At 41.0% G+C, this 131,953-nt stretch overlaps 3 protein-coding genes across 10 annotated transcripts; 1 reads left to right on the top strand and 2 right to left on the bottom strand.

The window, feature by feature from the left end:
• The first annotated feature begins 952 nt into the window (after nt 1–952).
• Nucleotides 953–15,092, top strand: acss2l (acyl-CoA synthetase short chain family member 2 like). 2 transcript variants are annotated; one of them, XR_014908432.1, is made up of 18 exons: nt 953–1,227; nt 1,380–1,575; nt 3,110–3,201; nt 3,361–3,464; nt 5,506–5,578; nt 6,208–6,283; nt 7,186–7,270; nt 7,566–7,703; nt 8,266–8,436; nt 8,523–8,656; nt 10,116–10,248; nt 11,137–11,193; nt 11,471–11,551; nt 11,930–12,038; nt 12,191–12,259; nt 12,415–12,591; nt 12,961–13,317; nt 14,411–14,485. XR_014908432.1 is itself a non-coding variant. In XM_085388722.1 (18 exons), exons 1-18 carry the CDS (start codon nt 1,104–1,106, stop codon nt 14,693–14,695), a joined length of 2,022 nt encoding a protein of 673 aa, XP_085244848.1. In that variant the 5' UTR covers nt 954–1,103; the 3' UTR covers nt 14,696–15,092. The 2 variants fall into 2 exon arrangements, 1 of the variants encoding a protein (XP_085244848.1); XM_085388722.1 differs by lacking the exon at nt 12,961–13,317 and adding an exon at nt 14,568–15,092 and having other exon boundaries at nt 954–1,227.
• Nucleotides 15,093–34,913: 19,821 nt separating this feature from the next.
• Nucleotides 34,914–119,331, bottom strand: mtcl1 (microtubule crosslinking factor 1). Of its 4 annotated transcripts, none has more exons than XM_085388466.1 (16): nt 117,993–119,331; nt 113,051–113,275; nt 112,186–112,344; nt 75,840–75,899; nt 73,816–75,204; nt 68,009–68,149; nt 65,345–65,446; nt 64,171–64,392; nt 59,788–59,958; nt 55,843–56,010; nt 50,211–50,483; nt 46,998–47,339; nt 46,404–46,483; nt 44,361–45,936; nt 44,132–44,156; nt 35,613–35,750 (listed from the first exon to the last, which is right to left on the bottom strand). In XM_085388466.1, the coding sequence occupies exons 1-15, from the start codon at nt 118,824–118,826 to the stop codon at nt 44,139–44,141; spliced, it is 5,760 nt and encodes a 1,919-aa protein (XP_085244592.1). In that variant the 5' UTR covers nt 118,827–119,331; the 3' UTR covers nt 35,613–35,750; nt 44,132–44,138. The 4 variants fall into 4 exon arrangements, with proteins under 4 accessions (XP_085244589.1, XP_085244590.1, XP_085244592.1 ...); XM_085388465.1 differs by lacking the exon at nt 44,132–44,156 and adding an exon at nt 41,277–41,334 and having other exon boundaries at nt 35,624–35,750; XM_085388463.1 differs by lacking the exon at nt 44,132–44,156 and having other exon boundaries at nt 34,914–35,750.
• Nucleotides 119,332–121,032: 1,701 nt separating this feature from the next.
• rab12 (RAB12, member RAS oncogene family) lies at nt 121,033–130,063 on the bottom strand. Of its 4 annotated transcripts, none has more exons than XM_085389134.1 (8): nt 129,672–130,063; nt 128,541–128,601; nt 126,103–126,163; nt 125,929–125,993; nt 125,248–125,386; nt 124,753–124,842; nt 124,132–124,236; nt 121,033–122,748 (listed from the first exon to the last, which is right to left on the bottom strand). In XM_085389134.1, the coding sequence occupies exons 1-8, from the start codon at nt 129,898–129,900 to the stop codon at nt 122,641–122,643; spliced, it is 858 nt and encodes a 285-aa protein (XP_085245260.1). In that variant the 5' UTR covers nt 129,901–130,063; the 3' UTR covers nt 121,033–122,640. The 4 variants fall into 4 exon arrangements, with proteins under 4 accessions (XP_085245260.1, XP_085245262.1, XP_085245264.1 ...); XM_085389136.1 differs by having other exon boundaries at nt 125,947–125,993; XM_085389138.1 differs by lacking the exon at nt 129,672–130,063 and adding an exon at nt 128,698–129,068.
• Nucleotides 130,064–131,953: the final 1,890 nt, after the last annotated feature.

The raw sequence follows: 131,953 nt of genomic DNA, 5'->3' as shown, positions 1-131,953 counted from the left end.
AGAACACATGTGCACGAATGAAAAAGACTGTGGTGAGACCTGCAGTATTTGAAGACGGTGTTTGTAACAAAAAGACAGGAGGTAGCTGGAGGTGTCAGAGTTGAGGATGCTCGTTGGGAGTGACCAGGATTAACAAGACTGGAAATCACTGCATCAGCAGAGCGATTCGTGGATGCAGTGAAGCAGGACAGGGAGAATGTTGACGTGACATAGGCGGGATAGGGTGAGAGGAAGATAAAACGCTGTGGCGACCCCTAAAGGGAGCAGCTGAAAGTAGAAGCGGACATTATATAATTGCGAATAATAATTTGTCTCAGGTTAAATTGTTATGACTTATTTTCTACCGAGTATAAAATATTTTTATTATTTCTGTATTTGTTTTTGGTTCTTTTAAGTTTTTCACATGTGTTTTGTTAGTGGAATATTGTTTTCTTTTCTCTAAGGATATTTTTTTTAACTGTGCTATGTTTGCAATGTCAGAGGATTAAAGCAAAGCAGGGTGGAAGCAGGGGTTTTACAGTGAGCTTTCCCATAAGCAATTTATGTTTTAAAAGACTAAGTTTTATTAAATGTTAGTGTTAAAAGGATTCAGGAGCTGTCTCTCACAGCAGACATGCATTGGGGATTGGGCAGGGTTTGTTTACTCTGAAAGTGAATAATTGTTGCATACCTCTCTATTATTATTATTTTCTTCTTTTCACCAACATCACCCATCAGCCTCCTCCCTTCAAAAAAATGTTTGCCTGAATCCGCAGCATTTATCCTGCTGGGGGTAGACGCCTCCTTGTCTTCCTCCACCACCCACTTGCTTAGAAACATAATGTGATCAGCAGGCCAGGGATGGCTCATCCAATGAAAAAGTGGGAGTGCTGCACTCCATGAGCTGATTGGCTGCCCTGACTCTAAGCAGACTGAGCCAGAGCCTGCAGATCAGGGATTAGGGGTGGGTCTTTCTGCATGCTGAATTGTGTTGGTTCAGTACAGGCCTTGTAGTGTTCTTACCTCACCCAGGAGGATTCAGACAGACCAGCAGGGACTCAGATTATACCATTTTCTGACTCACTCTCCAATGATATAGGCCTGTCTGCATCTGTACTTCCAAAATGGTTGTTCCTGAGTCTCAGGACAAAATGTACTACCCTCTTAATGACCTGCAGAAGGATGCTCATGTGCCTGACTTTAACTCATATCTGGCATTGTACCAAAAGTCTCTGGAGAATCCAGAAGGTAGGTCAAACTTGTCTGTATTTTTAGTGCAGCGCTTGCAGCGCTTCCTTGCCATTCATATCTCTTTGAGCCTGTCTGCATACAGTATCTCTTTGTGCTAATCTGCCTTATCTGCATCCCATAACACTGATAAAAGGTATCGTCTGTTTTAGCTTTCTGGAAAGAGGTTGCTGATGAGTTCTTCTGGAAGAAGCCTGCAACAGCACCGATGCTGCAATACAACTTCGATGTGACGAAAGGGAGCGTTTATGTGAAATACATGGAGGGAGCCAAAACCAACATGTGCTATAATGTCTTGGACAGACATGTGAGGGAGGGGAGCCTTGGTGAAAAGGTTGCCTATTACTGGTAAGCACCAGCATGCCCCCAGAGGAAATGATAGCTATGATGGGAAATGCTGCCTGGAGTTATGCTAAGTATTCCAGTCAAAAACAACTGCTGTGTCCCCTGTGCTGACCCCAGAACACCAAAACAAACCACAGGCAGCGCACATCACTACAGCAGTGCTTCTTCTTCCTGTCAGAAGCAGAAGATAAAAATTTACAGATTTTATACACTATCTGTCCAACAATTTCTTATTGTTTTATAATGCAAAAATCTATTTCTATTTGATTAATCAACTACAAAAAGTCTAACTAGAGCAACTAACTTCACTTGATAGACGAATGTACACACATTACATTTTTAAACTTATTCTAGCTTTAAATTTTAAGTCATTTAAATGATTTGAACCTGCAGTTGCGTGCTGATGACCCCACGTCCTTGTCATATTACAATAAAGCCTCTACTTTATGATGTTTTACTATTATATTATGACAGTTATTATTTGCTCTGTCAGCTGTTTAAGCTTAGCAAGCAGGAAGGTTGTTCTGCACGCTCAGCAATGTAAGGGTTCAGTGGAACTTGGCATACTGGAAATCACCTGTAGGAGAGCATTAATGCTATTTACACTCAAACAAAGCACTTGTATGATATACCTGCTCACGTGTTTGCCGTGACTATTTTAGTACACTCTGTAAGGAAACTATAACTATCAGCTGTGGTGACAAGTTATCAATTTCCACATGGTTTGTTTTGAGCAACAGTTGATCACTCATGTGACTTTAGCTCACGCTTTGTCCAAGTATAATTTGAACAACTGGTAGAAGAATGCAAAAAATTATTATTATTATTTTTTTAAATAGAACAGCAAAAATGCTGCAAAGAGTGCCATTTCAACAAAAATCTGGGGCCGTGAAAGAAGTTTAAGTGACAAATCAAAAATAAACACATATGAAAAGTAATCTGCTTCTATAGTATTTGTATAGATTGGTATAGATTAAATATGGGAAATTTTGATTATCTCATATTTTGGCAAGTGGAGTCATATAAATGTTGGAATTAAAGAGGTCTCATGATCGACCCCTGCGGAACGCCATGTCTGAATTTGGTTTGCTCTGCTGTACATTTTCCCAAAAATAAATAAAGACTTTGACAACATATATGCAGGCTATTTCACATAGAGCTGAGTTACAACATTTGCTATCACATCTTGAAGTCATTTCTCAGTTGCAGAATTTCATCTGTGCAGTCATTTATTTCATCATTCCCATTTGGCTTGGTACCATGCTTTCTGCTGCCCCTTCAAGTGTGCCAAATTGTTTTCCAAATAACTATCCTGACAAACATCCAAGCCTAATATAGACTTAGCAAAAACAGGAACAGGTTATCTCTACTGTGAACTCAAAGAACTCACCGGACAACACTGTTGGGGAAAGTGGGAAAGTACTTTTGTGTGCAATTGTTTACCAAAACAGACGAAGAGACCTCTGTAGAATCACAGACAGGTTTTGTAATACATTTATACATTTGAAAGTTTCTCTCTTGTGTGCTGTCTTATCAGGGAGGGAAACTCACCTGATCATCAAATGGCCATCACCTACAGCCAGCTGCTGAGCCATGTCTGCCGCTGTGCTAACGTGCTGAAGCAAATGGGTGAGAACCTGAGCTTATGGTCATGTCCACGATTAGTCCATAATTATTTAGTCCATGATTATAATACATAAGTATAGCTTTACAGATTTTGCTGACAAACTTAGTTTCAGAGATAGAGTGGCAGTAACTTGTTTTATATGTATATATATTTTTATTAAGGTGTGAAAAAGGGAGACAGAGTGTCTATCTACCTACCGATGATCCCAGAGCTTGTGTACACAATGCTGGCCTGTGCCAGGATAGGTGCTGTTCACTCTATTGTGGTAAGTACTATTATGACTATGCACCATATGCAACAATTTTACAAAACTGAAAAGTCTTTTTTTCCTGTCCAGCATTCTCTAATATCATATGTGCCATCTGCATGGTGCATTTTTGCAGACTGTCAGAAAGTAGGCTGCTGGTTCTTGCTGCTCTGATTTCCACAAGAAAACATTGTCTGAACCCGAGCTGTTGCTTCTGTTAGTGCAGACTGCCCTGCTCCAGTAGTTTATCAGCTGTCTTCTACATGAACACAGCACCAGCAGCACCTGCACTTAGTATATAGGTCAGACAGTTGCTGGCTGTTTCCAGTTTGAGAAGGCACTAGAGTCACTGCAATTCTGCAAGCAAGCCAACACTCTTTTAGATATTTAACCTTGCTCTTCCATGCAAAGGTTAGTAGCTCTGCTTAAAATAACTCTAGAATGTGACTCAAAAGTGGGCGCTTTTTATAACTCGCAAAGGCTGGCAGAGTTAGATATAAGTGACCTTGTCTTTGCTTAGTCATTGTTGTATATCGTCCAACTCTCAGTTTTGATCTGATTAATTTACTTTCGACAGGAACAACACTTGGCATGGCAACATAACAATCTTTGGGACAGCGCCAGCCTTTTAGATTATCCCGTGACTGCTAATATTAATCATGAATGAGCAAAAAGGATTGGTCCATGGAAACTTGCAGGAGAGCCAATGCCAATCATGCAGTGACATTTTGCTGAGTCCAGAATCCTTAGTGACCTGATTCATAATGCTTCATCAACACTGAAACTTTATGCTCTGTGAACCATTAACCTTGTCCAGATATCCAGACCTCCTGTCTGGATTCTATGTGAATGACAATCATAGAAAAGAGCAGTTAATGTCTGTCTGCTTTGTTATGTAAAATTCAACAAGGTTTCTAAATCTGTAAATGATGATGAGAAGGAGCAGCATGCTCCATCACGGTGTAATATCAGAGACATAACAGCTTAGTTTAGGATTTTAGAAGGCTCCACACTTCTTACAACTTCCAGCCTTTAAAAAAAAAAGGACTATGTTGGCTCAGTACTCAGCAACATCTGCTAGTCTGGCTCAAGGGTTCTGACTCAGTTTTAAATTTGTAAATGATGTTTCCTAATAATTATGATCTATTTCTCATGTTAGTTAAAATAACTTACACACACTAAATAAAAAGCATTTAAAGCTGCTATATTGAAACAAGTTGCAAAAAAAACTCTCTCAGCAGCCATCCTTTGCTACCTAGTCAGTCCCAAACAGGCAACATACACAGTTATTGAGTAGCTGATAGGCATCAAAGTGGAGAATTTGGCAGATCAAGAGCCAGTTATTTCCCTCAAGATCTGGTATAGCTGAAACACGACGCTACAGTCAGTGTGAATGAATTGCTACAAACACAGCTCCAAATATACATTAAATGTTGCTCTATGTTGGTTGGATGATTTTGTGTAAAAACCTTATTTACACCTGCCGCAAGTGCCTTAAAATGTAGTTATTTAGCCAGTTCTTCATTAAGATTATCAAAACAACTTTATTTGGAGGTAAAACCAGGAATTCTTCTTCGTTTGGTCTCCATTTAGGGGTTGCCAAAGTGGATCATCTGCCTCCATGTTTTCTCTCACTACACCCATGGCCCTCTTCTTTGATCTTCCTCTTTTCTTAATGCCTGGTAGCTTCATCTTCAGCATCCTTTTTATCCAATATATCCTCTATCCCTCATGTGTTTTTGTCAATGCTGCCATCTTATTTTACTCTGTAACAACTCATCCCGTCTCCATCCTGCCTGCACTCTTTTCTTCACCTCCATCGTGCTTCGGATGATCCGATTCAAAGCAGCCCAGGTATATAAACTCATCCAGCTTTACTGCATCTACTCCTGGCTTCTTCACCTCCTCCTCTCCAGTTGCTCTTTCACCTGGTCCCTATTCTCACTAGAGAAAAAAAACAAGAATTCAAAAGTGCTTTCTTTAAAAAAATCGTGCAAATGCTCCTGAAATGATTGTTTCTGTTATCTAACGTCCTCTGTTTTTCTCTTTGCTTGTTCAGTTTGCAGGTTTCTCCTGTGAGTCTCTGTGTGAAAGGATTGTGGATGCCCAGAGTAGTGTACTGGTGACAGCAGGTAGGTCTTCAGGCAGCCAAGTGTTTGTCCTGTCCCTGTGTTTCCCAAGGTGTGGCAGAAGGATAAACTGTACATTTTATCCATTTGCACACATCAGATTAAGATGTAGCTGACTAGTAAGCACTGTTACCACTCTGCAAGACAATCTTAAGTTTACGCCTTTGCAGGGCCTTTCTGTTTGAGTTTTCTCTGTGAGCTCTGATGTGTCAAACAGAACATGTTAGGTTAATGCTGCCCAAGTTAATCCAAGATATTCCTGCAAAAGAAGCTCTTGATGTTAAGAGTTTCACTATCTGGTTATATGAAGATATACAAAGGAACAAACATAGCTTTGTTTTTGGTTTTAAAAGTAGGACTCAGCACAAAATTAAAAACAATCAAAAACAAAAACCACCAATCTCTATTCTAAACACTGATTAACTGTGCTTGATGTGTACATTGTTCTTTTGTGGTCCTCACTCATTCAGTAGCTCCTAATGTGTCTGTTTAAAACATGTGTGCCAAATGGCAGCACCACAATGAGATGTTTTGTTTTGCCAGAAGCTGCAAAGATGATTCCCTGCTGTTTACTTTTACTTCTTCATCATAGCTCTCTGCCTCTACCTGTTCCTCCCTCTGTCTCCTGTCAGATGGTGTTTACAGAGGAGAGAAACTGATCAACCTGAAGCAGATTGCAACCGAGGCTCTGGAGAAGTGCCGGGAAAGGTAGCTCCTGCTTACAAAGCCTACACTTTCCCAGATTTCAGTAACCACCCTTATTTACACTGGCTGCAGCTGGTAATGGAAGTCAGCCCCTGGAATATGAGTCATTGCACACACAGACGCACACACACAGAGCAGTCAGCTGATATCAGAGATGTTAAAGAATAATACAGCAAGACTTTTACATTAACGAGGTTGCCGGGCAACATGGAGCACCTTTATCAGGGAAGCCCAAGCTGCTCATCTGCTATAGCAACATGACTACGAGGAATGTTAGCTGAGAAGCAAAGCATGCTGGGAAGGATTATGGGAGTATCTGGGGTACAGATGTGGTTAGAGGTAACTTTGAGGCCATATGTGAAAAAAATCATTTTATGTCAAATTTTCATACCAACCCTAACCCCTGTTATAATTACCATCAAATCACAGTATTTACTTTATTTACTTAAATTACTGTTATGGTGATACTAATACAGAGTTGAGAAACATGAGAAAAAAACATAAAGCTCAGGAACGTTTACGTGTATGTGGGTCCCCCATCTATGGATCCCCTGAAATTATATAATGTATGCTTTTTAATCTTGTGCACAAAGTATACATACAAGATTTGTGCTGTTCACAGTGACCTAATATAGGAAAGAACTGTGTTAAGTCTACAAGGAGCAAACAGCAGTAATCACTTCCAAAAAGAAACTTTTTTTTGGATAAATAACTTGTGGACACATGACAAAATATTTCATCTCATGGGACTTCAGGCGCTCGACCTACAAGAACCAAGATGTGACCCCAATCCAGTATTTGCAAATCCTTGGAAAGCAGAGCAGCATGCATGCACTCAGTATCCATTAGGCAAAGACTTTATGCTTTTACTACCTTTCACTGCTTTTCTTTTTTTTCTCTTTTAGAGGGTCAGCTAGTGTCACCAAATGCCTCGTCATCAAGCACCATGCACTGAAGACAAAAAGTGGAGGTGCATGCAACAAACTACAGGTTCGTCAGCTCGAAAAATGAACACACAGTGACAAACACATATTTGTCACATTGTAAAACGATTCTATATACATATTTATGTCTTTATTTGAATAACTACAAGGGGAAAAATATATTTCAGAACCAAAAAAATGGTTCTGTCATATTTTTCCAAATATTTAGCCTTTAGCTCTTCTGGGCATTCTAAATTAGAGTTGAAATTGGCATGTTGCACTCCTGCTGGTGTGCTTGGCAAGCAGCTGTAATGATCCGGTTTATGAGTTTGATTTGTTCCCTCCTGTTGTGGTGCATTCAGACCCCCTGGGACTCACAGTGTGATGTTTGGTGGGATGAGGCCATGAGGGACTCCTCTGAGGAGTGTGAGCCCGAGTGGCTGGATGCAGAGGACCCGCTCTTTATCCTCTACACCAGCGGCTCCACCGGCAAACCCAAGGTGAGGCAGACGTTCACATGCAGGCGAGTTTTTTTCCACAAACACAGCAAGAGGCATGAGGGAAATCTTATCATTTACACAAATCGCAGCATCTATTTATTACAATGATAAGCCTATAATGACTTTAACCGGGCCAGCGTTTACATAATCTGCCATGAAATAGTGAGAATTAATGGTTTTCTGTTGCTGAGAGGCACAAATGTAATCCTTGAAAGTTATCTGCAAGCTCCACTGTTGTATTTGTGTATTCTATTTGTGTGTGTGCGTGTGTGCGTTGTTATAGAAAACACAGAATTTATGGATTTTTCTTTTACACAGACATGTTTCTTTCACTCAAGACATAAACTTTAACTTTAAAATGTTATGGTTTACCTTATGGGCACTTGTTTTTTTTTCCAAACAGGAATTCGCTTTCCCACTATGAGAGTGTGTAAACAGAACTTGACTAATATGCACACAGAAACACACCTCCATACACATCTCCTCTGCCAGCATTAACAGATCCCTTATTTTTGCTGTCTTCTGTCTCCTTGTTGACCTATTTTTTGCTCACTTGAAACAGGGTGTTCTCCACACTGTTGCTGGATATCTGCTCTACACGTCGATGACCTTCAAGTACGTTTTTGATCATCACCACGATGATGTGTACTGGTGTACAGCCGACATTGGCTGGATCACCGGACACTCCTACATCACCTATGGTCCACTTGCAAACGGTGCTACGAGCGTCCTAGTGAGTCAAATCAGCAAGGTGTCACATGTATAGAACATTAAACAAAAACCAAACCTCCGTGTGCATGTGTCTGCATGTTTTTGCAGTTTGAAGGTATCCCTGTTCACCCCCATGTTGGCCGGTTCTGGGAAGTAATTGAGAAGTACAAAGTGACCAAGTTTTATACAGCTCCTACAGCCATCCGCCTGCTGATGAAGTATGGACGAGACCCACTACAGAAGTATGTGGACACATCATCTGCTGCAATAAATAAATAATTACAAACAGCATTAGCGCCAAGATATTTTGGCTTTAAGGTCGCAGTTTTACTGGGGAAGTGGTGCAGTTGATGTGGTGCCTCTCTTGATTTGGAAAGACCTCCGTCAACTTGTTCACTTCTTATATAACAATTTGGTTAGTGTGTTTTCAGATTTAGAGCTATGACCCAATATGGGAACAATTGAAACCTCTTCTTATAAACTACAGGATAAAAACAGAAGACACTGAGTGTTTAAATAGATTTTTCTTTCTCTGAACAAAGAGACAAACAACAAACAAATGGTTTATTTTAACGAAATATTTTAACTAAGCAAATCTAACTTGAGTAGTATGACAAAAACTTTAAGGGCTTTAATCTGACTATTGATAGACTGTCATATTTGTACTAAGTTAAAGCTAAGTTTAACATCTTAGCCAAGTACTTATTGTAAGCATTGGCAACAAAAGACCTCTTTCAGATTATTAATTTATCATATTATTAATATTAACTATGTGATACTTTCAGCTGCTGCCTTGTCACAAAGAGTTCCCACAATAGGTACCACCACATTTAATTTGGCAATTTTATTCCTGATGCCCACAAGTGGAATCCCACTAGCGACCTTTTGCTTGCTAAGCTAATGCCTTAACTACTACTCTATTAGCCAAGCATTAGTATGAGCACATTTTTAATATTTACTAAGTAGTGATAAAATAAAGGCTTAATTTATTTTGTTTAGTGAGAGTTAACATATGTACTAATATTTGAAATCGTGTTTGTTAATATACTATGTTTACATTAATAAGGATTAATGTCTATGCTAGCTTTGCAGCCAGTTAGCATAGCTTAGGAGTTGCTTTCAGTCTTTGTGTGAAGCTAAGCTAACCTTCTAGTTACTGGAGCTGCATATTTGAGTATAGAAGGGAGGGTCAATCCTCTCATCTAGCTCTCAGCACTAATAAGAATATTTTTCAAAATTAATAATTAATCGGAACACAGTGTTGGCACAGTAGCAACAAAAAGAAATATTCCAAATCACTAATTACAAGTTTGGTAGAACTGTAGATAGAAAATATTTAGCATAATCAAATAATAGTCTATTTGTCAAGAGAATTTAAAATAATCTTACTTAGACAAACATTCTCAACAATACATGCAAAAAATGAGTCATTATAGACAATTATGAAAAATTAAAATTATCAGCTATGAAAGCTTAAAAATGCAAAGTCTCACCGAAGTCAGATTTTAATTCACTATTTAAACAGAGCACAGTATCAACATTATGGTAAGGCTAAAACAACATAGAGCACTGAAGTTGTAGTTTGAAGGTGAGATTGTTTCCTTCTTTGTTGTCAGTAAGGAAGTTTAGACTTTGAACTACAAAGAGCATGATAAATACCACTCAATGACGTGATCTAAGGGAAATCTTTTGATTTGTCAGGTATGACCTCTCCAGCCTTAGAATTCTGGGTACTGTGGGTGAACCCATCAACCCAGAGGCGTGGCAGTGGTACTATGAAGTGGTTGGTCAAAGCAGATGTCCCATCGTTGATACCTTCTGGCAAACAGAAACGGTAAGAAACAAGAAACTGACTACAGAGGTGTTATTAGGAAGTCGTACTCAGGCGTATCGCTTCAGAAGAACTGCAGGGTCTGAAACAACTTTTGTATGATGAGCTGGGATAGCTCTTCTCAGGATGTGTAGGTGTTTAGATTCTAAGATGATGCTAGGTATGCGTCAATAGGGATAAAACGATAAAAATATATAGTACCTCAATGCGGGATTTTCCCAAACCAGTCACATATTCTTCCTGTTAAATGGGATTTTTTCCTTTCCACTGTCGCCAAGTGCTTACTTGTAGCAGATCATTTGAATGTTGGGGTTTTCCTTTATATCACAGTAAGGTCTTTACGTTACAATATAAAGCACCTTGAGGTGACTGCTGTTGTGGTTTGCTGCTATATAAATAAAATTGAATAAAATATTTGGAAACGAACATGGAAGTAACATAAGAGAAAAACACTGCTCCCACAATATTGAAATACAACAGTTAAACTACACTATATAAAGTCTTGTAGTAGTAGAAGAATTAAAGGTATTAATAATTTTAATTGAATTGTAGTGAGCATATGCTAAAACCTTTAAAATGCCCAATAGGAAAGTAGTCCTTTTGATAATCAATGACATTTTAAAAAAAGCCATGACTGGGATTGTTTTTTTTTTGCTTGCTTTCTTTTTCATAGGTGGGCAACAGGCATCCCAGCCCACCCATAGATACACCACTGATTGATTATATTCTTGATTGATTGATTGATTGATTGATTGATTGATTGATTGATTGATTGATTGATTGATTGATTGGTAATTTATTTCAACATGTGAACAATATACAAGGCATATCAAATGTTTTGCTTTATTACCTCTTTGTTGCTGTGATATTTTATGTTTGTTTTCTCCTTAGGGAGGTCATGTCTTGACTCCTCTACCTGCTGCTACACCGCTGAAACCAGGCTCTGCTGTAAGTGATAACAGTTCTTCCACGCTGACATTTCTAAATCTAAAACATACCTGCATGTGAGGACTGTCATTAGTTCAAGTCGTGCTGGTATGCAAGGGTTTTTCCCTGTGCGCATGAAAATGGCGAGCATGATTTAACAAAAGCAGGGCAGGAAATGCAGCCTGGTTCTCCTTATTATGATCCAGATAATGATCTGGAAGAAACGCTGCAGCTGCAGGGGAGTTATTAAATGAAACAAAACAGTTATCTCACATTAAATCCAAAACTCATATTTCAGACTTTCCCTTTCTTTGGGGTGGAGCCGACCATCCTCAACGAGCACGGAGAGGAGCTGGAAGGTGAAGCTGAGGGTTATCTGGTAAGTTTCAATTCAACACAGCCTCATTTCTCTCTGTCACAGTGATCGTATCGAGCAACAACGAATACATGTGTGGTAAAGAGGAGAGGAAGACGAAAACGATGTTTCACTGTTAATGTTGGCCAATGAACCAGCAGCATGTTTATTATCTGAATGTAATCAAATACTTTTAGATTTTTTACATTTTCATTTACATTCTTCACCTTCTTATGCTTTCTGGAAGTATTTTTCCTGGATGTGACGTTTATTTTATTTAAAAATAGTTTAAATAATTATATAAAAAATTAGAAGAAGTGTATTTTTTTGTCGTTGAACTCTTCAGTGTATGGATGCAAATAAAATTTCAAAATAGCAATGGCAGTAACACCTCTCTTTCAGGTATTTAGGAGGCCGTGGCCTGGAATAATGCGCACTGTGTTCAAGAACCATGAGCGCTTCGAAAATACCTACTTCAAGAAATTCCCAGGCTTTTATGTGACTGGAGATGGTGAGATCCAAGAATCAGCCCTAGCTGGCTATCACTCCCAGGCTGAAGATTACTCAGGATAGAGTTTTAGTTCTCAACATGAACAATTTCTCACTAAAGCACCAAAGTGAACCACGAGACCCCATATAAAGTTTTGTTTTGTCCTCTCTCAGGCTGCAGGCGAGATAAGGACGGCTATTACTGGATCACAGGGAGAATAGACGACATGCTGAATGTGTCAGGTACGGTGCTGTCCCTCAGAACTTATTTTAAGGCTGTTATCTAATTGACATAAATAACTTTAAATATTCTCAGCACATTTTTATTTATTAGCCTCTCCAGGAAATTGTGCTATTCATCTCTGCAATGGCCTTGCATATCTTTTCCCCCCCCTCAGGCCACCTGATGAGCACAGCGGAGGTTGAGGCGGCCTTGACGGAGCACGCGGCTGTGGCGGAGGCTGCGGTGGTGAGTCGACCTCACAAGGTGAAGGGAGAGTCCCTCTACTGCTTTGTCACCCTCAAAGACAGCAGGGAGTTCAGTCACACGCTGGTGGATGAGCTCAAGAGACTGGGTGAGACCTTTGATTAGGGTTAAAGTCCACTAAAATTCATGCGTCTTTGTGTATCAGTGGTCTCTTGTTTTGCATTTGATCTAAAATAAAATGTTAAATTAAATACAAATACAACTTCTGCTGGATTCAGTCCTGTGAAAAACTAAGCAGTAACTGTGCAGTAACTTGGCATAATTGTTTTTTGTAAGACTTTATCAATCTCTCGTACCTTTGGGAAGAACCCTGGCCCACTCTTCTTTACAGCGTTGTGTCAGTTCATTGAGGTTTGGATAGGTTTGTTGCCCTCTTATGGTCCCGCCACAGCCTTTCAATCAGGTTTAAGTCTGGACTTTGACCCGATATTTGCACCTTGATTCTTCTCTTTTTCAGCCACTCTGTTGTGGATTTGCTGGTGTGCTTGGACAATTTTAGCCAAGTGTTCAGCTTTTGGACAGATGGCCTGATATACAAAAAGAGTTCTTGGTGGATAAAGAAACTGCAAGGTGCCCAGGTCCTGTGACTGCAAAACCAGCCCAGATCATCTCCACTTGACAGTTCGTGCGAAGTGTTCGTGCTGTGTTTTTTTTGTTTCCCAATGTGGGGTTTGTACACTTTGGACAAAGATCTCCACTTTGGTTTCATTTGTCCAAAGAACATTTGTTAAGATGCAACTTTCCTAACATAAGCTGTTCTTTCATGTTCTTTTTGATAGAAGAGGCTTTCTCCCGCTATTCCTCTTAACCAAAGGTATACCTATTCAGTCTTTTTCTAACTGTACAGTCAGAACATTCAACATTTGACATATTAATCGAGGCCTGGACTCTCTGACATGCAGCTCTTTGGTTTTTTTTTGCTAGCCTTGGGGTGAATTTGTTTTATTGAGGTGGTCAATCAGATGGTAATTAAATGCTACTTACCCACTTAATTGCTATGGAAGCAGTAAGGATGTACTCAGTTTTTTGCAGGACTGAAAATTAATACAGCTTAAGAAAACTTGCCCAGTTGTGGGAAAAAAGACATTGTCTGGTCTAATTCTTCTTCTTATTTTTACTTCTTTATCAAGAAAGACCAACAGTAAGGGATACACTTTTGTCAAAAGGTTAAAGTGTCTTTATTATAGTATCTAAATCACTCAGGACATCGAAGTCAACTACATGCTGTAAAATTTCATATTTTTCAAGCATGTTCCATATGTTCTTGAAAAATTAATAACAGTTAAAACAAACTGAAAAACTAAAAAAATACCCTTTGAGGGTATAATACATGGGTTTTCAAATAAGTTTCCCCAACTTTTTTATGCTTCCTGTTTCTGCACCAACAGAACATCGTACTTTAATACTTTTATTATTTGGCTTTGGAATAGCCAAATATGAAAGTTCATTTACAGCCAACTGTTTATGTTACAGGGTAAGTTATTTTATTATATGGTAAATGGCCTGTATTTTTATAGTGCTTTACTTAGTCCTATGGACCCCAAAGCACTTTACACTACATTCAGTCATCCACCCACTGATGGCAAGCTACATTGTAGCCACAGCTGCCCTGGGGCGCACTGACAGAGGCGAGGCTGCCGGACACTGGCGCCACCGGGCCCTCTGACCACCACCAGTAGGCCATGGGTGAGGTGTCTTGCCCAAGGACACAACGACCGAGACTGTCGGAGCCGGGGCTCGAATCGGCTACCTTCCGATTACAAGACGAACTGCCAACTCTTGAGCCACGATCGCCCCACTTGCATGCAATTGAGAAAAAAGCTAAGGAAATGCTCCAAAATAAAAACAGCCTTTTGTTTCTTTTTTTGATTGATTTTTTTTTCCTATTTTCTACATTCTCTTCTCAGTGAGAGAAAAAATTGGCCCAATCGCTACACCAGATTTCATCCAGAATGCCCCAGCACTCCCAAAAACTCGCTCAGGTAACAGTCCAACACCTTTATAAATCGACATCATCTTCCTCTACTTGCCTCCTGTGTAACATCGTGTCCTCATCCACTTCAGGAAAGATCATGAGGCGAATCCTCAGACAGATTGCTCGCAACGACAAGGACCTCGGGGACCTCTCCACCCTGGCTGACCCCAAGGTGGTGGAGGTTCTGTTTAGCCAGAGATATGAAGCTGCAGCCTGAAGAAGAAGAAGAAGAAGACAACAAACTCTCTGGCTTCAAACTATGCTATTGTACAGATGAAGACAATCACAAACTGCTGCTTTTTGGGTGTGAATGATGGGAATGGGATCACAAAGCACAGCACAAAAATACAGCAGACATTAAAATGTTCTGATTTTTTTTATGTATGAGAGAAAACAAAACATAATTGAAAATGTCAAATTGAATCCCAGATGTGCTTTTTAAACAGATGTATGAATGCGGTTGTGTTGATGGTTTGTGTTTGGGCCAAAATGTCACACGTACTAGTTCCTGTGAAGATGTTGAAGGATGACCTTAATCCTTATTTACGCCTTCTTTTCGACTGATGTATATTTCCAACCTGTGGTACATTTCTATGAATAAAGTGTTTAATCCAGCTGTTGTTTTTGTTCTTTGCCTTTGAGCACAGCAGCTGATCGACGCCCTCAAGTGGCAGGAATCATCCTCTGCATCGGCTGCACTGTGGGTTACTACAACATCCTTTTAACTGCCATGCGGAGGTTTTCTACCTTTTGTCGTCTAACGATGCAAGGAGTGCACACACACGCAGCTTTGATGATGTGATCTGTACGGCGGGGAGCAGCGATTATGGGAGACCAAAGGGAGGAGAGGGCTGTTTTATCTTAAGAGCAGTGGATTCTTTTGAAACTACAAGCATCTGTTGTTCTGAAAAAGACAGAAAAGGCAACTATAATCTGTTCATTAAAAAAAGAGAGAGAGATTAGGCTGCAGCAGGTTTTAGCTCAAAGGGGCCGTTTAATGTTAATGGGTCGTGTAGAGTCAGTGGACACTGGCTTTGTCCCTGTGTGTCTCCTCCACGTCGCACACATGCAGGCATGTGTGAGAGCGTAGGTGGGGAGGACAAGGACAAGAAAAGAGACCCAGCTATGGGCAGTGTTACATCATCACCCCCAGCAGCAGGAGAAGTGGTTACCATGACAACCTCTTCGCCACCATCACCACCACCGCCCCACATCTTCAACTCTCTCCGGCTCACCCTCCTTTTCTTCCCCCTCGTTTGGTCCCATCAGCAGTCTGCAGATGTTTTGTAACCTGACATTTTAGAGGATTAGTAACGCAATCAAGCAATTTCAGATGTATTTTTTTATGATTTCACAAAAAAGAAAAGAAACAAAATATATCAATAATTCAAATACAGGTTTACAGGTTTACTGTACATTACACCAGTAGTTATTGAGTCCAAATTAGCTGAGTCCAACTTCTCAAAATAACCAGTCAAGTGTGTCATATTTGATAAATGAGTTTTTGTGACTTTTTGAGTTGTCTACATCGTCAGTGACCCCTCTCCCCCTCCCCCTCAAAAAAAGAATGATAAATAAATATAAATAAATTGCATGATACATTTTAAATAAATATATTACAAGATTAAATGAAATTAAAACTCATATATGCAAATTTCTATTCCATCAGAAGATTCACTAAAGAGTCCATTTAAATAAATAATAATAATAATATTCTGTAAATTATTTCATGGTTCAGGGTTTAAAGGGTTAAGGAACGAACAGCCTGAGGATTTTACCTGGGATAAAACTATGGACGGTGATAGTACTAACCATGATTGGGCCGCACATTATAAAGGTAACGAACACGTGTTGCTTTATTAATAATAATGTGTATTATTACTAATCAATAGTGCAGCACCCAGGGAGCAGTGTGTAGAGACAGTATCTTGCTCAGGGGTACCTCACGGTAGCCGTTCAATGGATTTGAACCCCCAACCTTCCGATCATGGGGCAACCACTTTACCTACTGATCTATCCCAGCCCCTTAGACAGATAGCTGTGCATTTTAGGGGAATAAAGTGTCCTTCTTTTGAGTAAATAAAGTTGTTAAAACAGTATTAACTGCAATGCCGGTGATGCAGGATTTAGCTGTTGGAGTGATGATGGTGATTTGTAACTCGAGCTCAGAATCATACACTAACAGGGGTGTAACATGTCTCTAAATCCCTGATCTGGTTCATACTGAGATTTTTGAGTCATGGTCAACATCAGGAAAAACTCTGACTCTAATGTGACATGACTAAATATATATAATAAATATATAATATATAAAATATATAAAATAAATCAAAAATATATGCATCATTAGATTAAAAAAACATTTTAATAACAAACAAAAAAAAGATTGTGACTGCAATAAGAAAGATTACATTTTATTTAATTCTCCATGGCTTACTGAGGTCTTGTATTATTGCAGCACGCTGTTCTGTTCATAACAAGCTTAGAAAGTCTTTATGTGTATTCTTCATGTGGAAACAATTTGATTTGACCTTCACATATAAAATTCAAATATAATATAAATCAGGCAGAAGGTAATATCCCGTCCAGCTCTCCACAGCCTCCAAACCAGCAGCACTGAGTGACATACGCAATCTGCGCACACAAAAAACACTCTCAAACGCTGTCATTTAAAATGATTAAATTGCACAAACTGTATCTTTAAAAGGCGAGCTGTCAGTGCTGACAGAGCACTCTGACAAAGCTGTAGTCAGCGTGGCAGCAACAGGCAGAAGCCATCCAGCCTCCAAACAACAGGCAATGAATTATTAATGAGCCGCTCGTCATCCAAATGTTGTGATGTAGGATATCTGCATTGCTCCAAACACCATCTGTCTCTCCATACTAATTATGATTTCTAACCTTCAGAAGCTGTGCATTGTATTATTACACTATTGTATTATTCTTTATGCTACCCCTTCTTATATTTTACTATTATTAGCTTAAAGACACATGGTTGCATCTCTCAGTGACCACTGTTCTTTCTACTTCAGGCAAATGTTCTAATATTATGAACAAATGTGCTCATTTTATTTAATTATGTATTCATGGGAGTATGTTGGTGTGTTAGCAATATGGCCTCACAGCAAGGAGGTCCTGGGAGTCTTTTTGAGTGGAGCTTTCATGTTCTCCCCGTGCCTGCGTGGGTTCTAGGTTGGCTGTGTGAATGGTTGCTTGTGTCGCCGTGTTAACCCTGTGATAGATTGGTGACCTCTCCAGTGTTTACTTCGCCCAAGGACAACTGAGATAGGCTCCAACAGCCCCACAACCCTGAATTGGATAAGTGGAACAAAATGGATGGTTTTATTTAATCAAATATCTCAATTCTATGTTTTTTTTCCTTAATTTTCCTGATTACTGTGTTTTTTTTTCTTATTCTCTGGTTTACATTTTAAAAGGCTTAGATTTTTTGTGTTCTTCCATCATTTAAAAAGCACAGACTTTTTTTTCATGTTAGTTAAATTATATTTTTGCCTGTGGCACAATCCAAATAAACTCCGTCCTTTTGTGGAGAAGAGCAGGAAAACAATAAAAACAAAGAGAAAACAAGTGGAGTACTTACAGTATAAAGTAGAATGCAACAGTTTTTGCTATGTTTTCAAGAGCTGGTTTATCAGTGAGTTTATCTTTTAAATATTTTAAAGTCTCCACCTCACAACAAGGAGTGTCTTTATGGGAATGTTTGACTGTTGTTCCGATGTCAGACACTGATGTTGGACGAGAAGGCCTTCCTCACAGTCCCACCTCTAATTCATCTCAAAGGCGCTATGTTGGGTTGAGGTCAGAACTCTGTGCAGGCCAGTCAAGTTCTTCCACACCGAACACCGTGTCTTTATGGACCTTCCAGTCAAGTTGGAACAGGAAGCAACCGTTCCCAAAGTGTTCCCATAAAGTTGGGAGCATTACCTGTTGCACAGGTGGCATCCTATCACTGTAACTGTAGTTGTTTCTCAAATGTTTGTAGAAGTGACACCACCACAATGATCAATTCAAAAAGATGAAGAATAAATTCAAATTGTTTTAGCAACATCTTTTTTTAATCTATTGCATTTGTGTGCAGCTTCTTTTTCAACATCACCTTTTGTTAAATAAAAAGAATAAATAGCAAATGTGTAGTTATTATGCATTTGTGTTTTCTTCATATATCCATTTATCCATCTTCTCCGGGTCGTAGGGGCAGCAGTCTAAGCAGAGACTCCCAGACCTCCCTCTCCACCAAGGCGTTCCCAGGCCAGATATAATCTCTGCAGCGTGTCCTGGGTCTGTCCAAGGGCCTCCTCCTGGTGGCACATGCCCGGGACACCTCATGCAGGAGTTGCCAGGAGGCATTCTTGTCAGGTTCCCGAACCACCTCCACTGCCTCCTTTCAATGTGGAGGAGCAACAGCTCTACTCTGAGCCCCTCCCGGATGGCCAAACTTCTCACCCTATCTCTTCGGAGGAAGCTCATTTCTGCCGCTTGTATCCGTGATCTTGTTCTTTCGGTCACTACCCACAGCTAGAGCGCTTAGATTGGGCGATCTTTTTCTCTTGGCCACACCAAGGTCAAGGCTGGTTCTTAGAGGCGATCTTGTGTTTAACTAAATGTGCTATATAAATAAATAAACTACACTACACTAAACTAAACTCGTGACCATAGGTGAGCATAGGGACATAGATCAACTGGTAAATTGAGAGCTTTGCTTTTACACTCAGCTCTCTCTTCACCACGACGCTCTGGTACAGCGTCTGCATCACTGCAGCCACAGCACCAATCCGACTGTCGATCTCCCTTCTCCCCTCACTCGTGAACAAGACCCGAGATACTTAAACTCTTCCACTTGGGGCAAGAACTCGTACCTGGCCCAGAGTGGGCACTCCACCCTTTTCTGTCTTCTGCCACTTGGCTAAGCCTAGAAATTCTGTCCATAAAAATTATGAACAGAAGTGGTGACAAAAGGCAGCCCTGGCGGAGCCCATCACCCACCAGGAACGAGTCCGACTTATTGCCAGCTATGCGGCCCAAGCGCTTGCAACGGTTGTATAAGGATCGAATGGCCCGTAGCATAGGCCAGACACCCCATACTCCCCCTTCTTAAAAATGGGAACCACCACCCCGGTCTGCCAATCCTGAGGTACCTCCCCTGATCTCCACGCAACATTTTCTTCATTTAATATCAGCATGAAAAGAATTGGAGCTCATATTAAACACGAAACATATTAATATGGTAAAATGCTAAACATCGCAAAGATGTTTTAACATCTAGAATATGCAGGATTGTTTATTCCTTTAAGGATTATGGTCCAAAAATCTGGCATCATTGTTTCATGTTCTTTTACTCAGACAGGGATTCAGCTATCCTCAAAGTGGGATTAGATGCCATGTGACCCAAAGATTTCATCACCATACATTTCAGTCCGTGTAGAGACAGAGGCCTGCTGGGGGAGACACAAAGATGTGAACACCTTCAACGTGTCTTTTAGACCCCATTCCTACAAAACTGCTCAAAGAAGTCCTGCCATTAATTAATTCTTCGATCTTAAATATGATCAACCTATCTCTAATGATCGGCTATGTACCACAGGCCTTCAAGCTGGCTGTAGTTAAACCTTTACTCAAAAAGCCATCTCTAGACCCAGCAGTCTTAGCTAATTATAGGCCAATCTCCAACCTTCCTTTCATATCAAAAATCCTTGAAAGAGTAGTTGTCAAACAGCTAACAGATCATCTGCAGAGGAATGGTTTATTTGAAGAGTTTCAGTCAGGTTTCAGAGCTCATCACAGCACAGAAACAGCTTTAGTGAAGGTTACAAATGATCTTCTTATGGCCTCTGACAGTGGACTCATCTCTGTGCTTGTCCTGCTAGACCTCAGTGCAGCGTTCGATACTGTCGACCATAATATCCTATTAGAGCGATTAGAGCATGCTGTAGGTATTACAGGTACTGCACTGCAGTGGTTTGTATCATATCTATCTAATAGACTCCAATTTGTGCATGTAAATGGAGAGTCCTCTTCACACACTGAGGTTAATTATGGAGTTCCACAGGGTTCAGTGCTAGGACCAATTCTGTTTACATTATACATGCTTCCCTTAGGCAGCATCATTAGAAGACATAGCATACATTTTCACTGCTATGCCGATGACACCCAGCTCTATCTGTCCATGAAGCCAGATAACACACACCAATTAGTTAAACTGCAGGAATGTCTTAAAGACATAAAGACCTGGATGGCCGCTAACTTTCTGCTTCTTAATTCATATAAAACTGAGGTTATTGTACTCGTCCCTGAAAATCTTAGAAATATGGTATCTAACCAGATTCTTACTCTGGATGGCATTACCTTGGCCTCCAGTAACACTGTGAGGAACCTTGGAGTCATTTTTGACCAGGACATGTCCTTCAAAGCACATATTAAACAAATATGTAAGACTGCGTTCTTCCATTTGCGCAACATCTCTAAAATTAGAATTATCCTGTCTCAGAGTGACGCTGAAAAACTAGTTCATGCATTTATTACTTCCAGGCTGGACTACTGTAATTCATTATTATCAGGATGTCCAAACAACTCGCTGAAAAGCCTTCAGCTAATCCAAAATGCTGCAGCAAGAGTACTGACAGGGACTAGAAAGAGAGAGCATATTTCTCCTGTTTTGGCTTCCCTTCATTGGCTTCCTGTTAAATCCAGAATTGAATTCAAAATCCTGCTCCTCACATACAAGGTCTTAAATAATCAGGCCCCATCTTATCTTAATGACCTTGTAGTACCATATCACCCCATTAGAGCACTTCGCTCTCGCTCTGCAGGCCTACTTGTTGTTCCTAGAGTATTTAAAAGTAGAATGGGAGGCAGAGCCTTCAGTTTTCAGGCCCCTCTTCTGTGGAACCAGCTTCCAGTTTGGATTCGGGAGACAGACATTATCTCTACTTTCAAGATTAGGCTTAAAACTTTCCTTTTTGCTAAAGCATATAGTTAGGGCTGGACCAGGTGATCCTGAATCCTCCCTTAGTTATGCTGCAATAGACGTAGGCTGCCGGGGGATTCCCATGATGCATTGAGTTTTTCCTTTCCAGTCACCTTTCTCACTCACTATGTATTAACAGACCTCTCTGCATTGAATCATATCTGTTATTAACCTCTGTCTCTCTTCCACAGCATGTCTTTTATCCTGTCTTCCTTCTCTCACCCCAACCGGTCACAGCAGATGGCCGCCCCTCCCTGAGCCTGGTTCTGCCGGAGGTTTCTTCCTGTTAAAAGGGAGTTTTTCCTTCCCACTGTCGCCAAAGTGCTTGCTCATAGGGGGTCATATGATTGTTGGGTTTTTCTCTGTATCTATGAAGCGCCTTGAGGCGACTTTTGTTGTGATTTGGCGCTATATAAATAACATTGAATTGAATTGAATTGAATTGAACTGTGTGTGTATGTGTGTTTGTGCCAGTGCCATGAAGAAGACTGGGCACATCCAAAGCAAATTACACAGACAAAGGAAGAATCAAGGAGGCACCAAATGAATGGCCTCTTTTTGTTTTTGCTCCTCAAAAGACGGACAGATGGTCTAACTGAACTTGAAGGCTGTTGGACTTTTTTTTCTTCTCAGTTTGTGTTTGCGAGGAAACTTTGAGATAACCTGATTGGGATCAGCAGCAGTCTTGTGTGACGCGCAGCAGATGCGATATCTGTACGCATGTGAAAAGAGCTGAATGGCATAGAAAAATCAGATAAACTGCTTAAAGTTACAGTACTGTGCAAAAATCCTAAGTCACCCCTCATTTCTTTACATTTTGCAAGGAAAATGGAAAACAGGTGCAGTGTTTTACTAAAACGCACAAACACAACAATACAGTATAAAAGTCAAAGTTTGTCAGCATTTACTGTAGCATGACCACCTTTATTCTTCAACACAGCCTGAAATCTCTTAGAAAAGCTCTCTTCTAATAAAGTTGTCTTCAGGAATAGCTCTCCAGGCTTCTTGAGGGACATTCACAGGTTTTATTTGGATGTTGGCTGCCTGTTGTTTGCCGAGATAATCCCACACTGCTTCAGTAATGTTTTGGATTCTTTTCATGACCTATATTATTCCATTGTGTGTTTTTTCCATCCAGGTATACTTTTACTGCATTGGCAGTGTGTATGGAATCACTGTCATGCTAAAAAGTTAAGCCTTTGCCAGTAGGACACTTTTCAGGTGGATCAAAATCTGAACGCTGTCTTCTGGGTTCGAAATTCCACAAATTTGATAAGATCCCCAAAACCACCAACTAAAAGTCAACCGCAAACCACAACGGAGCCTCCACTGTGTTTGACAGGTGGCTGTAGACACTGACTGTTTTACCTCTCTCCTGACCTCCACCGTACATATTATGATGACTTAAAACATTTTGCATACCTCCCCATCCTCAAGGCTTCTTTACAGCTGCCCTTCCACTGAGAGCATTTCCGATTAGGCTTCAGTGAACAATAGATGGATCAACAGTACATGAAGGTACAGGTGCATCTCTCAAGTTTTTCCTCAGTGATGATTTTCAGATACTGTTCATCTGCTAAAGATGTTTTTTTACACTTGTCCAGTTTCCTCAGATTTTTTGAGGACACACTGCACAACATACATAGATTGCTTGTAGGAGAAAAGTAGCCAAAAGTAGCCAACTTTGAAAGACCTACATAACGTCTTTGGATTTAGACAACCCGAAGCTGTTGAAATGTGCCAGTAAAAACATAATATATGTACTGTTTATTTGATGGGACACTAATTTCTCTGTACTTGTTTTTGAAAGCAAAGGAGTCGCCTGCCTCTTAGTATTAGAAGGAATACAGGATTAAGGCATTTTAGCATGTTTCTGATTAAAGGTTTAAAAGAACAACAAGAGAACGATTGATATTTTATGTTTTAGGAATAATACTTTGTAAACACTTTCACTTTTAGATTATGTTTACGTTTGTAAACATAATGCAGCTGTACTCTTTCACATTTCCTGTAGATGTTTTCTTTGGTGGACATTGTGTTTTTGATTCTGCGCCAGCCTGAGCGCCAGCCCTGCTGCTTCAGTTCAGGGTTCAAACGGTTGTCACACTCCTCCACACAAAGGGTCTGCCTGTTTACTCGTACAATGGTGTGTTTCTTGTGGCGCAAATACCCCCAAAAACTTGACACCCAGCCTCAGCCATGCTGCTTCCCCAGTATGGGCACTACGGGTCTGCGGCTGTAGACGGGAACCTCAGGATGAATAACGATGTAACTGAGGGAGGGAGGAGAAGGGGAGGGCCTTTAAGCAAAGCTCTCGCTCTCCATGAATTCTCCTTGGGGCCAAACCTCTCGCTTGCACCGAGTGTGGGGCTTTTTGTACTGTTGGCATGACAACCTCTCAGCTAATGGCACAGCCAGGCCCATTGTGTCACTCATTGTCTGTTCAAGGCCTTTGCGCACAGCTGCAAGCTTGTGCAATTTAGGGTCCAATTTTTTGACAGATTGCATGCTGAACAACGCAGCGTGGAGCCCTCAGAAAGGTTAATGCTGTCAGCAGGACACATGGAAAATGAAGGTAGTTAAGTAAAAGTGAATAAAACATGTCTTTTTTAAAGATTGTACATGCTGTCTTAAGTTTCTAGAGAGCATTTCATTTTATTGTTAACAGGTTTAAAATGTGAACAAAGACAGGGAGTTGCTTAACACTGAAGATGAATATATTCTTTGTTTTTAGGGTAACATATTTAATTTAAAAAGTGGCAGATTGTAGTCTTTGGTGCATTAAATGTGGATGCATCACTAAGTTTCAATTTTCAGTTTTCAGCAATGCAACTGGTTTATTTTAAAACAATCCCAGTCATTTAAAGCCCCCCGAATGTAACAGATTCTTATGAAACAGTAGTACTAAGGAAGAAACAAAGTCCTCTAACCTGAAAACAGGAGATTAACACAGTAAAAAAAGTAGTTCCCAACCACCCCAGTAGGATGGCACAGGGAGGATGGCAGAATGCCCACAACAAATCTGAATATTTGATCATAAGTAAATTGTGCATGATTCCGGCACAGCTCTGTGATATAATAGCACCGTAACATATGGTGTAACAGTCACCGAACAGAAGAATACCCAAATCCAGGAGGTTGAGTAAAACCCACAATCCAAAGCTTCAATCTAGAAACAGACCAAAGTCATTAACATACTGTTTATGTTGCAGCAACTTGCCTGGAACATGTAAAAGACCTTCACCTACAGAGGCAAGACATGCACTAGTGCTAAGAGGTCACAAATGTGAGTAAGGAGGAGCAAGCCCATGAAGGATCAATAAAAACCTTTAAGGGTATTCTTAAACATAATGGAAGCCAATGTAAAAGGGCTAAAACCTAAGTGGTGTGATCCTGTTTTTTTTTAGTTCTGCTTTAAACCGTTGCATCTGTGCACTGTTCAATGATTTTCTGTTAATGCAAGTAAAAAGAGTGTTCTTTGCAATGGGGAACCAGCTGATGGAAGAATTTGTTTATCTATGAGCCGTGATCAAATGATAATAACTTAGGGTTCATCTAAACAAAGGTTAGATGATCTAATGGTCAGGAGTACCTGCATTTCATCAGCATAAAAATGAAAAGAAACACTCTGTCTCTGAATTACATGCCTGAACAGAGTGTACATTAAAAAAAATAAAAAGGGTCCCATAAATGACCCCTGTGGCACACCATACTCAACAGATGCAAACATAAAGAAATCTATCCAGTGAGATTGAAGAAATTCAGCTGATGGGATTGTAGAAATCACTTAGCACATAGCAAGACTACTGTGCATACACCTCCATCCTTCACGTCTTCAGCAACACATTTTTAAGGCTTTGTCTCACCTGCATTCAAAAAATTACTTTAGAAATTTGTTGGTCTAATAAAATGTTTACATCCGGCAGCACAGCGTCTCTGCTGTCTACAGTCTCTTAAACACTGGGGATTGTGACACTTATTGTCACGGTCTGGCTGGCAGACCGTGGGAATGTGGGGAAGGAGGACCCAGGCGCGGAGCTCAAAGTTCAAGCAGTGCGTTTATTTACAGAGGGTGATATCAAACAACAATAAATCCCCGTGTTTTTCCCCAGACTCCCGTGTCGTGTCCTCCAAGTGCTCTCTGCTCCCGTGTCTGCACTCCCGGTGCTCGCTGCTCCTTAAGCCTTCCACGCTCCTCCTGCGGGAAACAATAGCGGCAGCAGTCAGGACACTGAACAATGGCAGGCATACACTACACGACCAAAACCTAAACTGGGTAACTAACGTGGAGTCCCAAGCAATGATCCCACGTCGGTGGGAGCTCCAAGACTCTCTTAAGTAGCTCCCCCGACGAGGCCTGATCAGCAGCAGGTGTGTGGCTTCGGGTGTGGCCAGTCCCCTTGCAGGGCCACACCCTCCAGGCCTGACGCCGCCTATAAACAAGTGCTCAGCCACCCACACACACACATATACACAAGCACAGAGAAGGACTCAGCATCAAGGGGCTCCTTGAGGAAGAAATAGAAAGTCACTGGAAACATGTCTCTCCTGCATCGTACTTTGTTGTTACTCAGACTGTTCATTTACTACACAAACGCTCAGCCATCCTCAGGAGCCTTCGCATAATCAGCACATCTGTCTATCTTCCAGTGGCATAAAATCAGTATCATTGCTTCAGCCCTGCACGTCGATCCCCAGTGCTCAGACTTCTATAAGCTGTCAGCTGAGTCCTCAGACATCAGCTGCAAGACTCCACAAAGGAGAGAGAGCACGAAGCTCGTCTCATCTGTTCAGTGAGATGCACGGAGATTTGAGAACTCAAGGGGGAAATGGCTCTAGACAATCTTTCAGAGACGGCCAGACAGCCGCCGCTGCATTATTCATCACAGCCCGAATGGAAAACGTGGATCTTTTTATCTTTTTCAATCACAGCCAAATGTCAGAGCAAACATTGAAAGGCAGTGTCATTTATAGAAGTGGTTTAATAAACATACACAGTTTTACTTAGCAGACTTCATAGAATAACCTGAACTAATATCACAGCTGCTGGCTGGAAAGAAAGAGAGAGAAGTTTCTTTACAGTATTTGTTTGCAATAAGAATCCGGCTGGAACAGTTACTTTTTTGGTGCTGTGCCATCTCAGTGATAAAATCACATTAGCAGATGTTTGTCACTGAAAATCCTAAAACACATCCAGTGACCTCTTTGATGACTGATTTATTTTTCTTATCAGTTAATTGGAACATTTTCGAGTGACTTTGTAAAGCAGAGTGTCATTTAAGAAAGCGAGGGCAAAGAGAGATACAAACAAAAGCATAAAATCCTGTTTTTACACTAACGTCTGCTAAATATTGCATTTCTGGAGCATAATATCTTAGGAGGTGGTGGCATTAAAATGCAAATCTTAGAAATTTAGCAAAGAATGCTTTATATTTAATTTCTTTGTTCAAGCGGTGATTGCTTTTTTGTTTTTTGTTTTTTCAGAGGAGAAAACTCCCCAAAATAAACAACATCTACAGCAAAATGACCATAGAACAATAAAAAAATGAGCAAATTTTCACACAATGTCTCACTTGCAGCTCACGTTACTTACCCAGACAGCATTCGCAGAGGCTATAAATTAACACATGTAAACTGATCAACACATGTGGCAAATGCACCAGAGAATGAGGCATAAATGAGTTACAACACAAAACGAGTTTTCGGATGATGAAAAAGCCAATGAATGCCCATCGCAGCCTTTGTTTCCTGCAGTATGCTCTGTTGGTATCTGCACATTAAGTACATTAGCAGTTCCAAACACAGGATTTCTGGTAAATCTTTTCCTGGAAAACCCATCACACAGGATGCGATGAGTCTAATCAAGCGATCGTCCATCAGTCAAACTTTTTTTTTTTTTTTTTTTTTTTTAGCTTTGTGCACCGTGCAGCTCAGTAAAACAAGAAAAGAGTTGTTTACATGTAGTAGAGGATGAGTCAGGATACACAAGGGACACAAACAGGCAGAATTCAAGCCAAACGTGAAATGCATAAATGATGAGACTGGAACAATCTGGCAGCGTAAAGATGGCTGAAGGTGAACATGTCGGTGTGAATGCTGGCACTGAGGTTATTTTACAGGGAAATAGAGGAGTTTGTAGCCATCTCATATACCTTAAAGAGTGAGGCAGGACATACCCTTCACAGGCCACCAGTCTTTCTGTGTTAGTGCATCACAGAGCTAAACTAGAGAGACAAACAACCCTGCACTCTCAATCTTAGAATCTCTATTATATATGAAATGAACAATCATGTTTTTAGTCTGTGGGGGGGAAAGTAACCAGAGAGAATCCTACCAGGCACAGGAAGTACATGTCAGGAGGTTTGATTCATGCCAACCACAACCTGACCTAGCAACACAGAAACAGAAATCCATAAAAAACACTTCACTACACTAAAAGCACTAAAAACACAACACTGATCAGCTATTAGGTCAGCTAGCAGGCACGTGTTTGCCATTACAGCCTGATGTCAGTGGAGCAGACAAGGGAGAGGACAAGTTGGTTGTCTGATCCTGCCATAACTAGTATATGTTAATTCTGAAATCAAGCCCAGTATCTATAGTTCTGAACAGTTAATGTGGAATAAATAAAAGCCTGAATTTTTATTACTTTTACTATCTATTAATAAATAGACTATCGTGTATATACACACAATATCCACATGTTAAATCACACACAAAGACACACAGACAGGTTATTTCTATCTTTGATCTTTGGATACAAGGCACTTTGGTTCAGTCCCGCCACACATTTAATTCCTGCTCCCCTACATACTCAAAAGCACTTAAAATCAGACACTGCATGTGTTGATCTGCCTTTTAATACTGCTCCCAAGAAATAAATATTCTCCTGGTTTGAGTCCAGGTGTTTCATTTATTGAGTCTGTATTGAAAGGGAATGTTTTGAGGTGTTTTTCAGCCAGTGCACGTCACCTGGATGAAATGCACTATATGGCCCTAACCAAACAAATGCGCGACAGTAGGAAAGAAATCCTCTTTGTATATTTTACATTTCTCACCTGTATATTGGTTAGTGTTATGATCGTTCTGCTCATAGACATTAAACTAGGGCGGAAAGAAAAATGCCAAACAGACCATCTTGTCCCCTTCAGCTCATTTCAGCAGTAATGTGCATAATACTGGAAATCGTCCTGCCTACTTCAGAGAAATGCTGATCTCTCATCTGAAATTATCAGCCCTGATCTACACTGAGGATGATGAAAATCTCACCCTACTCTACACAAATCGTTTAAATGAAAGGAAAATAAGGTAATGGCAAAAAATCTAACTGAAATCATAAAAATGTATGAAAAACAATCAAACACAGACTTTCAGCTCACCACCACGATGGTAAAAAGCTAAAAACTTCCTCTTCAGCTTGTAATGGCTTGAATATTTAGTAAAATTACCATCCATTTATATCACATTGACCTTCAAGTGATATAAAATTCATCATATGTCAGTGTCTGCTTCAGGATATGTACTGTATTTGGGTGTTACTTGTATTTTGCAGAGGTCACACCCTTTTTTTTTTTTTTTTTTTTAAATGACATCAGAAACAGCAGTATGCGACATTACGTGATGGCAGAGCTTCAGTTCATCCTTTGTCATTTTTTTTTTTTTTTAATAAATAGGACAGGGGGAATGAATGAGAGAAAGAGGGGGAGAGAAAGAAAGAAAACCAAAGGGGAGAAGAGACGGTGAGAAGGGGGGGGAAGAGAGAGAGAGAGAAAAAAAAAAAAAGAACTCCTGGGTCACCTGTATGGAGAAAAAAAAAAACCAAACAAAAAAAACAAACAGAGGCGACAGCAAACAACAAAGAGCAACATAATAATAGAGAAAACAAAGCACCATCACAATAAACTAGCTAGCCATAGATATCAATATTTACTAAATAATAAACGATATTGTGCAGCACGCAAGATAGACAGCGCACAGTGTGCTTTGAGGCAGCAGCCAAGAAAGCTTTAGTCCGCGTCTGTGAATACCCATGTGTGCATACCTGTGTGGATCAGCATGCTTGCATTCCAAAGGTTTCTCCATGTAATGATCTGCTAGGGAGTGTGGGGGGGCCACAGCCCCGTCCTCCAGGGTGTGAAGCGGGTATGGAGGAGATCAAAACTCCAGACATCCAGAGGCCCCCAGAACACAAGAGACCATGGAAGACCAACAGAGGGGCAGCCGCGCCACTGTTCCAGTAAGAGCTGAGGAGAGTCCCAGATGAGGGCTCGCCCAGCAGCCGCGGAGCAGAAGTCAGGGGGAGTTGCAGTGACGCACCCATGAGCTCCGCCGGCCCCCAGCTGTGCCTGAGTGACCGAGCCCCAGGCCGAGAGGCCGGGGGCACCCCACCTCCAAAGGGGCCCGAGTGAGCCCCAGGCCCCAGGCCCCGACAAGCGGCCGCCAAGGAGTGAGCCGGTGTGTACCCGGACGCCCACCCCCAGACACAAAGAACCACCAACACACCGACACCTGAGGGAGTCCGCCACCGGCAGGGGAAGTGGTGGTGGGTGGAGATAGGCCTCCAAACCTTGGAGGGCCTGAGGTGTCCCCAGAGAGGTGGCGTCTGATACCCAACCTGACATATAGACACAGACATACAGGCACACACAGACACAAACATCCATTCCCACCCTCATGCTCTCATATGCACTCACTCCACACTCAACCAACGTGGAGACAGACATAAAGAGACGCTGTACACACAATCACACTCCCCAAGCGTACTCTACAAACCGGGTCTAGGTACCCTTGCCCCTGGAGGGGGGAATTGCACCCAGACCCAGGTGGTGTTACCCTTTTCCCTGCGGTGGGGAGAGGCAGACCACCCCGACTCCGCAGCAGCAGGGAGGCCCCACACCCCAGACCGCAGTCGGATGGCCAACTCCTCCTACTAGCCCTCCCGCTCCAGCAGGCCGCAGAGAATGGGGGTGGGAGAAGACTCCAAACCTCCCTCCACCCACTCATTGTAGTGTTGATGCATATGTGTTCTAAGGTGCAATTAAAACCCAGGAGGGCATGGAGCTACCTGCCAAGGAGCAGCAGGTAAGCGCATAGTCCCTCCTGCTAGCCCTCAATGACTAAGTGTATTTAAAATTGAGAGGTGGGCAACGACGTCAGGGGTGAGGTATACACCCTGATGGTAATTTGGACTCCGTGATTGTGCCCACCCCCAAGATCCATTTATATCACATTGACCTTCAAGTGATATAAAATTCATCATATGTCAGTGTCTGCTTCAGGATATGTACTGTATTTGGGTGTTACTTGTATTTTGCAGAGGTCACACCCTTCTTGCCGTGGCCGGTGTTTAGCAGCGTGTCTGTGTGTTTCAGCAGGGACTTCAGGGCTGGAGTAAATTATTCAGCTGTGGTGGATTCCTCTCGGGTGGATGGAAGTAAAAGAAGAGCATCTTCTCCTTCCAGCCGCTGACCCACTCAGTGCCATCAGCAGCTCCCAGCGTGCAGCCGGGACGCTTTAATTATTCATTCTTATAACTCAGTGAAAGGTATACGGAGGCCTTCAGCTCTCTGCTTCTGCCTCTTCATCACTCTCTCTTTCCCCTCTCTGCCACCATCACACGCTGTCCCTCTGAGCCAATAAAAGCCCAGTGTTTTCCAGTTTAAAAAAATAAATAAATAAAATTCAGTTTAGAGATTAAATTCTTGAACTTTGTTTGTTTGGAATTAAAACATTGAAAAGTAGTCAAATAAACAAGAGAAGAAATAGGACCTTTGTCTGTATTAGCTGCCAGTCAAGTACTTTAAAGAGCCTGTTGCACTGTACAGGGAACTATTAGGCACATTTCCAGCTCCATGTTTGTATTGTAGGACTCTAGGGTAGCTTTGCATGATTCTCAGTGCAGCCCCCCCAATGTTTAAAAGTAGCTGTTTTAAGTCCTCTCCCTTTAACACCACTTAAAGGGTCTTATTACTGATTGGCTCCCCCTCGTGAGCAGGTAAAAGGCTTGAATAGCAGGTGGGTGGGGCTTCTTGGTTCCAAGCCAGAGCTGTGTGCCTCAGCAGACCACATTAGGGTCCCTATGACATCATGCAGAGATGTTTTATCGCTGACAATAAACACGTTTCCTGATCACTTTTCATAAGATGATAGCAAACTAAAAAACAAACTACCAGGCTAATTAACAAAATTTTAGGAATAAGCCAGAGTGACATTTGAGAAGATTACTAGAGCCACAAAGACCCAAAGCTATTTTTACCCTGTTTGTTAAACATTCCTGAAATTATAAGACTTTTTTTTCTCATTTATATATTTTGTTAAATGGGGTTAGGTCCTGTGTCTTTAATGTATGGAAGCTTGTTTCTGTCACTGAAAATAACAAAAATAAAAACAATTTTCTGCCATCCATAGGTGAAAATTTCAGGTTATCTTAATGTTAAAGTTTTAGTTAGTAACAATTATTTTCAGGTACCAAACATGTAATTTTAATATAACTGTTACGGCCGAGACCGTTTTGGACGAGTGACAGGACTCAAACGCAGGACGCCGAACAGCTCTTAAGTAGATTTTAAGAATAATGTTTAATGTTTCCACAAATATTCATAAACAAAAAGGTGAGAGTAGACAAATACGACGTTCCACCACTGAAACTAAGTAATGATCTGGTCCGGGTCAGAGAGTGCAGATGTTCAGATACGGATTAGGAGACATATGAATATGTTGCTGGTTCAGAATCCTCCTTCGTACTGCGTACTTGCCAAAGGAGGTCGGAGATGACGTAGAGGGGTGAGTAGTCCGGGTGTGAAATCCAAAAAACTCCTGGCGTGGAGGCAGAGAGGCAGGTAGGTAATTCGGGTAATAGCCTGTGGGACTGCCAGATGGTCCAGCATCCAAGTAGGAGCTCTTCGACAGGGGTTGACAGTTGGGTGTAGTGATGTTAGCAGAGAATCTGGCGAAGAGAGATTGAGTACGCTGGCCTTATGAGTCCCCGGCTAAATTACCCACAGGTGTAAGCGATCAGCAAAAACACTGAGGCCCCTCCCCGGGGTGGAGACGCCGGCTCGGAGGGAGACACACTGGCACACACCCGGACCATGACAATAATAACCAAACAATTTGACTTGATGGAGCGCAGACCCATCAAAACTGAGAAAACTGAGTATTCAGTTCAATTAACACAAACATTTTCTTCCTTCTCACTCTCATTTAGGTCATTTGCGCTTTGGTTCTGCTTGTTTAAACTGTAAATGGATGCCCCAGACAAATGTGGACCGGACCCGGAGGTCAGCATATTTGGATGTGGAGTATATAAATATAATGAGAAACCAGAGCTCCCCCTTACATCTACCAACATTTCACCAGTTTATGAATAGGTGATACTAGACACTTAATGAAAAAACGTACATTTATTATTTAGGGATGTTACATCGAGAGAATTTTGGGAGTATTATCCATCCCGTCTATGGAATGTGAGGGAAAAGCACAGGCCTGTGTTGAAAAGAAAACCTTAATTAGGACTGTTCACAACATAAATTCTGCTTGTGTTTTAATATAATTGTTATCCTGGCTTCCTGTTTGCTTCCATAGCAGGATGTGGAGCAAAATAAATTACTTAAGAGCCCCTTTAGCAAAACTGAATTTACAGGTTAGGTGAGTTTAGTCAGGGTATTTCTAGTAACCATATGTGCTGCTCAATTCTTTTTAGAAATATATGTAAATATCAGTTCTTTGTGTTTATTCTTTATTTTTTAGTTGGACCTGGTTAATGTAGATATTTAGTTTCTCATTTGGTTATCCAGATACTCACCTGAGGCAGGTAGAGCATAAAAGGAAGTCAGCTGCTTTCAGAGGGGTCGGTGTGTTGGTGAACTCCTGCTTTAATAATACAGGCTATAGGTTGGTGAATTCAGCCTCATGCTTTGTTTAAACCTGAAGCTACTGCTGTCTGCTAACTCTAACTAACCTGATGAGTCAATTACATCCATAAGTTATAATGGTGTAGAAACACATATCTGTAAACTAGTGCTAAATACTAGTGGCCTCTGCTGGCACTCCTCTCCCTCAGAGTGTCTACACCCCTGACTTGAGTTTTTTGCCCATAAGGATGGGTTACACACACACAAGGAAACTATCTTAAGGCCTGAACTGCTCTTAGTCTTCTTCTTCTCTCAGCTCCTTCCTTTCCGACTCACCAGAGTAAATCATCTGCCTCAATCTCACCCTATCCCCAGCATCCTCCTCTGCCACACCGACCCTCTCAATGCCCCCCTTCACTACTTCCATGAATCTTCTTTGTGGGCTTCTTTTCCTCCTGCCTGGAAGGTCCACCTTCATCATTGTTTGTCCAATATTACCGCAATCCCTGCTCTGCACATGTCTAAACCATCTTAGCCTTGCCTCTTTAACTTAGTCTCCAAACTAATCAACCTGAGCCGTCCTTCTGAAACACTCTTCTAATCCTGTCCTGCCGGAAACTCCCTTTTGCAGTCAGTCTGAAGTATTCATACAAGAAACTGGTACGCTGGTGTTGTTGTTGTTGTTTTTCTTCTTTTTTTCAAGTTCTTGAGGTCACCACTTGGGTCAGATATGGTGTGTAGCAGCTTGAATCCCCAGTGTGACTCCAGTGAGCTTGACCTTTACTGTTCTATCTAAATAAGGGCAAAATGTCCAAAAAATAATCTCTTTACAGTGACTGACTCTGCCAGGGGTAGGTAAAACAGCAGATTCGGTCCTGCAGACCTTTAAATAAACTAGTGGGGGTAGTAGTAATGGTCTCTGACTTGCACAATAACCTGGGAAACAAGAGTAAGATGGCACAACGTGATGCAAGAGGATTTGACTTCTGGGAGGACACAATCTTCTTATTCGCATTCTCTCTTGTGTGCGTCCCACCCTGACCCGCTGTAACCCTGTGGTCTGCACCGTAATCCACACGCACACGGTTCAGGATGGCGTGTTTGCCAAGAACGCAAACTTGGGTCTAACGAAACAGCGCACAATCCATCATGTGCTACAGCTAACGTATGTCATGGAGAGATACAAGAAAAGAGGCGGTCTTGGAAATACACATTCATATTTATTACCATTTAGTATTTACATAGGACTATAGCTCGTTAAGACTTTTTTTGACATAGACTTTTCATTTAAAACATTCATGTTTTCCACAATCCCTTTTTCTTGTCAAAAGAAAAGGTTTTTCCTATCCAATAGTAACAACTGTACAAAGCCAGCCTGATAAGTACAATAATTTACTTAAAAACATCTTATTTTCATCAATGCAAATCATGTGACAACAAAACAGTCCCCTCCCCCAAACAGCTGAGCTGAGCAATCACAAATGACTATAGCTCTTTATGTACATGCACTAAAGTGCTAGTATTCATGCAAATATTTGACCCATATTTATACAACTGCCTTCCAAATATGCATGTTATTATGTTTGTTGTCACCCATCTTCTACATGTCTACAGAGTCAAACATTCATCTCAACGTAAAAATAAAGACGGACACGAGCATCAGAAATGACATCATGTGTCTCCGCTTCAGACCCGGTGAAGCAGAAGTTGTTTTTTTGTTTGTTTGTTTGTTTGCTTCCTTGTTTTTGTTGTCTTTCCTCTCCTTGAAGGTAAACAGAAAAGTAAAGTGAAGCTTTAAAGGCTGGCAAAATAAAAATAAATAAAAAAAGGATTTAAAAAAAGTTTGCATGAATGTTTATGGGACAGCGATGAAGAAAAATAAAAATGTAAACACAGGAGGAGTTTTTACCTGAAAAATAGGTTCACTCACACACACACACACACACACACACACACACACACACACACACACACGTGGGTGATGGTTAACTCAAGTATACAGGCACCTCTTATGGAAACCTATTTTTCTGTATGTTGTCTTTAAATACAGTACATTCCAGGTTCTTAAAAAAAAAAAAAAGGTTCTGGTTCCTTGATGGTCAGCTGGTGCTACTGGTTAGATCCCAACCCCTCTCTCAGGCTCCTCTAGAGGGAGTCCATATGTTTGGAGGGGGTTTTCTGAGGTACTGGGTCTGTTTAGGCAGAGGTGGAGGAGGAGGTAGAGGACGGCTTTACGGCGGCTCCTCACCCTCCAGGATGGTCTTCCGGTGTCCCGGCGGCGGGAAGGTGAACCTCCTCTTCGAGCCCTCGCTCCACTTTGGGGAGGAGGAGGGGGAGCGTGCGGCCCAGCGCGAGGGGGGTCGGCGGTTGGCCGGGCGCGCCGGTCTCAGGAAGCAGGAATCCAGAGGCGGAGCCACCGGAGAGCGAGGCAGGTCCTGCCAACGACAAGGAGCTGTCAGAGAGGAGCAACGGGGCGCCTGCAGCCATTTGCCACCGAGGAAAACAGGAAGTGAGGAGATTCATACAGAAAGATGAAGGGGAGCGAGTGAAAGAAAGCGAGCAAAGGTGCTGATTTAGAAGTGACGTGCACATGAAACAAAAATAAGGAGCAATGTAATGAAAGAATTTTAAATGAAAGCCATTTCATGAGGAACTTTTATGTTTTCACTTGTTTCTTACTTTATTCTTGTTGCAGTTTTCTTTCAGTGGATATAAGAACTTCAACCCCTAACATACTGCTCCTAATGCAGTTTTTAGTCTGACCTGTTCTGCCTGCCTTATCTGAAAGGATTTAACTTAAAACTCATTTTGTTTGCTTGAAGCTGGAGCAAAAACCAGCAGGTCAGCCTTTAAATAACTTAAATAAGTGACAGACGTTTAACCTTCTCACCTAACAGGAATGTGCAATCTGGTGAAAAAGGCAAACAAACCAAGAAAGAAAAAAAGGTTACATAGTTACTGGAGACATTTAGCTACGGAAGCAGACAAGAGTCAATTTGAGCAGCTGTTTCAACCTTCCCTCTGCCACTTAATAGCACTCAGTTACTCAGGGGACACAGCAGCTAATGACCCACACCTGCTACCACCATCACTGGTTGAGCGAGCAGTGCAAGCGCCTAACATCACTTCATTTGACACATTTTAAAGAAGCTTCTGTTCAGTGATTTGTTATATTTGGCTGGTACACTGGCAAAACACAAATGGTATGACAGATATAATTTAAGAATTCTCCGCAATCAAGCATCATAACGTTTGAGTCTCTTGGTGTTTTAAAAACCGACTGAGAAACTGACAGACACAGTACGGTAGAGACTCATTAAGGGGAAAGTAAGGCCACCTTACTGCCCAGTCTATTTCCAGTCTAATGAGGGCTTTACTTTCCAAACTGAACATTATATTATATTCAGTAAAACTTAAAACCAGCAAATCTAAACTTATCAGAGAAGCATTTACTGGGGTCTTAGAGTACAGGAAGTGAAGGTCTATTTTCCCATAGACTCCTATTCAATGTAACTACTTTTTGCAACTGGAGAAGCCACCCCCTGCTGGCCATTAGAGAGAATACAGGCTTAAGACTGACAGGCTTTATAATGCAGAAAACATATACAGAAACACTGAAAAAGCCAAATCCACGGTTCAAAGAAATGTCTCAGGTACACTAGAGTAAAAATCAGATGCCAACCTCCACGTGGAAAAAAACAAGAAAACAAAACCAACTGGTTACCTAGAGGTTGACAATTCTTGTAGGTGACCACTTTCAGTTACGAGGTAACTGCACACAGGTTGCCTGGTAGGAGGCAAGCTGTCTTCAAATAATACATTTGTCCAAATAATCCTACTTGGACTGACTATAGTCGCTCACAGACTTAGCAAAGGTTAGCAAATAATTGCTGTCTAATTTATAAATGTAGACAGATTGCCAACATATTGCAGTCACTCTAATTCTGTGACAGGTCTCATGAGGAACTCAGCTGGTTGCCAACTGGTTGTGTTCTGGTCATATTCCTATAATATAATCAGAGCATTAAATCACTGGATTGTCCAACAGATGGCAAAAGATTTATCATTTTCCACATTAAAAAAAACAGAAACTTATAATCTTCTTTCATCTTGACATACAAAAACTGCTTTGAAAATGGCAGCTGACTGCGAGTGGTTGGATACCTGGTCCCAATCTTCAAAGCAACCATTTCAAAGGGAACAAGATCACACAAGTTCATTCCACAGAGCTGGCAATGTTACGGTGGCACTGCTCAGACCACTGTTTTCCTGAGTATGACTGTGGCATAATTAGACCACAATTAGAAGTTTATTAGATTTAATTCAGAATTTTAAACCCTGACTCTGAAGTCATCTCAGTGTTTAAAGAAGTCCTAAACTGCAGATGAATCACTTGCGTGCCACAAATCTGCTATCAGAGGTCACTGCAGGCATCAGGTGATAGAAGTCCATAAATACATGCAGTCCATTTGTGCAATTTTGCATTGATTGTAACGTCTAAATATTTAAACCTGTTAAGTGCTTAATTGGCAACAAAGCTTTATGCATCTGTCCCCTGGATGAAAACAGAAAGTGTAGAAAAAAAGGCCACAAAAAACTAAAACTATGAGTGAGTTTGTTTTCCCCCCTTCGAGTGAAGTCAGAGCATGAATCGAGTGAACGATCACACCACTGGCCTAAAATATTAATAGCTCATCTCCAGGCGTTAGATTTCACTTGAAGGATGGAGGACAAGAAGACCAAAAAGCAACAATCTAGTTCGGCTAAAAATACATGACAGTCAGGCTGCGGTGGTGTGAGAAGATGAACTGGAGGAAAAATAACCGGATGGATGGACACGTGGATGGAGGATGAACAGATGTGCTACACAATCTGCAGCAAGTCCTGCAGAAAAACAGGTCGCAGAGTTTGACAGGAGGCGTCTGCGCCAAACCATCAGTAAATCATTAGTTTATGAATACAGCTGATGGGAATACAGACGATACTGCTTGTGCAAGATTTCCCATGTGACGCCAAAGCATCAGATCAAACAATCCCACAAGTCAGGCACCTGTATACAGGAAGTCAGTATACACGAGCGGATATTAAAAAACAGCAAAGTCAACACCTGTACATGGACCACAGCTTCTAAGTTTTTGACCTTAAAAAAAGATCCACCTTAAAACCCTCTAGTGCAAGAATAAATAAAAATCCGTTTTAGATCAAATGTATGTCCATTAATTAGCCTGAAGTTACAGTATGACCTAAAATATCATCAGATTTTCACACAAGTTGATAAAAAAAAGAGCCCAGATAAAACAATTAAATAAAAATCTTAAAGTCTGTCATTTATTTACTGAGGAAAACAGTCAAGTATTTAATATATGTGAGGGGGAAAATTATGTCAACCTTGAAAATAATCAGTAGTTAAAGCTCAGTGGAATACTACCGTAATCAGGTACTCACATCCTGTGTTATCTAAGGAATCTGGTTTTTACAACTCATTTGTGGACGAGAATCGTGGTACGAGCAAAAGATTCCTGAGGACTTTAGAAAAGTTTTTGCTGCTCAACATCTCTAAGGATTTTGAAGTTATTCAGACAGATTATGTACAAATGGAGGAATGTGAGGAGCATCGTTTCCCTCCACAGGAGAGGCCGACCAACGGTATTACTCAAGGAGCAATACAGCAGTCTGGGAGCCCACAAAGGTTCGTATACATTTGTCACTGATGATATCAGCTGTTGGGACTTGTGTAAAAATATGATGATTATTTGTTATTCTTACTGAGAAATGGAGAAATGTCTTAACACCCCTCTAAATTTAACCAAATGCTGCATTTCCTCCCTTTGTGCCAGGCCTGCTGTAAAGGATCTGTATTTATATCCATGAAGGCATCTTGTTCACCGACATCACTCAGAGTGTTCTCCACTTTGTTGGATGTTGTGAAGGAGATTTTTCACCACGGAAAGAATTCTGTGATCATTAGTTTATTTGTCTTTTTAAGAATGTTGATTTGGAAACTTCTGAAGGTATTTTTCACCTCTTCTGTTCCTATACGAGTGGTGACAGGACTGTAGTGAGTCTGATGTACCCTCAAGTGGCGATATAAGCGGCGGTTGTCACAACGAACGCAGTGACTATAAGCCAGGCTTACCGATGGCCACTGTTCTTTCAAAAGCATTTGAGAAATATCAGAAGTTACGACCTGCTAACACTTCGTTCCAACACGACATCTGAAATGACCAATATGACATGGTGAGAATAGACACACTTCCCTGCAGTTTCTAACAGTGGATTTTTTCCTTAAGCATGCACAGTGTACCAGAATATTTAGTTCATTTCTACCAGAAATGACACAAAACCAAGACAGTGCAGAGGAAATGGCGAGTGTTAGCAGCAGCCCGTCTTCATTGGTTAATCTTTGTTAGTCTGAGAGGAAATGGTAAGAAGACGTAAGAAAGCGCTGTGTGGACAAACACGTGAGAAAAAAAGTACAATATTACAAGAAAACATCACAGTCCGTCTAGCGGTGCACGTAAAAAGGAGGACCTGGTAGAAACACAGTGTTAGAATAATCCAGCAATGCCTTATGAAGCCCAAACAGACAACAATCGACCTGTGAATGTGTGAAATGTCCAAGAGTCGTCTTTTATGTCATGTTCACTGGCAAACACTTTGGCAGAAATATTAAAATCCACCAGTGATCAAGACCGAAGACTCTTTGGGTTACATGAATTTAAGGACCATACCAGTGTTTTTGCATGACTTCTTTTCCCCCCAATCAGTGGCAAATAGCAGATATTTTATGTTACCACAAAACTATTTAGCTTTTATATTTAAGTGTGACGAGCTACTCGCTGAAGCTTGAATTTTTCTTTAGATACATACTGCAGTAAAAATCCAGCACAGAGAGCAGAAACTGTGTAATAAATCTAATCTAATTTTTATGTCTGCAAAGGTTTTATGAAATGTGTTTACAGCAGGATTACTCAAAAGGTAATGAATAGATTTGCAAGCACTCATTTTTACACCTGTGTTGATCCAGGAAGTTTTTCTGGAAGGATTCTTTACTATTCTGAGGCAAAAATGGGCATGAAAATTACTCCAGGACTATTAGCTGTGCTTTTCAGACATGGGCTCAATTGGACATTACTGTGTAATCCAACCTCCCAACTAATGTCCGATTCAAATGCATCAGAAATGCATTTTCTCACATGCACCTCAACCGAATAGTGTCTAGAAAAGTTTAGGGCTGTAGTGTATGTCTGAAATTGTCTTTATAAACAAAACGGGAGGGCTAATAGTTTCAAACTGAGGAAGTTATGTGTACCAAAATGCACAAACTGCCCGAATGGCTACCAAAACATAAAAAGAAGACACACAGATTATACACACACAGAAGGAGTGTGATTTCATTCTCTGCAAAAGATTATTCTTTAAGTGCTAAATATACAGGTAAGAACCTGTAAGGTCACTTGTATGAAGTTGCTGCTCTGGCTGCTTTTGCTGCAGTGGAACTCACTGATTTGTGCTGCTTAATAAACCCCATCTCTCACTTTATGCAAGTCACTTAAACGTGTTTTTTTTTTACAGTACAAAGAGACATTTTTATTAAAATTTTGATAAGCCAAGAACATATAGTATGGTGTTAGTTACAATAGTGGATGGGAATCATGGGTAATGTTCTGCAGCATGCAAAAACACCGGCATGGCCCTTTACAAAAAACTGATGATCCACCAAAAAATATGAGCATGCACTCATTAACTGGGAGAAACAGATGCATGGCCGTCGCACGACTTTTGACACCACTCCAATGGCTTCACACACTGTCACTGTGCTATCCTGTGAAGCATGCATTAATGAAGAGGGAGGAGGTGGGGGGGGGGGGCTGAGGTCTGCGGGGCGTGAGGTTCCTGTGGTTGGTGAACCCACCGCCAAAGGTCATAGAGGCAAAGTAGGAGGAGGAAGAGGAACTTACATCACGGAGACTAGCAGATTTAGAGTCCCCAAGGAGTTGTTAGTATGACAGTGTGGTTCTGGATCAGAGCACAGAGGACAGGGAGGAGGAGATAAAGCCCAGAGGGGAGGAAAGAGGGAGGGGAGGAGAAGGAGGAAAGATAGAGCGGGAAATGTTAATTGGTAAAAATCAAGCAAAGGGGAAGAGATCAAAGAAAAGTCAGGTATGTCGAAGGCAGAAGGCAGAAATAAGGCGGACCACCCAATAAACACACGCACACAGCTTCACTTAAAACCTGGAACTTCTGAAAGGGGAGGAGGGGGGCAGGCCTAGAGACTGGTTGGCAACCACCTGGCAACCACTGGTTGCTAGGGAGTGGTTGCCTGCTGTTGTTAGGTGAAGTCGGTTGCAAAGTGGTATACATCAAAAACCTGGTTTCTTAGCTCGCTAGCTTCTATCTAAATACAATATAGCATGTCCTGACTGCGGGGTTTTGGAAACAAATTAAAACGTACAGCTCTGCTATCACTTCCAGCATAAATGAAGACAGAAAACTAAACAGCAGTGACGTTTGTAGGGTTACTGAAGTTGGGCTAGCTGGTATATAATGATGTGCTACGTGACCGCTAGCGACACAGCTATGTTAGCATAATATAAACAAGCTAACTTTTTTTCCACTCGATAAAAGTTACCGTGAGTGCTGTCAGTGGTCAGAAACAAATGTAATCACATGGCAGGATGCTGTAAAAGGACCAAACTTCAGCCAGGAGAACAACTGAGATAATCCATCCACAATACGAGGTTAGTCATTCATACTGTATACTGCTGCATGGGCTGGGCTGTAGTTACATCCTAAGGTTTTAAAAACTGAGCTTAAATAAATGATTAGCGGTAATAAAAGCCGAGGGAGGTCAACAGTGATCACTGACTGTTTTAGGAGCTTTTTGAGATCAAATAGAAGAAAATACATAACATTAAACATGTTAACAACACAAAAGCCATATTAAACGTAGAATACTTTAGACCCGGAAGTAGGATTCGTCGCGTCATCACTGAACAACCGGATTTCTTTAGTTGCTAAGAAAGTCCCCACTCACAAACTACTCACTAAGTGCTCATGAAGAGTGAACATCAAAGCAAGAGTGCAAAGTTAGAACTAGAAACTGAGACCATTTACTTTCAAAGTAAAGGTTGCACCTTTTTCAGCAGCGAGGCACAAGTTTTACTTTGAAGGTGAAAGGTCTCCACAACTTTTCAGGGTTCATTGAAACTTGATGGTTACCTAGCAAGTTGGTGTCTTTAGTGCACATTGTGGGTGAGTCATGGCAATCTGACAAGCAAAGGAATCACAAGGTTTTTGGTGCGGCACCCTCTTTGTGACCAGTTTAACCTACCTACTGCAAGCAGCAAATCTGGAAAGCACAAGAATGCACGGCAACATTTAGGCTGGGAGCACCTTGTTAGTTTGGCAATGTCATGGTTACGGTCCAGCTTCACCACTCGCAGCCCAGAGAGTCAGTTTTATTGCTAACTGTGACTAGAATAGATATTAAAAGCTTACATCTTTAAAAAAAACCTCACAAAATATATTTATTCAAAATAAAGAAAGAGGAATAGAAAAGAAATGTGTGAAATTGAGCATTAAAGAGCAGCCTGGATTACTTCCAAACTGTCCTTAACAGTTAAAACTTTGGGTATAATTAATATGAGCATCTACCAGTACATGGCTGAAAATAAGGAAAAGCATAAAAGGTCCCTTTCAAACTCATAAGCTCCTCAGGTAATTGATCGAAATGGCCACATTTGTGCAACAGTCACCAGCAGCTCATTCATATCAGCTTATTTACTGCTACCTTTTATTAATTTCTGAATTATAAGACAAAGGCTGCATTAAGACGAGGTTTGCTCCATACTGCCTGCCACTTCAAGAAATAAAAAGTATTTTCTGTGAGTTTGTTCTTACAAAGCAAACAGAGACACCAAAACGAAATCCACATTCATACCTCTTCTAAAAAATTGACATAACGCGTGGTTACGCGCCATCGCAATCCATTACTTTCGTGCTATTATCATGCTGTAATCATTATCCACAGAGTCACAGTTTTGTTTCATGAATGATCGCACGCTCCAGTGCCATTCATAAAGTCACATATCAGACTGTAATCTTGCTCCTGCACATCAGTGAACAGCAGCAGGTGAACTCTTGATGTTATTAACCAGCATATGTGCGATTATATTGCTCCCTGTACATGTACACAATTTCAAATATACAACTGGTCTGGGGAACACAGATTTTTTTTTACAGCTGTAATGCAGCATGACCTGCTTTTCATAGGTTTTAATCGGTTTATGGAGAGTCAAATATGAGGCGTGCCGGCAGATACTGTAATTATTTCATTCAGGACATATATTAATTAATTAAAAGTCTGTCACATTTTTTGCACGGGTCAGAGAAATGGGTGGTGAAAACAGCCTGAACTGATTTCATCGAGTGAAGTTAGCGCTTTCCCAGGTTTATTTTGGTACGCGGGGGCGGGGATCCAACTCCTTTAAAAACCGGAGCCACTTAAAATTCTGCTTGAACACTTGATTGGAAGGCGCTGCTAATGATTAATTAAGGAACTGTGTAATAGTGATCCCACTCAGATCGCAGTTGTTAGACCATTTATTTCACTTCTCCACTTATCAGAGACATAAATCAGACTTCAGTCGGGCCTCAGTGATGGTTTAAGCACAGAGGTAAAAGCCACACTACAAGGAAGCCACTGCAGCAGAGATGAAAGTACAGAAGAAGAAACCTTCAAGAGTTTCTACATGCAGCGATAAGAGAAAGTTCAGTGTGTTGCAGAGGAGGGTTAAATGTTTTATAACATTACCATTGCATCAGTCAGTGCTTTTGATCTGAGGAAAGAGCATGAACATTTTAGTGATTGTGCACATTTTAAAGGTGAATTCTTGATCATCGTTTGTCTGATTAAACACAGATGTCTTCAGACATTACACGGGAACTCCAAGGCGGTACCATAAGTATCACCGTGTCATAAAACATGGGCCCCACATCACATGAATGATGAAGCGATGAATCCAGTGCATCTGTGTATTTACCTCCATGCATCCTGACTGTCCTCTGTCTGACTCTGTCTGCCTGCTGTTGTCTCTGCCGTGGCTGCTCGGTCCTCCCGCCTGCAGCCTCCTCTCCTCCCTAAAGTTCTGCTCCTGCAGCTTCTTGTTGAGGATGCGGGCTGCGTTTTCAGCCAGCGTGTAGCCCGGCGGGGCCGATAGATCCTGCCGAATGCTCACCACCTCTGGGTTCTTGTCGCCCTGCGTCTCCACTATTAGCTGCACAGGGCTTGGTGAGCGCCCGCGAGCAGGCCGCAGGCATTCCTGCGCGTTCCTGGGGTCTGCAGACAGAGGCCCGTGAGCGGGGCTCGGCTCAGTGGTGGAGGGTGGCGTGGGGCGGGAGCGACTTGGGGACTTATTAAATTTCTGAATGGTGTCATAGGCCACAGGGGTGTGGTCGATTATGTTGAAGAGGCTGGACAGCCCATCGTTGATGGTAGTGTGCACAGGGCTGTCGCGAGTGGTGGTGGAGCGGGCCCATGCCGACTCGTTGTTCCCTTTCTGGGGCGTTGTGGGCATGGGGGCGCGGCTGTTATTGGGTAGCTCGGTTTTACTGGACGTGGATGGTTTGCGCTGAAGTTTCGGTGAGCCGTACTTTGGGGAGCAGCAGGGTCGCTCGAACTTGCTCTGGACCACAGGAGAGTACTGAACTTTCCTTGTGTTGCGTGATGGGGACGAGATGGGCGTGTTGCCACCTTTCGGGGTGAGGCAGCGGTGGGGGCTGCTGGTCAGGTTCCTCAGCAGGTCTGTCTGCAGACCCACGCTGATGGTTTGGGTGGTCTGAGTCCCTCTTGTGGTGAATCCGTTGGTCTGGCAGGCGGTGTCCCGGACAACAGGCCCCGGTGGAGAGCGGATGGCGTTCCTCACAGAGATGGCCACCTCCTTCATGTCGTCACTCATGTTTCTGGAGAGCTGAAGATCCAGAGAGGATGCATAGCCCACTGTGGGGCAGATAGGAGACTGACTAGGAGAAGTCCGTAGTCCTCCACCCTCCAGAAGGCAAGGCCACCTTGCACTGCTGAACACTTCATCCGGCCCACTGGCACCCACCCCAGCCTCCACTCCTCCCCTTGCTTTGGTCCCCTTTGCATACAGGAAATCGGGATCCTGGGCAGTGGTGTGCTCAGCTGCCCCGGGTCTGGTGGGGCTGTGGAGGATGTGCACCCCGTAGTGCTCCACTCCCACTCCTGCTGCTGCTGCTCCATTGCCTCTCAGTGGGGACTTGTGGCAGTGCTCAGGGCTGCTCAGGGTGCTGGTGGTCAGGGTGGCGCTGGTGGTGAGGAACCAGGAAGCGGGTTGGAATGGACCAGGAACGGCCTCTCCTTCCCGGGCCTCTGTTGATTTGTCTGTCCACACTTCCCGCAACAGTCCCGGACCAGAGGTGGCTGACGGGAAGTCCCAGCCCTTATTGTTGAACTCCTCGATGTACTTGAGATCATCTGGAGACAGAGGCGGGGTGACGTCGTCTTGGCCCTGATCGCCATGACGCGTCTTGTCAGGGAGGAACGGTGAGCTGTCCATTAACCGCTGGAAGTCGCTCATGGAGCACACCGACTTGGCTCTGGACACACGCGCACACACACACACGCACACACACACACACACACACACACACACACAGAGATCATTAACTACAGCTAAAGTCAAATGTCTCAAACTGATCTTCATAACATCTCCTTTATTTTCCCACAAAAAACCCCCAAAAATCTGTGGCTGCTTTTTTTTTTTTTTTTTTTTTTTTTTTTTTACAAAGGAACTCGGTCTGTGTTTTAAAACTTTGTGAATTATTTAACAGCGTAGTGAGCTGGATCTCATCGCTGCCATAAAAGAACAATCACCAGTCTCCCCGTCACTACAAGTCACACTTAACAGAATCAGCAGGGCCGATCAGTACGTACGAGCAAGAAAGTACTGCAGGAGGCCGGATAATCTGCAGCCAGTTAGTTATTGGTTAAAAATTTACAGCAGACTTTACAATACTCCAGCTTTTTGAACTCAGTTTAACATAATTCTGTCTCTGGTGGTTACCTGAGCAGACTCCCACCCTCCCTCATCTTGTCTTCTGAGTAAGCAGCAGCATCTTCTCTCTCCGAAATCTCATTTAGGGCCTGAAAGGCAACAGACACAACAGTTAAAACATGTTGAGGGAAGGGGGTTCAGTGCATAACCCTATTTAATCTAAATATTGTGGAATTTTGGCTCACTTGTGCAACACAGTTTAGAGAAGTAAGTGCATCTTCTCCTGGAAACAGACACTGAATGATAAATTTGTGCTTCTTAGATTTTAATATACTTTTAAATATAACCTCTTAAAATCTAAACTGGTGTTTGTGAATAATGTTTCACACTTCATAGCTAAATGAACTAATAAATATAAAACAATGAAAGAAGAAATGAAACACACGTATTAATGAAGATTACGCTATCAACTAAAATGAAAACATAACATAACTTGTTTTTACCTTTATTTTAGATTCAAATTTACATTAAGATGAATTTTCATTAGTAACAGCTCAAAATCTAAGGAAGATGTTTTTTCACATAGTGTAGCTATCACACACATGCACAAATTTTCCTTTGTCTCTTCAAAGGTCATATTGAACTCATACAGATGTGCGTTACCTCCTTCATACAGGGAAACCTCTTCTCACTCTCCAGTCTGGAGGGTGGAGGGACCTCCGGTCCACTCATGGGGTCCAGAGACAGTGCGTCCAGGAACAGGTTGTCTGCTGAGCCTTTGAGCCCCATCGCAGCCCCCTGCTCCTCCAGAATGGCCTCGGAGTCAGAGTGGGAACGTGTGGGGGGCATCAGGACAGGTGTAGCCGTACAGGGGGAGCGGGGGGTGTGAGGCGACCGGGGAGCCTGGCAGGGACTGTCCTGAGGTGAAAACATGCCTCTGTAGGATGTGCTGCCATCTTTAACGTCAGAGCCCTCACCTCGCCGAGAGTTAAGTTCCCTCTGCATCTGCATGAAGTACGACACATGTGCTGGATAAGAGTCTGGGAGCTTATTACCTGTAAATGCAGCGAGCGCAGTCATCAAACATAATAAAACTGTAATTACTAAATGTGTCAGGACAATTTTAAACAAATATAAGCGGAATAAATATGCGAAAAAGGTTTGAGTTGTGTCTCTTTCCTGATGCTCCTTTTTCAGACGCACAGTGTTAAGCGTATATTCATGATGTGCTGATCTCATTAATTTTTATTTTCTTTTTTTATGCAAAAATTAAATTTTTACCACGTGACATATTTTATTTATGGGATAATAAAATCCAATTAAGAAGCTAAACTAAAAGAACAGCTTGATATTTTGGAAAACACTGGCATGTGCTGAGTGTTCAATGAAGAATGACACAGATCTCATGTGTGCATGCCAAGTTTAAACCAACTGAGGTGCCAAACAGTAACACAGACTGGCAGAACCACAGAGACCAGCCGGCCTAAGTTTGTACAAAGGTATAAAAAAAGCAATCTGACTTTTTACTCTATGTATGCTAAGCTAATCAGCTGCTAGTGAAAGTGGCACATTTGCCATAATGAATCTTGAGGTCGATGATTAAGAATTTTAAAAGCTCTACAGCTTTATATCAGATAATATACAAGTTTTTTTCTTTTCATGAGCAGCAAACAGATTTTTATTTGACATCAAGTTCCCTTAAAATTAATTTTGAAGAGTGATCTTTAGACACACCTCTCTGAGACATGAAACATTGCCACTGCGTGGTTTTAACCAAGCTCATCCATTCACCCTACTGGCTCCTTCACAGGTTTAGCACTATAAAGCATGCAAAACCTCTCATGTGGTCCTGCAGTCAAGGGAAGTGTGCAAAAAAAGCTCCCATTTTAAAATGCACAACTTTAGTGCAGAAAGTTGTCCGATCACATGTTAGTGCACTCGGAGTGCTGGACCCGTGCCTGGATACAAGGGAGGGTTTCATCAGAAAGGCTACATCTGTACATGGATGCAGCTTGTCTGTCATTATTAGTTGATAGTACACAGCACTCAACTCTCTCATTAAATCTAGCTCAAAAAACAAAACAAAAAATAAATAAATAAAAAAACAGAAATAAGCCAACCTGGTGATGCTATGATGCCTAAATCGAGGCTCCAAAATGGGAATTCCCATTAAAGTGTATCTATCCTTTAATTTAGCTTCTTCTGCTCCTTTTAGGGGTCACCTCCCTCTCACCCTGTCCCTAGCATCCCTCTGTCACACCAACGCTCCTTACCGCCTTCACTACCTCTGCTCCTTGCACATGTACATCTCCATCTGTTCTTCTCATTCACAACCATGTATTCTCTGATCACTCCTCTTCTTTCCAGAACATATCTCCACCTCTCTCTTTTTTTTATTTTATTATCCATTTCTGTTAAGCAGAGGAGGCTTTTACCACACACGCGCTATATTCTTGTGCTCTGTTACTCCAATGTCACTTGCACAGTAATCCACCTGCAGCACTTGAGGTTAAGCACCTTGTTCCTGGCTTGAAGTTTAAGGAAGAACAGCCACATTACTCATTCACTTTCAGCCTGCCAGTCTGAGCAGTTAAGTGGATGTCCTGTGCTTTATAGTTTCCTGCAACATTGCTGAATAATGCATTTCCACCTCCTGCTCTGCATCTCCATTCAGAGGTGCATCAGCAGTTTTTTCCCCCTCTCTGAGCTGGAAAGCGTAAACTATATTCAGAGAGGTGTATTCCTGTCCCCTGGTCTGAATGATAATACGCTCACACACACATCATATTAATCAGTGTGTAGTTCTACTTCCTGCCCTGAACATCAAAACGCAAAAAGTGCAATGCTACAGCTCGTCTAATTAAATCGCACAAAGGACATAAATTATTCAGTTATGCTCAATTATTGCATCTACTATAATCGCCCTGAGTCCTTTGTCTGGGTTTCTTTCTCTCATTCCTTTATTAAAACACTGATGCAGCAAAAGAAATGCATAAAAAAAATCTATTAGCTATAATTTTGTTGATTGTCTCCCCTTAAAACTTTATTTCTAAAAAGTTTTAAATAGCTTTAGTTTTTCCCTCTTTATCTCCGATGTCTCAGGTCTAAGACTCATGCAAAAGACATTCAGAGCTCACAGAGATTAAATAAAGATTATACGCTGCCATCTTTGCCTAGTCTCCCTCACAAAAGAGGGATATTAGGCAACTCAGATAAACTTTAAGAACTTCTGTCTAGCAGAAATGCCAGGACTCGGATGAATGCAATGATCATAATATAAAAATATGGCAAAATTATAAAAAAAAAAAATTGCTTCATGTTTTCTATGTCAAAGCACAGAAAGCAGTAACGTGACGACGTGCTACAAAAAAAATGATACAAGACCGTCTCTCAAATATGAAGATTTAAAGCTTTTCTCTGTTTTATATCAATGTATAAAAGGAATATTTTGTTTTTTTGCCTGTGAACAAGAGAAAACACGTCTATAAAATGGCATTAACTGTGAAAAATGTTTTGGCTATTTGTAAGAGTTAAGAATTGAAATGTCTGAGTTTTCTTTTAACTTACTTACTGGTCAATAAACTGAACTGCTGATCAGTTATCAGGAAAGTTCGATCCCAGAATGAAACCTGCAACTTCTACTGTTGTTTCTTGATAACGTTCAGCAGGAGGAGCTGCTGAAGTTGTCATGGAGCTGTAAATCTTCACATTTATTTTGGGAAATTGTAGTCCAGTTTAAAGTTAATTTCAAACCTTGTAAACAGATGATTCCAATGATTACATTACAGCAAAGACCTCAGATTGAGTCAAATCTTTCCTTCTTTGCCATTATTACCACTACTATTCTGTCTATTTTTACTCCCGCCCTTCTCTCACCCTCTCCATCTTCCGGTGGAGCTCCCGCATACTGCTGTCCCACTCCTGCCGCTCCCTGTCGAAGTGCTCCAGGAGATCGACCCTCTCCTGGTTCCACCTCTTCTCTCCGTGCTGCAGCTTCCAGCGCAGATCCAGCGACGTGTTGTGGCTCTCGGCAAGCAGACGACGATGCTCCTCGCGCTCCAGCTTCAGGGCCCACTCGGTGTCTGCAGCTGGCTCCCCTTCGCCTCCCTGCGCTTCACCTCGCACCTTACCTTGCTCCTCCTCCTCCAGCTGGTCGAAGATGAGACACAAATATTGAAAAGAGACGATAAATAAAAAACACAGAAAAAGAGAAAATACCAGAGAATAGTAAAAGTCTCTGCAGTGGCAGTTTGCTGTTAAATTTTTGATAGCATTTCTGTTTAATTTGGCTTTAACGTTATTAACATGAAGGCAAAACACTTATTACAAAACCATCCTACTGTTTTGTAATTTCTGTGAAAGACTGCTTTAATTTTAGAGCACAACATTTGTAAATAGAAAGTTTTCAGACAATTAAAAGATCTTCTTCCAAACTTTCTGTCAGTTCAGTAACATACAAACGTGAGTGCAGCCAAGCAGGTCACCAAACCACAAAATAATAAATCAATGTCAAAACAGAACAGAAAAACGAATGAAAAGGCGTTGGCTGAAACAAACGCTCACTCTCACACTACGAATGATCGACACGTGCGGACGAGCCAACAATTAAACGGCTCACTGGGACTGATCGGTGTCATTTTGCAATGCTGAAAATCACAGTGTTATGCCAGCAGCAGCATACGTGTTAGATGAAGATGTAAACAGACGCTGTAGTCTTTAATAAGTAAGAGAAAACTTTTACAATGCAAATTTTTGTTTGAATCCTAATCAACAAAGGAAGATTTTAGGCATGACGTTGGTTCAAAGAGCAGCTTGAAGAAATAAAAGAGTAGTCGATAAAAACCTTTGGGAAATTTAAGAGAATCAATATCACTTTCAGGCTTCTATTATACATACTTGTAGCCAGAAGACGGTTTGCTTAGCTTAGAATAAAACTGAAAAGATAGGGAATGTAGGTTGATCCTGAGAGCTCAGAGCTCAGTGCATTTCAAATTGAAAAAAAAAAAAAAAACGAAACAAAAGCTAATTAAGAACTCTTTACCACATCTTCCTACAGGACAAAAATAAATAAAATTAAACAAAACAACTATATTATCATATTTTCAGTGCTTCCTAGAAACATTTTACTCTTGTATGTATCAAAAAAAACTGACGACAGTCTTCTCTAACTTTATATTCCTTGTGTTTTGTCCGTTTACTCGGGCTGTAGCAGTATTCAACAGCCTGTTATCAAAGTTCTGCTGAACTGAGGGTGAAAGTCACCAAACACAGAAGTTAAAAAAAAGGACGAGGCAGAGAGAAAATTAAAAGTAGCAGAAGGCTTTTCACTTTTCTCTCACTGCACTGCGGCTCTGGGTCCTTCTCCAAAGCATTGCTGCTCACTCACCTAATCAACACAACAAAGCAGCACGGTTCTTGTGCCGGTCCAACTCTTCCCACTTTTCACGCTGAACTCTTTATCGTTACACAATTACTGTGCAGACATGCAGGTGAGAATGATCTTCTTTTATAACTTAAGGGCCAAATAAAAGGGTAAAATGGCACGATAAGCGATAAAAACCATCCACTTTATTGCCCAGGTGAGGCTGGAGCCTAACCCAGCTGTCACGGATCGAGAGGTGGGGGTATCCCCCGGACAGGTCACAGGTCTGAGGGGGGTCCAATCAATCAGTCACTCTCACCTTCACACTTAATTTCAATTTAGAATTGCTATCTAACCTAAAGTAGCCGGAGAAAACCCACATAGGAACAAGGTGGAACAAGCAAACACCACACCTGGATCTGAACCAAGGACCTTCTTGCTGCTAGGTGACTTTTTCCCAACTTAAAACCAGTTCAAATTAATTAAAATGAATTGAATCTCTGCTGTACACAGAGAAATGACAAGAGAGGATGACAAAGCGGTTATTCTGCAGCAGGCAGAGACAGTTCAAACCTGAATTTATATGTCTAACCACACAATAGCGGGGAGGGGGGGAGGAAGAAGAAGGGAATCAGGCATTCTGCAGATTCTTCAAAGCTGCAGAACAACGAGAGGGAAGCTTCTCTTTCTGCAGAGCGGAGCTTTGTAGTCTTCAGACATGCTTTCATTCCAAGACATAATGGTACAAAGTAGAGTCTGCAGCAGGAGAGTCGTGCACACGGACCTCCTCAAACACGAGCTTCCGTTCTCTCATTCACAAATATTTGCCTTGTAGGCTTTTTATCTGTTTTAAACCTGCCTAATTTGACACCGGAGGAGACGATGAGTACACTTAGAGCTGCTGAATGAATTCTATAAGTCAGACTCTGCGGTATTATTAATACAGGCAGCTCTGTAGGGGCGAGCAGGTGGCCAGACCAGAGCATGAAACAGGAGGCAGCGTAAGCAATAACATAATCACTGGTTATGTCCACAGGTGAGAGCAATTTCCAATTCGACTCTGGTCTACTGGGCTGTATAATAATCCTGAATGAGAAGTATATTTCTAAAGTCCTAATAAGTGAAGCAAGTAAAGAACTCTGCACAGTTATCAGAGCAAATAAGTACATTAGTTCCCACTGTGGCCTTCAGCGACCTCTCCTCTGTGGAAGGATTGAACCGTGTAAGAGATTTACAGATTAAAAGCACAAGAGTTAAAAAGATAATCTTCCTCCTTTGACTCGAGCCTCTTAATTGGTTCCCAAAGCTGCAGTTTCCTTTAAAAAAAAAAAATCAGCTCAGGCTGATAAGAGACACTTCTCCACCCACCAAGGGTTTCAAATTTTTAGCTCTCAGCAAAGTGGTCAGAGAGGACATTCAGGACCCGGTTCGATTCTCAACGGGAAAGAAAGTTTTAGATTTCCCGCGCGGCGACAGCGAGGTACCCACAGAGACGCACGCAAAGAAAACACACTCAGCAAACGCTGCCAAACAAATGTGCTGCTTCTCAGAATAAAGTTGCTGTTTATTTCGCCTCATGTGAGATTTAAACGATTTAATTATGTTTGACCTTTAATAACAGTTTTTCTTAGAAACACGCTGTGAACACAATCCCGACACTTCAGTCAGAGAACTGCTTTTCAAAATGACAGATTTGTTGCGGCAGAGTTCCCCGCTTCCTTTGAATCTGTTACAACAAAATTTAGGAGTGATTGATGACTAATTATCTCCTCTGAGCCTACAGATGGGAGCTGGGAGGGAATCAAACAACAGGTATCTTAATTAGACCGCCAGACTGTGAGGGGAGTTTTGAAAAATGACATCAGAAGAGTAAGCCATCGATCTAGATACGTATACCTCAAACGTTTCCCTTTTTAAACCCTATAAAGTTTGAACCATGAAATAATACCCAAAAAATTATAATTTCTTGAAACTTGAGTTTTTACTGAATCTTCTGACAAATGAAAAAGAAAAAAAATATCAGTTTGCAAATATGAGTTTTAATTTAGATCTTTTTTTGCTACAGCCAGCAGTTTTGTGTAATTTATTGCTTAAAAATTTGTTGTGCAATTTGTTCAGGTTTTCCAAGGAAAAGAAAATGACACTGATGCTATAGGGGTCTCAAAACCTCACAAAAACACACGGATTAAAACGATACTCGTGGCTTTAGAGCAGGGGTCCCCAATCCCAGTCCACGAGGGCCGGTGTCCCTGCAGGTTTTAGATGTGTCCTTGTCCCACCACAGCTGATGTCAATGGATAAATAACCTTCTTAACATGTCTTGAAGTTCTCCAGAGGCCTGGTAATGAACTAATCATGTGATTCAGGTGTGTTGACCCAGGGTGAGATCTAAAACCTGCAGGGGCACCGGCCCCCGTAGACTGGGATTGGGGACCCCTGCTTTAGAGGGGTAGGTCCATTACTCGCTCTTTTAGCTTCTGCCCTCCACCAAGTCATAAAGAAAATATGTGGCTCACCAATCAGCTGGTTTTAAAAGTGCTTTTATAACAAACCTTTACATTTTTATAAAACACTAATTACCTCCTCTAAGGAAGTGACTGGTTTAGATCAGGGTTGCCAAACTCGTTTTACATCGTGGGCTACATACGGGCCACTTTGATGTGAAGTGGGTCATATCAGTGAAGCTACATGATAAACGTGTAAAGGTAACAGAAAATGTCCTTGTATTTTTGGGTAGTATGGATTCCACTATAAGATGGGGGTCTTTACTAATGCAAAAAGCTGTTAAAAAAATATGAAAATACAGTTAAAAGTTCAAAATCTATGCACTCCATATGTTTTTTAAAGCTGTCCAATGGGCCAAATTTGGAGTTGTTGCTGGGCAGATTCTAGCCCTCGAGCTAAACCAGGAGTGTTAACCATCTATAATCCTCCTAACAGACAGATTTACAAAGACTTTTATCGAAGATTAACTTCTGGAAACAATCTAATTTAATTTTGGAAGAATTATTTATTACTTTATTAGCGAGGTGCAGATTTTATTTTCTATTGGGATGTCTCATTATTCAGCAAATATAAAATGATAAATGGACTGGTACTGACATGATGCTTTTCTACTCAATTAGTTTGTGAGAAAGCAGTCCAAGTGCTTTCTTACTACGAGCCTTATCCACCCATTCACACGCTAACACACACGATCCCTTCAATATCTCGGCCCAAGGTACTCCGACATGCAGACTGAGGAGGCTTGTGACATTAGCAGACCTGAGCCACATGCGTCTTTGCTATAATCCACACTAGATTTACACTTACAGATTCGCTAATCCACCACAATCTGGCATTAAAATTGTCAGACAGTCGGTTTCAGACAGCATACAGCACTGTGTAAACGGCTTCCTCATCATTTTATTTATTGCTCTGCCAGACAGCAGCCATGCTATCACACAGGGCTTTGCCAACAACAGTTTTCTTTTTTGAGCCATTTGATTAGCCAAAACTAATCAGATACGTCGATCCGTTACTAAAACTGGTCTTTTTAATAGTTAATAGTTGATGCAGGAAAGCATGCTTTAGCAAATAAAACTAGATGTGTTTGTTATATCAGCAGACTTCAGCATTTATGACACCAACACAAACATCAGGTTACACACAGCCATGTCATTTTTAGATGAGGATGGTATACTTTCAAAGTACAAAGCACTTCTATCTCATTAGGAATATGAATGAGTGCTTTAACAGCTGTTTTCAGTTCTGTAAGATGTGCACAGAGTCACACTGAACAATTAGGCTCAAAGCTGAATTAATTAGTTTGCGCAAAGACAGATTATATCCATTGTGCAGTGCCAAGAGTGTGATTCATCATTATTTCCTTGGATGCGGTTCTTTTTTTAAATTTAATCGGTGAGGAGAGATTATGAATGTTCGTTTGTTTGTCAGATGTGATATGGTTTAAGACACTATTTAGAGTTATTATTCATTCCAGCGCTTTACTTTCAAATCAGAAAACTGGCCAAAGAGGAGCAGTGAGCTCACAGGTAGAAAAAAGGGAAAACAAAACAGGTTTTCTCTGAGTGCAAAAAGGCAAAAAAAAAAAAAGCAGATTGTGTCCTGTCCCTTTAAAGGTGGGTGCTGAGACGCCATCTGTACCTGGGCGACATGGCACTTCATCTCTGCCCACTTGACCTCCCAGGCGGCTTTGTCATTGGCATAGGATTGCTGCAGTTGGCATCGCCGCGCCTCCTCCTCCCGCAGCTCCTCTCGAAACTCCTCCAGCAGCGTCCGCAAGACCTGCAGCACTCGACGTGTCTCGCCGAACTGCACGAACAGGATGTAGACAAAACAATCATCAGAAACACACATTGGGCAAACTGTGAACGAACACACTCAGAATCCTTATCTTGAAAACTGTGATTCGTTCAACCCGCGTCCTTTTTTCTCTGAATCACCTCGGGATGAACCTGCTTTGTGAGCGTTTTATAAAATCATTTTTACTTTTCTTCTTGAGGTGTCAATACAGCGCTGCCGGATCTGAGAACATAACATGAGCGCAATAGTTGCAAACTATTGTTTGCTTGAGTCTTCTATAGTTCATTTTTTTATTTATGTTTTTAGGGTAAATAATACCAAAACAAAGATAAGATGAAAAAAGTATCCAAAGACTGAGGCTCTCATTATAAAAGGAATATAAATAGCTGTGCTTTTACCTTTCTAGCATACTCTATATAACAGAAGTCAAACTCATTTTAATTAATGAGCCACAGGCAGCCCAATATGATCCTAAGTGGGCCATGTCAGAGAATTTCTTGCACAGTAAACTCATAATTTTCCCGTTGCTTTTAGTGTAAAACAATAAAAAATGTTCAAATTTAATGAAGAACCCATCTACGGAGTACATGATGAATGATCTGAGAAAAGAACCTGACATGTTTTTCCCATATTAGCCCCAGAACTGAATTTAAAATCTTGATCTCGACTCCATCATATTGTTAAGACTTACTAGTATCATATTTTCCCAATAGGGCTCTTCCCTCTCAGACTGCAGGCTTACTTGTGGTTTCTGGAGTTTCTAAAAGTAGAATGGGAGGAAGAGCCTTCAGCTATCAGGAACAAACTCCCAGTTTGGATTTAGGACACAGATATCCCTCTCTACTTTTAGGATGAGACATAAAAGTTTCCTTTCTGATAACACGTAAAGTTAGTCCTGGAACTGATTCTGAGTCTGATTTAATCAAGGCTGATCAGCTTTTAGTTATGCTGCTATTGGCTTAGCCTGCTGGTGGATTTCCTGTGATTCAGATTCATCGATCATTTATTTTCTATTCCCCTCTTTTAACTCCCTGTGTGTTCATATCCTTCACAGCTGTTACAGTTTTCATAGTAGTACATTTTCACCCGTACAAGATTAAAAACAAAGGGGCCATTTGACCATTTATATCACTTTCACCAGAAGAGCTCATATCTAGCAGACGTCACAGTCGCAAAAATCATTCAGCCTGGGTTTTGTTTTCTTATGACCTGCTCCTATGCTTCTTCAGACCAGCCACTCCCACCAGTCCTCAGTACATACACCTCCACCTTTGGTAGATTATCTTGATGCCTGACCTTTCAAGCATTCTGTTTTCTTAACCTTTCCTCATACTTTGGGTTCTGCCTCAGCCTGATCCTCCCTGTGCTCCCCGTCTGCCTGTTTTTGTAACCTTGAACCTGTACTATTGAAGTAAAACTCCCTTTCTGCCTTTACAGCCTGCCTCCTGTTGTGCTTGTAAGGCCACAGGATAAAAACAATCAAGGTTTCACAGGTCTCACATTTCTATAACTACAAGAGTGAGCAATCACCTTCACTCAGAAGTCGCTATAAAACACAACAAATTCTACAAGTGAGTTTAATATAAAGAATGAGGACCACGGGCCAAGTTTTAAAGAAATGAATCGGCTCCTATGAAGCATTTCTTTACTTTCCCTTAAATATGTAGGTTGTCACAGCACAATGAGCCACTTTACAACATCATCTACCATTGTGATTTAAAGCTAGTATTATGCTAGCAACAGCAGTGAATTTCTAGCATCAATCTCAGCATCAACAACCAGAAACAGCGATTAAACCTCGTATGAATGACTGAGGAAAGTGGAGAGAATGGAAGATCCTGCCCATGTTTAAGCAGCAACACAAAAACCACAATCTGGTTCAAACGTCGTTGCCAAAACCGGTGATGTCAGTATCTGAGTGCTGTGAAGTCAACGGTTAGACGTCAACATTCAGCTGCTGGAAAAACACCACGTTCACAGACTGCTTAGTCTAATTAAAGGAGGAGCTCTCCCTACCAGAAATGTGATGAAAGTTCACAACGACTGCAGAACTTATCTGCCGTATGTAGGCTATTCATATATGCTTAAGCACTTCAATCATATCAGCCAACTGCAGTACCCGAAGGAATGAAGGATTTCTTCATCACCAATCTGCCTACTTTCTTCTCCGGTTGTCACTGAGAACTGAGAATGACCCTTTCACATCTTAAAATAATCTTATGTCACTAATATCTCACTCTGGCTGCAGGACCTATGATCTGTGCTTGTTCTGCTGCACGTGTGCAAATGCTTACTATATCAAGTCTGCATTTCTGCCCTCACGTTAACCTACTATGCACGCTTGTTCATATACTGAAGCTACAATGTCAGATCATTGTACACACCATTTTTGAGATGCTGGGAAAAATCAAAACACGACAAAGTAGAGCACTTAGTGCTGCTTAATAATGCATTCGACCCAAAATGTCTAGCTGCTTTCTTTACTTTAAGGGGGGTCAGCTGAGGTACTGAAAGGAGATTTCATCACATGAAAGATCTAGAAACTCAAAAAAAGGAAGCTCCTTTTGTCTCCTGATGTTTGCATAAACAAGAAGCATAAAACTGGGTTTACCCAAAATAATTACCGTCTCTAACCAGTTATGTAGGTCAAAATTCCCATCTGCACACTGTGCCAAGCAGCTCCAATGAATATCTGCCAAACACTCATTTGCACACAATGAAAGAGTAAAAAAAAAAAAAGGGTATAACTTTTGATGTGTTTTCTTTTTACAGTTACTGAAGTCTCCATTACATCTTACTGTATTCCACTCTGTTTTACTAAACACAGCTTTGAACCTTTTTGTTTGTGTTAGAGCTCACGGTCATTCTGAAAATATAAATTCATTCATCCAGAAAACTGTGCTGAAGAAAGAACAAAGAAACCGTGTTATCATAACTGCACTAAGGATGATGGAGCTTGAAACAAATAGTAGTAGAACTGCAGCCAAAGCCCTTTTTTCATTCAGTAATACCATCGTACAGTCATCGTGCCTCAAACTTGACATCCTATCCAAGTTTATTACATTTCTGACGCACGCTGTGCTCATATTATACTCATAAGGTTGCCAAATTCATGCTTTTAAACACAGTAAGTGAGAGTCATTATGTGAGGGAGCATTAACAAGCTTTTGCTCTTTAAAGTGCCCAGAAAGACTCCACCAGACGAATGACTCAATTTCAGATCTTTGCCCTAAACGTGCAACAGAAAAAGACGATCTTATCCACACGGATTAAAATGGCAATAAATTAAAACATTATTGGGGCTCAGTTTGGGAGAATTTGCAATGAGTGTCGGATTCAAGATGGGAAGAGGCTCTAACTGGATAGAGATCAGGGCACACTGTGGTCATGAAGGGATGGACATGATACTCAGGTCAACTCTGGCAGGTAAATGACGGTCAGTTGGTACTTTGGGGTCCAAAGTGTGCCAAAAGAAATTCCCCACACCCTTACAGCCCTACTTGCAACCTGATCTATTCATACAAGCCAGGATGGTTTCATCATGTTTACAGTAAATTCTGACTCCACCATCTGAATGTTGCAGCAGAAGTCGAGACTCGTCGATTTCTAAACCAGGTTGTCTTGACCATGCCTACATGACACGAAAGACCAAGTCGCTGCCATATGATTGGCTAATCAACTAATCGTGTTAATGAGCAGCTGAACAGGTGTCTCTAAAACGGTGTTTGCCTTTTTACATTTCATAAAGCGTGTGTGACAGTGGAGCTGCTGTAAGAGGCGCTGTACCTGTCTTTGATGCTGCAGGTGACGGTCAGGTGACGGCAGAGGGATGATGGGTGTGGTGTCGGGGACGTCCCCTGGAGTCTGTGGTAAACACAGTCTGTCGTCTCGGTCTGACTCCCCCTCCGCCTGCTCCATGATCACTCCCAACTCTGGGAAGCCCTCCAACTTCTCAAACTGGAACAGATGATAGAGCAACAAAAAGCCATGTTTTCATTCGTGCGCTTAGTTTGTGGGTTTTTTTGTTGTGTACCAACACATTCTGTTTCAGGCTCACAATCGCTGAGCCTTTCCCAGCATGCAACAGACAGAAGCTAGTGACACACCCAAGTCTTTCACCAACACATCTGAGCTATCTAATACGAACAACAAGTCCTGCTCAAAATCCATACCCGTGAGTTTAAACCACACACGTATTCAGTCTGGGTTATTTTGGAGGAAATGAACTCACACTTAAGTTATGCAAAAATTATTATTATTTTTTCCCTTTTTTGACAGCTGGATAATCTGCTCCTTCACCCATTTAATTCCTTAATTTTCCACCTGAAAAACATCCTCGAAATTCAGTCAGTCAAAGCTCCACAACTCTAAGCCCTCAAATGAAAATCTCTGGGCTCCAAGGATAAGAGACACTTGGGAGAATTTTGAAACACAATAAGTCGCCATCTCCTTATCACCAGGTGACAGTGAGGCAAAACTCCAACGAAAAAAGGAAAAAAGGCATTTTTAATAAATGGGAGCTTTGTAACGCCGCAGATACCGATGTTATTGAACTTGTTCCAAAAAGTCTCGGCTGTAACTCTAATAAATTTGATGCAACAGATAGAAAGCAAAACAAATGATCGAGCGTGGTGTAATGCTCGTCCTATATCGTTGCATGCATGTCAGCAAAGACATACGTCTGACCGAGGTCAGCAGTGAAGGGAATCATGGAGAACATTTGCAGAAGGAACAGCGTGCACTTACAGATCTTTCCGTATTTGAGGCATTGGACTGTACACACTTAAAATGACAATGCCCCTGCACGATTAAGAGGCGGATAGAGTGCTTGCTGCTTTGTGCTTTAGATGTTACATATCACAGCCTTCTCAGTGTGACTTGTACAGAAGTGTAGTATGGCCTTCCCTGTCAGTTAGAGGAGCTCAGTGCTCTTTATGCTTTCTGTTCCAGGGAAACAGCCTAGAGGCAAAAATCATTCATTGAGGTCTATGGAGTGCATCAATCAGAAGATCCTCAAAAAACCCAAAAGAAACAAGCAAAAGAAATCCAAAATATTTCAAATGTTTCTCGACACTCTGACAGAAAAAACACAGCAGAAGCAACTGAAGCTGACTCATTTGATTTCTTCATGTGTTATACTTATACCATATTAATGCTTTTTAAATTATATTTAATGCTCTTTAATGCTATTTAAACCTTTTATGGTTCACACTACACCCTGCATTCACCAATCAGGGCAATCTGAGGTTCACCGTCTTGCTAGAGGACACTCATTCCTTGGCTTATCCAGCCTGCAGGTGGATGTTCTGATTGAAGGCTGACCCCATCCAGGATTTACAGTTGTGTAAAACTTGCTCAAAGTAAAGTAAACTTATTCACAACTACACCATCTTCTATTGGTGGTGTAAATTTGAGTGTATTTATTATTCTTACTAGGATGGCTTTTGTTTCAAGTGTCCTGACACAGGACAATGTGCAAATGAGATGTTCTCAATACAGAATTGTGAATAAATGAAGTTACTTGAATTTGAGTAGATTAATTATTCTCTCCACGTGATTGGAGAGTTTTCCTCTCCGATCATGTTTAGCGTCAATAAACTGAAGTTATTCTAACAACAAAGCCAGCGCAATCTCAAACACATGGTCTCAGCAGCCTTGAGCCTTTGCAGACTAAACACCAAAATAAGTTCAGCAGCTCTTTCTTTTTTCAACCTTTTTTTGTTTTTTAAAGGTGAGAAGCATCAATTTGCTTTACGGTTTCTGAATCTAAGGACTGTAAAGCTCTTTGAGGGTATTATGATGATTAAAGGATATAAAAAAAATCAAGTTTAATTAAGATTTAAGGTCAAGGTAAGATAAGGACGATGTAAACACACAGAAAGAAACCTGCTGGTAACTCGCTGCTCCACCATCTGTACACAAATTAGGCTTCGATGAGTCAGGATAGAAAAAACGAGGGATTTAGAAACAGCAGCACAGAATTATGCAAAAACAGCTCATTCGAAGAAAGAAAATAAATTGTCCATCAGGAGAAAATTAAAGGAAAAGAAGTTATCGCTGCTGGCTGCGGTGCATAGAGTAATCCAGTGAGTGTATTCATCTAAGAAAAACAAAACTAAACACATGAATCTTATAAATTAGGAGTTTAATCAACCAGGGGCAGGAGAAGATAACAAGGAAAACATCGACCGCTGAATCAACAAGGTGAGCAACTAATGGAGTCGCTCAATCAGCCGGCCAACCAATTAACCATCGCAGGTGGGACGTACACACCAGTAAGAGGCACGGGGCTGGAAGTGAATCAGGATGAGTCACTTGTTTGTTGTCGTTTTCCTCGTGTTGTTCCTAATGATTGACTTAAACCACAACCCACCTTATCTGCAGCATTTTTTTTTTTTTTTTTTTTTTTCTAAATGACATCAGAAACAGCAGTATGCGACATTACGTGATGGCAAAGCTTCAGTTCATCCTTTGTCATTTTTTTTTTTTTTTTTAATAAATAGGACAGGGGGAATGAATGAGAGAGAGAGGGGGAGAGAAAGAAAGAAAACCAAAGGGGAGAAGAGACGGTGAGAAGGGGGGGGAAGAGAGAGAAAAAAAAAACAAACTCCTGGGTCACCTGTATGGAGAAAAAAAAACAAACAAACAAACAAAAACAAACAGAGGAGACAGCAAACAACAAAGAGCAACATAATAATAGAGAAAACAAAGCACCATCACAATAAACTAGCTAGTCATAGATATCAGTATTTACTAAATAATAAACGATATTGTGCAGCACGCAAGATAGACAGCGCGCAGTGTGCTTTGAGGCAGCAGCCAAGAAAGCTTTAGTCCGCGTCTGTGAATACCCATGTGTGCATACCTGTGTGGATCAGCATGCTTGCATTCCAAAGGTTTCTCCATGTAATGATCTGCTAGGGAGTGTGGGGGGGCCACAGCCCCGTCCTCCAGGGTGTGAAGCGGGTATGGAGGAGATCAAAACTCCAGACATCCAGAGGCCCCCAGAACACAAGAGACCATGGAAGACCAACAGAGGGGCAGCCGCGCCACTGTCCCAGTAAGAGCTGAGGAGAGTCCCAGATGAGGGCTCGCCCAGCAGCCGCGGAGCAGAAGTCAGGGGGAGTTGCAGTGACGCGCCCGTGAGCTCCGCCGGCCCCCAGCTGCGCCTGAGTGACCGAGCCCTAGGCCGAGAGGCCGGGGGCACCCCACCTCCAAAGGGGCCCGAGCGAGCCCCAGGCCCCAGGCCCCGACAAGCGGCCGCCAAGGAGTGAGCCGGTGTGCACCCGGACGCCCACCCCCAGACACAAAGAACCACCAACACACCGACACCTGAGGGAGTCCGCCACCGGCAGGGGAAGTGGTGGTGGGTGGAGATAGGCCTCCAAACCTTGGAGGGCCTGAGGTGTCCCCAGAGAGGTGGCGTCTGATACCCAACCTGACATATAGACACAGACATACAGGCACACACAGACACAAACATCCATTCCCACCCTCATGCTCTCATATGCACTTACTCCACACTCAACCAACGTGGAGACAGACATAAAGAGACGCTGTACACACGATCACACTCCCCAAGCGTACTCTACAAACCGGGTCTAGGTACCCTTGCCCCTGGAGGGGGGAATTGCACCCAGACCCAGGTTGTTATCTGCAGCATTTTTAAGAGATTTGGGTTACTCCGACAGCATATCTGCACTGAACTACAGCTTCCTGGAACTTTATTTATTATTCAGTATATCCACGGTTACCTTTAATTCTCACTGGATGATGAGAGTAATGGAATGAATCCAAAATGCTGACTTCTGTGCACCAGATCATCTTCATGGATGATGCAAAAGGCCAACAACTGTTTCTGGATTCTGTGCAAAGTCCCCCACAAGAGAGTGAAGCGAAAAATACTGAAAAATTCATCAGACTCAGCTGGCTGCGGGGCAAAAGTTAAAAAAAAGAAGAAAAACTTTTTTTCCCTGCTTTAACTCTTTGATCCTTTCCCTTTCATTCCCTAATTATTATTTTTTTTAACAATTATTTCTTTGCTTCATCATCACTTGTGTCTGGTTTCTGGTGCAATGAAGAGTCAAAGCGCTCAAAAAATGAAGAGAATCATTTCATCGATAAAAGCTTAAGTAAAAAGTAAGTCCACAAAACCCCTGTCGGACTCACCTCTGGGTGCACCGCGTCGTCTCCAGAGTCTTCCTTGCGTCCGAGCCTCCAGTGCATAAGGATCCACCTGAGCTTCATGTAGATGATGATGATGTTGCGTCTATAGAGGCGGACCTCTTGTTGCAGCATGGCTCTCTCCTGAGCCCAGGGCACCTCGTGAGTCTGAAGGCCCTGCAGCTCCAGACCCTCACGCTGGGCCTCCAGACGTAAACGCTCATCCTGCTGCAAAAAAACCTCCATTCATATAGTGAAATAAACAAAACAGATCAAATACATACATACATATAAAATCTTTGTTTATTTGGATTCGACCTTCCACTAATATCTTTGTTTTTGTACTCCAGCATGCTAAAACGTATGTTTTATTTTATGGTATTGTAAAATACACCTGAGAAACTGTCACTAGTCGTCTTTTCCAGTGTGAAGTTTTTCTTTAGTGTGTCGTCAAATATGAGGCTTTGCAAGAATGCTTTACAGCACTGAAAAATCGGAATAATTTTTCACATTTTAACCAGCCAATCCACAAACTTGTTTTTAAAAGAAAATGTATTATGTGCCAGATTATGGATCCTGATTCATTTTGATGGTAATAAAGAGGCCAGTGAAAACTTCAAGTTTTTATGTTCAATAGTTTTTGAGATCTGTGTGTGTGTGTTGGAAATTTTTCAAAAACTATATCTTAAAAAGTATCTGATATATAAAGCCAAAATTTCACACCAATCAGTACATATCATCAAACTCTGGACCATGAAGTTTATATGTAAATTGGTGACAGTTGAGCAGAAAATGGTCAGAAATTTGATGATTTGGAATCAAATTACCCAAGAGACAGTTGGGGATGAATCATAAAGTACCAAGAATACAAAACATAAGGGAAAAAAAGACAAAGTTATGAACAAAAACAAATTTTGTTGCAAAGCTAAGTAGAATTAAACTCAAACTTGAATCAAATGAAGAGCAGTTTCATTGATAACGCATACTGAAGACTGTATCACATCAGTGTTGGTCTAAAACTATTCAATCAATCAATAAAAATACTGAAACTTTCTTTCCCATCAGATGGTGTCGTGCACTTAAAATTCTGCTCAGCCAGCAAAGATAGAAAACCCAGCAAAGAGTGATGCCGCTGCTCCTGCGCTCATTCTCTGAAGGCGTTCAGACTGAATAACCGTACCTGAGGCAGAGAAGCGACGGCCTCCCGTTCCTCCGTTGTCGCCCTCATCCTTCGCTCGTGATCCAGACGAAACTGGATGTCAGAAGCAGGCGTGTCCCGGAGCTGAACCCACAACAGCACAGCAAACAATTATTTAACCATATCCCTGGATAAATTTACACACATACCGATGTCTCACGATCGGTCTTGAAGCTATAATTGAAAGTCAAACAGGGATTTGTGGGCGAGATTATTCTACTTGATCATATTTATAATTTTCAATCCACTGCAAAATAAAAACTCGCCAAGGAAGATGAGGGGGAAAAAAAAAAACCCTCAAATGAGATCCGAGTTTTGTGCAAGCAAAAACCCCATTAAAGCTTCTTCAGCAGCATCTCGAGAAATGATTAGGATTTAATGCTGCTCATTTCAGGCTGGACTGTTTCTTTATTTAGCAGCATCAAAGCTTTATGATCAAATTTCAAGCACTGGACTTTTTCATTTTTTTGTGAATTACCAAAGAGTTGCTTCACGTCTAATCGGGCAGGTGTAGAATGATTTCTATCTCCAAAATAAATCTTTCTAAACATGCGAAAATTGTTAATGCACTAATAAATGGAGAATTTGCAGTTGAACTGATTCTTTTGTGTAAAAGTTTTCTGAAAGCGCATCTTTAAATATGAAAATGAGTTAATATCCAATTAAATATTAACTAACTTGCAAAAATTACCAAGTGATAAAGTGCATTAAAATAATTAAAATGCTGGAAAAAAATGTGGTGCTAAAAAAATTAAAGCTAAAATATTACATGCCAACTGCAAAAGGAATTGGCAAAATTTGTTTAACTACAAGTGAGATAAAAATGCTCTTAGGGAAATGATATGTCCATGTTTATGGTTTTGAATGTGATGATTTGTCTTCGGTCTTCAGCTCTTTCATAAGACATCCGCATCTTTCCCTCTAAAAATACCCCAAACTGCAGACTGACAATTTGGAAATTCCAGCAATTTATAATGCGATTTCTCTTCTCTATCCTTTGCTGGGACTATACTGTACCCTCCAACAGCGAGTTGAGCTGTTCAGCGTGTACTGACCCTGGATCGCCTCCCTGTCAGCCCAATGTCAAATGCAAATCACACAGGCCAACAGTGCACTGCTAATCCTGCCATATCCAAGCTGCTTTCCCCATTCATTCACTGCAGCTCGCAGATTATACTGCAGCAGAGAGCGCGGGGATAAAAAGAAATCCACACGAATGTGCTATAACTGTAACTGTAATAGTTGTGTGTCACATCGCTGTCGCTGCTGCCAGTGCTCTGCATTACATAACAACCGGCAATTTCTCTATGAGCACAAACATGAGGCAGCGATTATGAATCACGGTGTCCTGCGATTACACAGCCAGTTTATTAATCAGCCGAGTCACCGAACGAGCTACCAGATCTGAGATGATGTGTGCTGGTAGCGCTCAGGTCTTTGATCTTCTGTGTGTGTGAGGGGAGGGGTGTGGGTATTGTGGTTCCCCTGTGTCAGCTGCACTTTTACATACATTAAATATGCTGAATCACGAAAGTAATACTGGTAGTGATGAACCAGAGCCAGAGGGCATCGTTGCAGAGTGCACTGCCTGCAGATTCAGCTATAATACACTAAATACACACACAGGCCTAACAAGTCATCCTAATGTACTGCAGTTGTACACGGCTGCTGTTTAAAAGAGCAACAAACTGCCCGCCCACCCGCAGATGCATACAGGATCAGCAAATCTGCTGCAATGAATGAGCAAAATGTTTTCAAGCTCCTTTGAACTTTTATCGGTAATCAAACCTACTTCCAGGGGTGATACAAATTTTCAAAGAAAGACGAAAATGTGAAACCAAAGGAGAAATAAAATAAATTGAACATCAGTAGCCGTGGGAGTGGATTTTAGTGTGGAAGTAGAGCGAGTGGATGAAGTGACATCGTGTTCATCAAGAAGTGACCGTGGCTGGAGTGTCACTAGACATGCTGGACTTAGAGGCCTTCTGGACAGTTCAAATTTAACCCACTGTCATTTACAATCAGCCAAATTTGGAGTGTATTTGGATGTAATGTAAGATGCCTTTGTTAGGGATCAACATAACTTATGCTTTTTTTCTTTAATTTATAAGTAATCTGTGAAATCGAACGTTACATTTGACCTGTACCTGTACCTAAGTGTTCAACTTGAGTCAACTCCAAAAATCAACTCCAAACTGTAAACCCCTGACTATCACCAAACAATGTCACAGGTGTAACAGAACAGATATCATCAGCTGGCATGCACAGATCACTTCCATTTCAAAGGTAAGCTCCGCACTCATTGTATCTTAAATACCTGTGTCAGGTTAGCGCTAGAAAAATCTGGAGATAGAGAGCTGCAACTCTCAGGAGAGGAAATAAAATATGTAAATAGGATGTCTCAAAGCTTTGCACATATCAATATGTTGAGATCTAAATGTTTGAGTTAGTTTTGGAGTTGCTGTTTGGAGTTTACATTCATCCTGCAGAGCTGCACTTGACAGTTATTCACCCTGCGGAGCATTTGAATCAGTTGGGAATGGAGTAATATAAAAACAGTGTTCAGGTCAAAAAAAAAAAGAAAAAGAAAAACTGTCCAGATTTATGGTTCAGACTTAGCAGAAGGGAGATGGAGGAGGCACTGACCTCTACTTTTAAAGCCAGGGGCCTGTGGTACCTAGTGAGTCCAGTGGCTCCCCTGCTCTGGGCCTGGCCCCCACCCTGGCTCTGGGGCTCCACGCCTCGCTCCTGTCCTAGACGCCACTCCAGCTCATCCCTCTGACCGGACTGTGAGTGTCGTGGGGTGGGGAGAGGGAAGGAGAGGGAAGGGAGGGGAAAGGGGGTGGGGGGTAGTGTGGATGGTGGGTGTAAGGGATTAGGGAGATGGGTGACAGGTGCGGGATACGGGGTGCAGGTGGTGGTGGTGGTATTGGAGAGGGAAAGATGTGTGAGGTGGGTTGTGGACAACAAAGACAGAAGACACCAAACAGTGTGAGGGGGACGAGAAAGCAGGCAGAGAAAAACAAAAACAGAAAATGGGTAAAGAAGATAAGCCGAGGGGGGGGGGGTAATAATCAACTAACAGACTACACGATGTGGAGAAGAACAAACGGACTACAGTACGAAGAAGAGCGCAAAGAGGAAGACCAACTTAAAGATGACGGCGTATGAGAGAGATGAGAAGAGAACGAGAATGAGGATGAACAAAATCATGGGCTGAAACATCTGGCGGGAACACAAAGAGGAACAAAGAGAGGGAATCGGGGAGGAAAAGAATGCAAAACACTTGTTATGAAGCGCATGCAATGAGGGATACATGAGTCCAAACCAACAGCTGAGAGATACCGCGCCAAACTGCAGAGCTAGCACGCTAAAGGTTTTCAACACATGCCCGTGCACAGCCGTGTGTGTCGTAGAAGCAGTAAACTAAAGGGAAGTTGCATCTTGAGCCTGTATGATGCACATTGTTTTCAGACAGTACAGCATTGAAAATACACTGAAGTCATTGGAGGCTTCGGTCAAGCTTTTGAAGCAACATGCTAGTTGCCTCCTTTGTAGCAGTGCTCACACATTTCTTTGAGTGTAATATTGCTACTAGCAAGCAGTTAAGTCATCATACCAAAGAGGTAGGGTATTTATCAAAGAAAAAAAAACAATGGTAAGTTTATATGCTACAACAGAGCGACTTTTGTTTCCACCTTGTGAGTCTGTGTCGTCTTTCGAAAATTTAGCGTTGCCAACGAAACTTTAGCAGGAAATCCCCCGAATGCAGCTTTGGGAATTTTGTCATGTGTGTTTGTCTGTTTGGGTTTTGTCAATGCAAAAATGCAGCAACATTGTAAATTGTTGTTCCCAAAAGTTTAATAAATAGGTAACTGGGGTCAAAAGATAGATGGGATCCATCTTATGATTACTGAATAAGGGGCACCAGGGGGCCCATGGTCCTTTTCCCTCTTTACGCCTCTGTCACAGAGTCTCTCTCTTTTAATGCATTTTATTCTATATATCAAATAAGTTTAGAGAATATTTAACATTTAATATTTTAAATGGCTGCAGTGTGAGATATAATTGGTGTTACAGCTGTTGCGATCCTAATGCAGGATGTGCTCTAATTTCTTATAGTTTTTCTTTCTATATCTTGCAATGTTGACAATATTTTCCATGAGTGTTTGAGAATCATTCAGAAACTATCTTCTAAGTTAAGAACAACTTCTTCAGAACCTCATAAATAAGTATATGAGGTTTTTGTCATTATTACAAGAATATATTCAAACTAAGCTGTTGTTTTTATTATAACATTTTAATATCATAAAACTCCCATAATCACAAAACCTGCATTTTTCATTTTAAGTGTTTTGCTCTCAATATAATTGAGGTTTCATTATCACAATGTTATTACAAAATTTCAGTACTGCCGAGCCATTTTTGGAATTTGGAAATCACGTTGATAAAAATATTTTCAAATAGATAAATTGTCATAATTATAACTGAGAGAAATCTGAGAATGAGAAAATACCGAGATGGTTAGTTTAAATGTAGGAAAAAAAATCAGTGTTTTTAAGGGTGAATTTATACATATGAATGTTTTAATTGAGAACACGTCTTAAATTGTATAATTCATTAAATATGCTTCTTATTGACACAACATACTTAGTCATAAAGAGACGTTTTAATGATAATTTTCAGGTAGAATTACAAAAAAAATTACAAAATAATTACATGAAAATGCCTATTTTTACTCCTTTCTGAATGCACTTTTATAAAGAGCTTCATATTTAAATTTATTACACACACATTAACTACATTAATTACATTCTCAAGCTTAATCCACCTTCAGCAGCTCTCAGTGCTTGAAGGCTTTTTTCTTTTCTTTTTTTGGAACAAGTCAAGGTTGTTAGTTCAGCGGTTAGCTTTAACTAACCCACCCAGCTTCACCCAGACTAACAAGTGAATCCTACAGGCAGAGGAGCAAAGCAGAAACAAGTCCTTGGACAGAATGAGTATGGAGGCAGCTTCACTCTATTATCTCTACAAAGCACACTGGGTTCTTCAAGGGAGAGATGTTTAAAGAGCTGATTGTTTTATTCCATACGACAGTCTGGCTAATTAGAAATGACATCCAAGATGTCGGCCTGATCATGCAGCACAGGAATAATGAACCTGCTTTGGTAGAGTACACTGTATGTTGACATGTTGATTTACACTATAAAACAAGGACGCGATAAAACAAGGACAGAAAGCAGGATGCCAGCCAGCGAGGTTCTTCCACAGGCAACTCACACTGCCATGCAACAACGTTTCAGACTCTTTTTTTGGTCTAGCACAGGTTATTTTAGTGAGTGCACACATTTTTATGGTTCGTCTCCTTGACAACACCATGGAGTATCCAATCCCACGTGTGTCTGTGTATGCGTGATGATATGTTGTGCAAACATAACAGCTACACCATTTTTGTGTCATAATGAGTCACAGTAATGATAGTATCGTGCAGCGGAGCTATAAAGAGAAAAATACCAACTGAACTTCATGCGGCAATTTGTAGTGTCAAGAAAGTCGGGCCAAGTGGAAGAAGCTGCTAAACTCCTTTAGTACTTACTCCATTCACACCAAGCACCCTTTCAAGCACCCTCTTAAGCCAGCCACTCTCCTTTGGCCTTGGCTGACTGAAAGCAGGGCAGCTGCAGACAGTGAGTGCACGGAGAGGGAGGCAGGCAGGCAGGCAGGGCTTCTGGCTATGAGGATGTGCATGAAGATGCAGATGTGAAAGCAGCAGCAACAGCAGCAGCAGGAAGCAATGGTGGTGGCAGTGGGTCTGGGGAGGGGTGGCGGTGGTGCCAGTGTGGTCGAGCTGGGGTGAGTGTGGGGCCTGACGCTGTGTGTTACTAAAGCCCTGGAGGTTTATTAAGGCCCTCAATCTCAATCTTCCTTTAAAGCTTACGGTTCGGATCTTTTCCAGTTTATCTAACCCTTAGCTCAGTTTCCTTGTTGCTGGTTGACCAGTTGAGATGCTTCAAAGCATTTAACTGCCAAACGTCTGTCTGCAACAAGCTCATTGTCTCTTAGGTAACTTTTGATATCTCGTGTTTAATCTAAAGAATCAGAGAGCCTGTTTACACTTTGTTTTAAAATCCATCTTGGGCATTTGTTTATCATGTGCCTCTCAGGTGTTTTATTACTGTCCAAGTCATAAACAGGTTGTCAAGGACGGAGGTCCAATTTAGGGAGCCAAGAGCTGCAGTGTAGTGGTTTACATATTTGCCTAACATTTGCGAAAACTCCCCTCACTCTACTTGTAACAAATCATTCCAGAGTGGTGGTTTATGGTTGTAATTACAATTCTTTTACAGTTTTATATTTTTTATTCATTACCTATGGCATTTATTTACATCAACTGTATTCAGGTACCAAGGATTAGAGTCCTATGACATATAAAACAGAACAGTTCAAATTCTCTTAATCTTGTTTTGAATTGGTGTAGTATGACACGAAGCTCATTATTTCCTATCTTGATGCACCAAGCAAAGGCTGTCATTGGCCTACACTTTGTGAATACTGGCACTAGAGGTTAAAGGTCCCTGTACACCAATCAGGTGCCCAATTTGTGTTGCAAGTCCTAGCATAGAAAATAAAATGCTAAACGAACTGTTCCAACTATTGAAATTATCGGGGAACCTAATTTCTGCCTTGGAAAATGTTGAAGGACGCATTAGAATTAATACGCCAATAGATTTGTGGCCTACCCAAAACACAAAAGCTATCATATCACAAAGCGTCTCATCTACATCTACACTGGTACTAACCACTGCCCACTTATGATCTGACCTTCCAAGACATATTTCAAAACTAAATGTAAACAGGCCGGAGGATTCAATGATACTGAAAATCAACAAGATAAATACCCAAAGATAGCAGATGAAGGCTTTTGCTTTCCCTACCTCCCGTTTACTACCATTTTAAACCTGCACTAACCCAAACCACACTACAAAAATATAACATCCATTACTCACTCTATGCAAAAAGCTTCAGGAATCAACGTTATCAAATTTAGTCTGTACTGGGTCTTCGTAAGACATTTTTTCAACCAGTTAAAAGTACTCAAATAGTACTTTAATGCAATTAGAGAGAGACACTGTTTCCCCAAATTGGACACTATAGTTCCCCCAGTTAGTATATAAACTATATATACACTGTGCATAGTTTACTAGGCAGACACGTGATGCACTGTATGAATGTTGACAGGGTTTAACAAAGTTCTGCACTTACTGGAAATGACAAGAGAGAACTCTGACCACAACTGTCGTCTAGCGTCATGTCTTGTGAATGTTTGCAACTTGTCGAGCTTCACATAAGAATTAATATTAAATTCTTCTATGGTGAAGGAAACAATTTGACACACAAATATTAAACAATGACTAGCTGGCACTGTCATCTCCTTTCTGAAACCCCACATGTCCTCGGTTTGTCTGATAAATATTTGAAGATTCTCTCTTTTTCCAAATATGCAACCGTGGCGACCAACGCGAGAGTTCCACACAAAGCTTTATGCCGGTCATGAGTACTAGCCACGTACTTTTAGAGCACTTCATGCAGTCTCACTTGTCAGTATGAACATACTTATGCACCCAAGATAGTGAATGTAAAAGTGTCTTCTCTACGACCCATCCTGTGTGGTACGCTGGTGGCAGCTCATTTAGCCTTGAGCCGAGAATATGAAGCAGCCACAGCGGCAGCAGAACTCCCCAAAGTTTTCATGCGCAGTTTCATAAGCAGATTTTTACACAGAACAGGAACTTTTCCTACATTTTACCCCTCATTTCTTACATTGGAGTTGAAAGATTATATTGGGCCTTCACTCTCATAACTCAACATACGAGCATTATATGAAGATAGACAATGAAAAAGTCCGAACCCATCCTTCACGCCGTTTTTCTTTAATGAGATTCCTTTTGACAGGCACGGCTGTGCAGTGTGTGTCCTGCTAAAGATGAGCCGCCAATTAGAGCTGCACCTTTAATTAGAGATGCTTTTTCTGCTGACTTGGACTCTCATTTAGTTTATTTTGTCCATAAATGTGTACTAATGAATGCACACTTAGGGACATTTAACTCAAACCTAAATGAATTCTCACATTTACAATATACCACTGGGTATACTCGTACCCATCTTAATTTTGCCTGCTAGTTAAAGTCATTTTTTGGACAATTTAATGTTTCCTACTGCTTTTCAAGTTAACGAAGCCTTGATATCTGCTTCTCATAAGCTTAAGATTGTCTGGAATAATCAGGAGATTTAATGCTAATTGATGTTCTTATTCACAATTTTTATAGAACACGAGACATTTTTCTTTTTGGACAAACAAAAGTGAAAAGAACATCTCTGTGTACCAAAACATGTCACCTTACAGTACAGAAAGGCATTGAAAAGGTCAGAAGAAGGCTATCCATTGAACTTACCTGGAAGTCGGTCACCAGGTCTCTGCCAAACGTGCCAATGGGAGAGTCACGAGACATGGAGGTGACGGTGGACAGGAAGCTGCTGGACTCTGTGAGGTTTGGCATGGGTGACAGATCATCTGTCCTTTCTCTCAGCCCCTCCCCTATGTGGTCCAGCTTCTCCATAAAGATGTGCAGCTCAGTGCGGAAAGCCTTCATGCGGGTGTTAATGGTGTCCAGGACTTGAGTGTCTGGTTTGGATCCAGAGGCTGCCCCGCCTTCGAGGCTCTCTCCTGTCGTCACCAGGAGCCTGCCCTCAAAGATCAGGCTGTCAGTGTCCGTGATCAAACGGTCCACTGTCTTCCCGAGCCTTTCTGCCTCTCGCTTCACATTAGCGAATGACTCCCGCTCTTCCCTTCTACGATTGGCCAGTTCAGTGGCACTGAGCTCGCTGCCATCTGATGGTTTGATGCTTCCAAACCCCGAGGTGGTCGCTGTTTTCTCAAACAGATCTTCAGAGTCACTCTCACCTCCAATAGGTCCTTCTCTCTTCGGTTGGAGGAGGAGAAGTCGCCCTGCTTCCTCATCCTCCGCAGCTTCTCGCCGGCCCGCATCACTCTCCGCATCGCTGTCTCGAGGGCTGCCGGTTCGCAGGCCCAAGTGTGCAGCCAGGTCACAGCGCTGGACATTAGACATGAGGACACGGTTCTCATATTGCAGCTTCATCACCTTTCCGCTCAGCTCGTTGATCTGCATCCTGGCTGATTTAAGCTCCTCCATCAACATCCCACTACTGGAGCCATTACCCGTGCCCCCGTTCCCGGGTTTAAACAGTACCCCCTCACTGCCTTCTTCACCAACGGCCCCAGAGGTGCTGCTTGGACCAAATTTGAAGCGATTGAGTTCAGACGTAAGCTGCCTATTGTGGTCCTCAATCTCTGAGATGGAGCGGCGCAACAGCTCAGCCTCCTCCTCGACAAACTGGAGATGGCGACGAAGCTCACTGGCCGACTCCAGCGCATCGCCGCCATATGGAGACGAGGGCATGCTGGAGAAAGGCTCGCGCCCAAAGCAGTCTCTTTCATACTGACAGCGAATGTCTTCATTCTCCGCTCTTAAGCTGCGGTTCTCCACCTCCAGCTCCACAATCTTTCTGCCCAGAATGTTAGCCTCCTCCTCCACCAGCTTGAGACGCAATCGTAGCTCGGCTTCTCGAGTGGTGTGAGGGCCGCCGCCAGAGCACTCCGCCAGGGGAAGGGGACTGTCCACGTCCCCGTAAACTGATTTGTACTTTTGCAGCTCCTGCTCAAGTTCATCCTTTTCACGGCCGAGCTTGGCCATCTTTTTCCTCATGAGGCCGGACTCCTCTTTGGCAAACTGCAGCTGGCACCTGAGGTCCGCACTGTCCTCCTAATGAAATAAAAATGACAGTAAAGCTGCTGTCGTCTCATACTTTTGTTATTGTCTAAAAACATCCAATAAAAGTTCCAATCCAGTCCAAGAGCAATTTTTTCCTACTATAACAGAGCATTTTATTTTTATTCGTGTTGTATAGTATGTTATTCTATTTTATCTTATTCTATTCTATTGCGGTTTTCGTAACTTTTACTGCCTTCAAATGGACGTATGACTACAAAATGTACCAAAATGACTAAACACAGACTGAAAAAAAGGTTGGAAATCACTGCGATACATAATTTAGCCCAGAAGGCAACAGTACATTTATTGAACTGGATAAAAGCAGTAAGTGGGCTACAGTAAATGTTCTGCCGAAGGCTCAGCTTAAATGTTGCAGCCTGATTGTTTTCCTGTTATCTTCACTTACGGTTTCTCATTTTAAACTTTTGACTTCACACTTATTTTTCTATTTTCTTTCCTCTTGTTGTGATTTCTTTGTTTCCACCTTCAGGATGTGTTTTTTTCTTTAATTTTATCAAAGCTGCTTTTCTCTTTAAATCTGCTAATCCACGCCTGTAAAGGGTTGAAAAAAGTGCCTTATTCTCTTTCTGCAGAGTGAGTAACACTGACATCTTTTTCTTATTTACCTGACTTGTGGATTTTTTGTCTTTAAATGTTTCCCTGCTACCTCGTCGCCTCAGTGCAGTCTGTAAAAGAGCAAAACAGAAGAAACGCCTCATCAGAAACAAACTTCTTCACTGCTGCACAAAAGGAAAGAAATTTTTAAAACATGCCAACATTAAAGCAGAGTGATAAAGACATAAGAAGGCTATTAGGGAGGATCTCTGCAGCTCTATTGATATTTCCATAAATCACGATGCCAGTGTTTATATAGACAATCATGATGATGGCGTTTGCTAATGTGTATGCCAACTCCCTAATGTGAAGAAGACTCTGGAAAAAAGAAGCGCATTAATCTACCTGCATGTGTTATATAACATTGGCATCATCAGGTCAAAGCTAGATCTAATAAGGAAGTGTTTACTTTAGATCACATTGCACATCATGACATAATTACTGTCAGAGACTGTCCTGGTAATAGCCTGCATCCAAGGCTAACATCTGGCTAGCATGTCACTCTTTCTGTGGTTGAATGGAGCGGCAGATTGAACAGACAATATATATGATTTATATGAATAAACTAAAATGCCCCTTGAGACGATTCTGCTTTTTATTCAACTCAGAAAACTTGAGAATTCAGATAAAGGCGGTTTAATGTCTGTCATGTATGATGCACCAGGGTGCTTTAGATCCCATTCATAGCTCAGTGTGACAGACGTCTTATCCCGGCTCAGATTAAGTGACACATGGTGCATCCACGACGCTCGGAGGGGAAAGCATCTGCCCGTCCAGTGGGGAAATCTGTCCTGTAGCTAATACAACAGTAGGCATCGCACGCAAAGCCTGGATAAAACAGGGCCTTCTACACGCCAGCTTAGTCTTACTGACTAATAAAATCATTCATTTTTTATCAAGTCACTTTCTTACATCAGCTACAGCTCTATCAGACTGGGGCAAGATAAATTATCACAGAGAGGGGGAAAGGGAGAGGAGGAGGAGAAGCGAGAGAGAGAAAGGGAGGAAGAAATCCCCGTCTATAAATGCAGAGCCTTTTCCGGGAGCAGACTGCTGCCCCGGCAGGGTTATTTAAAGGTTTGATGATCAGTTGGGCTACGGATGGCTTCCTTTCTAGGAAGCATAACTTGATATTAATATTTCTGATGTCACAGTCATAATCACACATCTCTGTGTAGGTTCTTGTCATCCAGGTCATGGTAGTCTAAGGAGCTCGGAAAGAAAGCGATTTCTCGGATGAGAGGTGAAACGTCTTCATGGGTTTTTTTAAACCAACTCGAGCATCTTAAAGTCTCTCATCAAATAGATTATTACATATTTCGAATATGTTCCAGGACTATTGTGTCAGCGGAGGTGTACGTATGTGTATATTTGAGCCTGTATGTATACTTTTAACCGTGTGCGGATTAGAGAAAATCCAAAATAAATTCAAAAGTTGTGCACCCGTATCTTGTTTTCAAGTCATCTTTATTTAGCACATTTAAAAGACATCAAGTGTCTCGCAAAGTGCTGAAGTGCTAAACATCTTTAATTTTAAAGTAATTAAAGGTGTTTAAAAGACGATTAAAGCCCACGATAGTCATGCTCCAGATTTTTGACCTTTTGACCACAACTGTAAATGTGACATGTTGTCACAACAATTTTAATACTCCTTAGTCTTCAGAAAGGCACATATTGTATATATACATTATATAGTGCCAATTGTCTGATATAAACCACTGCAGGTCACTGATGAAAAATACTGCACTGGGGTCGAGCTAAGCAGCAGCACAGTCACTCACTGCAGTCGACTGCAACAAGAGTTTTTAAGCATATTGCTTCCTCTTATTCATTTTTTGGGAAAACTGTTTTTGCTTTACTCTGATTGCAAGCTTGAGTGAGATGGTCTGTTAGCTCCACTCATCCACTGCTGATCAAAATCCAACCTTTAGTGGTTTGAAGCACCAAAGCTTGCAAACCATTGCATTAACCTAAAATTAACCAATCGCATATTCATGTCGAATCACGTAGCAGAGATTGAAAGGTGCACGAGGGATGTTCACTGGTGGGATGAACATGTCATTTGAATTGAACGAAACTGATTTTTTTGTCCTGCCCACCAAAGATGTGCAATAGCTCAATGAGCAGAATCAGTGTTGGCTACTCCTCTTTCAGCACACACTCACTCACTCTCATTTCACTTGGCATACAGCAGATTCTTCCCTGCAGAAGCTCTGTTGCCATCCTAAACAGACCAGAAGGACAGTGTGAATCATTCATGGCCAGACGGATGGAAAGTGTGAGGGAGAACCTGTTTTGCCCAGAGCAAGAACGGACCTTGACTCAGTCGCTGGCTCGGCGACAGGAAGGGAGCGCCCGCTTAGAAACGGTGGCGCAAAAATGAGCATAACCAAACTGCAGGCGGCAATGGTTACAGAGAGACGTCTGTGTCTGCTGCTTTCCGTGACAAATTTGAATGAAAATACTGTTTTGATTTGAAACTTTATTTTATTTTATAAGGTTTGCGTGCAGAGAAGTTCAAGCAGGGCACAGATGAGACACATTTCTCTGTTGCTGCTCAAAAGAGCTTTATAGTTTTGTTTCATTTCCTAACTGCTGTACGATTCCCTTTATCAACATGTTTCTTTATCTGCTCCCGTTGCTCTCTCCACAGTCTCAGTCCATTTTGACCTCCGAGCTGCTGTTCTCCAAAAAAAAAAACATTTTCTCTATAGGCTGAGTAACCTTGGCCTGCTGCCTTTACAAGATCTGATTGTTTGATCGAACTGTGGCACCAACTGTCTGGGTTTCCCTCGGAAAAAAGACAGATTTCTTAAATATGTCCCTAAATTTAATTTGTCAAACTGATTTTTTTAGACACTGGAAAAAGCTAAATGTCAAAATGACTGAAGATGACAGTTTGCCCTTGAAGGAAACTACACCTCTTCTGATCTTTCCCTACAACCAGACCTCAATGTTTCTCAGAAATCCATTTTCTTTAAATACAACAATTACTGACAGATTCATAGTTTACTTTATTTATTGATCAGCTGCATCAAAATTGTGCATCTGCACCCCCACAGCCCCTCGGGTCTCACTTCAGCTTTGTTTTCAGGGTCTCTCCAACACCAGCCGTGGTTTAATTCCCCACCCTGGTGACGGGGCTAATCTCTCTGGGGAGACAGCGGATTAGACAGCATCTTGTACAAAGCTCCTCAGACTGCCATTGTCAGGGATCCCCGTTTATTCTACACACAAGCCAATGTGAGAGTCAGAGAAACAACAACGTGATCAAGTAACTCAAAGACACTCATCTGCGATTCGCTTGCAAATATAACTGCACAAACAGACCTTATATTACATACATTAACAGTGAGTAGTCATTTAAACGTCAGATATCTGTATGGCATTGTTATTCTTCTAATCTAATGACGAAAACTGAAGTAACAGGGTTTGGGTTTTTTTGAGCTGTTAGTTTTTTGGCTTCAAGTGGGTCATAGAAGCGGGAAACTTCAGGGCTGAAAGAAGACAACACTGAAGTACAACTTTAGAGCATAAATAAACATTTTTCGTTAATTCTTTCCTTCATGAAAACTATAAAGGTTGATTTCCTTCTAATAAAATACCCATTTGAATTTTATTACAGCTTAAATTTTGAATTATTAAAGGCATGGCTGTTTTTACTGGCAAGTAGGTTCCCACTAGGCAGGTAGCTGACCTCTTGGCTATAACTGTTGTTTTATTGTAGTTATCTGACACTGCGAGCCATGCTCATAGACACAGAAGTTTGGTGAATTAAATTGTAATATTTTATTTATATGTTGCTTCAAAGCCATCAGCAGGTATCAGTATCAATGCATTGCACCTGTATAGTTTATAGGAGCAGTTTGTTAACCAAGTGTCCTATAAATGAAGGCCATTTTCAATCCCATTTCTAACTTTAACTGATAACTTGGCACTCCACACATGGTTCCATAAATCCGACGCTACAATTGACAAATTGATGTTGCTTCTTCTGAAATTACCAAATCCTCAAAATAACGCCAGTGCAGCTATTGATATGTTTTTGTAGTCACTTTAAAATTCGAGTGTGCAAAAACTGTGTTAAAAAATAAAAATAAAAATCGTGTTAAAACTCATATCACAGATCTGTACGTGGACAGGGCAATTTTATGGTGTGTGGAGACCTTTTGAACTGAGATTCAGGTGTGTTATGCAAATAATCACTAATAAAGCTTCAAGCTGCGGAGATCTGGCAAACACTTCTTTCTCCACACCTGCTGATTTCAAACTTTAATCACAACCCGTCACCAGACAATATCCCGACCACACTACAGCATCACGCTAACTCAAAGTTCCCTGCTGAAATTTTCCAGTTATTAAGGATCAATAACATGAAATGAACAACAATACTTCTCCAAGATAGTTAAACTCCTCCACCTGAGGCAGTAATCATTCCCCACCTGGTGTGGGATACGTGGACCGGCAAAGACCAAATATTTAGCTCCAATAATCACCACGTTATTCCATAATGGAAATAATTATCTGCACCTCTAAAAGACCTTTTACTGCTCCCTGATAGTGTGAATGACTGTTGCTCTACTTTTTAAAATTTGATTCAACCACTGAGATTAATTGTGCCTCCTGAAAGCTCTGCCACATTTTCACATCCTCTGTGTGATTGCTTTTCTTCCACTTCAACACACATTCGTCCTCCTGCACGCTCAAAAGCACAAACATGCACACAGGTTCCCCCATCATCATCATCATCATCCACGTGTGGTGCTCTGAACAGCCGGTTAGCTCGGGTTAGTGAGAGTCAGTCATGCAGTCACGCAGGAGCAGCATGCAGTCTGGCAGGCAGATCCAGCTGGTGTGAGAACTGGCTGCATTACTGGTGCTGCTGGTTTTTACTTGGACCTCTGCCAGCCTGCAGGATTAGCAGATTGTAGTTACACAGTCGTTACTCTGGTGGGACCGAGTGAAGCAGTCGCTGCAGGCCCTGACTGACTGACTGCCAGTCTGTATTTCACTGGCCTTCTCATGTACCTCCCTCCCTCCACATAAATCACCCCTGAATGACATCTGAAATGTATGTGGCAACTAAAGTTATATATGTGTGTGCTCATAGTGGGCCGTTCTATCTTTGAGAAGCACCTTGAGTTTAGATCATCAAAGTGAGGTCAATGTAGCCTCTCAATCTCTTTTAAAGGCTTCACTTGGGTAAGGATTATAAATGAGCACTAAGATGAGATTTAGGATTTGTTTTGGCAGTTTGAGGTCAGATAAAACTTTGATTTGATTTATTTGAAGATGACAGAGTTAGGATAAGGTTTAGCACAAGATATGAGGGGCAGGAATTTAGAGGTGACACTTTAAGGATGTCAGGGAGGAGTTTGGGCGACAGGTTCTTAAAAAGAGAAGACACAAAAAGCTGATTTTTGAAAAATAACATCTCCACTCTTATAAACCCTCAGTGAGTCGGTACACTGGACTGTACAATCCAGCAAGTCCCGAGACATTTCTTTAAATTTTAGTCGACAAATTCTAAAAATTCCCATCATCAGAATTTGCTCTGGAATGTTTTGATTGGTGAATAGAGTCGTCTTGGGATGCAGCCATCTTTATCTGTGGCTTTTTTGATAGCCCCAGCTGAGACAGCGCACTAGTCTGCTGGATTAAGTAACTAAGTAAGGTTCATTAATATAGTGTTTTTCGAGAACAAAGTACACACGGTGCTTTACAATGCCCATGTAGGTACAACCAAATTAAAACAGTATAAAAAAATAAATAAAACTATGATAAACAGTTATGTAGGGTTTGAGTGTTTCAGTTTGATATGTTAAATTGGTGGTTGGACGGGTTAGTATGTTCACATTTCACCAAATTCTTATTAGCCAGATGATGTCTGGCATTAACATTATAAGAATAGTGTTGAAGTTATTCCATAAATATCCTCCCAGGACTGACCCCTGGTTTTTTGCAGGTGGAGAAACAGGCTTCCACAACTTTGAACTTGCAAATTTAACAACAACCACTCGTTCTAACTGGTTTCACAATTAGCGAATGCTTACATAGAGCTGGCTCCAAACTAACATGTCAAATCATCGGTGTAATATGAATATTTTAGCTTGTTGTGTGGTACAGACCATCCAAGAAGTTGTATTTTCAGTTTTAATGAGTGAAATCCTGGTGTTTTACTTGTATCTCACATTTATTTGTGTCCTTGAATGTATAGTTAATGCCTACAGTTTACTAAACTTTCTTCAGCTGAGGGTCAAGAGGCTGAAAACCAATGAGTTGCATCACTGTGGCTAAGGCAATTCTTTTACACAGTCTATGCTCCTCTCTCATTAAAAATGAAAAATGGTATCACACTGGGAACTAACGATAACCCTCGAAAATAAAGAAACGATCAACTGCTACCGTCTGTGTTGTATCCCAGAAGTTGTGTGCGACAGTGTTTATGTTCAACAAGTGTTTATAGCATTTGTTTAGAATTAAAAATGCATCACAAGTTGGCAATATCTTATTTTATTTTATTTTTAGATGTGGGGCAAAATCCTGACAACTCAATTTCCCTGAGAAAATTTCATTTTTCATGTTGCTGCTGCAGTCTCACTACAGTCTTGGAACAAGTGTTGGAGCACAACAATATGGAGTATTCTGACACGCCTGTTTGCGTAATACACTCGGGCATTTTTGGAACAAGTGCAGACTGACATACACAGTGACATCACCCCAAACATCCCAATGTGGGAAGGGGGAAAAAAACAGAAAAACATTTTGGGGGTGGAGGATGAGTAAAAATGGGAACACAGCGAGAGTATTTTCAGCAGCATCTGTACTCAACAGCTTGGCCTATTTATGATTTAGCTCAAAGACCGTAACACATTGCAGAGAGGGGCGTCTGGCTCTGGTAATGGGATTTAACAGGAAGTGTGGTGTGACCAGCGAAAGAGGGGGGCGGGATGGAGGGGCTGGCAGGGAAGGGGGTGGTAACGGAGCACAAACGCAGCTGCGACTGCCGCTGGATGCAGATAAACCCCTTCTCAGCCCTGACAGAGGCAGCTAAGACTCCGACACAACAGAATAAATATCGCTCACCCGGCGGGAGAGCTCAGAGAGATAAGTCGCTATGAAATGTTTAGAGGCAGATTATATTACGGAGATCTGGATGAATGAGCCCTCAATCTGGACTGTAATCCGTTTCGATAAATTAATTAATACAGCACACGCACACACACTTGTCTGAATATATTTAAGTGTCAGACGCCCTCTCTTTTTGTCACTTGATTTAATTTTTTTCACCCCATCCAAGGACATTATTCTGATGCACAAGTGTTTTCTGTTGCTGCTCCTGCTACTTCATGATGCACACAGCTGTTTTATTTTTAAACCGGTAATCAATCTGTGACTTGCAGCACCTGCATTAGTCTAAATATACAGCTTCTAGATATGCTCCATCAGCCAAATACGCACCATGCAACCCACTGAAATTCAATTTGCTGCTGAAAATGGTGCACCGCCACCCATTCCTCCTCGAGGCTACAGTGAAGTTGCTGCAAACAGGAGCAGCGGTGATATTTTGAGGAAAAAAAAAAAAAACCTTTCACCAATCAAAGCTAAATGAATTAAAGCAATCTAGCAGAGTGGGCTTCCAATATGATGCACGTGTGTGCTCGTCTGCACACGCATGCGTTGTCGAGACATCCATACAGCGTGTTATTGTGTGGGTGCCTGTTTTTGTGCTTTTTGTCTGGGCATCCTGGTGCGTCTGTGGCTGCGACTGCGTTTGTGGCGGTTGCTGGTCTGTCCGTATAATCGGCAGTAAGACAGGCTTCATGCAGCACTCTGAGGTCGTTCCAATGTCAGGGCACCCCCAGCGGATGTGATCTTGTAAACAGCTTCAAGCATCTCCATCTCCCCTTTGTCTTAACATCAGTAGCTGTCCAGAGATTTTGATCCACCTCAGAGGTCTTTATAGCCTGAATGCAGGAGCAGAGCTTAGGAGAGGCAGGTGGAAGAAAATGCACACAACTGCCGTTATAAAGCTGGTAAAATTCCAAGTGGGCATGTTTTGGGCCAAAGGATGGCGCTGGTGTAAGTAAAACCATCAGCTAAGACTTTAAAACTGTACTCAGTGATGCTTTTTAAAGCAATGAAACAAATTTATTTGTGTGTTATTAAAGTAATTGCTTGTAGTGAACTAGATTGACTATACGAAACAGGTGTAGCAAGAGTGAACCTTGAGTTTCAGGGTGGTGTGCCAAGTTATAGGCTAACTTGGTTAGCCATTTTTGGGACTATTAAATGATGAACATTTCTCCAGAAGGTGCCAAAACTACAAACACAGTGCAGAGGTCCAGTTCAGTGACTCAGGTTAGCTGAGACCTGGCAATGCTCTGGTAAGCTGCAGTGACACCATCCACTTGTCTCTCAAAGCATTAAATCCGTAATCATGTATAATTTCAAATGCTTTAAATGGGTGAGTCATATAAAAATTCACCCCATGTACAATTGTCACAAAGGACGAAATTATCTGCAGAGAACAAGCTAGTTTTGAAATTTCTGCTCTAAATTTGGAGAAGTCTGTGGGCACTGACTCATTTTTCAAGCAAACTGCCATTCGGGGAGCTGCCAGTTAATGCCACCTTCTGTGTTGCCTTTATTGTTGCATCCTCAGAGGTTGCCACTTCACGGTGACAAATTCACTGAAAAGTATCATCAAACCCTGCGGTTCCCCATATGGAAAAGATATATATAAATCTTATAAAGTTTGTATCTGTCTTGTGTGAAACTTGTATGAAAAGCATATAAGAGTGAAAACAGATATAAGATCCCTTGAAAAATTATATAATGAAACTTGTATGTTTTGGATACTTACTAAAACAATATATGAAAGTAATGAGAAAGTGGCCACTTTCATGAGTAATCACATATAAGTTTTTACTATTTCTTTTCCATATGGGTCCCCTCAGCCCTGCAAAGCTTTTTAGCATTTTGGAGGCTTAACGTTCAGGTTTTGCATCTTACTGTTTGGTTTGTTCTTTACTCAGTACCATGTTTGGCCACAGACACAGATGTTTTCAGTCAAAACGCTGATAAACTGTAACTTGCCCATTATCAAACAAACCAGACAAAAAAAATAGGCAGCATTTCTGGTGAATGCACTCTCGCTTTTCACAGGTACAGTCAGATGTTTTCTTTGAGAGAGAGGTAAAAGGAGAACGAACAGCTTCTTCCTCTGACTTGTTGTTACCATCACGTCCCTCTTGTGTGATTTTTGTACAGAATTTTTATTTTTGTTGCAAACTTACGACATATATTCATTTCTATTTATTCTTTCTATAAGAAATATGATAGACTCATTGTATCTGAGTCTTAATGACCCCCCCCCCCCCCACACACACACATTATTATTTTATTTTGCAGCATTACCCAATCTTCTTCAGCTCAAAACACTTGAAACCAGCTCTGTGTGATTTCGGTCGTCTTTTTCTAATATTTTTCAGTGGCAAAGTGTTCAGAGTATTTCCAATCTTTGTCAGGATGTTGGTTTGTTTGCTTTACACAGTATGTAAAGTTATATATTTAGAGAAGTTAATAGATTCCAACACCCAACAAAAACACCAAATAGAGCACCTACAGAAGGAATTAAAAATATTTCTATTGTGGTTCATTTTACAAACTAGAAATCAATTTTTTAGTAACAGTAACCTGGGGGGGACACAGTGGTGTAGTGGTTAGCACTATGACAAGAAGGTCCTAGGTTCAAACCCCTGCAACTGTGAATGTGTTAGCCCCGGGATGGAGATGAAACCTCTGTAGGGTGTACCCTGCACCCTATGGCAGCTGGAATAGGCTCCTGCCCCCCTGCGACCCTGAATTAGACAAGTGGAAGAATTTGGATGGATAGACCATTAAAATGACTGGAATTCTCTGATGCATGTTCCAGCAAAAACACAGGACTTTCAATGTTGCAGACAAATTAAAATATATAAAAAAGAAAAGATCAGGCGATCTGCATGAAGCATCAACAGTGCTGCTATTCCTGGATGCCCACCAGAGATTTCCAGGTCCTACAGCAGCATGTAGACGGGAAAAGAAAGAACAGGCCAGGAATTCTCAAAGGAGTAACCACCGGTAGCTGTAGCAACCTATGCTGACTTGCAGAGTGTATATATATATATATATATATATATATATATATATATATATATATATATTAGGGGTGCAACGATATTCGTATCGATATTGAACCGTTCGATACAGTGCTTTCGGTTCAGTACGCATATGTATCGAACAATACAACATTTGTAATTTATTTTATCAATTTTCCTTCTGACGATGCTGTCTGTGTTGAGCGCTCAGTGAATCTGTGTTCGACTACTCCGCCTAGGCTGCACTGTCCTGCGCAGATCCACTGAGCGCTCAACACAAACAGCATAGTCAGAAGGAAGAGCGCAGGGCAAGCTAGCAAGACAGAAGTTAAGGTCTCCTTGCAACATAGACCTAGTCATGGACTAAAGTAAAACAGTATGTTGGATGTGCCATGCAATGCTCAATTACACGTGTGTGAACTAGTGTGTTAGCGCAGTTAGCTCGTTAACGTGTTGGCCGTCTAGCTCCATGCACGGAGCGATCGGCGGTAGCTCGTTAACAGAGATTTGCCGTGTTGTGGCGTTAAGGTCATTTCAACGAGATTAACCTGAAAGCACTAGTGGGAACACAACGAATATGACTGCACATTTACGCCGACATCATCCTAGTGCAAAGACAAGTGGAAGCAGACAAAAAAAAGCAAGCATGCTACTAACTTTAGCCGAGTCATTTAGACAGCTGTTAGCACATGATTCTCCTTATGCTGCTGAGAATATAGCCCAGAAGAAGCGGATAGTATAGCTTTTATTTTGGAAAAAGCCATTTCTCTGTAATAAACTCTCTTTTCCAAAGATGAGTGATTCCTCAATCAGATACAGGGCTTGCAATATCGCTAGCCCGACGTCCCGGAGCTAGCGATTTTTTCAGTCGGGCTACCAAAATCTATCTCTTCCCTGCCCGTCGGGCTATTGTAGGAAAAATATATGTCAATGCTTTTGCATTCTTTCAGAAATGTAGCTGGGTAATTATGTCATTGGCATCGGTGATCCACTGTCAATATGTGACATATTGAAGTCGCGTTTGAATTTGCGCTTGTTTTTTTGCTTTCACTTTGCAATCGTGCGAACTATGTATAGAGAGCGACAGCACTGATCTGTGAGTGATGATAATTTGTGCACCAATTCCTCTGACATCGTCTTATTAATCGTTAGCTTACTATGCAAACATGACAAGTGAAATCTCCCCCAGCTTAAACATGTGAGAGGTTGATCGCGCAGAGAATCGCTGAGCTTATATATATATATATATATATATATATATATATATATATATATATATATATATATATATATATATATATATATATATATATATATATATATATATATATATATATATATATATATATATATATATATATATATATATATATATATATATATATATCTCCTGCAAAATCCTGCAAGGCAGCAGGAATACAATATGCCTACCTGAGTGTGTGTGTGAGTAAATGTTTGTGGATGAGTGTCTGCAGGAGGTCGCGCGTGAGCAGCGAAGGGTCACTATGAGGTGCCGTAAGGGACATTATTACTGAAACGCTCTCACACACACTACTGAAACGCTCTCACACACACTACTGAAACGCTCTCACACACACTACTGAAATTTTAGCTCTCACACACACTACTGAAATTTTAGCTCTCACACACACTACTGAAACGCTCTCACACACACTACTGAAATTTTAGCTCTCACACACACTACTGAAATGCTCTCACACACACTACTGAAACGCTCTCACACACACTACTGAAACGCTCTCACACACACTACTGAAATTTTAGCTCTCACACACACTACTGAAATTTTAGCTCTCACACACACTACTGAAATTTTAGCTCTCACACACACTACTGAAAAGCTCTCACACACACTACTGAAATTTTAGCTCTCACACACACAACTGAAACGCTCTCACACACACTACTGAAAAACCAAGGCATTTCAGTTGAACAGGAAGGCATTTCAGTTAAACAGGAAGGCGTTTCAGTCGAACAGGAAGGCGTTTCAGTTGAACAGGAAGGCGTTTCAGTTAAACAGGAAGGCATTTCAGTTAAACAGGAAGGCATTTCAGTTAAACAGGAAGTTAATTCTTGACAAGGAAACTGAAGGAAAAAGTGTTAGATTTCAAACAAACCACCACACAGATGTCTACTCAGCAACCTGTTAGTTAGGGGTGGGTTTTTATAATCGATTTATTGATTAAAATCGATTCTGGCTTGGATAACGTGAAATCGATTCATTAAAATCCTGAATCGATTTTTTAATATAAATTTATTTTACCCGAAATGCCAGAATCTCTGGTGAAACCTCACAAAATTTCAACAACCACCAAACAGCTAAGACAGTAAATGAGAGCAGGTACACGGCTTCTGCACAAAGACGTAAACACACAGCGCGGATCAGAATCAGTGAGATGTCGCCTTTCTCACCCGACAGCACGGACACGGTCGGGGCTGAAAGCCGACAGCTCGCTGACTCTGATCTGTCGGCAGGTCCGCGCTTTGTTTTCACGCCGTTTTTGCGCCGATTCTAAAGCTGTTAGTTTGATCTCTCTCCAAACAATATTGACTGAACCAGCAGCAAAAGAAGATCCAAACTGCGCTTCACATAAACATCGTCATGAATTCCCTCACTGTTTTGCTTCCACCACGATAAAATCGCACGTCATGCACAGCCCCCTCTCTCTCTCTTTCTCTCTCTCTGTACTTCAAGAACAGTTTCCCGTCTAAAAATCTGTTTTCTGTATTATTCGCTTGCTTGTTATGCACAAGTCTACTGTTGTTTACAGCGCAGTCGGCCGCTGTTTTTTTTTTTGTTTCATTTTACATACTTCCGAAAAGAAAACCTAATTTCTGCCGTTCAATACTGAATAAATTTAAACTTTTTAAAATTATGCAAAATGCAAAACGTTAGCCGTGTCTCTAATAAAACCGCTGTAACGTCAGAGGTAACGTTCATATGTTAATGGTTTTCTTTCGTTTTTGATGTACTGCAGAATATTTTTTATAAAATCCCAGGCCAGGAAAACCACCTTCATGTTTTTATGTGTTTTATCTTCAGCTACTTTGACACAAAGGCATCTGCTGTGATGCTCACACCTTTGATAAAGTCTTGCGTGTGTCAGCTTCCTTTTTTTAAATACAAAAATATGTAAATGTACTGATCTGAATTATAATATTTCTGACTGTCAAAATTCCCCATAATCAAATCGAATTGAATTGAATCGAATCGTGGAACAAATCGATTCTGGACCTTAGTGAGACAGCTGCATTACTTAACAATATATTAGCCTCAGCATAAGTCAAAATTTAGAATAGCGGGAGACGTGCATTATCCTGGTTATTTTTTTGGCATATGTGCTTTTTGTCTTTTTTTTTAGCAAAGAAAAATATCTTAAAATCATCAAAAAAAAACCAGGGAGAGAAGGCTTAGCGTTCCTCCATTTAGCACAATGGATATGATATTTACTCAAAAGTATTGTTAAGATATTCACTGTGTGTACTCATGTTGTACAGTGTTTAACTGCATTATGGTTACTGTGGTTTAACAGAGACAGTATTTTAGTTGCCACCACAAGGAGGCACTGTTTCATTGTAAGAGCACGGATGCTGCGTCATCACGCCCCTAAGAAAAAAAAAAGTATACCACAACGAAAATGGCACCCATGAGAAAAGTTTTGCCGCATGTTGATGAGGAATAAAGTTCCCAAAAATATTAAGGACATTTTTGCCTCCGTCGTCATTTTCCTTCGAGTTGATCGCTGTCGATGCTGCAATACTCAACAAGTATGATGATGTTAATAATGTCTGAGACATCCAATGCTAGATGATCCATATAAAAAAAATTATGATGTAATTCAAACAGTGGCACATCATTAATATTTAGGGAAATCCAATTTTTTAAGTTGCACCAAATACATTGTGTGATAGGGCATAGGAAAAAAAAAGATGTTCTAGGGTTTCATTTTCATCAGTACAAAAAGAACACTGATCCACCTCAAAGCCAAATCTCTTTTTTTAGAAATTCTGCCACAGTATTAGTTTTGTTTAAAGTGTGTTTCTTTAACTTTAGGTAGAATAGGCTATTTCATAAATTTTTAGTATGCTTTATCCAGTGTATATGAAATAACTAAATTAGAACCATGCCATGTAACCATTCTGTTGTAACTATGAAATATTTTGTCTTTGAAGAAACTACTAACAAATTTCTTATTGCATTTTTATCAAACAGCTGACATTGCCCTAGCAATAAATTTGGGAGCACTGATGAGAAATTATTGTATATCATAAAAATTTTAATCAAATGAAGCAGAGGCAGTGGGACCAGTTCACAAAATTTGTTATATTCTCTTTGAGAACAGTTTAGACAATATATTTCTGAAAAGTCTGTGTAACTTAGAATGACACCGTTATCATCCAACAAATCTGTTATGAATATAATATTTTTGTTCAAACCAGTCACTCTTGAAAATTGATTTTTGATTAAGTGTTATTACCCTATTATTCCATAAGGTTGAATTATGGGGAGAAGTTGTGGGTAAATCTCATTTTCCCAAAAATGCAACGTCTGTTTTGGAAAGTTTGATATCTTTATGGGGATTTTATTTGCCGCAAAATCACATTTCAAAATAAAGTCTAATCCTGTATACTATTTTATTAAACAAGAATCATGGGATGTGGAGCTAAGTAGAGTCTGGCTGTGACAGACAAGATTTTAACCATTTAATTCTAAGGGTGCCAACCATAAATTCCAATTCTGGAGTTTTGATACCACCTTTATTGTATCCCTTCACAAGCTGAGATCTTTCTATGTAATGGGTTTTATTCCTCCACAAAAATTCGAACACATTTCTATTTATGGTTTTCATGGTATTTATCGTTTTTTTTTTTTTTTATATTGTTTACGTGGCGCAAAAAAGGTTGGGGACTGCTGTACTAGCAGGTTGCTGAGTAGAAATCCTTGTAGTGTTTTGAAATATACCACTTTTTCCATCAGTTTCCTTGTCAGGAAACAACTTCCTGTTCAGCAGAAATGCCTCTGGTTTCAGTGGTGTGTGTGAGAGCGTTTCAGTTGTGTGTGTGAGAGCGTTTCAGTAGTGTGCGTGAGAGCTAAAATTTCAGTAGTGTGTGTGAGAGCGTTTCAGTAGTGTGTGTGAGAGCGTTTCAGTAGTGTGTGTGAGAGCTAAAATTTCAGTAGTGTGTGTGAGAGCTAAAATTTCAGTAGTGTGTGTGAGAGCGTTTCAGTAGTGTGTGTGAGAGCGTTTCAGTAGTGTGTGTGAGAGCGTTTCAGTAGTGTGTGTGAGAGCTAAAATTTCAGTAGTGTGTGTGAGAGCTAAAATTTCAGTAGTGTGTGTGAGAGCATTTCAGTAGTGTGTGTGAGAGCGTTTCAGTAGTGTGTGTGAGAGCTAAAATTTCAGTAGTGTGTGTGAGAGCTAAAATTTCAGTAGTGTGTGTGAGAGCGTTTCAGTAGTGTGTGTGAGAGCGTTTCAGTAGTGTGTGTGAGAGCGTTTCAGTAGTGTGTGTGAGAGCGTTTCAGTTGTGTGTGTGAGAGCTAAAATTTCAGTAGTGTGTGTGAGAGCGTTTCAGTAGTGTGTGTGAGAGCGTTTCAGTAGTGTGTGTGAGAGCGTTTCAGTTGTGTGTGTGAGAGCTAAAATTTCAGTAGTGTGTGTGAGAGCGTTTCAGTAGTGTGTGTGAGAGCGTTTCAGTAGTGTGTGTGAGAGCGTTTCAGTAGTGTGTGTGAGAGCTAAAATTTCAGTAGTGTGTGTGAGAGCGTTTCAGTTGTGTGTGTGAGAGCGTTTCAGTTGTGTGTGTGAGAGCGTTTCAGTAATAATGTCCCTTACGGCACCTCATAGGTCACTCCCATATTGCTCTCCACTAAGCCGTCCCTGACCTCTGTCTGAGACCCAACATGCAATAAAGAGAAGCACAAAAGAGCTTTTATGGGGCATGTCACTACCGCTCTCGCTCACGCTTTACAAATCTCCCTGAACAACCCGACGGCCTGGCATGCTGCTCGTGGAAAACACGATGCCACTCTGCCAGCTGGCACGATCCAAAGACACAAGTTCGACACAACCTACGGGGGCATTAAGAAATTCGGCAGAAGTTTAGCAGAAACACTCCTGCTAATCTCTTTTACAGAACAGAGGAGTGTTGTCATTTCATGCTGCTTCAAAATAAATCAACAGAAAACTGCAATTAACTGCTAATAATTACCAAATTATGTCAATCACTGCGCGAGTGCTGAAACTATTTAGCAAAACAAAATAACTGTGCAAGAGAGGGTTTTCCTCAAGCAGATCAGATTTCGCAATGTAAGACATGCATTAGTCATTATGTGTGTGCATTTGTGTTGCACGTGTCATACATTAACATGCACGCTGGCTCTCGAATGGCTGAGGTGCAGTGCTGACACTGCAGATCCCACGGTAAGAGGAAACAAGAGAGAGGAGAGGCTTCACTTCAGTGAGTGCTCCCATTAGCATCAGAAGCTTCTCTCAAACGTATAATTACAATCAGCTTCACCTCAAGGTGCCATCATGAAACACAGACAGGCCACATTCATTTGAGTACTTTATTAAGCTTCAGAGACCAAGCATGAAAACTTATAGGGCGCAGAAGAGTACTGTGTTGCACAATGCTGATTTATAAGCAGTATAGTAGGGGAAAAGATATAGCAAAGACAGGCAGCAATGATCCCCTGTTATCTTTGTCATGAGGATATAAGAGCAGGTAAAGAAAGATAAGAGTGAGAAAAGGAAGGTAGTCTCCTTATTGTCAACCTCGAGGAGTCTGCAGCATGTACACATAACTGATGAGACTGATAATGAAACCAGAAGCGGGACAAGTAGCTGCTTCTGTAGACACTGATGTTTAATTTCAGTGTAAATTCAGCTTCAAAATGGTCAAGTTACCAAAGAGATCACGTTGTCTACCAACTGTTTAGTATTTTACTCTAAGGATTAAAAAAACCTGCTGTGTCATGAGCTTTGGAAGTTTGAGGTAATAACATAAAGATGTCCAACGTCAGACATGACACATTCTTTAAAATGGGAAATGTTGAAGGATTACAAATTCAACAAACATCTCAGTAACAATTAGAAATGCGATGAAAAGTTTGAGACACTCTGGTTTATCTTGTGGCCAAGTGATGGGATCCAGATCTCCAGGTCAGGAACTAGCGGATCTACATGAGGCGGTTGACATTGAGATTATTGAATATTTACATTATTTTTTACTTTTTCCTCAAAGTGGGCGAATTTTCCTCATTTTCACCTCCACATTTTCTATTCCTTGACTTTACTAAAGTAGCTTTGCATGTTTCACAGTTCAAAATATCACCTGATTATCTAATTTTGAGCCTTAGCATCATCAGCTGTCTGACACTAGACACAGTAGCTCCTCTGTCTTTAAGACCACCAGCTTTAAGAGAGCTTTCTCCTAACTGGCTGCCCCTTGGTAGGGTCAAACAGCAGGTCAGCGGAGCCTCTATGATCTCATATTCAGAGCTCTGTGTCTAAGATGGCCTCTGATTTACACGTTCAAGAGTATGAAGAAAAAAGAAACAGCGCCTGAAACAGTCTGAAGCTCGATCTTCACACACTAATGGCACATAACTGAACTCACTGTCTGAAGCTTTGACCATTTGTAATAAGAGCATCCATCATCATAATACTAAGCAGATAATAAGGAAATGTAGAATTCAAGTCCTCAAAGCATCAAACAAAAATGCTTCCACTAACTCACGGTAAAGATGTCTCAGCTGGCTCACAGTCAAAGGACACACCGCCTGGTTGCCCTGTGAACAGTAGCTAGTAAAGCAAGAAAATCTTCTCACAGTAATTAATGACCCGTGGCTGGCTGTGCTATCCATCACTGGTTGCCACGGTAACGGATAGCTCTAGACAGCCAAATCGAAAAATCTGACCTGGAAATAGAAGAAGTGAGACAAGGAGCGGGAGCTTCTGAACACAGACGGATGTTATAATTACACTAACAGCACCTGCTCTCAATGTTCTGATCAGGTGTTTTTCAACCGATAATGTGCGCTTTTAAAAAGAAGCGCAGTTTTGTGTTATTGTTTTATCTCCGTGAGCACTTTTCCATCCACCTTATTAAGCACATCTTCAGTTTAGTCTCTAAACAGATCAGTGGCTGAGTGGAACATTAAAAGGAAACTCTACGCGATGAAGCTTTTTTTTAAGGTTGGTGGTAAAGTAAGAAGTTCTAATGTATGCTGAAGAGACTCCGTGTGGAGGCTGAAGTTCAAATATCCATCCATCCGTTCGCTTCCGCTTATCGTTATCTGGTAGCTGTGGATACAGGGTTGCTTTTGTAAAGAAATACTTTTGAAAAAACACAGTGGCTTCTGTTGCTGCCACATTGTAACTCGATTTAATGCAGTAACCTGAAGAGTCCATCAAAGCGACCAGTCACACGTCAAAAGTGAGTCGATTCGCGCGAGCAGAATTTATGTCCGAGCGTAGAGAGTTGTGAAACAGCAGCGGCATGTGAAAAGAAGACGCTCTGGCGTGTGGGATGGCGTATTTGTGCACGCTGCTGCCGAGTTCTGGGCGTGGATGTTGCATTTATGTGCGAGGAATTTAATTCCACCCATGAAATGAAACTATTTGCTCAGGTTATGTTTTTGCTCGCGCGTACATATTGACATAAATACCATCCCATAGAGTGAGCATGTGCATTAACTTTTATTTAGTTTTTTGTTGTTTATTATAACTATTATAAACTTCTCTACTTTTGAAATGAAGTAAACAAGTAATAAAAAAGGGTCCACAGGTGAAGCCGCACTGCCATCAGACTTAAACATCTGGGGTGGATAAGAGTCTATCCACAAAAAACTAGTCTGTGCATGAATGACTGACACATTAATAGGTACATTTAGTGAATGAAATGTTCTGGTTTATCTGTTAATTTTACTGTGATATAAAACATGAGTTTGAGAAACACACAAATTAAGTAGTAGGACATCAACAATGAATATCATCACTGGCACAAAAGAAAATCAACATAAAAGAAAAAAAATAATATTATACACACAAAACAAAAACCCCATAGACATCTCCTCCAGCAATGAGCTATCCAAATCTAAAATATTGTTTTAAACATTGCTATTCGAACAGTATTTCTCACAAGCAGAGGGGCTCAGTGTAAAAACTTCAAGCGATATTGCTCCCATTCTGTCACTTTTGGCTCTATTTGTAAAGCTCTTGGTGCCATGATTTGTAGTTCTTTGTTATATCTCATGGAAAAATGTTCATAGTTAGTGTGGTATAAGAAGGTACGTTAGTTAGGTAAATATGAATATTTTCATACATTTTAAAACCAACATATTTGCAAAGGACATCTTAAATAAGCCAAGTTTTGTTTTACTTATTTATTTTGCCACGAGCGCTCTAAAGAATCTGAGTTTATTTTTTGGTAAATACATTTTTTTGACAGAGTGCATCACGCTGTCCCACAAAATTTGTATCTGTGAGTTGCCTTAAAATTTCATCAAACACTGCGACTCTAAAAGAGCGAGCTGACAGACTGGATCCAACTAATGATAAACTCTGAGCGACTGCGGGCCTGATTTAGCCCCCTCGCTGCTATGGAAGGATGACAAGTGCAGAACTGGCAACCTCCCCCTGTGGCTCGGTGAGAGAGCTGGTGGTGGAGTCGAACGGGGAGACTGCACCCGACCGCTAAAGGCGAGAGGAGGGAAGTGGTGATTGATATTTCTGCTATGAAAGGCACACAGTCTGGCAAAGTGAACCAGCTTCAGAGAACAAGTGAATTTTGTTCTGAACACATTTCCAGCCTGGAGAGGAGTGCCAAGTCCAAACAACTCGTTATTTTCTTTCTTGTAAAGTCTGCTGCAAAGGTAGGGCTTCTTATAGTTTGCCTGACTATGTCAACACTGCATTTTGAGTAAGGTACAAATGATCTGAACTAAAACTACATAGCTGTAGCTGCATTTGTTTGCTGTAAGACTCAGCTACCAAGCCTAATACCTGATTTTATAATTTAGAAATTATTTAATGTCCTTGTTTGTGCTGACACTATGATGGTACAACTGACATGTTACATGACAGGATTAGGCAGGTGGAGAAACATTAATGACTCACTATGAACTTCCTAATATGATCAACTTAACCTGCTCTGCTGCAGCTCTGAGTCTAATGCGTTATATATGCAGATGTGATGTGAACTATTATGCTGCCATGGCTGATGTCCAGTCCCCATAAAGTCATAAAAATGCATGGCAAATGGTGCTAAAGAGCATCATGAGCTTAATTTCAAACCAATGCTACCCATATGGAAAAGATATATATAAATCTTATAAAGTTTGTATCTGTCTTGTGTGAAACTTGTATGAAAAGCATATAAGAGTGAAAACAGATATAAGATCCCTTGAAAAATTATATAATGAAACTTGTATGTTTTGGATACTTACTAAAACAATATATGAAAGTAATGAGAAAGTGGCCACTTTCATGAGTAATCACATATAAGTTTTTACTATTTCTTTTCCGTATGGGTAGCTATCCTTGACCTAACTTAACAGTAACTGTAGATACCACAGGCTGCCCTGCACTGAATTAGTATCTTTTAAAGTGTCTATTTACAAAAATGATTAGCATTCAATGAAATGTCAGCATGAATTAACCAGATAACAAAATAAACACTCTTGAAAATTCTCTATAACCTTACAGTAACATTTAAAATGCACCTAATCGCCTCCTAGCTCTAACTGCATAACTCATCACTCGTCTTTATTCGTCATTATTCTGAACTTTCAGCTAAACAAAACAAAACAAAAAACTAAACTAAACTAAACTGTGCAGTGTGGGCATCCATCTATTTTCTTCTGCCCTGTGACTCTAAGGCTGGGCACCCCATGATGGATCGCCAATCTGTTTCAATTCAATCTATTTATACAGCGCCAAATCACAACAACAGTCACCTCAAGGCGCTTTATATTGTAAGGTAGATCCTGCAATAATACATACAGGATCATATGACCCCTTATGAGCAAGCACATTGGTAAGGCAAGGCAAGGCAAGTTTATTTGTATAGCACAATTCAACAACAAGGTGATTCAAAGTGCTTTACAGAGACATTAGAAACAAAAACCAATACAAAGCATGATTTAAAATTGATTAAAACAAGCAAACAAACTAATTAACAAACAAACAAAACAGTATATAAAATCAACACAGATAAAATCAGTAGTTAAAATGTTAGTTTTGAAATTTAAGCTTAAAAGTTTGGATTTGGTGCTTTATTCAAATGCAGCTGAGAACAGGTGAGTCTTCAACCTGGATTTAAATAAACTGAGTGTTTCAGCTGATCTGAGGCTTTCTGGGAGTTTGTTCCAGATATAAGGAGCATAAAAGCTGAATGCAGCTTCTCCGTGTCTGGTTCTGACTCTGAGAACTGATAAAAGACCGGATCCAGATGACCTGAGGGATCTGGAAGGTTCATACTGGGTCAGGAGGTCACTGATGTATTTTGGTCCTAAACCATTCAGAGCTTTATAGACCAGCATCAGAACTTTAAAGTCTATCCTCTGATGGACAGGCAGCCAGTGTAAAGACCTCAGAGCTGGACTGATGTGGTCCACTTTTTTGGTCTTAGTGAGGACTCGAGCAGCAGAGTTCTGAATGAGCTGTAGTTGTCTGACTGATTTTTTAGGTAGACCTGTAAAGATGCTGTTACAGTAATCAAGCCTACTAAAGATGAATGCATGGACTAGTTTTTCCAGGTCCTGTTGAGACATCAGATCTTTTATCCTTGAAATATTCTTGAGGTGATAGTAAGCTGATTTTGTTATTGTCTTAATGTGTTTTTCTAAGTTTAGGTCTGCATCCATCACTACACCCAAATTTCTCGCCTGGTTTGTGGTTTTTAGGTGTATAGATTGAAGTTCTCTGGTGACCTGTAATCGTTTTTCTTTGGCGCCAAAGACTATTACCTCAGTTTTGTTTTTGTTTAGCTGGAGAAAATTGTGGCACAACCAGTCATTAGTTTCCTCAATGCATTTACCAAGAGCCTGTACAGGGCCTCGGTCTCCTGGTGACATTGTGATATATATTTGTGTGTCATCTGCATAGCTGTGATAGTTTATTTTGACAGTGAGAAGGAAAAACTCCCTTTTAACAGGAAGAAACCTCCGGCAGAACCAGGCTCAGGGAGGGGCGGGGCCATCTGCCACGACCACGTGTGAGAGAAGGACGGCAGGATAAAAGACATGCTGTGGCTTTTGGCTAATGCACAGAGACAGATATTTACACTCACATTCACACCAACAGCTACTTTAGAACCACCACTTAAACCATCCCCATACATCTCTTTGGACTGTGAGAGGAAACCATAGAGAAGCCCGTACAGACACGGGGAGAACATGCAAAGAAGGCCCCAGTCCAGATTCGAACCCACAACTTTCTTGCTGTGAGGTCTTACTGCCGAAGTCTACAAAAGCTTGAGGACAACAGCAGCAATCCCACAAATATTAGATGACTGTTTGTTTGAGATCACCTGTGAATCAAAGAAAAATGAATGGACACCCTTGTACCCCTTTATAACAAAGCCCTCGGTGAAGTCATGAGACTGTACAGGGCAGCTCCCAGGTGGGAATGTGTGTAACTTAAAATGAGCTGCAGGACAGTGCTTTAAAAAGCCTGCAGACACAGCAAAACTCTTCCCTAGAGACAAGTGAAAAATACACAATACACCTGAAAGGCATTGGCGCTGCATACTACTGCTCTGTCTGGAGGTCATCCAGTGCACATCCAGCCTAAAAAGCCTGAACTCCCAAACATCCCAGAGTCTAAGTGAAGCTACTGTATGGATACATATATAAAATAATAATTTAAAGCGTCACTAGGAGTCAACCCACTAACAGCTATTAGTGACACTGTGGCTCAGACAGGCCAGGAGGAGGGAAGAGCTGCCATGTCAGCTGCCTCCAAACTCTTCAGCAGGTCCAGCGAGTATTCTGGGAAAGCAGACTGGCTGCGTGCCAGTGCTGTGCAGTGTGCAGTACAAAGAAAGCGAGCCATGTGGAGAAGGCAAGGGAGGCGAATGTCGCTCTGCACTCATCAAGATATACAGAGAAGACGGATAAGATCAGCGAGTTACACTCAACCGGAGGCGACCCCGCCCTCGGGCAAATTAATGCTGACAAATCAGAAATGGAAAGAGATACTACATTTCCCATGCTGTTCCTGCCAGAACAAATTTCTCCAGCACAGACATGCAGAACACAAAGATCCTCTCTTATTTTTTTGTGCAACCCATCTTGAACCAGTTGGTGCAGCTGAGATTAAGAATTCATCTTTGAAGGGAGGATAAGGGATAAAGCTGGTGATATTTTACCTTCATATGTATTTGGCAGATGCTTTTGTCCAAAGCAGCGCACAGATGAATCTCTGTTATTATCAACAAATATGATGAAAAGACCAAAAACTCAAACAAATGTAGCCCGTTGCAGTATTTCTCATAGCTGACCCACTTCAGCACCATTCATTACATTGATTCCAAACCTTTGCTTCAATTTGGCATGTAAATCTCCTTTACTTGAGTCAAAAGTGATTATACGCGTGACCTAGACGGATGCCGCTCAAAATTACATTCCCACTCCCACGCAAGCCGAACAGAGAGGGGGATTCCTTTGATCGAATATATAAAAAGAAGAAAAAGTAGGAAGTCTTCACTTGTCTGAATATCATTAGTGGGTGTTTTATGTTGATAAATTAACAAACTGGGTCATTGTTGTCTTTCTTAATGGAAAACAGAGAAAAACAGAAAGTTGTACTGACATAAAAAAATACATCAAAACTCTTGAAAAGTAAAGAACTACTCTGGAGATCACTCACAACTTCCCAACTCTAGCATCTCAGAACTGAAGTCATCCACGACCTGCTCACTTGTGCAGTTTACTCATGTGTACATGCATACAGCATACATTTAGTGGGAACAGAATCTCTGAGTCATCCCTTTCCACTACATGGTCCACCAATGTAGTGAAATGGTGCCAGATGGTCTAGTCTGAGTATTTTAGAAACTGCTGATCTACTGTGATTTTCCACACAACCAGCTCTAAGGTTTGTAGAGAATGGTCCAAAAAAAAAAGAGAAATATCCAACGAGCGGCAGCTCTCTGACTAAAAATGCCTTGTTGACATCAGAGGTCTGAAGAGAATGGTTGGATTGCTTCAATGTGACAGGAAGACAGTAACTCAAATAAACACTCATTACAGCCAAGGTATGCAGAAGAACATCTTCAGACTGGCTGCCACTCCTGTCAACCAGAAACAGGAAACTGAAGCTACAATTCATACAGGCTCATCAAAGACTGGAAACACATTGCCTGGTCTGATGAGTCACAATTTCTTCTCCAACATTCAGATGGTAGGGTCAGAACTGAACAACAAGAGAGCATAAAACCAACCACTCAGGCTGGGGATATAGTGGGGTGAGGGACATTTTCTTGGCACATTTTTTGCCCAATTCTGCACCAACTGTGTGAGGCTATTGTGTCAACATGAACCAAAATCTCTGAGGGAGATGAGGATTACGTTTACTTCATCGTGAGAGGTAGCTCTAACACACTTGGACACAACTTCAAGGTTGACTTATGTAGATACCTACTAATAACTACTAACTCATTGAATATAATGTACAGCTACAACTCGTGTACTGGTTTTGTTTATGGCCATCCTCCTTAGTGAGGTCACAGTTTGAGGAAACATCATAGAAACAAGGAACTGGTTTTTCCTCTTTGTTAAAAGTCCAAACATTCAGGCTTGCTTTGTTTTTCCACAATGCCACCAGTGTCTTGCTGATCATCACACCAGTTCATGCTGCATTCCTAATGGGTTGGTTACAATGGTGGAAGTAGGTCACAGTAATCTCCATAAACAGATATCTGCCTATGAATATGTAGAACCTGCAGGCAAAGGTTTTCTGGTGTCATTATGCAGTCAGCTTGAGTTCTGCTGACCAAACACATTTAAGCAACCTTTGATTGTGTGCAGGTAAACACTCTGTGTAAAGAGCAAGGAGAGACTGGGGGAGTATTTGCTGAAATGCAATCTTGAAAACATTGACTATTTAGCATAGAAAAAAAGTTGTGCCCAAAACTGAGTATTTGGAAACAACTATCACTGAATACAACAGGAAGTCATTGCTCAGACACGCATCAGCTCTATCAGGAGCCCTGAAAAATTGCTCCTTGTCTTCAGAGACTTTGCCAGCAGACTAGTCAATGGGTTTCCAAACTTAGGCTATAGCAGCAATGATATTGTGTGATGGACATTTAAACTTTGTTCCAGTTACAGCTGTCCTGTAAAATCAACCAACCAAGCCAAGCCAATTCATCAGCCAATATTAGAGTATTGGAGACATATTGGTATTGGGATATATGTCTAACGTTAAGTCTCAAAAACCAGTAAAAACAAAAAATCTTTTAAATTGGCATTTTAAAAGATCAGTCGATATATAATTTCCTGTTACTAAAAATCCCTTTCTTTGAGATTTGGTGCAATCAAAAGATCAGATACTTCCCTCAAATCTTACTCCAATGCAACAGTGCAAAAAGAAATAAGCCCATTTAGACTTTGGTGCATCTGATTGTTTCTGTAAACAGACTTCTCAAGATAGCTTCCAGGCCCAATTAAGCCCTTATCAGCGGCTTATTATCCTTTAGCCCATGATTATCATGTAGTTAGGAACGGCAGCCTCTTCTCACATCATCTGCAATTCATAATTAGCAGGAACCAAGTTATTTTTCAAGACTCTGACTCCTCGTTCTCTTACCATCAAGCATGTGTCTATGGTAACAAAGCAAGGATAAATAAAAACCTTACAACCCCATGATCATAAACTTGTGTCTGTTTATCTGGAGCTTTCCCTCAGGCATCAGCCATGTCTCCTCTGCTCACTAATAGGAACCATACACACAGCATACAACAGAGCACTATTATAATCTATGGAAGGAGCCTGAATGAGCGCACAGTTGGAGGGGGGTGTAGGTTAGGGGGGGATGAGGGTCAAAACGATGCGTACGAGTGTCCAGCTGGCTGATAATGAGGTCGGCCTCACCCCCGCGCCACTTTTCCACCACCCAGCACTTCACTGTGCCCTTGTGTGCATCAAAAGGTTCACAAAAGGTTGGTAATAAGAAGGAGGGGCTTTCGCCTCTGCACACATGGGAGCTTCGTGGCCAGAAAATGTTAGGAGGGGAACCAATAAAGGAGCAAAGTGAGAGGTGAAATACTGAACTATTATGAAATCCCAGCAGACTACCAAGCTGCCACAGGACGTTGTACAAGATAACGAAGTCTGAGCTCAGGTGGCGGCCAAGGAGTGCAGTAATCTACAGAGTTGTTACCCGGACTTGTTATTAGCCCAGATGATGGCTTAAGTCGGGGGGTAGTGTTTGTTTGTGTCATGTCACAGCTCCTGAAGTGGAGCTTTTAAGTGATTCTTCTGGGATGACCGCCTTCCTCCCTCAGCTGGGCTGGAGCTTTGCCTTTTCTCAGTTTCCTTAGAGGGGGTCTAAGGCATTGATACGCTTATTTAATTAAAGGTTAACCAGTGTTTGATTTCTAAACACTGTAGTTTACACTCATAACCTGTAACATTTTGCAACTCCAGGGCTGTATTTTAAAACCAACCACGTGAGCCAGCTAATTCATCAGCCAATATTAGGTTATTGGAGATATATTGGTAATTGGGGTATATGTCTAACTTTAAGTCTCACAAAACTAATGTTATCCATGTTATCTAAGCATCAACACAGTACAAACTCCCTAAAATTGGTATTTTAAAGTTCACTTAAAATTAAAAGCCTAGCGGTCAGTATATCCGTTCCTATCACTATAAACATCTATGTCTGAATCACACTTAATTAAGCATAAAAAGAATGGCTCTATCTCAGATGGTTGTTCACAGGCAATGTGCATTATCATGTGAACTGCTGATAGCTTAAAGAGCAGTTTGAAGCTTCAAAAAAACCAAAAAAAACAACTTCATCTAGTACTGAATATCACAGCATGACATGGAAACGACAGGCTTGCAGTAGCTCTCTAGAAACTACAATACCTCGACCTTCGTTATGTGTTGGTATAGTCAAACGGTGATGATGTTCTTCTCCAGGTCATCATTAGTGCAGCGAAATTCAAGGCCAGCAAAGGAGGGCGAGGAAGCTACACTAAAACCCCCTAGGTACTTAACAAAGAGGGGATTGAAAGCAAATAGAAGAGGTAATTAAAGGAGGGATAAGTCACCAAGATTTCACAGCTTTCTGATTTAGTCTCCCTCAGTCTTAACAAGCTATGCAGCAGGTCTCTGTCCATATCACCGAAGTCATTATTTGCTTATGACTGTTTGCGTGCAACATATAACCTCGGAGAGGAAGCAGTGACAGCCTCTGTTTTCTTTCCCAGTCTCATAGTTTCTTCTGTAACAAGCACTGTGGATTAAAGCACAAACAGATCTATAGGCTCCCACAGTTCTCAGACACATGCAGCCCCATCTACTTCAAGTGAGAGACCACACAGTCCCCCCCAGACTAATACATTGCCTGAAATAGACCACTTTAAATATGATAGAGAACTCACTTGGATACTGCAAGCTTGACCAGGCACAGCGCTTTATTTTCTCAGGAAGGTTATACACTCCTGGACTGTAAAAACATAAACAGCTTTGTGATTCTATTGGAGTCCATCTTGATGAAAAATGTGTACATCAAAATGTGCATCGAACTCTTTTTGGAAAGAAACAAGCTATTCTATTTATGAAAGTAGCCGTATATTTTCTGTGCATATGCAATATCCTGAGTTGCATTTTTAATATTCATAGTGCCATATTTTTTTTAAAAAACACTAAGCCTTTCATGTAGAATAATTAAGATTTTGCAGGGAGTGATGAGCACACAGAATAATCAGGAACCTTAAATGATCATGTTAGTTATAAAACTCCTAGCTTTACTGTTCTGGTCACTTTCAGTGCTCTCAGCTGTGGCAGGCAGCTGTTTTCTGTGAAAAACACTATGAAAGACTCACTGTATAAAGTACATATTGAAGCATTTATCAACTAGATATTTCAGCCAGGTATTTCCCCAAGGAGTTTACAGAGACCTGGACAAGTTAAAAGATGTGTTATTATTGAACTTATATTCATCCAGTGCCAGAAATAGGACTCCTAATGAGTGATAATGCTTCTCTGGCTTTACTGGAAATGTTAAAAGCCAACACATTCTTCGAAATGTTACATGTTATATAACAACAAGGAAAATAAGGAAAACATTTTTTTGGATATGATTGCATCTCTATGTGCCTTTGTACTCATTCTGGAAACAGATTCTAGTTAAAGGCCAGAACAGAGCTTAATGTCTTGCACAAGAGTCGTGCTAAATAATATACTCGTCTTTTCCCTGACAGTAGACGTGTTCTTCTGCAACAGGAGGGCTGCACAATCCTCCCATAAGTCACTTTAGTCTCTTGTAGTTTACATTTATGTTGATGCAGCCTTGTCTCGCCCTGTTGCTGCTGTCGGTGAGGACATGGTGACAGCGCTCTGTGACTCAGGCGATCTCTGACCGCTGCCTCATCAAATGAACTTTTTTAGACTACAGCGAAGCTCACTGACACCACAAAGTCCCTGTAGCCTGATCTATAAACATGGCTACAAGCAGCTTTTGACAGTAGGACTGCAGGTGTGCACGGAACATGTAACTGGGCTTATTTTTGGAGTAAAAGAAATGGAAACTGGCCAGCACAGAGTTGCTGTAAGCATCCTGATAAGATGTAACACTGGGCCACCATAGATCATCTCCTTGTAATGCCTTATGGCAAGAGTTCCTGCTTCATCAGGATCACTCTATATGCCTTTTTCTGCTCTCAAGCTCAAACATCTGGAAATTTTTAGACCTAGTAAGAATATTAGCTCTTCTCCATATAACTTTAAGCTGCATTAGCTCATTGTTTTGGTCACTACGCACCAGAAGAAATTTACCCGTTTGCTCTTCCAGACAACAGAGCTGTTAGAAAACGGCAGATGGGTGTCGAGGGATAATTTTTTATTTATACATGAAATAGGCTTGTGATACACTACAGTTGTATTTATTGTTTTATTCAGGCTGTGGGTGGGAGAATTGTTTGCAGAATCAAAACAAAGTTAAAACGTTCTCACATGATCCTTACAGGATTACAAGAGTCAAACTTAGTACGAAAATGTCTGAATTTAGTTACCAGTGACCCACTTTGCATTACACGTAGTCAATATATATTATTTGTTATTGTGAAAATATGGATTACTGGAGGCCAGAACAGTTTTTTCTGACTATATTTCACTCAAGGCGATGGCCCCCAACATACTAGTGGGAGCTCTATTTTCCTGATGGCTTGTCTGTTCCTTGTGTTTGGAGGAGAGGTGAGCAACACAATGAATCAGCCTGAGTTACAGCCTGCCAAGCTGCTGTCAAACACCCTAAATATAACTGCTAATACCATTTGTTACAGTGAAGAAGAAAAGCATCCATGATACCAACCTTGGATTTCTCCTGCTTTCAGATCTGGGTTAAGCTGAACAAAATACTGTGAGACAATGAGGTGATGTTTTCAGGACACCAGCTTTATTTGCATTTTCAGATGTTTTGTTATATTTAAACTGTATTAAACCACTGCACCTGTATCTCAGCCACGTTTCTGTTGCACCACTGCTCTGTCTTGGACTTGTTGTTTTCATTTCTTTTTTCCCCCTTGTATAGTTAATTTACTTAATCATCTCGCAGCACATTAAATATTCATTCTCCAAAAACACCCAACTGGGCCAGGGTTAACCTACCAGCTCAAAGCACAGATGCAAGATTAGCTTTGCCTTTATAGAGATTTTTCCCCATTTTCAACTATAAACATCAAATGATGGCACCCAAAAAAGGTGGAAACATCTGAATTTTCAACCAGCCATGGCTAGTTGCCAGGTAGCTTCCATAAATACAGATTTAATTTTATAGACATTACGAAAAACTCAGGATACATTTAGTTTAATTTCATCATCAAATATCAACTGTTTTAGATAAAGTATTTTACCAGCTTTGATGCCTGTAAGAGCACTTTAAATGCAAATCAGATGTGAACTACATGCCAAGGCTCACGATTTCTGAAGACTGCACTTAGGATGGCGACAAATATGTTTTTGAATTTCTTTCAAATGCCCCTTCATGTGTCTGAAGACATTTAAAGACACACTTTCATGCTGGAACGGCGAATGCTTCGGGATGTTTTCTGATTATAAAACGACGGCTTGGATACGACTGCAAATTGAAACGTTTGAGCAACACGACGGCGTGCATGAAAAATAAATAAATAAATAGAAAAGGAGAAATTCCATCTTGCAAGGGTTTTAACTTCAAAGGCCAAATGCCTCAGAGTTGTAACACATGACTCCAGGGTTTCATGCACTTGTCGATTTTCCATTACTTGCTTTGGGTCTCCGATAGCTTGCCTATAGGGTAACAATATTGTCTCCTCTAAAATGATTTACTACTCCACAGTTTAGGCATTCATGATACACATTACTGTTGTAAAATAAAAAGCTATGTGTCAAGCACAGCCTTGATTTCAGACGTGCGTTTATGGTGTTATTCTAATGCCGTTCTCATTAAATCGGAGCTGAAGATGTGGTTTCCACCTGAAAACAGCAGAAATGTGCAAGTAATGGCGTCCTCCTCTCAATCACGTCTACGAAGAATTTCTGCACATTGAGCAAACTGCACAGTGGCTGCGCGATGATAAGCTTTATATGGATGTGTGTCACTGCAGCAAATTTTGAGTCCCTACGCTGCTCCTCTCCTCACGCCTGTTCTCCTTCCTATTGGTGGAGTCAGACACAAGATACTAACTAGGTCAATGAGATTCATTTACACTCCTCCAACAGGGGAACCACAGCAGAGGAGAGGAGAGGGGGAAGATGTGAAAGAGAGAGGTGTGGAGAAGCAAGGAGAACAGAAGGATCAGGAGATGCTTCTTCAAAGCCAACGCTTTTTCCGCCAAGGAAGGGGGGGAACGATGCAGCAGCTCTGACATGAAACAAATGTCTGTGGTGACTCTCGCTCAGATACGGTTGAGGTGACTTATTAAGAATGCAGGCATTTCCCTCTGAAATCTTTGTAGTGGGGAAAACACAGCAACAAAACAACTGAAAGGTTGGAACTTCTCTCGTAGACACCTTCAGTCTTTATTTTTGGTTCTGCATAAGTGAACCCAGTTATTGTGGCTCTTTCATAGTTAAAAACCAGCAGAGTTGTGTTGCATTTAGTTAGTAGTTAAACTGATAATGCACATCAAATCAGTTCATCATTTGCAAATTTTTGATTCGTCTCCACTGCAACCTGCACATGAAACAAGGCAATAAAAGGAAAAACACACCATCGCTTTGCAAAGATTAAACAAACCCCCCAAAAACACACAAAACAGAAGCTTGCTAATGAGCACAGGTGACGACTCTATGCATCCACAAGCACTTGAAGCAAATCAGCCTTTGGAATACAACCCTTATCGAACAGATTGCATCGTGTAAACAATTTCACTCGAATACATTCTGCGTGCACATGCTCTTCATTTTAATGTATATTTCAGGTGACATACCCTTTTCCACTTCCCAAAAATGGCAGCTTTCAATCTCAAATGATCCTCAGCAGATGTTTTTCTTTATTTATTTAATAATCAATTAGACTGAAAAAAACCCCCATTATGCACTACATACTGTACATTAATGCCACTGTTTTGCACATGTCTCAACCAACTCTGTATATTTTTTATATATTTTATTTTATTGTTTAATCTATTTAATTTGTAAAATATGTATACACACACACATATATAGAAAAACATATTAGTATACACATCCAGTAATGCATATACTATTATATATTGTACATATATTTATTAGTCTCAGATTTAGCCATTCTTATATTTTGCTTGTTTTACGTTATTGTATTTTTGCACAACTCTGTTGCTTGTGAAGCTCGCACACAGGAATTTCACTCACATGTACTGTACCAGTGTACCTGCACATGTGATGTGACAATAAAAAGTGATTTGATTTGATTTGAAAAGAAAGTGGCCAGTGTGAAATTAATTTGGGCTGTCTGACAGACCAGAAAGGCTTTCTTGAAACATCACATCAGGGTCTGGGATCAAGTGATTAGAGATTCTTAGTTCCAGATATATTCTCTTTTTTAGGGCTTCGCTATGACTCGATTAAATCAAAATGAATATAGTAGGACCCACTAATAGTGCCTTTATTTGGTCACCTTCCTTTTTAGATATGTCCTCCACTCAAATTCATTAAGAAGATGAATAATCCACAGATACTGCTGTGAACGGCTTTTATTAGAACTCCTTCAGCAGAACAAACGCTACAAAATCACACTTAAATGCTCTCTGCCTACTCCAAAAGAAGCCTCATCTTACCAGCATAACCCTCAATGAGACTTTATTGATCACTGCTTTCATGACATCTGATGTCAAGTTAATGCTTCAATATGAAAATATCTGACGTGCAACATACCTGGGAGTCACTGAGGGGGAAACCACCGCACAAAGGATTATCCTTTGGCCTAATGAAAGATGAGTTTATCACAGCGAAGCAGGAACTGCAGATAAATCACCTGATGCTCGTGTTCTGCGTGTTGGCATTTCATTAGTTCCAGTTCATTACACACATCAGTGGGCCTTTCTTCAAATGTCAGAATGAAAAATCTCCCAACTGATCACAGTTTGCCTTCGTGCTGACCAGCAACGAGACCATAATTTAAAGTGAAGAAGATCCCGTCAGGCAGCTCTGCTAAACTGTTTGATATCAGGGCCGAAAGCTGTTGTTATAGCGCACGCACACGTGGCCTATGGCCGTCTGCTTACAGCCATCCCATACCTCTCTGTCTTTTTCTCCCTCGCTCTCCCCTCCCATCTGAGCGTACGGAAAAACGCCAGGCTGTTTTATAACAGCCCTTCTTGTTGGATTAATCCATGCTGGGGTGCCAATCTCTGGGCCAGCGTCACATTGTGCAGCCTCCAATAGCCAAGAACAGGCGCAGGGACATGAGGACTTGGGTTTTAAAGGGCAGAGATGCACAAACTGTTGGAGATTAGCCGACCTTTAGCAATGCAGTGAAAAAATTCAAACTGATTTTTTTTTCATAATACTTTTTCAAAACAAATTGAGGATTAATGTGTATAAATATAACATATGCCCAACATCAGAATAACTATTGGCAAATACGACAACATTTACTGATGGCTGGATTTTAAGCTGTTAAATGTACACACACAGAATGAGGAAGAAAACAGTTGATTTTGTTTTTTACACACAGAATATTATATCAATGTTTGTGTTTCACTAGAGGTTTTTAGGGAAACGTGTCAAACATGAGGTTTGTAGCACGGCTCTTTAGATCGCCTTGTATAAAAGCCAAATTCAGGTACAGAGACAAAGATGTTTACTCTCAGATTACACAATACATCTCAGTATCTTTTACGCAAGCACAAAAACTTTAATTAAAGTAGATCAATTAATATAAAATGCGATTTGATTTTGTAGGTCCCACAAAAAATGGTAGTTGTTAGTCTCGACTGGTTGGTTTGTTTGTACTATTGTGTAACTTTGGTGTTTTAGGATCAGTGCAGCAACTCCTGCTTTCATAAATACTTGTATGGTTACTAAAAGATGCTTAATGTAACAGATCAATGTATTGATAGAAACGGTAAAGGGACCGGTACTTATATAACATTCACACAGACTCACACACCAATGGACACATCAGAGGCAACTTGCGGTTCACTATCTTTACCAAGGATACTTAAATACACAGGCTGGAGGAGGCAGGGATCCAACCAATGCTCTTTGGATTAGCCATCTCTGCTCTTATTTAAAGTAAATTTTATGTGTATAAAATTTTTAATCTAATTCTTTATTTCTGAAGAGTTCTTTTGAATAGATGGTTATAATGAACTTGAGCTGAACTGGGGGTTTTTTGATCGACAGTATGATTTTATTTGAGAAGCCCACGTTAAGGTGCTTTGTTCATGCAGTGGTGCTCGTCTGCATTTAAAGTGTATGTTAGCATTCAACACTAGTGATAAAGGAGCTGAAAAGATATCCTAAGAAAAGTAATGGGGCTGACTCATACAAACTAGAACAAAACTCAAAGCAGTGCTGGATTATGTGCTTCCCTTTTCTTCTGTAAATTGCGTCACGGTACACCTGAGTCATGGTTTACGAGGTGTAATTAAATTTGAAAAGGAAATGAAGTACTCCTCAATCCAGTTGAGCTGCATTCTTATCAGTAAGTGTGTTGCTCCTTTCCTGTCTATGACTGATGTTATCTCTATGACTGAGCAGCTCTGAGAGCAAAGGGCAGTTTCTTAGATTCAGTTGCTGAAGCTGATCGCCAAATAAATTGCGTGTAAACACTCTAATAATTTCCTGAAATGGTTATCCTGAATTTTAAAGCAATCAAAAGACTTTATGCGAGCCCACGGAAAAAGAAATGTGGACCAACTCTGAACACATTTGGGGGTGCTGTATTATAAAAGAGCCAGAGACGGTTTATGTTTTTCTGGGACAAAGCTCGGAGGAAAACACAAAAAAATCATTTGGAGCAGCCGCTGTCTCAGCCTTTCTACTTACTACTCCCTCCACTCCTCCTCTTTGAACAAGACAGTCTGTGTCATCTTATGCTCATAAATGTATGCATCGTCCCACCACCACCGAGCTGCATAAAACTGCACCGAGCCACAGTTACAGAGTTACACAGCACGCCCCGCATTACAGATATCTGAAAAATGTCAAAAGAACAATGTGCAGCTTCCTCACACTGCACTCTCGCTCTTTCCCAATAACTTTCTTTTAAAAGGTTATCAGGATTACAGCAACAAGAGTTGCGTTGACTGCATTAGCACATCCATAGTAGACATGAATTCTGCCTCTCAGTCAGTTCCTGATAAGCTGTCTTTGAAAACAGCGATGTTGCGAGCACTGACAGTTAAGGTCAGAAACATCTTTAGAATATAGATTCTGAACCAGTGGTAGACCTTTCTGAAGGGTACGCAGAAGCATGCAAAGTCTCACGGAGACAATGTGGCATGAGCTTAAAATCAAAGCATCTTCAGCAGTGCACATAACGACAGGAAACAAGTAACAGTGTCATCCTGCTGCCAAAAGAAAGCCACATCTCCAGACTGACCGGTCTGGTATTAGCCTAGTTTTTTCTTTGTTGGCAGATGGCATGTTACCTCCCGTTGTCAGAATCGATTAGTCTAAGCAACTGAAGCTGAGCAGCACTGAGAATAGCTTCTGCTCATCTCGTTACCTGTGAGACGGCCTTACTTCACAGATGCAGTAAACAGTGATATTGAAGTATAACAAAAGCCTAAATTATACTGATACAGCAGCAAAAATACAAAATTAAAATATTTAAAGAACATGGGTAAATTGGGAGTGTGGGTACACTGCAGTTAAAGTGGGAGTGTACTTCCTAGCACCTAAAGAAGCATGACTTTCCATGATTCAGATTCACCACTAAACTAGAAAAATAGAGCTCAGACATTACTTGGAATTTCCTCTCTGACTTCGTAGCTATCACATACCTTCAGTTTAGTTAGTCTGAAGCTCATAACATCTAGAACAAAATGTTATGTACTGCTTCTTGGGATGTAGCCATTCATTATGTGCCAAACCGTGTAGTGGGAAATGCCATCGAGGTCAAAATGTCTAAACTAAGAGAAGCACGAGAAGCAAGACATCTGGTTTTGACGAGCTCTTTCATTGTTTATTGTTATGAATGTTGGCTAAAAGAAGTTGCTGAACCTCTTTCCTAATGCACATTTATGGGGAACAACTTGTTCACACACCTGAGCTGTGAGTGGGAGGGGTTTTTTGGCCTTATTTTTGAATAATACAGTGAAAGTAACGTGTTCACACATCCTGATGCGAGTGTTTGAGAAAAGATGCTGCACTTAAAGGCAAAATTTGACTGCAGTGACCCTCCTGCTGATCAGGTCAGTGATCACCATTCATCTGAAACATGGTCACATTAACCAAAATTCCTCCTTGTTTATATGTGGAAATCCATATTTACAGGCTGTTCATTTACAGCAAAGCCACAAACTAAACTCTCAACTACTGCATTGTTATTCTCTGACCTCTTTGGTCCTCTCCAGCTCGTTGGCCAGTGCCTGTTTGGCGATCTCCACCTCGATGATCTTTTGTCTGAGCAGCTCGTTCTCGTCCTCAGCTCTGCTGCGTTTGTCCTCCACGATCTCCAGCTCGTTGTGCAAACGTACCGATACATCTTTGGCCACCTAAGGTCACACGGTCCCAAAAGGTTCAAACATAATGCACGTGTTAATATGTTGATTAAGGTACTCCTCTACTGACTTACATCCTAACACATCCACACATGTTTTATTATATAATTTGCTGCCCTATAGGAAAAACTTTCTTTATCATTACTACTATTAAACTGACAGATTAGTTGATAATGACAATGATTATTAGTTTCTCTCTTAAATCAATCTTGTGACACTATCAGTCATTGAACTATTTCAGTTTCCACTTGGACTTCTTGGACTTAAATCTCACCCTCTAGGGAGGTGCAGGTCCACTGTGAAAATAATGAAGGGAAGCTAAGCTAAGGTATATGGGGTTTTTTGGTAAAGCAAACACTGACCTTTAAGTAAAATTAAATGTTGTGCTTTTTTATTGCTATTGATTGATTAAAAATATAGAGCTTGAGGATTGAACTTTTTTTCAGTTTCCCAAATTTTAAAATGCCAGAAAAAGAAAGACTGGCTTAGAGTCATAATGTTGCCACACTGAAAAGATGCTGTGAATAAACTTACAGCTCAGATTATTAATTATCCTAAAGATAAAAATCCTTCTTCATAACTTTGGCGTTATGTGTGAACACATGCAATACTTTGGCATGACAAAATGTCAGTGTAAAAGTGTTGAGTGATGACAGGTGTTACTGCGGTCACTGACAAATACACAGACAAGCTCGCAGACCTTCAGATCCTGCTCCAGACTACGCAGCAGCTCTCCGTCCACGTGTCCGGTCTGAGCAACCCGTAGGCTCTTCTGCTCTGCCTTTCGCAGGCGGTATTGCAGGATTCGGCAGTTTTTATTAGAGCGGTCCAGTTCCCTCCGCAGCTCCTGTACCTGGTAAACCTCCTCCTCCAGATAGCTGTCGCGCACCTCCTCCATCTCAGCCCGCAGCTCGTCCACTTCATCCTGAGAAAGACGGAAAACAGAGGCCGACTATGTTAATAATGCACATTAATAATACTGATATGATTTGAGTGTTCATTTAGAGTAGAAAAGCAGAAAAACGCTATATGAATACCGATCCATTCACCATTTACCAGATGCTTGCTTTTACTGAATTAAAATGCCAAAAAGCACCAAAAATCACTTTGAAAGAAAAAAAAATAGCCTTGCTGTTTCTTTTCAGAAATTATAATCTGGTTACTTAAGAGAAAAAAACAAAAACAAAAATGCCTCTCATGGTTTGTTATGGGACTGGCATGGTGGTTTGGTGGCTAGCACCAACACCTCACAGCAAGAAGGTCCTGAGTTAGGATCCAGCTCAGGCCAGCTGGGGCTTCTTGTGTGGAGCATGCATGTTCTCCCTGGGTACTCCCACTTCCTCCCACAATCCAAAGACATGCATGGTGATTCTAAATTGGCCATGCATGTGAATGTTTGTTTGTCTCTATGCGTACAGGCTGGTGATGTATCCAGGGTGTAGCCCGTCTCACACCCTGTGACAGCTGGAACAGGCTCCAGCACAACTGCAATGCTGAATTGGAAAGTTAGACGTACTCCTGAGTTTCTAAAAAAAAAAAAAAAATTCTGACAGACAAAATAATCTGTTTCAGATGTTCTACAGTTATATCGATGTTTTTATTGGTGAAAACGTTTTTGCAGATAATTCCAATTCCTCAAAAATCCTCTTACACTGATTCCAAATTGTATCCATTATTTTCTTAATCACTTATCCTATTCAGGGTCGGAGTGGAGCTATCCCACCTGTGATGGGGCTCCTGGACAGATTGTCATTGTATTGCAAGACTAACACATCAAGACAGACAACGATTTGCACTCATATTCACAAATACGACCACTTTAGAATAACTAATTAGCTGAACCTAGCATGCATGTCTTTGGGAAGAAGCTGGAGAGAGCCCACACAGGCAGAGTGAGAACATACAAAGTCCTCACCTAAAAGATGTGTATGGACCCAGGATTTCCATGATGCAAGGAACACAATAACTTCCAGTTTAGCATGCATGTGAGCAGCCTGCTGTAAAGACCCAGCTTGACTCTGCATGACTGTCTGATCAGCTGTGATGCTGCTCTGCTACATGTGCTGCAGACAGTGCCAAGAAAACCAGTTAGAGCGACTCCAGCAGACAAACAATATGATCAAACCCTTTCGAAACCAACCTAAAACTCTTTTCCTGCATCATTTTGTTAAACCAGTACCAGACAACATGCACGCCAATAGGAGTACATCTGCGATACAGCAATAAATACATAAATCTGGCACAAGTTATGACGCTGAAATGTAAAACTACAGATCTAAGCTCCTCTACATTATATAACACACATTAAACCTGCAATATGCTGACAGTATTGTATTATCCAGGGGAGGGACTAGAGTTTAAGATTTATCCTACACAGTGGCAAACAGAAGACTATGGGGGATTATTTTTTTAATCGTCTCAAAATATTGTATTTTTGTTGACTATAAATTAACCACCAACATGTAAGAAAATTGCAAAATATTCAGCCTCAGATGAGCAAGAAAATACTATTAAATTTCAAAGCATACTTTAAGCTAGATTTTAATAATAAGTCATTTTTCCCTCAGACGGCATCTCAGAACAAAATAAGAGATTTCATCTTCTTGGACTTAAAAAAAAAAAAAAAAGAAAGTTCAGACAAGACAGCTGAAATATCCAATTAGAAAATAGTCACAGAAAATAGTTTGGTTTATTTTTCTGTTGACCAGAGTCTCGGAGTAATAAAAACGTAAGTGGAACACTTGACAAAACCATCAATGAAAACGGAAATTGTTGGTTCTTCTCATTACTCTAAAAAAGATGACGTTTTACAGCTACACGTATTTTAGTCCTAAACTATCAATTTTAAATGGTGTGTGATACAAAAATATAAGAAAGGCGATACAGTCTGCGGTAATATACGTTGGTAGATTACACTAATACTTTTATATGATTACATGAGTTCCAGTAATGCAGGTACTATTAGGGCTGATGATGTAACATTACTAGTTGGTTCTAAGCATCTTATCTTCGGATTGGATGCATTCATATTCTCCAGCTCCTATCAACGTAACATCGCAGTCTGGAAAAAGGGAGATTTATCTGCAGTACCGAGGCACTACTGAGGTTTGTTTGGTGACCACTGAGTTTGCCTCCCATCTCGACGAATCAGTTTGTTCTGTAGATTTCCCCCGAGACGATTCGTCCTAGGACTTAAGCGCCACTAGATGAAAAGACAATTGGACGGAGAAAAAAAGAGAGGGAGGGGATGAGTATGTCAATTAATGAAAACTAAATCTATCCTCATTTGGATTGGAAAAGCACACAGTCCATTGTTATACGAGGAGGGCCCCGGAGGAAGCAGCTAATGACCTCGTACGGGGTCGAGCCAATCGATGGCCAGGTTAAAAGAGTCAGAGGCAAGGCAACATCCTGGGAGCATGTGTATAATCGCTGATGTTTATGAAGGGTGTGCATGCTGGGTCACCGGCACTACTTCTTCCTCTCTTGGAAGGGTGGATATTTTGAATTACCAGCTGCTTTAAGAAAGCTGGAGATGTTTGTTTGGACTTGTATTCACGATCAGTGAAGACCTGGAACAGATGATTTTACGTATCAGTTTACCTGACAGTTATTTTATTTGTAATTGATTTATTGTTCAATCCAGAAAGCTGGAGACATATTTAAACATTGACTACCATCATTTTTAGCATGCTTTGTCAAATCAGTAATCCAGAACACTAATGTTATCGATTTACATAAAGGTTAACATGAAGCGAAATAGATGGAAAATTTTATGATCATTAATGAATATATAATTTCATTCTATAAGTTTTAAAAAGCCAGTGGAACTAAAACAATAAGACAACCAATTGATTGACAGACCAAACAAACAGCAACAACACTGATTTTTCATGATCTTAAAGTTGAAATTTTAGTACATTTTTAAAGTAAAATAACTATATTTTTATACTATATAAAAAGGTACATTTTATATGCTTATAAACATTTGAAATACTTATGGATGGGGCTGAAAGTAATTTTGATAGACTAATAACAGACCAAACAAGTAATCTTTCCAGAAGTGTCAGTCAGATAATTAAATAATAATAAGATAATCTGTAAAAGGTTCCAGCTATTCTTCTTCTCAAACAGATATATTTTATAATTAACTTTGAATTTATTTTTATTTTTTTAAAAAGCTCATAAAAAGGTTTTAAAAAACATTTTTTTTAATCTTGTCAACTTTCCAAAATCAAATAATATTGAACGGGGTAGAAAAACAGCAAACCGCCACATTTATGCTTGAAAAACAACAATCAGATCGCTCGCTGATTAATTTGCTCTTAATTAACAATTAATCACTGCAGCTCTAATTAAAAAAACAAAACTCTTTTGTCTTTTGGTAGTAATGTAATGTTGTCATGTATATAAATACCGTATAAACAGACAGATTTTTATCAAATATCGCTCCCCTATATCTCCCCTGTCTCCCTTCACCCCAATCAAAACTGCCAAACCATCAGAAATAATAAATTCCCAAGAAAAATAAATATGTTGAACATTTTTTCCATGAGGATAAGATGCAGCAGAGATGAGGGCTCCCATACATTTTTGGGCCATGGGGGCTGGGGCGTGGTAAAGGACCTCAGAGACCCAGCTGGCAGGCTGACAGCCAAGCAGGAGGGTGTTTGAACCCTGCACACATGGGACATCTGACTGTTATCAAGTCCTGTGGGATAAAGCCATTACAGCGGGAGCCAGTAAAGCTGATTAACTCTCTTGTGTCTCCACCGAGCCAGAGAGAGACGCAGACATGCGTGATCAACTTTGAAATAATACTCTCATCAGTAACATGCAAATAAACATTGAATTAAAAAAAAAAAAGGCTGCAAGAGTGTATGCCGCATTAACTGTTTGCCTCCCCCTCCCCAAATTATGTGGATAACCTACTTAAGGGGGGGGGGGGGGGGGGGGATTCTGCGTATAATCAGGTCCACTGAAGCTGCAAACAAAGCATTATATACGTACACCCTCTTAAAAACAGAGGTTTCTGAGATCTAACTCTTGGTTAGATCCGCAGACACATGCATTCGTTTGTCATCCACTTATGTTCTGAACACAACTCCAAAAAGTTAAGAAATAGCAGAAATAAGATCTGCACCGCATCTGATTACAGTGTGTTCGCATCATTACGCGCACACACAGATGTACTTATGTATGCCCCAAATGCAACAGAGTGGAAAATGGATGTTGAGACTTTCTGTCAAAACAGACTTTGGTGATTTGACAGCAACAATATGAAACACCTAAATTTTAAAGGGCATACTAGGATAAAAACCACTATCAATGTAATCCTATTGATAAAGGTCAAACCAGCAGGGAATCCCGGGAAGGTTAAAAAAATACGAGTGATGACATGATGAATGGAGAGCGGGGATTTCGTGGGGATGACAGCTGTGCATCATGGGGAAATGTCTTAGGATTGTAATTATGCTTCCAATTAGTGAGCAGGTGGAAGTTCAAGGACACTTAAAAAGAACCCATAGATGTCCTGTGACGGGACCGATTTTGATTGGATAGCTGCTCTGGATGGAATGTGGAAAAATGCACACACAAAAACAGTGATTTTTCTGTAACTTGTTGAAATCAGGCTGTCATACCTTGAGGTAGTCGTTTTCCGATCTCAAGTCCTCAATTTCCCGTTGCAGGTCCTCCTCGGTTGCTTGCTTGGTGCTTGGCAGTTTGGATTGTGCGCTTGCGGAGGGTTTCTCCTGCTTGTGTTTCTCTCCGTGCGAGCCCGGAGCGAGCTGAGCCTGAGACTTGCTTCCCTTGGCGGCGGAAGCCTCGGTTGTGCGCGGCGGGGCAGCAGCTGTGGATGCGGTAGCTTCTGCTCCCAGCTGATCCCGGTCACTGGAGCCGGTACCAGACTCGGCGTCGCTACTAGCGGCTGGTGCCAGCCTCTGCTCATCCGATAGCGGCTCGGACGGGCAGTCTGACAGGTCTGAACTGCTGTCGGTCTGGCTGACTCGGCCGAGAGGCGCTCCGGTCGGTACCCGGATCGGGGATCCATGGCTGAGAGGGCCCGGAGAACCGGAGGCTAGTTTTCCCTTCTTGCCTTTGGCGAAGATCGGACTGCTGGTGCAGTCCGGCTTGATGCTGGCGGGTTTGGGCTCAGCTGCGGCATGCTGTGGCACCTTGGTGGGTTTTTTCGCGACGGCAGACTTGGTGTTACTTTTTGCCGTGGCTGCTTTCTCCTTGGCTCCGGCCGGGGTGCGTCTGGAGCTGCGGTTCAGGTGGGCTAAGGGCACTGTGGCAGACTGCTGCTGCTTGCTTAGTTTGGGGGATTTCGGTACGATGGCAGGTGGTTTGGCACCGCGGGTGTGCACGTCTTTGAGGAAAGGTCTGGCCGGTGAAGGCGCTCGGTTCAGTCGCTTCTTCTCCAACTGGTGGTTCTGCGGTTTGGTGTCGCTGCCAGAGCCATTGGAGCTCTCCATTATACACCGACACCGGCAGCAGAAGGCTGATGACGGAAACGATCAATCCACAGCGCCGCGGAAAATCTCTGACATGTGAAAGCAGAATAACAGCCAGGTTTCTCTACCTTCTTCTTCTCCGTCGTCGGGTTGGAGATGCGCATCCTGCGCTGCGCTGGGTGCTTGTATGATTACTCCATCCTGAGCGTGTTCACCAGGGTGTCATTGTAGTCCCCTTTGGAGGAAACGCTGCAATAAACAGGGATTACTGGGACGGATGGGATGACAGACAGGTTGCATCTGCAGACAGGCTTGTAAGACTCAAGTTGGAAAGAAAGGATTAAGTCGGAGTCACACACGCCTCTTCTCTTCTTACACACTCCGGGTTTCCACTCCTCTTTTCCACCGGGCTCGGTATGTTAGACCCCAGTGTCTCTCACCCCTTCTCACTCCTTCCAATCTGACATCAAAAATCTGCAATCGCTGCGGCGAGGCACGACGCCCGTGATTTTCTCCTGGGCGCATGCGCCGCTGCTGCTGCTTCACAAGCACCCAAGCACACCCCTTGTTTTCTCCGGGACCAGGCGGGACCAGGTCTGACACGCTCTGGTGCGCATGTCCTAATGGCACGCACACTATTGGCTATTGAACACCTTCACGCGAGGAGCAAAGATGACCAATAAGTCTCCACGTTTATAATCCTTAGTATTAAGTAAAACATCACTTTTTATAGCATCTTGGACGACATTTGGAAGTTCCCAGACCCAAAATTTAACAGAACAGAGACAGTCAAATAAATCAAGACCATAATCTGGTAATAAATATAGACATCTTTAATTGTATTTCATTAGTTCAAGAATGCCACAAGTTATAAATACCATAAATCTGCTTTAAACATGCCAAAACCTCTCAAAAACAGGTTTAATACAAAGTACAGTCTTCCATCTTAAAAGATACATATTTCAAACAAAAGCACTTTTTTAATGTATATTTTAAACACTGAGTAGTAAAGTAAGGCTTGGGCTATTAAAACAGAGACCACAGGGTTAGTGCGAAATGCAAAAAGTCAAAGGAAGAGGGACAAATCAAATGTTTCCTTCCAAAAAACTCAAGAAATCCTCAGCTAACATTTCAAAACACAACCTTTAAAACCCCAAATTTTCTGATAATTTGTATTCAAAGGTTGTTTTGCTGGCTGATGGTCTTATTGCGAGATGTGCTTGGATGACGGAGACGGCATCGCATTTTCAACATCTCCGTTTTGGGATGAACGTTTTCATTTGTTAGAATACATAATGTGCCATTTTATTACCACAATAGCTCGACTTTAACATAAAAATTCAATCTAAAAACAACAACAAAGCAAGAAAATATTAACTAAAGTCATTCCTTTTGAATCGGTTCATTTGAGCAGTTTTCCTCACCCTCAGACTCGAGCTTTTACTGCAACATCTAACGAAACACAAACACAGCGCTACACTTGAAGTCATATAAGGAAACAAAGACGGAAGAATTAAAGTGGACCTATTATGCTTCTCCACATCTCAACCAGTCACATTGTGGTGATGCTTGCTCAGAAATTGAACTGACTCAAAATTTTAAATCAGTGTATGTGCAATGAGTCAAGTTTAGGCTTCAGACTGCTCTGAATATTCACTTTCAGACCGTTTAAAAAAAACAAACAAAAAAAACACGGTTTTATTGCTGAGATTTGAATGTGACCGGACCAATGAAGTGCAATATCTTGTTTTTGAGATATTACACAGAAACTTCACCCATCTGCCATTCAAGTGTTGTGAATGTGATGGGCAACCAATCAGAATATTTTTGGATTAAAGCAGGGGTGTCAAACATGAAGCCTGAGGCCCAGAATTGGCCAGGCAAAGACTTCCATCCAGCCCAATGGACGGCTTTGGAACATCTTAAGGTTCCTATAAAGGTTTGTATGATTTGAATGAATAAAATATGTTTATTCTGTAATTTTACATATTTATTTATTTATGCTGACAGATTTCATTCACTTACTGCAAAATGTCTTCATCGTGTAGAAACTCTGTGATGTACTGTTGACACTTGTTTTTCTTAGATTAAATGGGATTAAAGGTGTAGTTAAACATCTTCACACTGATTGAGAGGGGAGTTTTGCTGGTCAGGCACACTTCAAACCAATTTGGGCAGTATGTGGCCCACCATGTAAAATTAGTTTGACATCCCGGGCTCAAAGTGAGGGGTATGGGAGCTTAAACGACTTGTTTCAGACGATGGATTAACCGAGGGTCTTCACTGAAGCCCAGTATAAGTGAATCATGCAAAGCTACTCTAGTAGAATCCAAGAATACAAACATGAAAGCATAATAGGTCCCCTTTAAAGGATTTAATCATACACAGGAAGGCTTAGATTATATGCACTGCCTAGTATTTCTGAAAATGTGAACGTAACAGATAATCCACACACTGGTCCGTAACAAACTGCCAAATAAAAATCAAAAGAAAAAAAATGCAAATGACCATTTTAAGCATTTTTTTAAAGAACTCAAAGCCAATCGAGCCACTAGCACAACAGATAGGAACCGACCAAAGATTCCTGAGTCATTGAAATACTAATCAAACCTTCCTGCATTTTTCCCTCCAAAAGGGAAACACATGTTTTTGTCTCTAACCTGTATCTGAATTCAAAGGAAAAGACAAAGCACAAATATTAGTAACAAAAACACAACAAAGGCTGACCCACATATGCCAGTGTACTATCTGCTCTGATATACCCGCCACAAACACAGGGAGAATTCCCTTGTACAAAGACAAATCCCTCAAAGACTACACTACCCATCTCTCCTTGCAGCCCGATCGGGTGTGGAAGCGTTCTGAGCGGCAGTGCCGAGGCCAGATCCATCTTTATTAGTGCTAAGCTACAAGTCGTGTACTTTCCTTTTCTGCATGTCAGCTTAACTAGCGAAGATGGATTGTAGTGCAAAACATTACAATTTATACACATTTGAAACAAGCAGCCATTTTAATACTATTAAGGCAAAGCAATATAAACTGATATGATATCACCACCACACAACCCCTGCTGCTGGCCACAACCACCTGCACCATGTCCAGTCATTACAGAAACACACTATATTTACACCGTGTGCTTTTGTTTACCTTGAGCCCCTTTGAAATCATACATATTAACGAGCACACAAAAGTACACTAAAACTATGTACCTGCAGCCTCAAGAGTTTAAACTAAGCAGGGAAGCCGTGAGATGTTGTCATCCCTTTTCTGTGAGCTAGTAAATGCAGAGATAACAGACCCAACTCAGACAATGTTAAACTTGGCGTGATGATAAAGGACTACCGGAAGCAAACAAGTTGTAAGGCCCTCAGTAATCGCCCTCCTCAAAAACAAAGCAAAAAAAAAAAAAAGTGCAACTGCTACCAGAGGACTCTCTACCTGGAAGGCACCTGCGGGGCACAACTAGCCTAACCGTCTGAGCAATGAGGTAGTCTGGGTCAAGTGTTGACAAAAAGGTGGAAGGAAGTGGGTGATTCAGGCCTAAGTGTTAGTGTGAAGCAGGTCATAGTGTACAGTTACAAAACAGGAGAATAATCAAAGGAAGATAACACTGCTTGTTTAAAGAGTCCATGCATTTCAGCAGTCACTGATTCCAAAGTGCTGCTGTGTGCTGCCCCCCAGTGGCCAGATTGGTACTCTGCATGTGTGAGCTGTGTGTGTGTGTGTGTGTGTGTGTGTGTGTGTGTGTGTGTGTGTGTGTGTGTGTGTGTGTGTGTGTGTGTGTGTGTATGTTTGTGTGTGCGCGCATAGGTAGGGTGGGGGACCACTCCGACTCTCAGCAACAGCGCATGCGAGGAGGGGGCAACTCCGGTGGCACTTCCGGTTCAGGCTGCAGAGACAGGACACTGTTGGAAAGCTCCTTGTTGGGAACTTCCAGAGGCATCTGTTGGATCACAGACAAAGTGACATCAGCAGCCGCCAAACAGAGTGTGACAAGCAACACCATCGACAGATAGATTAAAACAAACAAACAAAAGACTAAAGTAATAAAACAATATGATGGAAAAGAATCAGATTCCTTTAACAATTTTCCTGTGAGTGTATTAGGCAAGTTTTTAAATAGCTCTTCCATCATCTAAGTAAGCGAAACAAGGCAAAAAGCAAACACATGACAAGACAAATGTCAATTCAAATTTAATAGGCCACTAAATGAATGGTGCGTTTACACAAGTCATTCCCACACATGTCCTGCAGCACCGAGCTTTAATGGACACTGAACAGCTGCAAACACAGACAAGTGATCACTCATGTTACAGGTCTCTGAAGTAGAGGTAATATGCAAATGCATATTTGGTGCTTTGTAGCATCTCTGCAGCAGAGTATATGTAGTGTGTTACAAAAAAAACAAAACAAAAAAAACTGGCAGACATGCAGATGTGTGCAGAGCCTGGATCTGATTTTGTAATTTGGACCCGAGTGGACTCCCACATATGTACATAAGTGGAAAATATCACACCCGCATAAAAATGAGAACACATATATCAAGCGCAGTCAGTCTTCAACGTTCCCGTATCCCAATACAAAGTCTACATGATGCCCAGTTGAATCAATAATGAGAACAGCACAGATAATAAACCGGTGGTTTGGAGTGGACGTCACATGTAATGACTCCAGGCAGCATCCTCTCCTGAACCTCAAAGAATACTTCCAGCAGAGAGATCGCATTTGAAGCAAATCATCTCCTGCTGTGTGCTACAATTGAAAAAGGGCACCTTTGCAAACATTAAGACATGAAGGCATGATTTTATGGACACTATCTGGAGTTCATGTGTGAAAACAGTCGGTTTGGTTCCGATCAAACAAATTTCGGATGTGTTCCATGCACTTTGGTTCCAAGCACACTCCAGTGTAGCCTTTTTGGTGTATTAATGCACAACTGACAAATCAGATATAATATTAGTATGAATGGAAGAGCTGAAAAACAATAAAATCAGTGTGATGATGTCCACTGTCAAGATAGTGAGTTAATCACTTCACCATCAAAATATATGTATCATTTTTACACTACTTGACTCAGCTGATAAATTACTTCTATATGATAGAAAAGAAATAAGTATTTATTGCTATCAGTCACTAGAATCTGAGCCCCTCTACATGAGTTTGGTTGCGCTATACGATGACATCACCAAAAATGTATAGTAAATGTTTTATGTGTTGATCTACATGACTTCATGTTTACCCGTCTACTTTCATTCATAAAAACTCAAAGTGAACCAAAATGAACCAAACATTGTGTAAAATGTATTTCAGGCGCACTTAACCTCACCTTGCTAAGAATGTCGTCCACAAGCTTCAGGAAGATTTCATCCACATTAAAATTATCCTTCGCACTAGCTTCGCAGAAGCGCATTCCACTTATTCGAGAGGCAAACTATAAAACAAGTGAAACAAAACGAGCTCGGGGTTAGAGTCGGCATGGAAACCCAAACTCAATCCTCAGGAGCACAAATTAAATTGAAGAAAGCTCCAAACACTCTTCAAGTGCACAGTTGATTCACTGGCATATTATTAACTCAGTTTTTAGTATGAAGTACATACCTGTCAAACTATTTGCATTACAGATTTTTTTGTTTGGGTTTTTTGCTGTCAAATAATCTACTGTTTGGCCTGTTTTATCTAATCTTAGATGTTTAGATTATTCAGATTTGTAAAATACTGGTGGCTGCCAGTACAACCCCTCAGCGTCCTGGTAGTTCCACCAATGGTATCAATTTCAAAATCTTATGTCATCTTTTTCTCAAGTTATTGGACTCACAAATTTGTGTGTCCAGCCTGCCTGCCCGGCTGGACAATGGCAGCAACCCCATTAACCTTTTGCGGCTGACAGGTAAAACCTGAAGGTGCGGTGCAGTAATAAGACGGTGAAGGACTTTGCTGTTGAACCCACCCTCTCTCCTTGTTGCCTGGAGATGATGCGATCAGTCTCACAGTCCAGCTTGTTCCCGACCAGCAGAAGCTCTGCTTCCTCTGAGGCGTACTGATGGAAAACAGACCACAGCAGACACAAGTCAGGAAATCACCGGCCTACCGTCTCACAAAAGTCAAATCAGATTACTGCAGTTAAATCTTCATCATATCATATCACAGACAGGAAAATCTACAGTAAAAAGACACATATTCCCACACATGGATTTTCAAATACTTATAGTATTATTCAGCACAAATCATTTGAACTGAGGGGCAACACCAAGGTCTAGTTTTTGATCAGTCCCAGTTGGAATTGGTCCCCTTTATAGAAAAAGGCAGAACTGTAGGATAAATATCATGGAATAAATAGATAAACTAAATTCATGTTTCATTTTATAAGAGAAAAGGGAGGAGTTGTAATAAAAAGAAACAAAAACATAATACACACTCTCTGACACGCTGGACTTTAGTTTACCTTGTCAATCATTTTCATCCACTTGGGAAGGTCCTCAAAGGTCTCCTGTTTTGTGATATCATACACAAGCACAATTCCCTTGGCTCCTCTGTAGTATGCTGATGTGATGCTGTTGAACCTCTCCTGGCCTGCGGTGTCCCTGAAAGAGATCACACATTATAAAAACTCAATCATGTGAGAACAGATTAACCCATAGTTTTTTGATTGTGTTTTCCATTAATTAAATTTGATTAATAGGTAACTGGTTTTTAAAGACAATACATAAAAGTGTATGAACATGTAATTTCTGTGGTAATTTAGCAGAAATGTTACATCATAAATTAGTGTAAGAATTTGTCATTTATTGAGATAGTAGACATGCTATTGGTTTTAAAACACTGAATCACTGTCTAAAGCTTCACATCGTCATCTATTAAAACTAAACAGAAAAACACACCACTGAAGAGTTTTGTTCCAAAATGTCACTTTTAGACTTTGAAAGAAGACGAGATAAAGTCGATATTAGCAATATAACTGTAGCAATATTAGCTATTACGGGTTATTAAATACGCATGCACTTTATAATGTTGCATTTTCGGAAGGTAACTCTTCAGTTTCATATTTAATTTGAAATATGACCACACTCGGCTGATCATCCGAGTCTGGACTGGCAGCATGACAAGCAGTTTGAGCCACACTCACAGTGCAGTGTTACTGTACCTCCAGCCAGATAGTCTCTCCCTTTCCCCCTGTGAGTCACAGTCAGGCTTATGAGCAGAAGAGCAGACAGAGACAGCAGCACAATGGCAGGGTTAGGTAAGGTTGGGCGCGGCAGTGTTGGAGCTTGATGTGAGCAGTGCAACATGAGAAACATACACACAGTGATACTCCTCGTCTGACAGGTGGAGGACAGGCAGAGGTGTGAAGGGAGGATGTGCTGCGGTGATGGTGGATGGGAGCAAGACAGATATGTATGGAAATAAGAGATAGCGCTCCCACATTTTAACCAAGCATCGTCACACACTTGCATGTAATAAGTCTGTAGCTGAAGCAGCTCTTCAGTTGTTGGACACCAAATGTTTTCAAAATGAAATCAGAGCCTAACTGAGATCACAAGACGGCAACAGGATAACAGTATCAAATAACATCTTGTCACTAATTGACTGAGATATGAGACAATATGAGACTGATTTAAGATTTCACTGCATACATCTGTGATTTCTGCAAAGAGCACATTACATTTAGCTATTTAGTGCGAGTATTAAGCTGCAACAGCACAGTATGTAATGTTTGTAAAGTCACTGTATGGTTAACGCTAATTACTCAATGACACTAAACACAGTCTAATATGTACCATTAACTGACTGATAATGCTATTACTAATTATTTTATTAACAAACAGGGATGTAACAAACCTCCAAATCTATAGTTTTGGTTCATGCTTCAGTTTTCCTTTAGAGCAGATAAACAACAAAAAGCTGGAATAACCACCAACCTCAGAACTCCACCACGAAGCAGGATTTGGTGCTTAAGTGACTTCAGGCTTAACCCTGGGTTTCCAGTTTTACATCGCCATGGTAACTAATACACGTACGCACACGTAACCTGCGCCATAGTAGATCACGTCCAAGACAAAAGGTCAGCATAAGACCTAGCGACCAAGCAATTGTCTGGAAAAGCCCTTGCACCTCAGTGTGCAGATACTAAGAGGATCTACAGTTTTTATTCAGAACACACAGATCCTTACAGACACTTTTAGTCCTCGCTCGTTTGCTTGCTTCCATTTACCTTTCTTATAAGCCTGAAGCCTAATATTAACTTTACATGCAATTTCTGCTACAGTAAGCCCAACTATTAGAAAAACCTAATGAAGTGTAGTCTGCATTACATTTCTTATATTTATTAGTACCAGGATCTGTGGATATAACTATTTCAATCTGGGCATGCCACCAAGGACCTTCATCAGAAAATATTTTGAACACATTAGGTCATGCTGTCCTTACTAACCACAAAGAGCTGCTGGTGGACTGGCCAAGGTGAGACTTCACTGACGTCACTCTCAACCACTGATAATAAAGTACACTCATTGCAACCCACTGATGGGGTCTGGATAGAATCACTACTATGCTAAGAATAGCATTTTCTCTGTTTTGGTTTTACCATTTTAACCACACAACTATTATAATATTTTAATTAGGAGGAGGTCGGGGTACTAAGGTTCTAAGCATTTTTTCACCCCCCATGTGTTTATAGGCCACTAGTGCATGTCATTAACTATTGTGCATGGTCTTTCTTTGCTTTCCTTTTTTTTTGCCTTCTTTTACCCTTTACCCCTAGATTGGTGATAGTAGATGACTCTGAGCTCCTGTTAAAAGGGAGGTTTTTCCCTCCCACCATCAACAAGTGCTTGGTTAATAGGGGATCATTTAAAAGATAGTCTCACTACCTTACTATATAACATTGAAACAACTGTGGTTCTTAGTTGGTGCTACATAAATAAAACTGAAATAACTTGAGAAAAGAAGATTGTCGGTACTGGAAAATACTTTATTTGTTTCTGTTGATGGATTTCCAACCTGTCCAACCGGTGTACCCCGCCTCTCACCCTATGATAGCTGGTATAGGCTCTAACCCTCTAAACAGGATAAGTTAAAACAGGGATGCATGGCTGGTTGTTTTGTGGGGGAGTGCAGGAACAGATCATGCAGGAGCTTTGACAAATGACACCCACTCAGTGTAACTTCACAAGACAATTTCCTGCTTTATTCTCACATGGTCTCTCAGTTCTCCTAGGTCAGATCTGATAGATTCAGACACGAATCCACCGAGTCTTGACTACATAATTTCACAGCTCATAGGTACAACCTTTAGGAAAGTAGAACCATTTATGTTTTTAGACAGCCGAGGTAGGTCAAATGCATTCACACAAATCTAGTAGTAACAGCTTAGTTGTTAGGCGAAAAGAGCACACCAGCACCTGCAGATACTCAAGATATCAGTAAAGAAATAGTGACGAGATATTCCTAGTAACAACAGCAGTACCTGATATAAACAAGCAATCTGAAACCTCAGACAACATGGTGAGCAATGATGATGTGGTTTGCATGATGATGTTTACTAGTGAGATTCCCACAGGAGACACTGGGAATCTGTACAAAAACATGTTGACATGGAGAAACATGCAAGAAACACAGCTGGAATACACCCAGTAAGCCAAACAGCAGCTTTTGTTAGTGAAGCCTGCATGCTGATAGGACGGACAGAGAGACAGAGGACATGCAACAGGCAGGAAAGTAAAGGAACTCCTCACTTACCATATCTGTAGTCTAATCTTCTTCCCTCTCAGCTCAACCGTCTTGATTTTGAAGTCAACTCCTATGAGGGAACCAAAACATGTGAACAAAGGCACAAGTTCAAGACTTTGCCCATAAGTTCTAGTGTTAGTAGATTTAATAGATGTGGAGCACTCACTGAGCCATCCACAAAACAATACAAGCCACATTGCATCACCCAGCTCGTCTGAGGCAACTTTTTCAGACAGGCTGGGAGACTGTAAAACTATTCCCTCTGTGGTACCTAATCAAAGAAGCATGTTATTAGTGACACATCTCACACAACTTATGAGCTGTGTCAGGGAGTGACAGGGCACAAAATGGAGCTCTGCTTTAGCAGCTGCTTCTTTTAGACTATTTTGGGACTGGACACTATGGCTGGCTGCCGGACTGGTCATAGGACTGTTTACCCAGCTGTATGTATAAACAGATCTCATGTGTATTTTTAATCTGCAAACATGACTGGCAATTTGTCACATGGCAATCTCGTGTTTAGTAAGTAAACATACCAGGGGTCAAATAATCAAATAATTAAAGAATGTGTTTTTATGTAGAAATATGCAACATCTTAGTTCTCTGTGTAGAGATATATCAGTAAAATCAAGGTGGTATTGGATAAGACTACTTCCTGGTTAACATAACCAAAACAGGGTTACTAGAAGTAAACAGTAATTCAGACCCATAATACCTATAATATAATATTCTGCAAATATTATCAGAACAGTAATAAAGTACAATTATTCATTTGTATTTAATTAATAAAAACGCTGTCCTTTAGCAGAAGTCTAAAATCTCTACATGCAAACGTTAAAAAAGCTTAAGGAAGCCTAGTTCATGTGATTGAAGTCAAAGGAAATGCTATTGTTACTTCAGTCACCATAGTCAACTGGCTAAGATACTGTTATCAACATACCTAGCGAGCTACAGCTAGCATTGGAAATAAAGTTTAGTCGCTATGCAAGTGAACTTGGAGGATTTATGGTCACTGGGCGCACCCCACAGTAGTTTACGCATTTCTCCTCGAGTATTTAGCCAGAGCCCTTCTACATGTTGTAGCTGATTAAATGAAAAGTAGTCGAAAAAACTAAATCTTTTAATGCCTTCTGTCCTCACCTACGGTTGACTTGCAAGCTTCGCAGAAAGTGTCGTCGGTAAATCTTTCCATGAGACTTGTTTTACCAACACCACGAGAGCCAATAATGATAATCTGAAGTTTGAAATCAGCGGGTCTGGGAGGCATCTTCCTGCGGCGTGACTGAGCCCCCAGAGCGGGGGACGAGTTCGCGGAGCCCCCGCCGCCACCGCCGGCGGCCCTCCGTGGAATATCATACCTCGGATCCATCAGTAATCCCACATTTGTGACTATAAGACGAACAGACAAATAACCCTAACCGGTTACAGAAACAACACAAGCCGATATCTCCAACTTTCTTTTGTCTCTGATGAAGTTTGCGAAAGTTTGTCAGTCGCCGACAGTTGTTGTTGTTCAGCCATTAGAGACCGGGGCCATCGTGATGTCATTTCCGCTTCCGGTGGCTATGATTTCTATTTTTATAAATTTTATAAAATTATAACCAGAGACCGCTTAATCATTTGTAATCAGACTGTATTACTTTTACATGTTATTTTGATTTATTAAACGTTTTCATTAAAAAGGCACCAAATATTAGGCCTGCATGTAGAGAGACATCCTCTTATAATTGATAATGTCAATTATAAGAGGATGTCAGTTATATCAATTATAAGATTTCAGTGCATAATCTGGTCCTTATTAGGTCTTACAATTGGGTAAATACAGCCTCAGAAGAATTACAAAACATGACATATTATACCATGTAATTATTTATTTAACAAAAATTAAGTCAAAATGTAGAGGTTACATGGTAAAAATAAGTACACCCTCCCTTCTCCCAAAAGAATTAAGAGGGTAAGTAGAGGTCAGATCCTGATAATTGAATGCCCTTGATTATTTAATCACCAGCAACTTTGAGGATTTCTATAAAAGCAGACGTTTTGGCAGTTTGCTAGTCTGGAGCATTCGGGTGTGTGTTAACACAATGCCAAGAAGGAAATACATCAACACTGATCTTACAGAAACAATTGTTGCTTCCCATCAGTCTTGAAAAGGTTCTAAGTCCATATGAATTTCACTGAATTCCATCATTCTACACCGAGAAAGATTATTAACAAGTGGAAAACATTGATATCAGCTGTCAGTTTGTATCCAGAGTGGATGTCTAAGCAAATTAAGCAAATTAAGCACAGGCTCAGGGACTCTCAGGGAAAAAAAACAAGAACTACAAATTCCACAGACCTCAGTAAGCATGTTAAATGTTAAAAGTTCATGACAGTACAATTAGAAACAGAGTGAACCAGTATGGCTTGTTTGGAAAGTTTGCCAGGAAAAAGCATCTTTTCTCTAAAAGGAAGACAGCACGGCATTGGTTTGGAAAACTGCCTCAGAATAAACCACCAGACGTCTTGTGGCATGTCTGGCAGAACCAAACACAGCATATCAGCACAAACACCTCACACCAAATGTTAGCACAGCTGCAGATTGGGCTTGTTTCATAACCACAGGATCTGGACTCCTTGCAGTCATTGAGTTGATCATGAACTCTGTATACCAAAGTTTTCTGAAGTCAATTGTGAAGCCATCTGTCTGACTGAAATTGGTCATACAACTGGAGAGTGAGCCCAACATATAACACAATGGCTGACAAAAGAAAATAATAAAGGTGTTGCAATGTCACAGTCAAAGTCTGGAATTCAATCTGATCACAGTTTTCCAATGAGACCTTAAGAGAGCTGTGAATAAAATGATGCCCCGCAAACCTTTATTATTGCTTCAAACTATCCCTATAAAAGGTGCTACTGAATCATGGGGTGCATTCAGTTTTTCACACACAGTTTCTACATTTACTTAAATAATGGCACAATGTAATACATCATGTTTTGTTGTTCAATTCAATCAGAATCAGAATCAGAATCAGAATGGGTTTTATTGCCAAATGTTGAACAGGTTTACAACATTAGGAAATTGCTGCGGTGCTTCAGTGCAAACATGCTGTCATAAATTGCGCTTAAATAGACATGAAAAAATAAAAGTAAGAATAAGAATTAAAAGTGCTACGTAGAAAGATATATGCATGAGATATACATGAGATATATACATGAGAATAAGAATTAAAAGTGCTACGTAGAAAGATATATACATGAGTGCAGGTGGTGATCAGTGCCAAAACATGGAATCAAGCTGTATTAATTTAAATTTAAGACCTACAAATGACTAATTGCTTTTTTGCAATATCCTGAGATGTAAAACCTTAGAAAAGGGGGCGGATATACTTTCTTTTCACCATGAAAAAAAAACGTTTTCTTTTTGTATCACAACT

The sequence above is a fragment of the Rhamphochromis longiceps genome, linkage group LG18 (genome assembly GCF_057381845.1).
Source record: "Rhamphochromis longiceps isolate RC_006_pf linkage group LG18, R_longiceps_female_GT1.1, whole genome shotgun sequence".
Lineage (NCBI taxonomy): Eukaryota > Metazoa > Chordata > Actinopteri > Cichliformes > Cichlidae > Rhamphochromis > Rhamphochromis longiceps.
This window is presented reverse-complemented; position numbering and strand designations above follow the sequence as displayed.

What these genes read in the sequence shown, in the direction of transcription:
- acss2l (XM_085388722.1), top strand. Translation starts at nt 1,104, where the DNA reads ATGGTTGTTCCTGAGTCTCAGGACAAAATGTACTACCCTCTTAATGAC. An exon ending in GCTCCACCGGCAAACCCAAG is followed by an intron (nt 7,704 to 8,265) that starts GTGAGGCAGACG and finishes CACTTGAAACAG; the next exon opens with GGTGTTCTCCACACTGTTGC. An exon ending in CGACATGCTGAATGTGTCAG is followed by an intron (nt 12,260 to 12,414) that starts GTACGGTGCTGT and finishes CCCCCCCCTCAG; the next exon opens with GCCACCTGATGAGCACAGCG.
- mtcl1 (XM_085388463.1), bottom strand. Translation starts at nt 118,826, where the DNA reads ATGGAGAGCTCCAATGGCTCTGGCAGCGACACCAAACCGCAGAACCAC. An exon ending in CCCTGGCTTTAAAAGTAGAG is followed by an intron (nt 65,447 to 68,008) that starts GTCAGTGCCTCC and finishes TTGTGGGTTCAG; the next exon opens with CTCCGGGACACGCCTGCTTC. An exon ending in TGAAGTGCCATGTCGCCCAG is followed by an intron (nt 50,484 to 55,842) that starts GTACAGATGGCG and finishes ATCTTCGACCAG; the next exon opens with CTGGAGGAGGAGGAGCAAGG.
- rab12 (XM_085389134.1), bottom strand. Translation starts at nt 129,900, where the DNA reads ATGGATCCGAGGTATGATATTCCACGGAGGGCCGCCGGCGGTGGCGGC. An exon ending in AGCTTGCAAGTCAACCGTAG is followed by an intron (nt 128,602 to 129,671) that starts GTGAGGACAGAA and finishes GTTCCCTCATAG; the next exon opens with GAGTTGACTTCAAAATCAAG. An exon ending in CCAGGCAACAAGGAGAGAGG is followed by an intron (nt 124,237 to 124,752) that starts GTGGGTTCAACA and finishes CTTGTTTTATAG; the next exon opens with TTTGCCTCTCGAATAAGTGG.